This window comes from Erinaceus europaeus, chromosome 2 (assembly GCF_950295315.1).
Source record: "Erinaceus europaeus chromosome 2, mEriEur2.1, whole genome shotgun sequence".
NCBI classification, from domain to species: Eukaryota; Metazoa; Chordata; class Mammalia; order Eulipotyphla; family Erinaceidae; genus Erinaceus; species Erinaceus europaeus.
Genome location: NC_080163.1, coordinates 121,885,394 through 122,011,510, shown reverse-complemented (window position 1 = coordinate 122,011,510; position 126,117 = coordinate 121,885,394). Strand labels below are relative to the sequence as shown.

The following is a 126,117-nucleotide window of genomic DNA, read 5'->3' as shown; positions in this document are numbered from 1 at the left end:
TGTTCCATCACATTTTGCTATTTTTCATCTTTCCTAATTTATTTTTTGTCTTTATTGGGGATTAATGGTTTACAGTTGACAGTAAAACACAGTCGTTTGTACATGTGCACCATTTCTCAGTTTTCCACAAAACAATTTAACCCCCTCTAGGCCCTCCTCTGCCATCATGTTCCAGGACCTGAGCTCCCCTCAGCCCCCAGTCTTTTACTTGGTGCAAAATTTTTTTTCATTTTTTATTTGATTAATAGTGGGTCACAAGATTATAAGATTACATGGTATAGTTCCACACTGCACCCACCAACAAACTTCTGTGTCCCCACCTCCTTACCTTCTCCAAATAACCGCCATAGTTCTCACAGTCTTATAAGCAGTTTGTTTCCTTCTAGGGTTTTTTGTTTGTTTGTTTGTTTTGCCTTTTTGTAAGTTCATGTATCTTAGTTCTCTAGATTCCACATATGAGTGAAACAATTTGATAGCCGTCTTCTATCTCTATTTCGCTAAGCATAATCACTTTCAGTTCTATCCATTTTGTCCCAAGGGACACAATATCTTCTTTTTTGATTGAAGAGTAGTACCATCACACTTTGCTTTTAAACACAACTGCATTGCCACATGCATGACCACTACCACGTGTGGTACTGTGGTTTCTTTTTCTCTCTCTGCCTCTTTGAATCTGTCTCCCTTTCTCTATATGAAAAAGTCATCCCAAAATTGGTGAAAATTTTGATCAGTGATGATCAAAATGAACAACAAGCAAACAAAAAACACAACTGCAGGGGGTCAGGCGGTAGCGCAGAGGATTAAGCACACATGGCACGAAGCACAAAGACTGTCTTAAGGATCCTGGTTCTAGCACCTGGCTTCCCACCTGTAGCAGGTCTGCAGGTGTCTATCTTTCTCTCCCCCTCTCTGTCTTCCCCTGCTCACTTGATTTCTCTCTGTCCTATCCAACAACAACAGCAATAACAACAATAAATACCAACAATGACTACGATAAAAAAAACAAGGGCAACAAAAAGGGAAAAAATAGCCTCTAGAAGCAATGGATTCATGGTGCAAGCACCAAGTCCCAGCAATAACCCTGGAGGCAAAAAAAAAAAAAAAAGAAAGAAAGAACAAACAAACAAAAACCCCACAACTGCAAAGATATATGTATTTTAAGATCATATATAGGGCCTAGGATATGCTGCCAGCAGCAGTCCACATACTTTCCTGCCTGAAAGCCATTGGTCCCAGCTACAATCCTTAGCATCACCATACATCAGAACTGAGCAGTGCCCCAGTTTCTCTCTCTCTCTACCTCCCCTCTCCTGAAAATTAAACTTATTATCCAACATCTTAATGTGGCACTGGTGGATTTTTCTGCTCTCCAAGCTTTGAGTTGCCAGCCATGGATGATAAGGAAAAAAAAAAAAAAAAAGAGAGATGCTGGAAAGTTGGCCAAGAAAGACAAAGATCCTGTGAACAAATCTGGGGGCAAGGCCAAAAAGAAATGGTCCAAAAAACAAAGTTCAGGACAATCTTAATGGCCTGATCTTGTTTAACAAAGCCACCTGTGACAAGCTCTGTAAAAAAGTTCCCAACTATAAGCTCACAACTCCAGCCATTGTCTTTGAGAGACTGAAGATTTGTGGCTCACCGGCCAGGGTTGCCCTTCAGAAGCTCCTCCGTATAGGGCTTATTAACCTGGTGTCAAAACACAGAGCTCAAGGAATTTACACTAGAAACACCAAGGTGGAGATGCCCCAGCTGCTGATGAAGATGCATGAACAATTTCTACCTAATATACACTTTAAAAAAAACTATAAAAAAATCTTTTTTTAAAAAGTCAAACTGAAACCACTGGGTTTAAAGAGTTACTTATTTTTGTGTGGAAACATGCATGTGGGAGATCCTGGCAACACACATACACTTACTTCATGACAGAGAAAGAGACTGAGAATGGTCAGAACACCACTCTAGGATATGTGGTGCCAGCCATCAAATCTGGGACCTCGCATAAGTCGGTCCCACATTCTTCTCTGTCACTAAATAAGAATTTTTGAGCCAGTTGGGAGCATTTACTAAAGCTGAACAGAAACGAAACATAAACCAGCAATCTTCCTCCCTGGGAAACACCCCACAGGAGGCGAGCTGGCATGGGAACATGGCCCAGAATGGGCTAGCCAGAGCCCAGCTTTGGAAAACATCTAAATCCCCTTTGAGCATGAGGACTTTAGGTAACAGTGGTCTATGCACATCAGGAAAAGACACAGAAGAAGTAACAATCATAGGGACCTGGGTTCGAGCCTCCAATCACCACCTGCAGGGGCGATTCTTCACAGGCAGGGAAGCAGGGTTGCAGGTATTTATCTTTCTCTCTCCCTGTTTCTGCCTCCCCTCTCAATTTCTCTCTGTCCTAACAAATAAAATAGAAAAGAGGGAGTGAGGGAGGAGAAAAGGAAGAAAGAAAGAAGGAAAGGAGGGGTGGAGGGAGTGAAGGAGGAAAGAGGGGAGAAGGGAAGAAGGAAGGAAAGAAGGAAGGAAGGAAGGAAGGAAGGAAGGAAGGAAGGAAGGAAGGAAGGAAGGAAGGAAGGAAGGAAGGGCAGCCATTCAGGGAAATAACAAAAGGCATGCATGTCTGGGATCCTAGATTCAATCCCTAGCACTACCATAAACCAGAGTTTTATGTTCTCTCTTTCTGTCTGTTTCTCTCTGTATCTCTCTTTCATTAAAATAAAATGAACAAATATAATTTTTTGAAAGAAAAAGAACTGTGGAGTGTGAACATCCAGCATTTTGTATGTGTGCACACACCTCTGTACACATCTTAACAGGAAGTAAAACATCACAGCAGCCCGGGTGTTGGCATAGTCAGTGGAGCCCTAGACTTTCATGCATGAAGTATTGGGTTCTGTTCCCCAACATCTCTCTCAAAATTAATTAATGAAAACAACACAGAGCAAGGGAGGTAATTCAGAGTAGAAAATAGGACTTTGACTCCCAGCACCATATATACTAAAGTGGTATTCTGATCTCTCTCTTCCTCTTCCTCATAAGTGAAAAAAAAATTTTTTTTAGTAATATTTTTTTAACATAGCACTACCAGCTCTGATTTATAGTGGTGTGGGGGATTAAATCTGGGATTTCAGAGCCTCAGGCATGAAAGCTTTTTGTTTAACCATTATGCTATCTCCCCCACCCTTAAATAAATCTTTTTTTAAAAGCTCATCCAATTTACCTTAAACAAAATCTTAATATTACAGGAACTAAAGCTCTCCTATCAGCAGCCTTTTTATATATAATGATAAATCTAAAAATAGAATTTCTTTCTTTCTGCCCAGAAAATTCAGTGACTCTAGACCCACCCATAATTTAGATATGAAAGTGGTATAATAACAGGCAAATGCCTGTGATGAAGTAAAGAAAGCAAGATATAGAATTTGTGCAGAGCAGTATTGCAAATTAACAAATTTAAAGTATAAGTAGAAGAGACTGCAAAATACTATCGTGTTTGCTTTGGAGGCAGACATCTATTTTCTTTTCTCCGTTTTGAGATTTTCTACCATGTGGTTATGGGTATGTTATAATGAAAGAAGCTACAAAAATCTAAGAAGTAGGGGACCGGGCGGCAGCACAGCTGGTTAAGCGCACATGGCGCAAAGCACAAGAACTGGCTCAAGGATCTCAAGGATCCCGGTTCGAGCCCCTGGCTCCCCACCTGAGGCAAGGGGGTCGCCTTACAAGTGGTGAAGCAGACCTGCATGTGTCTATCTTTCTCTCCCCCTGTCTTCCCCTCCTCTCTCAATTTCTCTCTGTCCTGTCCAACAATAATGACAGCAATGAGAACAACAATAACATCAACAATGATAAACAACAAGGGCAACAAATTGGGAAAAATAGCCTCCAAGAGCAGTGGGTTCCTAGCGCAGGCACTGAGCCCCAGCAATAACCCTGGAGGGAAAAAAACAAAATTTTAAGAGGCAATATAAAACATCAATGAATGTGATTGGAGACTATTAGGTAGAGCTAATAGAGGAAGGGGAGTCCAATCAAATCCAAAAGTTATAAAAACTGTTGGGTTTGGGCTGGAGAAATAGCATAATGATTATGTAAAATACTCCTATGCCTGGGACCTTAGAGGTCCCAGATTCAATCCCCAGCACCACCATAAGTCAGAGCTGAATAGTGCTCTGGTCTCTCTCTCTCTCTCTCTGTGTGTGTGTGTATTTAATTATATAAAGTATAATTAAAGTAAGTAAATAAATAAAAAGTGTCAATCTGAAAGCTTTTTTATTTGGCTACATCTATGTTGCAACAACAACAAAAAATTGTTGCTGTCACTATAAAATAAGGAGATTTCAGATTAAGTCAATGTTCTCTGAATGCTTGCTTTCCTGTGACACAGGAGCACTGCTCCTAGGACACATTGCATAGAGATGTGCATGAGTGGCAGAAACAATCATAGAAGCCAGAACTTCTACTTTCTGCACCCCAAAACCAGCTTTGGTACATACTCTAAGTGATAGGAGGAAGATGAGAAGAGGGCTCTGAACTCCAGCTCCGTCAGGTCCCATAGAGACCTCCTCTCTCCATTTCTCTCTGTCTTATCCAGCAACAATAAAAACAACAATAATAATAACAACAATAAAACAAGGGCAACAAAAGAGAAAAAATGGCCTCCAGGAGCAGTGGATTTGTAGTGCAGGCACTGAGCCCCAGCAATAACCCTGGAGGCAAAAAAAAAAAAAGTGTATATAGTATGAAGCTCAAGGATCCTGGTTCAAAACCCCGGCTCCCCACCTGTGATGGGGGGTCATTTCACAAGCAGTGAAGCAGGTCTGCAGGTGTCTATATTTCTCTCTCCCTCTCTATCTTCCCTTCCTCCAGCATTTCTGTCTTATTCAATAAAATGGGGAAAAAATGGCTGCCAGGAGCAGTCGATTCCTAGTTCAGGCACTGAGACCCAGCAACAACCCTGTAGGCAAAAAGAATAAAAACGAAAAATAAGAAAATGAGATACAACTTCACCCCTGTGAGAATATCATACATTAGAAATGATTGCAACAGCAAATGCCAGAGAGGTTGTGGGGGCAAAGGAACCTTCCTGCACTGCTGGTAGAAATGTAATTTGGTCCCACCCCTGTGAAGTGCAGTCTGGAGAACTCTCCGAAGGCTAGAAATGTACCTTCCCTATGACCTGGAAGTTCCTCTCCTAGAGATATATCCTAAGGAATAAATCACACCCATCCAAAAAGATCTGTGTATACTTATGTTCACAGCAGCACAATTTGTAATAGCCAAATCCTAAAAGCAACCCAGGTGTCCCAACAAAAGATGAGTGGCTGAAAAAGTTGTGGTCTATATACACAGTGGAATACTACTCAGCTATTAAAAGTGATTAATTCACCTTCTTCACCCCATCTTGAATGGAGCTTAAAGGAGTTATGTTAAATGAGATCAGCTAGAAAGAGAAGGATGAATATGGGATGACTTCACTTATAGACAGAAGTTGAGGAATATGAACAGAAAGGAGAACACAAAGCAGAACTTGGACAGTGCTTGTATTGCACGAAAGGAAAGGACTCTGGGAGAAGGGGGTGGGGTTCAGGGCCTGGAATACAACAGTGGAGGAGGAACTGGGTGCGCGATTAGAGTACTTTGCAGAAAACTGAAAAAAAATTACAGATGTACCAACAACTGTATTTACTGTTGATTGTAAATCATTAATCCCCCAATAAGAAAAAAAAGGAGGGAGAAAAAAAGACTGAGCTTGGGGGACTGTTCAATGGCATCACATGCACAAGACTCTGAGCCTACTCCCCTGAGTCACATAAAATTAAAGGACAGGAAGGAGGGGACAAAAGGAAGGAAGGGAAGGAAGATGTAGGGGCAGAAAGGAAAGATGGAAGGAGGGAGGGAGGAAGAGAAAGACATGGGCAGGCAAAATAGCTCACCTGGATAGTGCACTGCTTTGCTATGTGCATGACCCAGGTTCAAGCCCTGCCCCACCACACTGGAGGAAGCTTCAGTGCTCTGGTCTCTTTCTCTCTCTGTCATTCTCTCTCTTTCTTACAGAAAATGTCAGCCTGTAGTGATGACAATAAAAAGAGAGAGAGGAAGGAAGGGAGTAAGGAAAGGAGAGAGGAAGGAAGAAAGGAAGGAAGGAAGGAAGGAAGGAAGGAAGGAAGGAAGGAAGGAAGGGAGACATGAGCATGAACTACTGCACCAATTAACTGGAGTTCAAATCCCAGTGCTTCTATTTCCCAGTCTGTGAAGTTAGACAAGTGGCTCCACCTCTGAGTCTCTGCTTAAGAATATCATGTTGCTCACACAGGAGAATGAGATCAGCAACCTCTCCACTTCTTGGCTTGTCACAAAAGGTAGTTCCTCCTGCATGGGAGGGACTCTTCTTCCCTCACCCTCACTTCTAGCCCCCCAGACTAATCCTTCTTTCCATCTGCACACTGAGACCTCAGGCTTGAGAGGCCCCACTGAGGCCAGAGCTCCCATCTTCACCACAGAAGCACAGTCTGAGACTCTCAGTCAGCTGATTGGACCTCTCAGGCCCAGTGCCTATGGTCAAAAGGAGTCTCTCAGGGAAACTACCAGGCAGGAGTCAGAATTTAAGGTTCCCAGAGCCCCAAGGCTCATTAGAGACTGAAGTCCCTGCCACCTGCACCTCTAGAACTCCCTGACAGCTGGTGTCCCAGAGCAGCCCCCAAAGGTCTGCTTTGTGCTTGGGGTTTCCTCTTTCTCTCAGCCCAGCCCCCACACTAGCTGTGCACAATCATCAGGCCAAGGAGGGGAGGGCCTTCGCCCCCACCCCCACCCCGGCATCTGCTCAGGGTGCCATAAATCCCCTAGTACAATCTGTGCCAGGGGCACCTCAGTGACAGGCACTCAATCCTAGCAGGGAGGGGTGGGGGTGGGGAGGGGCTCAGGTGCTCCGCTAAAGCAAAGCACAAAGGCTTGTTTTTCTCCATCCTGGCAGGACCTATAGAAGTAGTCATGGACACACAAGCAGCTGGAGAAAACATTCTAGAATCTTGGAAGGGCCTGGTAGGTGGCAGCTGGGCCTAGAGCTGGAGTCATAGGTGCATCTGTCTGGGTTTTTTTTTCAAGCTTCCAGCATGCTGGGGTCCTGTTGTCCCAACACCTTTTTATTTTATATCTATTTATTTGATAGAACCATAACCTTGTATATATGATTCCACCATTCTGGGTCTTTTCTTTTTTCATTAAGAGACAGACAGAGCAAGGGAGAGACCACTGAATTAAAGTTTCCTCCACTGCCATGGCACTTCCCATGTGGTGCTGGGGCTTGAACATTGTGCACATGGCAATGCAGGCACCTTTCCCATGAGCTATCTTGTTGGTCTGCTTCTAAAACCCCTTCTGTTTAACTGGTTTAATCTCCCCTGCTTAACACTGTATTCTATTTACATAACCACTGTTAACTAAGCACCAGCATGCCTGCAGTGCATTGGTTTAATCCCCACTAGTTCATGATGTCTTTTTGCTCCACCCCCCCTCTCGTAGTCACCCTGATTTGCACCAGTCAATTTTCGCTCCACCCTCTCTATGTCACATCCTGTTTCCACCCTACTTGGCGAGTATACTAGTTTAGTTTAGCTTAGCTTGGCTTAGATTGTGCTGTGTTCTGCGTGAATAAAGAGATACTGTGTACAGCTCAGCTATGAGTCCCTGGTCATGTGTCTCCACCTGCCAAGCCAGCCCGGCATTATCTCACCTATTATTCTTTGACAAGAGTCCGGCTGTGGGGCAAACATCCCCCTGCCACTCCCAATAGTTTTGGCCTGCTTTCTGACTGATATGCCACCTACTTTTATGGAGGCATTTTTTAACCTTAAATTTTTGTTTTTTTGTTTGTTTAGAGATATACTGAGAGAAATTGAGAGGGGAGGAGGACATAGAGAGGGAGTGAGAAAGTGAGACACTCGCAGCACTGTTTCACCACCCGTGAAGCTTCTCCCACTTCCTGCAGGTGGGTGTTGGAGGCTTAAACCCTAAACATGGTAATGTGCTTGCTCAACTGGGTGCACTGGAGAATCTGAATACATGCGGTCTCCAGAGAATGGTGTGAAAACTATCTCTCTTCTCTCTCAAGATTTACTGGGACCTAGGAAGGTGACTCAGTGGTTAAGCAACTGGACTTGTAGGCATAAGATCTCAAGTTTGATCTCTAGCACCACACAGTCCAGAGTGCTTCTCTGGCCTTCTCTTTCACTAATAAATATATCTTTTTTTTATGTTAAAATCTATTTATTTATTTTAATATATATATATTTGCTTGTTTTTTTTTTTTTACCAGAGCACTGATCAACTTTTGTTTATAGTGGGGTGGGGGACTGAACCTGGGACTTTGGAGCCTCAGATATGGGAGTCTCTTTGCATAACCATTATGCTATCTCACCCATTGCCCCAAAATCTATTTTTATGATGGCAATTTTTTTATTGTTGTAGTTATGATTGATGTCATCATTGTTGGATAGGACAGAGAGAAATGGAGAGAGGAGGGGAAGACAGAGAGGGGGAGAGAAAGATAGACACCTGCAGACCTGCTTCACCGCTTGTGAAGTGACCCCCTTACAGGTGGAGAGCCGGGGGCTCGAACTGGAATCCTTATGCCTGTCCTTGCGCTTTGCACCACCTGTGCTTAACCCACTGCGCTACTGCCCAACTCCCTATGATGGCAATTTTTAAAGAAATAAAAGAACATTGATAATAAGGCTGGGGAGACAGTAAAATGGTTATGCAAAAAGACTTTCATGCCTGAGATTCTGAAGTCCCATATTCAATCCCCATCACCACTATAAGCCAGAACTGAGCAATGTTCTGGTCTCTCTCTCTCTCCTTCTCTATTTCCATGTATCTCTTTCATTAACAAATAAATAAATTACACACATATGTATATGTACTTGTATATATTAAGAATGCATTTAGGCTCCAGCTTTTGTTTTCAGTAAGCATTTCTGTCTTGAAACATTTTGCACACAAGTATTTTTTAAATATTTATTTATCCAACCACGACGACAACAACAATGATAACTACAACAATAAAACAATAAGGGCAACAAAAGGGAATAGATAAATAAAATAAAATATTAAAAAAAAAAGAAATTCTAAATATTTATTTATTTATTTATGGGGGGAAAGAGAAAGAATCAGAGTATCACTCGGCACATGCAGTCCTGGGGATCAACTTGAAACCTTATGATTAAAAATTCAACACTTTATCTGCTGTACCACTTCCCAGGTCCCTGTACAAATCATTATTCTCAAAAATTACCACTAATTTGACAACTTAAAACAGCACCGCCAATAACTCCACCCATTTATTGTTTCACTGTTCTCAAGGTCAGGGCCAGCAAGATAATTCACTTGGATAACGTGCTGCTTTGTCACATGCAACTTAGGTTCCAGTCTGGCCCCCATTGGATTAGAGGAAGTTTCACTGATGTTGTTTCTTTCTTCTTTCTGTGTGTGTCTCTATCTACAAAAGTCAAACCAGGGAGTCGGGCTGTAGTGCAGCGGGCTAAGCGCAGGTGACGCAAAGCACAAGGACCGGCATAAGGATCCTGGTTCGAACCCCGGCTCCCCACCTGCAGGGGACTCGCTTCGCAGGCGGTGAAGCAGGTCTGCAGGTGTCTATCTTTCTCTCCTCCTCTCTGTCTTCCCCTCACTCTCTCCATTTCTCTCCGTCCTATCCAACAACGACAACAACAATAATAACTACAACAATAAAACAACAAGGGCAACAAAAGGGAATAAATAAATAAAATAAAATAAAATAAAAAAGTCAAACCAGAGCAGTGAAGGTTCAGCAATGAGGGGGAAAAGGGCCAAGACAGCACAATGATTATGCAAAAGATTTTCATGCATTCATGCCAGGTTCAATCCCCTGACATCAACATAAGCCAGATCTGATCAATGCTTGATAAATCATCATAATCCTCATCATAACAATAAATATTAAAAACACTTCCCAAGAGCAGAATTCCCTGGGGACCTACCTGGTGGGACTCTCTGTTCAGACCCAAATCAAGATGTCCTCAAGCTCAGCCTCACCTAGACCTCAAGGTCTTCTAAACTCATTGGATTTGGTGGCAGAATTAATTTCATTGTGCTTCTTATTTAGTTACTCTCGATTCTAGGATGTTTTCTTTTTATGTGCTATTGAGAGAAGAACAGAGCATCACTCTGATACATGTGATACTAAGGGTTGGATTCGGGACTTCATGCCTGACGTCAGGACCTCATCTACTGTACCGACTCCCAGGATTCTAGATTTCAGTTTTTGACCCAGGATTCTAGATTTCAGTTTTTGAGAAAAAGACTCCCTATGGTGGGGTGGGGAACACAGCATCTTTGAGGCTGCTGCTCTGTCATCTCCCCCAAAGCAATCCAAAAGATGGTCCCAGTGTTGCTATAGCAACCTCCATCTGGCCTATCCTAATGAAGTAAAGGCAGTATCTTCTGTCTCTAGGCTATTGTGGCTTTGGAGAGCAAGCTCTTCATTCATTCAACAAATGTTTTACAGGGTCATGTAGGGGTGGTAAACTCACAGGCTTATAAGAACCAAACACAACTGTGTTCATGAAGAAGGAAGGTGGAGAATTAGGGACTGTAGGGCCTAGCTGCTTCTGATAGAAACCCAAAGGCCAGAGTCAGGACTACTTACCAATGGGACACAGTCAGGGGGCAGCTGAAGTCCCAAGAAAGGTTAACTAGTCGCTTCCTATTAAACAGAGTGCTGGAGATCACTTATTCATTCATTCCTAGGAGACCCTGCATCCTGAATTCATGCAAAAGGATCAAATCCTAGAGATCGATAGATAGTTATAGAAATAATAGTCAATCCATACCTTGGAGAGAATCAACACACAGAACTCTTGTGGTGGGAACAGTTTTTCTAATTTTGCAAATCATTAACAAGAAAAAAAAAAAAAAAGGATCAAATCCAAGACTGCCTGACTTTGAATCCTGGTTCAGCCACTTATTGGGGTTTTTGTGTATATGTGTGTTTCTTTACTGTTGCTTAGTGATCCACCCCCACCTCCCATCCCACTGAACTTGGCATAGCCGCCTGATTTGCCCTCTCAGAGAGGTCAAGTGTCTTGAGGTCACACAGCCTGTAAGTGGAAGAGATGGAATTTGAACTCTGCCTCACCCTTACTGACACCAACAGCCAGCTCCATCCAGGTATTAGGGTTTTGTTTTTTTTTTGCAAAGTACTTCTAACAGGTATTGATATTTGAGTTTCTGTTTATGTTTTCTTTTAAAAAATATCTTATTTATTCATTTACTGGAGAGAGAAATCAAGGGGGAAGTGGGAGATAGGGTGGGAAAAAGAAAGACATCTGCAACACTGCTTTACCATTCAAGAAGCTTCCCCCACGGTTGGGGGCTGGGGACCTGAACCTAGGCCCTTAACCATGGTAATGTATTACCAGGTAATACTCTACCAGGTGTGCCACCACTTGGCCTTTCTTTTTTCTTCTTTTGGTTCTCAGCCTTTGCACCTTTGACCCCACTATGACTGGTGGAATTCTTTTTTTCTTCTTGTTTCTTTTTTTGTGTGTGTGCCTCCAGGGTTATTGCTGAAGCTCTGTGCCTATACTACAAATCCGCTGCTCCTGGAGGCCATCTTTTTTCCATTGTTGTTGTTATTGGTGATGTCATTGGATAGGAAAGAGAGAAATTATGAGAGGAGGGAAAGACAGGGCGAGAGAAAGACAGACACCTACAGACCTGTTTCACTGCTTGTGAAATGACCCCCCTCTGTGGGTGGGGAGCCAGGGCCTCGAACCAGGATTCTTGTGCAGATCCTTGCATTCCGCACCATGTATGTTTTGCACTTAACCCACTATGCTACCTCCCAGCCCCCTTTCTTCTTCCTTTTATTCAAATAGAGACAGAGGGAGAGACTGAAAAGGTAGAGATACCACTGCCCGTGAAGCTGCTGTGCCTGATGCTCCCATGTGGTTCTGGGGCTCAAACCTATGTCTTCGAACATGGTAAAGTGTGCATTTTACCAGGTGAACTATATTCCAGCCCTAAACTCTTCTGACTATATTTATCCATCTAGCAGAGACCAGAGCCTTATTTTACATGTGCCAGGGTTGAGCCCAGGATCTCACACATTAAAATCATATAGGCTCTCTGCTAAGCCATCTTCCCTGCTGGTTACTGTGTTTGTGTTCTCAGCTTGAGGTCTGCCAACCCCAGGACCACAGCAATGGATCCATAGTCAGGAAGGCAGTGGTTTTGATGAGCTGGGCAAAAAGATCTAGAAGGCTCCATTACCTCTTTGATATGATGGCAGAATCTGCTCAAGGCTATTCCCCAGTATCTAGGTCTCCCAGACCTAGGAGGGAGCAACTGGCTCTGGAACAGTTTCGTGCTGAACTATTTGTACATCTCAGCTCTCAGACTCAAAGCCAAAGGGGAGGCCTGGCCTCTGTGACTGCCCTCTCCCTTTAAACTAACAAGCTAGAACAAACTCCCAAGGAGATGGCCTGGGACATCTACCTCCAGAACTGAGAGGAGGCAATATCTATTGTGTTATAAGCCCCTCAGGCTGTGCTGTTCTTGGACAGCAGCCCCACAGGATAAGGCAGGGACCACCCCTAGCTTGGCCCTGGTTCATGGGCAAGTGAGGGGGGGAGGGGGCAATACATGGGCAGAGGGGGTGGAGGGAGATAGTGCATCCCAGAGAGGACCCAAGCTAGATGCCACTCCCCGCCCCCCGCCCCCCCCCCACTACACCACAGTGCTCCCTGGTGAGTCACTTCCCTGGACTTGAGTTTTCTAGGTCTAGTTTTCAGCCTCTCTTCAGTGGTTCACTACAAAAATGCGGAACAAGACAGCCAGGGAAGGTAGTAGAGCACCAGACCGGTGAGCATGAAGTCCAGAGTCTATCCCCAGCACCACAACTTCCAAAGTGATGCTCTGTTCTCTTTCCCTTTCTCTCATCAAATAAATAAATAAATAAATAAATAAATAAATAAGTGTTTAAAAGATGCAAAGAGAGCCAGTGAGATAGCTTAACTGGGAAGGTACCTGCTTTGCCATGAGTGTGACCCAGGTTCAAACCCATCTCCCACAGCTTAAGGTTCTTCAATGCTGTGGTCTACCTCTTTCCTGTGTTTCCCATCTTTCTGTCTGATAAAGTACACTGAAATGATGGGGGAGGAGAGAAAGAAAGAAAGAAAGAAAGAAAGAAAGAAAGAAAGAAAGAAAGCAAGCAAGCAAGCAGCGGGTAGCCTTGGGGGTGCAGGCACTGACAGGCCTTAAGTCAGGGCCAGAATCTCCTTTCCAGCCTGAAGTATAAAGGCCTCTGGAGAGGTCAGGAAAGCTGACAAACAGAGGAACCCTCAGGGAGCAATCAACTAGGATCAGCAACCCCAGAGGGAAAAGAAACCCCACCCCGCAAGGTTGACTGGTCCTACAGCAAGAGGCTTTGCCCCTCCCCTGATCCCAAATTCCCTGAGCAGAAGGGCACCCAGGCCAAGCAAGTGCCTGTGCCAACCCAAATCCAAAAGGCCACTGAGGTTTCAGTGCAGTCCTTCCATTCAGAGGCAGAATCATCATCCCTGCCCCTCCACTTGAGGGCTCAGGGCCTCTGACCAGGCAGCTTTCTCCCAGACCTGGGGTCTTTCCCTCAGCAACCCCTCCCTTGTCTCTCCAAGCACAAATCTGACATGATGGGTCTCCCGTTTCTAACCCTGAACTAGCTTGGGCAGTGTGCCACTGCCCACTAACAAAGGGCTTTCTCTCAGATCTCCAGAAACATCTCATTCCTGCTGTCACCACCTCACACTCAAATCCAGTCCCCCAGCCCTTCACAAGCATCTGTGACCACAAGAGATTTGGCTGAGAGATCTGGATTTGAATTCCAACTCTGCTGTTTTCTAGCTGAGTGGCCTTAGGTGAATCACAGCCTCTGAGTCCCCCCTCACCTCCATCTTTGCCCCTTACACAAACTGGAGATTGAAAAATCACCTAGTTCTTAAGGTTATTGGTCAAGATCAAACCAACCACTAAATAAGAATGAAACTCCATAGATGGTGATTGAAAAAAAGATTCTTTTTTTATATAGTGCAAGGGCCTCAGGCATAGCCTTAAGTGGCCTGCCCCAGATTAACTTCATTTCAGAGGGAGAGAAGAGTCACAGAAAAAGGAGAAGCAGCACAATGACACTCCACCATCCATGAAGCCCCTCCTTCCTGTCCACAATGATCCCACGTGGTGCCAGGGATTGAACCCAAGGCTTCAAGCATGGTAAGTCACATGCTCTACCAGGTGAGTTATCTCCCAGCCCCAATGGCCTGTGTTCTTACAGTAAAAAAAAAAAAAAAAAGACAATTTAGACGGGGAGGGGCAGTCATCAGGCAGACCGCAGGACACGCATACATGATTCTCCAGTGACCCATATGTACAAGAAAGAAAGGTACTTGGACTCTCTCTCTCTCACTCATGAAATAAGTAAATCTTTAAAAGAAGGAGGAATTAAGGAGAGGAAGAAGAAGAAAACTTTATCAGACAAAAAAAAAAGTTGCTTTTTTTTTTTTAAACAAAACATTTATTTCTGTAAACTGGGAGCAGGTGTTCACAGCCCCAACAATAGCACAGATTCCTGCCCCCGATGAAATGAGCAAGGGAAGAAAAGAACAAGGACGGTATCCAATGTGCTCATGAAGAACCAAGCCAATCTCATCCTTCTTTTTTAAAAACAAAAACAGAAAAGAAAAACAATCCAGTTGATTGTGGGGTGCAAACTTGGGATGGAAATCATAGACCCCCTGGTCCCCAAGGCTGGGCTCACCCCCACCAGGGTGGCCTACAGCAGGCCCATCCATGGGACAGGAGCCGCTTGGGTTCTGTTTAAACTCCGAGTGTACCCCTAATGATACCTGGTCAGTTGGGGAGCCCCTGAGGTCAACCTGGGAAAACCTTCCCAGCAAGCCTGGACTCAGACCTTTCCCCGCCCTATAGGTCCTAATAAGGGTGAACTCTGAGGGCCAGAATGGGCTACACGGGGTGGCAAAGCAGCTGCCAGCAGGTTTAAGGCAAATGTTCTCTTTTCTGAGCCAGGCATGAACTCCTCTGTACCAAGCGCCATCTCCACCAGATAGGAAGCATGAGTAGCTTAGATGGAGTGGGGTGGGGAGCCCTGGGCACTCCGGGGAAGTCTGAGCCTGAGGAGGAGATGGTGTGTGTGTGTGTGTGTGTGTGTGTGTGTATGTGTGTGTGTGTGTGCTTTGAAGGCAGCAGTCTTGGGCACCCCCTGGCACCATCACAGGTACAACAAAGAAACTAGAGGCCTGCGCTGGTTCTGAAGCAATATGAGGTGGAGGTGGGTGACCTATGTATGGGCTGGGTGGTGTACAAGAGAGATGCTGAGAAAAAGGGGGGGACACTGCAGGAGGCCCCTAGAAGTGATGATAGGCAGGGCCTTGGCATCCAAATGATTTTTCCTTAGAATGAAAAAGAACAAAAAGATGAGAGATGTTCCATGAGCTTCATGAGATGGGACAGAACAGGGCTTGGGAGGGTGGGTGGTGGGGAGGCTCGGGGAAGGGGGTGGGCTGCAGATGGAGTGACGATATGGCCTCTTGTGTGTCTCCTCTCCCTGGTAGGCTGGTAGCCGAAGCGGCAGTCCCCTCCTCCGAGGAGCGGCAGATGACTTTGGCAAGGGGCAGGGGGTGGCGGGGGCTACTCCGTCTGGGCATCATAATTGGCTCCCCCTGCCTTCTTGAGCTCGGTCTTGATGAAATCTTCATCCAGCTCCTTACGGTCGCTAATCACAAACTCTTTAGCGAAATTCTGCAGAAACAAAAGAAAACAAAAGTTCCCTTTAAGGAGAGACAAGGTCAAAGCATGGCTCAGGCAACAAACCAGGATGTCCTGGCATCCAGAATGTCAGAACCTGAGCCAAAAGCAAATCCGGTGGCAGAAAAAGAATATGACGTGGAGGGGGTCGGGCGGTAGTACAGTGGGTTAAGCGCACATGGCGGCAAAGCCCAAGGACAGGCGTTAAGAATCCCGGTTGGAGCCCCCAGCTCCCCACCTGCAGGGGAGTCGCTTCACAAACGGTGAAACAGGTCTGCAGGTGTCTATCTTTCTCTGCCCCTCTCTGTCTTCCCCTCCTCTCTCCCATTTCTCTGTCCTATCCCACAATCAATAACAGCAATAATAATAATAACCACAACAACAATAAAACAACAAGGGCAGCAAAAGGGGGAAAAAAAAGCCTCCAGGAGCAGTGGATTCGTATTGCAGACACTGAGCCCCAGCAATAACCCTGGAGGCAAAAAAAAAAAAAAAAAAAAGAATATGACGTGGAGGTAACTGTAGAACCCCCAAGCCCATCGAAGGTGGGCCTGAATCTGGCTCTGTTACTTCCAGTCATATAGCTTTGGTGCAATTCTTCCCCCTTCTATGTGCCTTAGTTTCCTCATCTGCAGAGGGAAAAAAATATCTTTTAAAGAAGAATAGGACATGAGGTTGGAAAGATAGGCTGGGAAATATTTACCAACAGACTTGCCAAAGAACGAGAGTGAGAGAGAGAATGGACAACTATGGGATGGTCTCACTTAACCTGTATCTATGACCTAGAAGAACTGTGGTGGTTACCATTGGAGGGGTGGTTGGGACACAGAACTTTGGTGGCGGGAGTGGTATAGAACTGTACTCTTATTACCTTAGAATGTAAATCACCATTACATCACTAATAAAAATATAATAAAAAAAGAACAAGAGAAAGGAGAAGCCTTAAGGCTGGAAGAGATAGCTCAGTGATAGAACACAGGCCTGGCATGCTTAAGGCCCCAAAAGCTTTACTTTAGGTTTGATTCCCTGAGTGAAACTGGAGAGGAGAGGAGGAAGAGAGAACAAGAAAGACACCTGCACTGCTCATGAAGCTTCCCCCGGAAGATGGAGATTGGGGTCTTGAACCTGGAAATGGTAATATGTTACTTTTTTTTTTTTTTTTTTAGTATTTATTATATTTTTGAGAGAGATGTAGAGCTAGAGACACAGAGAGAAACACCAGAACACTGCTCAGCTCTGGCTTATGGTGGTTCAAGGGATTGAACTCTCTTGCTCTCTTTTTTTTTTGGCAGGGGGGTGGTGATTATACTGGAGTTTCACCACTCTGGCCAACTTGACTTTTTCAGATAGAATGACAGAGGGAGAGAAGGAGAAACACCACAGCACAAAAGCATCCATCAGTGCAATGGGGCCAAACACAAGCCTGGGTCATGTAAATGGCAAACCGGCACTCTCTCAGATGAACTATCTTGCCAGCTCAATAAATACATTTTTAAAAATTAAATCCTAAATACATAAATAATAAAAACAGAGAAGCCCTGAGGTGGAGTCTTTGGCCATTCCCATGGTGTCAACAGTCTCTTAAGAATTGATTTCTGGTGGTATCACTGCAGGTGGAGATAAGAAGAGACACAGGATCAGACCATAAGCAGGTACAAGTCAGCTTGCCACCCATTGTTCTAAGAATGTCCCAGGCTGGAGTGAGCAGTGACAGTGAAGGTGCAAAGGTCTGCCCTGTGCTCTCTAGCCACACTCAGTTACTGGCGGACCATTTAACAAACACTACCCATGTACAGGTCTTAAGGGTGAGAACACTGTCCCCTCCTGGGGCCTGACACATGTGAGGCCCTCAGGAAATACTGGTGCCATGAATGAGTGATGCAGGTGACCTGGCTTATCAGCAAACTCTGAGCCGTGGAGACTCAGCAGTGGTTTCCCTATGTGGGTCATAGGACGTCAGCAAATAGGTACAATCTCAGAAGGGCAGCAGATAGGAGTACTGAGAAATTGATCCACTATGAATAACTAATCTGAAGGTCATAAAAATCACCCACATTCTGAAAAGCCCACAAGGAAATGGTGTCAATAATCATCACCATTAACAAGCAACCTATGTGTGCTATGTATTGTCACACACTGGCAAACTTAATTCTTTGGGTTTGTCTGTCCTAGTTTTTGGTGGAACTGGGATCCCATGTATTCACAGTCTTACTGCTCCAGGTGGCTTTTTTAATATTTATTTATTTATTTATTCCCTTTTGTTGCCCTTGTTTTATTGTTGTAGTTATTATTGTTGTTATTGTTGGATAGGACAGAGAGAAATGGAGAGAGGAGGGGAAGACAGACACCTGCAGACCTGCTTCACTGCTTGTGAAGAGAACCCCCTGCAGGTAGGGAGCCAGGGGCTCGAACCAGGATCCTTAATCCAGTCCTTGCGCTTTGTGCCACATGCGCTTAACCTGCTGTGCTACCACCCGACTCCCGTGTCTCTCTTTCTATCCTCCTCTCTTCCTCCTTCCCTCTCAATTTCTATTAAAAAAAAAAAAACTGGGGTGGGGAAGATAGTATAATGGTTACATAAAGAGACTCTCATGCCTGAGGCTCCAGGCTCAATCCCCTGCCCCACCATAAATCAGAGGTGGGGGAAGGAATATATATATATATATATATATATATATATATATATATATATATATATACACACACACACACACATACACAAATCTTGTCAATTGGTAAATAATACTTCCATTTTAAAACAAATCCTGAAAGTTCTAATTCTTGCTCAGAATCACAGATAGAAGGTTCAACTGATTCCAAAACCAACATTCTTAAAAGTTCCACTGGGGGGCTGGGCAGTAGTGCAACAGGTTAAGCACACATGGCGCAAAGCACAAGGACCGGTGCAGGGATCCCGGTTCGAGCCATCGGCTCTCAGAGGGTCTCTTCATAGGCAGTGAATCAGGTCTGCAGGTGTCTTTCTCTCCTCCTCTCTGTCTTCCCCTCCTCTCTCTGTTTTTCTCTGTCCTATCCAACAACAGCTATAATAACAATAAAAACCACAAGGGCAACAGCAAGGGCAACAAAAGTGGGAAAAGCGGCCTCCAGGAGCAGTGAATTTGTAGTGCTGGCACCGAACCCCAGTGATAACCCTGGAGACAAAAAAAAAAAAAAATACCACCACTTCCTTTTGGGTGTAACAAAACTGTTTCAGAACTAGATAGAGGTAGTGGCTGCACAATATTTGAATATTCTAAATGTCATCCAACTATACATTTCTAAGTGGTTGATTTTAAGTTCTGTGAATTTCACCTGAAAAAGAAAGAAAGAAAGAGAAAAAGAAAGAAGGAGCTCAATTTTCCTCTAAGGACAATAACACCAGGAAAGCTCAAGGTCAGGCTTTATTCGATGAAGGTAGACCTTTCTCTGTCATAGCAAGCTACTACAAATACTACAGGAAGGGAAGGGATAGGTTAATATTTATCAGGCAGCTAGCAGGTGCCAGGTGGGGCCTCCCACATCTTCTACTTAATCCTCCCTCAGTATATTAACTTTAATTTTTTTTTAAAGATAAGCCCCATGGGATGGACTGTATAACTAGCCAGAAATGGAGAGTCCAGCCACCCTTCCTGCCCCCAGTGTAGCATCCAGTGCTGTTGTCTCTGTGATTAGTGCATGAGCTGGATGCAAAAGCCAGAAACGGGAACTTGAGCACTAGGCCAATGTTTCTCAGGCCTAAACCCCTGTAACATGCTAGGGTAGGGAGGGGAGGGAAGCAGAGCTTGCCAGGAGGAGGAAACCAGCCACCCAAGACACCTCTAGAAGGAAGTTCAAAGTTCTTCTGCTTTGTGATTACTATATATGGTAATCTAAAGAAGCAAGAGCACTCCTATCTGTGTATGTTAGCCATTAGGAGATTTAGATGAAGAATAAATTCTGATAAGGTCTCAGGAATCTATAGTGGAACTGTACTGGCCAACTTAAAAACAAGTGTATGGGAAATCAAATCATAGTCAAAGGAAGCAGCAAAATAGGATAATCAAAGATAGTAAAAACATCCCATATCCATGAACATAAATGAAGAAAATTACCTTTATTTATTTATTTATTTTTATCCAAGGCACAGATCAACTTTGGTGTTGGCAGGGATTAAACCCAAGATCTTGGAGCCTCAAGTATGAAAGTCTTTTGCATAGCCACTTTTACTTTCCCGACACAAAATTACCTTTAAACATTTAAAATTAAACTTTAAAATATTAATCTCCCAATAAAGGAAAAAAATGTTTTAAAAAATTAAAATAAAAAGACTATTTGGGGCCAGGTGGTGTACGGACACATCTAAAACCAAAAGTTTAGCAAATAAATATAGAAAGATTACATATATATAGAGGGAGGAGCCTATCAAACAAAAGTACATGGGAAACAACCGTACAATCTGAGACAGCTTAGACCAGAGTAACTCTTAACATGATAAAAAGACATCATTGTGGGGCTGGTAAGATAGTTCACTTGGACAATGTTTGAGCCTGGCCTCCACAGCACTTTAGTGCTGTGATATCTCTCTGTCTCTCTTTTTCTCTACTGATAGAGAGAAGGGGGGAGTGTCACCATGTAACTGATACTTTCAGATTAATCAGGACCATCTCTCTGCCCAGCAGGAGCTGAAATGGATGATTGTTTCCCTATAAAGAATGTGTTTTCATATCACCATGTATAATAACAAGGAGTTTTGTCACCCACCTGCTTCCCCAAAAGAAAGCATCCTGCTTAAACGATTCACACAAAATCCTAATAAACTCTCAATTCAACATTTCATTTCTTTCTTTCTTTAAATTTTTAAAAAATATTTATTTATCCCCTTTTTGTTGCCCTTGTTTTATTGTTGTTGGATAGGACAGAGAGAGTTGGAGAGTGGAGGGGATGACAGAGAGGGGGAAGGAAAGATAGACACTTGCAGACCTGCTTCACCGCTTGTGAAGCGACTCCCCTGCAGGTGAGGAGCCGGGGGCTCGAACCGGGATCATTACGCCAGTCCTTGTGCTTTGTGCCACCTGAGCTTAACCTGTGCTACCCTCAACATTTCATTCCTAAGCCATCCTGGGGAAGCCCCAGCTAGACAGCAAGAGAAGTCCAATATCATGGATGATGGCAGTCGAAAACACCAAGTCTACAGTGACAGACCTAGGTCTGGGACCCATCAGGACAAACTGTGTGTGTGCATGCGTGTTTATGTGACACCAGCAAACAAGCTCAGAACCCCACATGTTTGATACCAAGAGATGACCTCCCCTGCCCAGTCTTACTTTCTAATTTTTCATTGTTTATTTATTTATTTGTTTGCTTGATTATTTATTTAGAGATAGAGATGGGTAAGAGAGAAAAGAGAGACCAAGGCATTGCACCATCATTCATGGAACTCCCCTGGTGTCATCCATGATGCTTCTATGTGGCACCAGGGCTTAAACCCAGGGCCTCCTGCACATCAGGTATGTGCTTCACTGGTGAGCTATCTCATGGGCCCCAGAAGATCCCAGTTCCCTCTATGGAACAGTGCTGGTCCCTGCCTTGGGGGAGGGCGGGCTAAGCATTCCTATATTTGAGTCTCTGGCCCTATTCTCCCACACACGTCCCTGGGACTCTGTCCTAAAGCTCAGGGAAAGAAAGGATTTGTGGAGGGCTGGGTAGTGGCGCACCTGGCTAAGAGCACATATTACCAAGCACAAGGACCCAGCTCCCCATCTGCAGGGGAGTGAATGAAGCAGGTCTACAAGTATCTATCTTTCTCTCCCTCTATCTCCCTATTCTCTTTGTCCTATCTAGGAAAAAAAAAAGTTAGAAACAACAGAGAGAGAAAGGATTTGTGGGTGACAGCAAATGGGCCTGTTTCATCTAGGTTGGACCATTTCAACAGTTTCACAAAAGGTAAGGCTAGGAAGTCCTTAGAGGTCACCTTCTCAAGGCTGTCAATTCACATAAGGGGAAACTGAGGCTCACAGCTGGCTACACAACTGAAAAAGCTAGATCCAGCTCCTCTCTATCTACAGCCCCCTTCCTTCCAGAGTCACTGTCCTCCCTAGACCCCAACCCACTGACGGTGATCCCCACTGTCCTCATTGTCTCCCTTCTTCCTCCTAGCACTTTCCAAACACGTGTTCCCATTATGATCCTGCCTCTCCCGGGGGCTGGCTCCCACCTATCATTTCATGGACAGGTCTTTCAGGGATGGGGACTTATATATATATTTTTTTTCCCTTTTGTTGCCCTGTTTGTTTTTTATTGTTGTTGTAGTTATTGATGTTGTTGTTGGATGGGACAGAGAGAAATGGAGAGAGGAGGGGAAGACAGAGAAGGGAAGAAAAAGACAGACACCTGCAGACCTGCTTCACCACCCTGAAGCGACTCCCCTGCAGGTGGGGAGAATGAATGGGACAGAATGGGGCAGGAAGCTGAGGTGACCTGCACTGTAGCCAGAGACAGAGACCTGGCATGGTCTCTTCTCCCAACAAACATGCTCACTGAACACCAGATACTCTTCTTCTTCTTCTAGCGTTTGCCCAACCAGATACTCTAAAGACCCCCAACTGTCAAAATCTTGATATTTGGGGGGCTCTCCTAAGTCTTAAGGTAGGAAAGGAAAAGTTGGGAGCTCTCAATGCCCCCCAAAGGGACAGTGAATGGCTTAACTTGTGTGTCAAAGTCCCCCATTAAGGTCAGAGTCCCAGATACAAAGGCAAATCTGGCAAGGAATCAGAATGTGACTTTCCAAATGAAGGTTGTGTGCTACCTCTAGACCTGCACCTTACCCCTGCAAAAATAGTGCTGGGTGAGCTGGGGAGACAGCATAATGGTTATGCAAAAGACTCCTATGCTTGAGGCTCTGAGGTCTCAGATTCAATCCCCAGAAGCCTGGTCTCTCCTCTCCTCTCCTCTCCTCTCCTCTCCTCTCCTCTCCTCTCCTCTCCTCTCCTCTCCTCCCCTCCCCTCCCCTCCCCTCCCCTCCCCTCCCCTCCCCTCTTCTCTCTCTCTCTCTCTCTATTAAAATAAATAAAATATTTTTATGCAGGGGGACAGATCCTCCTCTCCTGATGAGTGGTGTCATTAGGAATACATGAAACGGATGCTGGCCACGGTAACACAGCTTGTCTAAGTGGGTGAACATCAACTATAAACCAAAGATGCCCAGGAGCTAGAAAAGGCATGGAAGCTCATATCTTTGCTAGGACAGAGAGCCTCCTGGAAGGAGCAGGAGCCAGAGGACAATGCACAGCATCCTGCCCTAAGCTTACCAAACTCCATCTGTTCTAAGTGTTCCCAAGATCATGGTGTGAAAAGTCCTCCAGCAAGGTGTAATTTGCTAAAAAAAAAAAAAAAAAAAAGAAAGAAACAGGCTGTTGTAACAGGTCACTGGAGACAATCGGAGAGGGGTGGATCAAGATGATGTGGTCTGGCATTTGACAGATTTGAGGACAAAGGTACCAGCATCACGTTACAGTGCAGGACCCACAGGACCCTGTTTACAAAGGAAAGGACAAAGGGGCACTGCAGGCAGCACTGGGGCCTTTGCCCAGCACAGAGGAAAGGCAGATAGGTGTGCTGACCTGACCCAGGCTATGGGTAGGTTGGGGACAAAACCAAACAGAAGCTATTGTCCAGAAGTCTGGAATTCTAACCCTGCAGGACCACCCTCCTCTTTAGCATCAGGCTGACAGCCTGGACTCCAGGACCAGCTTTTCAGATTACAGACATTTACAAAAGCCTGAGCTCTGCTTTGCCTGATCTCTGACTACAGCCCCATATAGCTCATAAGGGTCAGAAGGTGGGAGACAGACCCCACTCTCTCCTATTTTCATTACAGGCAACACAAATGAACCCTGGCACTATCCTCACTGAGTGCAGACTTAACCTCAGCATCCTTCTTAACCCAGAGCTCCATCTGATTAGTCCCTCCTATTACCCTACTGACAGGCAAAGTCAAATTCAGGCTTTGTTCTTCAACACCTGCCCAATCAAATTTGTGCTGAACTTTTCTTGTCCCTCACTCATAACTAGTTTGGGGAATTTTACACAAAGAAATAATTTGACAGAATCCCAAAGCAGCCACAACACATAAACTTGCAAATGTTCAAGGTCAACAAATAGCAGACCATTTCCACCTTTCAATAAAAATAGAATAAACAAGTAGACAAAGTTTCAGTCAAACTTTATTTATAATAGGCACTTGTTACAAACATGGTCATAGTTAATTTTTTTTAAAGTAAATATGGGGGGGGGAATCAGAGCCACTTTGGCATAAGTGATTTTGGGGATCAAACTTGGGACCTAATGCTTTTAAACCTAGTACTCTAGCCACTGTGCCACCTCTGGGGCCACACCACAGTTAGTTTTCAAAACCATTTCATAAGTTGTATTGTTTCAGCTGGAAAGTTCCAGAAGAGACAGCTGAAGCTCAGGGAAGTGAAGCAGTGAAAAGTAACATACAAAGTGAGAGCTGGGTGTGATCGTGAGCTGCGAGCGCAGACCAAAGGGATTCGGAGGCTACACAGGCTCTGGTGCTACATATAAATATATGTATATATCGACCCTGGGTCAGGTGGATAGAGGCAAATAGTGTGTCACCAGTGTGTCCTAGACCCTCGCCTCTCCAGAGCTCTAGCCCAAGGGGGAAAGATAGAAACAGGCTGGGGGTATGGATTGACCTGCCAATGTCCAAGTCCAGCAGAGAAACAATTACAGAAACCAGAACTCCTACCTTCTGTACCCAAAAACAACTTTTATTTGAAGTGATAGGAGGAAGAGGATAAGAGAACTCTGAAATCCAGTTCCATCAGGTCCCAGACAGAGAGGAGGAAAAAGGGAGAGATACATGGTGAAGTAATAGGATTATGTGGCTTGGAGGGGAAGAGAAGACTGGACCTGGAAGAAAAAGGGGGTAATTATGTACAAATGTAGACAGATTGCAGTGGACTGCAATGGAGGGATCAGGGATTCAGAACTCTGGTGGTGGGAGTGTTGTGGACTTGTACCCCTATTGACATGTGATTGTGTAAATTAATATAAATAAATAAATAAATCCAGGAAAAAAGTGAGAGCTTGGAGTGGGACTGAAATCCACATTTAATTCCTAGTGCAGGTGGTTGTAGGGTGAGCAAACTACCCCTTAAGTGTATATGTTCAAAAGATCACATTATTCATGAAAATAATAAAATAGCTCAACTGGCAAAGCATCAAATTCTCATGTCTGAAGTTCCTACTTCAATTCCTGGTACCACATGCACTGAAATGGTGACTTATTTCTCTCTATCCCATGTGCAACTCTCTCTGACATGTAATAAATAAAATAATCTTTAAAGAAATATTTATGTTAAGGATTAGCAAAATAGCTCACTTGGATAGTGTGCTGTTTGCCATGTGTGTGACCCAGGGCCAAGCCTGGACCCCATAGCATTAAAGGAAAAACTTCAGTACTGTGGTCTCTTTTGAGCCTCCTTTCTAAGAGAGAGATAGACAGACAGAAGAAAATGTAAAGAAAAAAATCTTTATGATAAAATAAAATGATGAAAACAAAAAAAATCATTCAGAAACATTTGGTGAAAGACAGTTTCTCTGCTATGACGAAGGTTTTGTAAAAATGGGCAAGCAGTGCAAAGGCTCCACAGAAGTAAACAGAGGCCTCAGTAGAGAATTCCAGCTGATCATTATTTAGTTCCTTAACTTTGAACCATTTCTGGAACCCACAATACCCTGGCCTGGCATGAGACACCATGGGGGAAAAAAGAGAGCATAGGGGCTTGTCTGAGAAGGGAACCTCAGAGGGCAGAACACCCAGGGATGAAAGACAAGAGAAGGACAAAAGTGGAAAGTGGTATGTGGAATGGATGAGAAAGAGGAGAAAAACATATAAAAGCACAGTCTATCAAGGGAGCAGGCAGCCCCATCCTGGGCAAGCACAGTGAAAAACTGTCCAGTTCAGAGCTCTGGGTCCTGCAGTGACACCTTTGCCCTTTCTACTCTGGCATCTTCAGGGAAGAAGGTAAGCTAGACCCTGCCAACAGTGCCAAGCCCATGGCCAAGCCCAGCTAGACTGGAGTTGAGTCCTAACTGAGTTCAGTGAAGGTCACCCAGGCCTCAGCCCACTGGGGCAGAGCTCTTTTTCTATGAAAGATCACCTTTTGTATGGCACGTAAGTCATAATTCATGGAATCTGAATCATAAAGGAGTGATTCATTCTACATGAGAATGGTAAGAGGATGGGGATAAAGAATCAGCGTTTTAAAAGATGAACTGAAGTTCACCAGTCACCAGAATGGTCGGGCAAACAGCTCTTAACTTGAGGACTTTGAGCAAGTTAACTTCATTTCTAGAATCTGTTCTCATTTATGACAAATAATATAAATGTTTTAACAGGCATAATAGCTCACTTGAATAGGATGTTGTTTTGCCAACATGTGCATGACCCAGGTTCAAATCTGGCCACCACCACAATGAAGGAAACTTTGGTGCTATGGTCTGTTTCTCTCTCTCTTTCTCTCTTTCTCTCTGTTTAAAAAAAAAGTCAGGTAGCAGACTGTGAGAGCACTCTTTCCTCTCTCTCTCTCCCCCCTAAGAGCTTTTTTAAAATTTTTTTGTTTTATTTACTTATTTATTATTGGATAGAGCCCGATATTGGATACAGCCAGAGAGAAATTGGGAGGGGAGGGGAAGATAGGGAGAGAGAGACACCTGCAGCCCTGCTTCACCACTTGTGAAGCTTTCCCTCTGCAGGTGGGGATCAGGGACTTGAATCTGGATCCTTGCACACTGTCATATGTGTGCTTAATCAGCTGCACCACCACCTGGCCCCACTTCTAAGAGCTTTTTAACTTGCTAGTGACAGTAATAGGAACATGGAGCTGGCTCCTGAGCTACACACTGCCTCCCCACAGTTAAAATGGTCTTTGATTTCCTAGTTTTTGAGTTCTACCTCTACCTTCATCTTGGCTTGAGACTTGGTGTCTTCATCTGTCCTTTGGAGATCCACCTGGTTCCCTGGTCCCTAGCACCACTACGTACAGGCTTCTTGGCAGGTTTTGTTTGTTTGTTTGCTTTTTGGTCTTTTATAAAATTTTCATCAGGCGCTTTATGTCTTCAATATGCAACATAAGCAACCCAAAGCCGAGCCATGGTGATATGCATCAGCAAAGAAAGGTCCTTTCTGGTACCAAGAAAAAGATGGGTTTTACTCCATAACACCCAACCAAAAAGAGGTGTGTACTCCTATGTTCATAGCAGCACAATTCATAATAGCTAAAACCTGGAAGCAACCCAGGTGCCCAACAACAGATGAGTGGCTGAGAAAGCTGTGGTATATATACACAATGGAATACTATGCAGCTATCAAGAACAATGAACCCACCTTCTCTGACCCAGCTTGGACAGAGCTAGAAGGAATTATGTTAAGTGAGCTAAGTCAGAAAGATAAAGATGAGTATGGGATGATCCCACTCATCAACAGAAGTTGACTAAGAAGATCTGAAAGGGAAACTAAAAGCAGGACCTGACCAAATTGTAAGTAGGGCACCAAAGTAAAAACCCTGTGGTGAGGGGTAGACATGCAGCTTCCTGGGACAGTGGGGGGGTGGGAGTGGGTGGGAGTGATGGGTCACAGTCTTTTGGTGGTGGGAATGGTGTTTATGTACACTCCTAGCAAAATGTAGACATATAAATCAGTAGTTAATTAATATGAGAGGGGGAAAATCAATTGTATGTCTCAAAGTTTTTCAAAACACAAACTGAATCCTTTTAATATATAGTCTGTGTATTTGATATGCGGACTCTCTCAAAAGCCTAGATCAAGTAGATTAGAAGCATCCAATAGCACAGCTATATACAAGATACTGGATACTGTACAGCAAACCATAACAAAAGGACTTTTCAAAGTTAACCCAATTACCAAATAATGTGATGATAACATTAACTATCGATTGTCTTTTTGAACCCTAAGACAGCAGGAACCTCACATCTCCACTATAGAGCCCCTACTTCCCCCAGTCCTGGAACCCTTGGATAGGGCCCACTTTCCCGTATGACTCTCCCAATCCATACCAAATAATATTGCATCCGCCGATCACAACCTAACCAACGCAACGATTGCCACCTCAACATGCTTCACCTCAGACTGTGTCCAGAGACTTCACGTGTGGAATGACAACCCTTCAGCTTCATTACTCGGGTGAGACCTTTCCTTTCATAGTACACTCTAATTTCATCTCAGGTGGTTCACTTTCTAACAAAGTCCCATAACCTAGATATATACCAGTTTCTGTGAGAGAGAGCTTATGTTCACACGTATTCATAAACTACTGCAAAATATATACCTGAAAGCAGAAGTACACTAGAGTTTGCAGTGAGTACCTCCCTAATACTTCCTCTCCACTATTCCAAGCTTTGGGGCCATGATTGCTCAACAATTTGTTTGGCTTCGTATGTTAACTCTCTTTTCAATCACCAGGTTCCAGATGCCACCAGGATGCTGGCCAGGCTTCCCTGGATTGAAGACCCCACCAATGTGTCCTGGAGCTCAGCTTCCCCAGAGACACACCCTACTAGGGAAAGAGAGAGGCAGACTGGGAGTATGGACCGACCAGTCAACGCCCATGTTCAGCGGGGAAGCAATTACAGAAGCCAGACCTTCCACCTTCTGCAACCCACAATGACCCTGGGTCCATGCTCCCAGAGAGATAGAGAATGGGAAAGCTATCAGGGGAGGGGGTGGGTTATGGAGATTGGGTGGTGGGAATTGTGTGGAGTTGTACCCCTCCTACCCTATGGTTTTGTTAATTAATCCTTTCTTAAATAAAATAAATAAATAAATAAAATTTAAAAAAAGAAAGAAAAGAAAAAGATGGGTTTTCCCAGGAGCCACAGGAAGCATAAACAGTTCCTGGGAAAGCAAAAAGCTGAAACCCACCAGGGAGCAATGAAGATTGTATGGCTGCTCCCCAGAGTGTCATAGTCACTGAAGCTTCTAAGGAGAAGCTTCGCCCCTGACAATTTCATTACCAATTTCATTAAAGGAGGGAGGTATGTATGTGGTTTCTGCCCGTTAATCAGTCTGCTCAACTCAGTTCTCTGTTGCAATAAAAGCTGAGGTTTTACAAATGCCAATCCACCCCCAGAGTTCCTCCCTGAGTGTGGCTATCTTCCAGAATTTAATTCAACCTCAAGACTCTAGTTGAACAGGGCTGAATTACTGTGCTAAGAATACATACGGAGGGGGTTGGGCGGGAGCACAGTGGGTTAAGCGCATGTGGTTGGGCGGGAGCACAGTGGGTTAAGCGCATGTGGCGCAAAGTACAAGGACTGTTGTAAGTATCCCGATTCGAGCCCCCGGCTCCCCACCTGCAGGGGGGTCACTTCATAGGCAGTGAGGTGGGTCTGCAGGTGCCTGTCTTTCTCTCCCCCTCTCTCCATTTCTCTCTGTCCTATCCAACAGCGACGACAAAAAAATGACAAGATAGTAATGACAGCAATGATGAACAACAAGGGGAACAAAAGGGAAAAAATAGCCCCAGGAGCAGTGGATTCATAGTGCAGGCACCAAGCCCCAGCAATAACCCTGGAGACAAAAGAAAAAAAAAGAATACATAAGGAATAAAACAATCTACAGACAACAGGAAGAAATTTGTTTCTTTATTGTTTATAGCACCTGCTTTACTATTCTGTTAGAGACTATGTTAAAAAGAGTTTCAGTCCCAACCTTCACAGTTACTTTCTTTTTATTTTTATTTAAAGATTTTATTTATGTATGAGAAAGATAGGAGAGAGAGAGAGAGAGAGAGAGAGGGAGAGAGAGATGGAAAGAGCCAGACATCAATCTGGTATATGTGCTGCCAGGGATTGAGCTCAGGACCTCATGCTTGAGAATCTAGTGCTTTAGCCACTGTGCCACCTCCCGGACCACCACAGTTATTTTCTAGAGTGGTCAGAGAGATGACTCAGCAGATAGAATACAGGATTTGAAGACAGAAGCCTGGGTTTCAATCCCCAGCACTACATATGCCAAAGCAGATTGGTGTCCTGGTCTCAGTGTCTCTCTCATTAAATAAAAATATCTTGGGGGTAGGGGAATGCGAAGGAACTTTTTTCTTTAAGTTTTATTTACTTTTATTGTTATTATATTTGATAGGAAAGAGAGAAATTGAGAGGGGAGGGGATATAGAGATAGAGAGAGAGAGAGAGAGAGAGGGAGAGAGAGAGAGAGGAAGAGAGGACCTGGAGACCTGCTTTACCACTCATGAAGCTTCAGGGGCTTGTGCATTCATGTGCATCAAAAGAACTTTCATGCCTGAGGCTCCTAAGTCCCAGTTTCAAACCCAGCATCACAATAAGCTAAAGCTGAGCAGTGCTCTAGTCTCCCTCTATCTCTGTATCTCTCTTTCATTAAAACAAATAGAATGCCTCAAAGATGAAGTGGTATTCTGTACTATTTCAAACACACAGTAAATAAAAATATCTTGAGGGCCAGCAGGTGGTTCACTTAATAGAGAGCACACGTTACCACATTACCAAAAGGACCTGGGGTAGAGCCCACCACATGGGAGCACATGCGGGGGAAGCTGTGTAAGAGGTACAACAGTGCTGTGATGTCTCCCTTTCTCTCTGTCTCTCTTCATTCCACTTTATTTTTTATTCAATGGAACAGAACAAAATTGAGAGGGAGAGAGAAAGACACCTGAAGACTTGCTTCACTACTCATGAAGCTTCTGCCCTGCAGGTATGGGCCAGGAGCTCAAACCCAGGTCCTTATGCATGGTAATGTCTGCACTACCACCTGGCCCCTCTTTCTATCTCTATTTCTCATCCTTTACCTAATAAGATTTAAAATAAAAAGACCAGGTGCTGGCGCACCTGGTTGAACACACATATTAATAATGTGGAAGGATCTCAGTTGAAGCCCCTGGTCTCCACTTGCAGGAGGAAGCTTCGTAAGTGGTAAAGCAGGGCTGGAGGTGTCTGTCTTCCTCTCTATATCCCCCTCCTATCAATATTTCTCTATGTCTTATTTCTCAATAAATAAAGTATAAAAAATAAATCCTTTTAAAAAGGTCATATTCAGGAGCTGGGTGGTAGGGCAGCGGGTTAAGCACACATGGCACATGGCACAAAACACAAGGACTGTCATAAGGATCCCAGTTCAAGCCCCCGGCTCCCCACCTGTAGGAGGGTCGCTTCACAAGCGGTGAAGCAGGTCTGCAGGTGTCTATCTTTCACTCCCCCTCTCTGTCTTCCCCTCCTCTCTCCATTTCTCTCTGTCCTATCTAACAACAACAGCAACGGTAAACAAGGGGGGAAAATAGCCTCCAGGAGCAGTGGATTTGTAGTGCAGGCACCAAGTGCCAGTGATAACCCTGGAGGCAAAAAAAGGGGGGTCAGGCGGTAGCACAGAGGGTTAAGCGCACATGGCGCAAAGCGCAAGGACCCGCATAGGGATCCTGGTTCGAGCCTCTGGCTCCCCACCTACAGGGGAGTCACTTCACAGTGGTCTGCAGGTGTCTGTCTTTCTCCCCCCTCCCCTGTTTTCCCCTCCTCTCTCCATTTCTCTCTGTCCTATCTAACAATGACATCAACAACAATAATAATAACCACCACAACAATAAAGCAAGGGCAACAAAAGGGAAAAAAAGCCTCCAGGAGTTGTGGATTCATGGTGCAGGCACCTAACCCCAGCAACAACCCTGCAGGGAAAAAAAAAAATCACATTCTAAAGGGTATTTAATTATCTGGTAGAGTTCTCCTGAGGTCTTACCAGGCATGCAAAATGGGTAATTTATGGTTGGGCTATCTTTGCCGCTCCAGAAAATACAGGATTCAAGGCCAGCCTGGCACTGGGGGTCAGAAGCCATATGAACTTGCACCAGTCAGGTTCATTCATTCTCCTTGAACCACCTGCCTTCCCCTCTCTCAGGAGGAAGCCTTGGCCTCCTCTCTGCCCAACTCTGAAAGCTGAATAGCACCTCCTGCTTCTTGGCTCCCCAACTGCTCAAATAAATAATAAAATAAATAAAAATAAATTAAATAAATAAAAGCATCATGTGCACATAGCTTTTCTGCAAGGCAAGCAATCTGTATCCCAGACTGATTCTGTTCTAAGTCAAGAGAACCTAGCCCTGCAATCCAGTTATCCCACAGAGCCACCAGGATAAGGGAATGGGTTCCGGGTCCCTGGCATCAACCAGGCACTTCTGGGTAACAAACAGACAGTAGTGGTGAAGCAGCTGGGTGTGTGGCCCCTTTAGAGGATTGCCCAGACCAGCTCACCCCCCCCCCCTTACTTTCTCCAGAAACATCAAGGTCACAGTGGTGTCTTAGTTCCTTGTCTGGCTCTTAACACAGAATAAAGAAATCCAAAGTCAAATGGTTTGCCCACCCCAGCTCTACCTCCTGTTTGCTCTGGAATTGGGACAGGTCCTGTCACTGCTCTGGGCCTCAGTTTTCCCCTATGTTTGTTTACCTAGATGCCCGACCCTGAGGGATAAAACTTGTCCAAAGTCAGCACTGACAAAGGCAGCTGCACCAGGTCCTTGCTGGGTTGCTGGTGGCTGTGGCTATTGTCACATGTGACCTTCCCAACTCCTAAGGAGATATCCACAATGTAAAGAGTCAGGCACCAGGCACTGTCCACCAACTAGAAGCCACAGAGTGACTTAGCCAGCAGAGCACAGGAAATGCATTTGTGAGGGGGGGGGAGGGTGGGAAGGGGGAGGGGAAGAAGAAAGAGGAGGAGGAGGAGTGGAAGGAGTGGGAAATCAGTCTTCAAAGTGAAAACTGGCTAACCCATATCTGCAACCTTAGGAGAACTGCTGTAGCTTACAATGGAGAGATTGGGGATCAGGAACTCTGGTGGTGGGAACGAAGAGGAGTTGTAGCCATTATCTTGTAACTTTGTAAATCAATGTTAAATCACTAATAAATAAGGGAAAAAAAAGTGAAAAGTAGAAGTGGTGACATTGCCACTGTGGTCTTTACCAGATACTGTTCCACGCTCTCTGTACACAGTTGCTCATTAATTCTGCCTTGCAGCCAGCCGTGGAACACACTAACCCATTCCTCTGGGAACTGAGGCCTAGAGAGGATGAGCAACATGCCCAAGATCACTCAGGAATTGATGGAGTTGAAATCTGAACTGGCATTATTTGACTCCAAAGGATTAATTCTTTTTTTTAATCTTTATTTATTTATTGGATAGAGACAGCCAGAAGTAGAGAGGGAAGGGGTGATAGAGAGGGAGAGAGACAGAGAGACACCTGCAGCTCTGCTTCACCACTTGCAAAGCTTTCCCCATGCAGGTGGGGGCTGGGGGTTTGAACCTGGGTTCTTCTGCATTGTAACATGTGTGCTCAACCAGGTGCGCAACCACCCGGCCCCAGAAGGGATTCTTTTAAGGGTAAGATGCTTCAGCCCAAAAGATGACAGAAGCTAGAGGGCTGGACTTCCAAGCATGAAGAATCACGTCTCAGAGTGGTGTTCTGGTTTTCTCTCTCCTTTGTCTCTCTAAACAAGAATAAACAACTCTTTTTAAAATAATACTAAAGGTAACATACCATCAGAAATAAAGTTCTAGGGAGTTGGGTGGTAGTGCAGTGGTTAAGTGTAAGTGGCGCAAAGCGCAAGGACCGGGGAGTAAGGATCCAGGTTTGAGCTCCTGGCTCCCCACCTGCAGGGGAGTCACTTCACAATCTGTGAAGCAGGTCTGCAGGTGTCTATTTTTCTCTCCCCCTCTCAGTCTTCCCTTCCTCTCTCCAGTTCTCTCTGTCCTATCCAACAATGACATCAACAACAACAATAAAAAGAAAACAACAAGGGCAACAAAAGGGAAAATAAATATAATAAAAAAAATTTTTTTAAAAAGAAATAAAGTTCTACATTTCTTCTTTTTTTTGCATTCATGGGCCAGAAGATAGCCCAGCCATTAGAACATGTGCCTTGCCCTATGAAAGGCCCTGCATTCGAGCCCCAGAATCACAGGAAACATCACAGGCAGCACAGGCTGAAGGTTGGGGGGTAGACAGTGAGCTATGCTGAGGTCTCTCTCTTTCTCTCTCTCCCACTCCCCCCCCCCTCTCTCTATGAAATATTGGGCTGGAGAAACTACTCAGTTGTGTCACACATGCAGAAGGCCCTGAGTTCATTCTCTAGCACCATGTTAAATAATAATAATGATAATAATAATATTCAGAATGTGTTAAAACAGAATACACACAGCAGATCTACTCATCCAGCTTTTTTATAAATGGGGAAATTGAGGCTCAAGGAAAGAGAAAAGCTTACCCAATCAGGCAGGCACTTAGTGGCATAAAGACCACCCTCTTTGCTATTTTTGACTAGAACACTACTCAGTTCTGGCTCATGGTGCTGCTGGGGACTGAATCTGATAACTTGGAGCCTCAAGCATGAAAGCTTGTTGTGTAACTGGTGTGGTATCTTTTTGCTTAGTCATTTGAAAAAGGACAACAATCATTTGAAAAATGACTAAGGAGATGAGGTGGGGCTGGGGAGATAGCACATCAGCTACACAACAAATTTTCATGCCTGAGGCTTCAAAGGTCCATACTTTATTTGTGGACCATTTCACAAGAAAAATATTCAAGGAGGATGAGGATATATAGTATAATGGTTATACAAAGAGACTCATGCCTGAATGGGGGGTATTTAAGGACTGAGCAGATAGTCCAGTGATAGAGCACAGGGCTTGCATGTCTGAAGTCCTAGGTTCAATCCATAGTACAACCATATGCTGAGTTGAACAGTGCTCTGGATGCTCTCTCATAAAGATAGATAGATAGATAGATAGATAGATAGATAGATAGATAGATAATTTTTATAAGCAGGCAGGCGAAAAAAACACCACTAAATTTTAAGACACACTTTTCTTAATTCCAGTGTTTCACCATCACTTTACACCTGTTTCATACAAAGTAAATGATGTGGGACAGGGGCAGATAGCACAGTAGTTATGCAAACAAATTGTCACACATGAGGCTCAAAATTACCAGGTTCAATTCCCCGCACCATCATAAGACAGAGATGATCAGTGCTCTGGTTACAAAGAGATTGAGAGATTACAGAGAGATTGAGAGAGAGAGAGAGAGAGAGAGAGAGAGAGAGGGAGAAGGAAAGAGGAAGAGGAGAAGAAGAAGAAGAGGAAGAGGAAGAAGATGGGGGAAAAAAGAGTTCTGAGCTCCAGCTCCATCAGCATCTGGAGAGAAAGGAAGAAAAGAAAGGAGAGGGACAAATGGAGGTAGTAATGTTGTCATGAGTGGCTTGGAGGGGAAGAAAGGATTAGATCTTAAAGAAAAAGGGGGCAATTTTGTATAAATGTAGACAGTTGTGGATGATGGTTGAATCATGTCTACAACCTTAGGGGAACAGCGGTGGCTTCCAGTGAGGAGACTGGAGATTCAGAACTCTGGTGGTAGGAATGGAGTGGATTTATACCCCTGTAGACATATAAATTTGTAAATCAATATTAAATCACTAAATTTTTTTTAAAAAAGTAAATGATGTGGAAATGTTACCCTTATCATTCTTAAATTAAAAGCCAGTCTACTTATTCTTCACATGGAAATTGTGGCAAAGGCCGAGGGAGGAAGGGACCCATCCTGGCAGCACTGAGTCCATGATGGCCACTCCAGAAGGTTTCTTTTTCTTTAAACATTTTTTAAATATTTACTTAATCCCTTTTGTTGCCCTTGTTTTTTTATTGCTGTAGTTACTGATGTCATCATTGTTGGATAGGACTAAGAGAAATGGAGAGAGGAGGGGAATACAAAGGGAGGAGAGAAAGATAGACACCTGCAGACCTGCTTCACCACCTATGAAGCAACTCCTCTGCAGGTGGGGAGCTGGGGGCTTGAACTGGGATCCTTACACTGGTCCTTGCGCTTTGCACCACGTGTGCTTAACCCGCTGTGCTACCACCCAACTCCCTCCAGAAGGTTTCTTAAGAGAACAGCTGTTCTGCATCCCCACTAGCAGAAGGAAAGAGCTGTCAGTGACTCAATGCATCATCATGCCAGCATAGTCAACTCTTTGTATACTTCCAACTGTAGTTTTATTATGAAATTTTGTGATGGCCTCAGACAATAAGCCATTTTTTAAATGAAGAGCTGGAAAATCAAGAGATTTGGATCAAAATGTTATACTGCACTAGCAATGCAAGCCAGCATCCCCTTCATCTACCAGAATGAATATTTGCACTTCACCACCATCCCTTGCCCTAACAGCTGGACACTGAGCCAATCCTTCTAAGGCAGTGATTGGCATTGAGGGAGGAAGGTTCTCTGTCCCCTAGGATAAAGTCAGAACTGCCAGAGACTGGAATATTTCACCTAGCAAAAGCTGTCAAAGTCTAATCCCTGAGAAATGGAGAGAGGAGGAGAAAACAGAGGGGGGGGGGAGAGAAAGATAGACACCTGCAGACCTGTTTCACCGTCTGTGAAGCGACTTCCCCTGCAGGTGGGGAGCCGGGGACTCGAACCAGGATCCTTACAAAGGTCCTTGCGCTTAGTGCCACCTGCACTTAACCCACTGCGCTACTTCCTGACTCCCTTGATCCTCTTTTTCACTGCAAAACTGAACTTGAACAAGTGAAGCAATATACCCAACTGAAGTTTCTCAAAGTATCAATTTACCCCAGCCCCCCTCTGCCATTGGCCCACTTCACCAAGCTGAGAATAGTTCCAGATTTCAAAGGCACTCTGCAGGCTGTTAATGGAATTCTCTGAGGGTGATGAAAAGCTCTGGAACTGAACAATGGCGATGATTGCCCGATATTGAGTGTACTTATTAATATGACTGAGTGTCACAGTTAAATAGCTGCAGTAATTCATTTTATGCTACTGACTTTTAGGACAAATTTTTGAAGTGGAAAAGAAAACGGAGCTCTCAAGATTCAACACTCTGCCCCCATAGACATATCTTGGCAAATAGCCTATTCTAATGTTCCTTCCTCCTTGAACTAGCCAGTCATGAGAACCCAGACTTGCCAGGAGAAAAGGAGCCAGGAAGGTTGAGAAGATGGCCTTCCAAAGTTCAGGGCAGGGTGCATGTAGCAATGCTGATTAGAACATGAGAGAAATGCATTTGTTTTGTTCCAGGAAGGGAACTAAACCTTTTAAGTCATGAGTCTAGTCATACTTTTTTTTTTAAAGGATCATCATGCTAATTAACTCCAGAATCCCACCTCCTAAAAATGCACTCCAAAGAAATAACCCATGAAAGACAGAAAGGAGTTGCAGACATTAAAATGCTACTGGAACATTATTTATAAAAATAAAAACTGCAAATCGGGCAGTAGCGCAACAGGTTAAGTGCAGATGGCGCAAATCACAAGGACCAGCATAAGGATCCTGGTTTGAGCCCCCGGCTCCCCACCTGCAGAGGAGTCGCTTCACAGATGGTGAAACAGGTCTGCAGGTGTCTATCTTTCTCTCCCCCTCTCTGTCTTCCCCTCCTCTCTCCATTTCTCTCTGTCCTATCCAACAACGACAACAACAATATAACTACAACAATAAAACAAGGGCAACAAAAGGGAATAAATAAATATTTTTTAAAAATAAAACTTAAAAATAAATAAATAATAAAAATTGGGGGCTGGGCAGTGATACACTTGGTTGAATGCACATATTACCATGGGTTTAAGCCCTTGCTCCCCACCTGCAGGGGGGATGCTTCCTGAGTAGCAAAGCAGTTCTTCAGGTGTCTCTCTTTCTCTCTCCTTGTCTCCCTTTCCACTCCTAATTTCTCTCTGCTCTATCAAATAAAATGGAGAGAAAGAGAAAGGTGGGGGAAGGGAGGGAGGGTGGGTGAACAGGCAGGCCTCCAGGAATGGTAGATTCACAGTGCCAGCTATCAAGCCCCTGCAACAACCCTGATGGCAATAATAAATAAATAAATAAATAAATAAATAAATAAATAAATAAATATAAGATGAGATCCAGCAGCCAGGGAAGTGGCACAGTAGACAGAGGGTCATACTTGCCCACTTGTGTCCTTCAGTTCAATCCTCAGCACTGCATATAACAGATACTTCGGTTCTCTCTCTTTAACATTAGCAAACAAATAAATCTAAATAAAAATAAATATATATACTAAAATTGTCAGCCTGGGAGATAGCTCAGTGGATAAAGTATTGGATGAACTGGTCCTAAGTTTGATCCCTGCTGTCACATGTGCTAGACAGAGTAATGCTCTGGTATCCTTTCTCTCTTTCATTAATAAATAAATCTAAAATAAATAGAAATTGGTGCTGGAAGATGGCTCAGTGGATACAGCACATATTGTACATGCATAAGGCTCTGGGTTCAATTCTCAGGACCACGTGGAAGCAGTAAGGAAACTCCATGGGTGATCGAGCAGTGCTGTAGTTTCCCTCTCTCTCTGCTCTCTTTAAGTATGCAAAATTTTAAAATAGGTTTGGGAGGTCACCTGGCAGAGTCAGACATCCACAAGGCCCTTGGTTCATTTCCCACCACCATGTTTTTTTAATTGAAGATAGCTTATCAGTTAGAGTGAGCACCTGATTGTGTGTAAGGGCCTGGGTTCAAGACCTACCACCACATGGAAGCACCATAGTAGAGTGGTACTGTGGTGCCTGCTATGCTTTTCTATCTGAATTTTAAAAAGAAGGGCAAAAAAAAAAAAATTATATTGTATTTTTTTAAAAAAAAAGAAGTAGGGGCCAGGTGGTGGTGCACCTGGTTAAGCGCTCACATTACAGTGCACAATGACCCAGGTTCAATCCCCTTGACCCCTCCTGCAAGGGGAAAGCTTCACGAGTGGTGAAAGAGGGCTGCAGGTGTCTCTCTGTCTCTCTCTATATATATATTTCTCTCTTCCCTCTCAGTTCCCCTCTGTCTCTATCCAATAATAAACAAAAATATTTGTAAAAAAAAAAAAAAAGAAGAAGAAGAAGAAGTAAAAAAGCTGGTGCGAGAACAGTGGAATTGTGCATATAAAAAAGAAAAAGAATAAATATCGGTGAGCCAGGTGGTAGGGCAGTGGATAAAGGGTTGAACTCTCAAGCATGAGGTCCCGAGTTCTATCCTTAGTATCACACGTACCAGAGTTGATATTCTGGTTCTCTCCCACTCTCATTAATATATATGTTTTTTTTTATTTACTTCTTTATTGGGGAAATAATGTTTTACATTCAACAGTAAATACAATAGTTTGTACATGCATAACATTCCCCAGTTTCCCATTTAACAACACAACCCCCACTATGTCATTTATCATCCTTCATGGACCTGTATTCTCCCCACCCACCCATCCCAGAGTCTTTTACTTTGGTGCGATATGCCAATTACATTTCAGGTTCTACTTGTGTTTTCATTTCTTGTTTTTCAACTTCTGCCTGAGAGTGAGATCATCCCATATTCATCCTTCTAATATATATGTTTTAATTAACTAAATATTATTGGCCAGGAAGATGGCTCAGCGAGTAAAACAAATTACTTGCAAGCATAAGGCCCTGGGTTCAATCCCTGGTACCTCATATGTCAGACCAGTGTTCTGTTCTCTCTCTCTCATAAAATAAGTAACTAAATAAAAATAAAAATGGGTAGTGACACAAGAAACCAGCAACAGGGAACATTTTGTACAATGCAGAGGACTTGTAAAATGGAACACCCGGCCCCTAGAAAAATATTCAATACAAAGACTCTGCAGTCACAGAATTCTAAGATTATGTTAAGTACAGACAAGGAAAAAAGCAACAGCCTGGAGCGTTCTGTAAGCCCTGGACACAGCAGTGCACCACAGTGGCGGGGGGGGGGGGGGGGGGGAGGGCAGGTCACCCACAGCAGCCCTGAGAAGGTGGCCCTGCCTGTGAGACGAACCGTTTTTTCCTGTTACTCTTTTTTAAAGAAAAGTCTTGGGGGCTGGGCGGTAGCACAGAGCGCAAGGACCAGCATTCGAATCCTGGTTCGAGCCCCTAGTTCCCCACCTGCAGGAGGATCACTTCACAGGTGATGATGAAGGTCTGCAGGTGTCTATCTTTCTCTCCTCTTCTTTGTTTTCCCCTCCTCTCTCGATTTCTCTCCATTCTATCCAACAACAAACACAACAGCTATAACAACAACAATAATACAACCACAACAAGGGCAACAAAATGGGAAAAATAGCCTCCAGAAGCAGTGAATTCGTAGTGCTGGCATTGAGCCCAAGAAATAACCCTGGAGGCAAAAAAAAAAAAAAGTCTTGTGGAGGGGGGATGTAATCTTGGATTTACAGGAAAATTGTAAGGAAAGAAAAACAAGGTAAATTCATTTAAAGGTAGGAGAAATAGCATAATGGTTGTGCAAAAAAAGACTTCCATGCCTGTATCTCCATAATCCTAGATTCAATCGCTGGGTGCCACCAGGTAATTTTCACCAGTAGTGCTCTGGTGACAAAACAAAACAACAACAAAAGGAAAAGTTGTGATTTGGTACAGAGCACCTCCCCGTGCTTCTGTCCTGGGACTCATTCCAGGCAGCCACATTACATGCAGTCTTTTTTTTTTTTTTTTTTTTTTTGCCTCCAGGATTATCACTGGGGATCAGTACCAGCACTAAAATCCACTGTTCCTGGAGGCCTTTTCCCCTTGATTTTTTTTTTTGATAGGACAGAGAAAAATTGAGAGAGAATGGAAAGACAAACAGGGAGAGAGTAAAATAAACACCTGCAGACCTACTTCACAGCTTGTGAAGTGAATCCCTGCAGGTGGGGAGCTAGGGCTTGAACCCAGATCCTTGAGCAGGTCCTTGCACTTCATACTATGTGCACTACAGCCCAACGCCCAGGCAGTCTATTTTTTTAAATATTTATTTATTTATTTATTCCCTTTTGTTGCCCTTGTTTTATTGTTATAGTTATTGATGTCATTGTTGGATAGGACAGAGAGAAATGGAGAGAGGAGGGGAAGACAGAGAGGGGGGAGAGAAAGATAGACACCTGCAGACCTGCTTCACTGCTTGTGAAGCTACTCCCCTGCAGGTGGGGAGATGGGGGCTCGAACCGGGATCCTTATGTCAGTCCTTGCACCACCTATGTTTAACCCGCTGTGCTACCGCCTGACTCCTGCAGTCTATTTTTGTATGAATATTTTTTTTTATTTCTTTATTGGGGAATTAGTGTTTTACATTCAACAGTAAATACAATAGTTTGTACATGCATAACATTCCCCAATTTCCCATATAACAATACAACCCCCACTAGGCCCTCTGTCATCCTTCTTGGACCTGTATTCTCCCCACCCACCCACCACAGAGTCTTTTACTTTGGTGCAATATGCAAATTCCATTTCAGGTTCTACTTGTGTGTATGAATATTTTGTTCATGATTTTTCCATGACTCTGATAATTTTTAGAAGGTTCACAGAGATATACAACCATCATCAATTAGGGAATGTTTTTATTATTATGCTCAACTCTGGGGATTAAACCTGAAGCCTCTGAGCCTCAGGCATAAAAGCCTTTGGCATAACCATTATGCTATCTCCTCAGCCCTGCAATTAGGAAATAAAAATTTTAGCACTTGACCAAGAACGACCACCACCACCTCCAGCCCTACCCTAGAGTTCCCAACCCCTACCCTATGCTTTGAGAAATTATTTTGCAAATTGAAAATCCCTTTTTAAAAAGATACCTCTCTCTTTCATCTTTGTGGTCTTGCACAATCCTTCCCAAACTCAGATTTTCTTTTCTTAGCATGATCCTATGACCTAGAATCAAATGAACAACCTTGGAAGTTTCTGGTGGTGTCTACATTCACATAAAAACTTTAGAGACCTTGACCAGGAGAACTGTTCAGGAGTTGAGAGGCAGAATCAAAGGTAAAACCACCACATCCAAATCCTCCTTCCTTTAGAGTCTGATGGGGATTCAGAAACAAGTCAACCACAGCCTGTGCTCAAATACCTAGTTCAAGAAGACTCCTACTATGATTGACAAAGTCTTTGTCTTTCTTTTTTATGTATATGTTTATTTAATTATTTATTCCCTTTTGTTGCCCTTGTTGTTTTATTGTTAAAGTTAGTATTGTTGTTGTTATTGATGTCGTCATTGTTGGATAGGACAGAGAGAAACTGAGAGAGGAGGGGAAGACAGAGAGGGGGTGAGAAAGATAGACACCTGCAGACCTGCTTCAACGTTTCTGAAGTGACTCCCCTGCAGGTGGGGAGCCCGGAGCTTGAACCAGGATCCTTACACTGGTCCTTGCGCTGGGTGCCATGTGCGGTTAACCCACTGCACTACCGCCCGACTCCCAGTTTTTGTCTTTCTAAGGTCACCGACACTACATAATTCCCACTAGTTGTCACTGGGTCATAAGCCTGACATGTCTTCATTTGGCAAGTATTACTGAGTACCTGCCATGCACCATACAATGATCAGAGAGGACATGCATGAACTCTCCCACTGGGGAGTTCCCATCCATAATCACCAATGACCCAACCAGTAGGGACCATCATCTTGGTCCTCCTTCCCACCATCCTCTCCATGCCACCCTCAAAGGTAGACTTGCTCCTAGCAGTTGATGGTTAGGATCCCCCATACCTGGAGCCATCTGTCTGCTTGCCTGGAAACCACACTGGGTCTTGAGGTTCAGAGACAGAACCCGACTTGCTGACCAAGAACTCCACCCAGATCACTTCGCCCCTGCCAGGCAGTGACCCTTGTTGGGGTGTGGCCCACTCCAGACCCAGAAAGACTCTGAAGACCTGTACCTGCACCACCTCCTTGACCAGGCTCTTGTCAGTGCCGGTTTTGGCTCGCTGCAGCCCGCTCACGTTCTCGCCGATCCATGTGATGAGGGCGAACTTGGACCTCTTGCTCATGGCATCCCCAGTGGTGAAGCGCACAAAGGCAAACAATCGGACATCATCTGCAGCAACGGCAAAAGAAGCTCCAGATTTGGTGAAGATATCCCCATATCACATCCCCAAGCATGGTCGGTGAGTGCAACAGCACCACCAGGGCCCAATCCTGAACCACATTCTCTCTCTCCATCCTGACCAAGGCACCTCACCCCAGACGCCCAGACCACAGAAAAAAATGGAGGCTCAAGGGTCACACCAACCCCCACAGCTACACAGGCAGCTCCAGCCAAGTGGGAATAAAATCCAGCCTTTGCTGGCTGCACCACCTGCAACTCTCCCTCCCATCCTCTCTTGAACAGTCAAGATTCCTTGTGGCTGAGGAGATGGCTCAGCAGACAGAGTAGCAGAACTTGACTCAGGGTCAGAGCTGGTTCCCAGGCACTATGTATGCTGAAGTGATGCTCTGGTCCCCTCTGTCCTCTCTCTTGTTACAAAATAAGTAAATATATCTTTTTAAAAAAATATCTATTTATTTATTCCCTTTTGTTACCCTTATTGTTTTATTATTGTAGTTATTGTTGTCATCGTTGTTGGATTGGACAGAGAGAAATGGAGAGAGGAGGGGAAGACAGAGAGGAGGAGAAAAAGATAGACGCACACAGACCTGTTTCACCACCTGTGAAGCGACTTCGCTGCAGGTGGGGAGCCAGGGGCTTGAACTGGGATCCTTAGGCCTGTCCTTGTACTTTGTGCCACCTGTACTTAACCAGCTGCGCTTCTACCCGACTACCCCTCACCCTTTTTTTAAACAAATTTATGGGACCAGGAGATAGCTCGCCCAGTAGAGAGCACACTGGGCTATATGAGAGGACCCGGCTTTGAACCCCCACACCCACATGGGAGCACCATTTAAATGGGAAGCTTCACAAATGATGAAGTAATGTTGGTGTCTCTCCTCTCCCTGTCTTTCACCTTTTATCTAGGGGGGAAAACTAAGTCCACTGGGAGTTGTGGAATTGTGTTAGTATGGAACCCTGTTAAATCCTTCATCCCCCCAAAAAATCTTGAAAGGTTAAGCTCTGGATTTGGAAATAATAGAAGTTGGGCTTCCCTGGAGGTGGTGCAGTTCCAAAATTCTGGACTTAACAAGTATAAGGTCCTGTGCAAGGGAAATAGTATAAGAGTTATATAAGGTTTTGAGTATGCGACCCTCTCTTTCCACATGATTTTCTTGTGAAATAAATAAAATAAATCCTTATAATAGTCGAAGTACACTTACTTCTGATCAGGAAGACCCAATCAAGAAGTTAGTTGAGATGGGAGTCAGTTGGAGAAGAGACAGGTAGATCAGAAAGAAATAAAGAAAGCATCCCTCCTTCAGCCTGGGACACAGCTCTCAGCTTCTAGCTGGCGGCTGGGCAATGAGGCCAATAACGAGGTCTGCATCTTTTTCCAGTGGGCCTGCTGTGCTAGTTCCTCTCACTCCAAGGGCTCAGGGGGCCCACTTGCTCCATTGAGCTACATTTACATTTTGATTCATTACTGCCCGATTTCATCCCTGTCCCTTAACAATCAATTCCTATCCACTATGCTGCTCTCACCCTTGGCTTCCACAAATGTGTCTTACGAAATATATGATACCTTCACATTTTTACAGATGTGTGTATGTTTGCCCCACTAGGACAGACCACGACTTCTTTCTCCAGTATTTTGGGCTCGACAACGCTTGTGGGGTGGGGGAAGGTCATCCTGTAGGAAGTTAAGCAACACTACCAGCCTCCATCCTTTCTGTGTGGGTATGATGACCCCCCAAGGAAAAACAAGAGCCAAAAATGTCTCCCCATTTTGCCCCATGTCCCCTGGGAAACAGAATCACTCATTTCTTAATGTAGTGCCAGAGAATAAACCAGGGGTGAGGAACATCCAGCTTTAGCCTGGCCCTGCCAAGGCAACTTTTTTTTTTAAATATTTAATTTATTTTAATGTGAGAGCGATACAGAAAAAACTGTATCTCTCCCTACAGAGACAAAGAAAGAGAGAAAGAGAGACTCCAGAGCACTGCTCAGCTCTGGCTTATGATGGGGCTGGGGACTGAACCTGGGATCTCAGAGTCTCAGAAATGACAGTCTTTTACATAACCATTATGCTATCTCCCCAACCCTTCACAGCAACTTTAAGTGCTCATTATTTTATTTATTTATTTATCAGCTCTGGTTTATGGTGGTGCAGGTGATTGAACCTGGAACTTAGGAGCCTCAAGCATGAGAGTCTGTTTACATAACCATTATGTTATCTATCCCCACCCTTAAGTGCTAATTTTCAGATTGATAGTTTTGTATGGTCCTCAAATGATGCCTGAAATGTTCAAATGGAAACAAGTTTCCCCACCCCTGGAATAAACTAAGAACCTCTTGCATGTACAATGCCACCAAGCATTCTCCCCAGGGCAGCTTTTCATTCTATGTACAGAGAGAGACTGTGTGGGAGCATGCCAGAACTATTCATGGAGCTTCCCCAATGCCCTCCATGGTGCTTCTATGTGGTGCTGGGGCTTGAGCCCAGAGCTTCACAAAATAAGATCCATACTCTCTACCTGCTAAGCTATCTCCTAGCCCCAGAAGTATCCCCATTGAGAATGAGTTTCTAGACAGAGTTTTTGTCCCAATTTAACAGAAACTTCCTTTGTACTTTCCACCAAAATTCTGTGCTTTCTTATCCTAACTCAGTCTAGTCCCTAAATATGTCATATGCTCACTGTAACTAATAAGATCTCCTTGCTCTCCCTGACTGTGCGGGCTATGGGGAGTAAAGGAAGAGTTCAAGGGGCCAGGGAGATAGCATACTGGTTATGTAGAAAGACATTCATGCCTGTGGCTCTGAGGTCCCAGGTTCAATCCCCAACACCACTATAAGCCAGGACTCATCAGTGCTCAGGTGGTAATAATAACAATAATAACAATAACAACAACAACAACAAATCTGCAAAAGAAAAGAGAGAAAAGATAAGTTCTGGGGATAGGAGACCACATGGAGGTGATTGTCCCACCTCTTACTTTTCCAAGAGTCTGACTTCATTCCCAAACACCTATATCTCTATATCTCTGTAGTCCCATCTGTAGATGAGGGTGGTTTCTGGGTAGAGAGGACATTTTGGGAACTTTCAGTACATTCACTATATTACTCAACCATCCTTATTCTGGTTCTATTAATTTGGGGCAGGAGGGGGTACTAGTGCATCATTCTGATGCAAATGATACCATAAATCTAACACAGGATCTCATGCACAAAGTTCGGCACTCTACCCACTGTGCCACCTCCCAGGTAAACCTAAAAGGAAACCCCATCCCCTAAGCAGTGACTTCCCCTCCCCAGTGACTTCCCCGCTCCATTCCTAGGGACCATTAATCTTTTTCCTGTCTCTAACTGCTGGCTTTGGATGCTTCACACAGATGGAATCATACAGTATGTGGTCCTTAGTGCCCTGTTTCTCCCTCAGCATGTTCCAGTGTTCGTCCACCTGTGAGGATCAGTACATCATGGCTGAATAATCTTCTTTCCTAGAGACAGGATGCATTCTGTTCATCCATACATCCATGGATGGACATAAAGGATGTCTCTAAGACAATATGACTTTGTTCTCCCTTTACCTCCCTCCAATAATGCTTGCAAACACTGAGGCCTACCCAGCCTCACAAGGAGGCAGTGGGGGGAGACCTGCTCCCCTGAAGTTGCCAGGTGGGCACTGAGCCCAGAAGCGAGGCTGGCTCTACTGAGGAAGGGAAAGCCATACAGACAGAGTAGGGGGTGCCTGTCTGTCCCCAGCACTTCCTGGCCTCTGTGGTGGTGTCTGGGAAGCTGAAGTGCTGTCTACAGGGGTGTGAGTGGAGGAGGAGGAGCAGCACCCAAGCGCTTAATGAAGCCACAGTCTTCCTCCTGCATCCACCTCCCAACTCCTTAATGCCAAGGCTGCACAGGCAAACTACATGGGCAGTCTGTTCCCAAGGCAACCACCCTCTTTCCCCACCTTCCCACTGGTCAGCCTGGAAGTTTGGGTTCCCATGACTGCTTCTGGATCCAGGCCACCCTACCCCTCAGCCAAAGCCTACATGTGGGGACTTTGCCAGTGTGGCTCTGGGCCCATGTGTTTTGGGGAGACCTCCACTATCTGTTTAGCCTAGTGCCAAGCCATCAGCTGGCCCAGCCACTCCTCTCCTTCCAGTCAGCCTCCCATGATGATCAGGCCAGTGTCTCTGTGCACCCCAGCCCTTCCCTCAGACTCTTTTTTTTTTTGCACTACCTTTATTTATTTATTGGATAGAGACAGCTAGAAATCAAGAAGAGAAGGGAAAAATAGAAAAGGAGAGAGACACCTGCAGCCCTGCTTCACCACTCACAAAGCTTTCCCCCTGCAGGTGGGGACCGGGGCTTGTACCTAGGTCCTTGAGCACTGTATCATATGTGCTCAACCGGGTGTGCCACCACCCCCCTTTCAGACCTTTCAGATTTTCTCTCTTAAACACACTGGCTTTTCTTCCCTCTTCCCATTTTGGCTCAAAATACTACAGGCTTTTCCCCAAATAAGCCATATATCCCAGGAGTCAGGCAGTGACACACCTGGTAAAGCACACATGTTACCATGTGCAAGGGTCTCAGTTAGAGCCTCCAGTCCCCATTTGGTTAGAGGAAGCTTGACAAGTGGTGGATCAATGCTACAACTGTCTGCCTCTCACTATATCCAAAAAAAGGTCACACAAGAATCCAGACTCAAGCCCCCAGCTCCCCACCTGCAGGGGAGGGGTCACTTCACAAGCAGTGAAACGGGTCTGCAGGTATCTATCTTCCCTGCTTCTCAATTTCTCTCTGTTCTACCCCCCCAAAAAAAAAAAGTCACCAGGAACAGTTATGCAGGCACTGAGCCCCAGCAATACCCTGGTGGCAAAAAAAAAAAAAAAGATGCATCCTAGGTGCCAACCCAGGGCCAGCATAAGACAGATGTGGGGAGGTAGGAATTGTACCCCTTCTCCCACAATCTTGTCGACCATTATTAAATCACTAATAAAATTTAAATTTAAAAAAGAACAGATGTGTGCAGTAAGTATACCACACACCCACCCCCATGCCCAAGGACTTGGAGCACCTGATCTTTGTGGACCTTCCAGAATCACAGACTGATGTCATGTAAATTATCATGGCTGCAGGGCTGTCTGGTGCTTATCTAACAATGGTTTGGCCAACAAGACCGCTGACATTTATGAAAACTCCAGTCACATCATGCTTACAAATGTTTGTGGCTCAAGACTTGACACAATACAGATATGTCAACTGAGGCAGAGATGAAAAACCTGTCTGTGTGAGCAGCGTTGCTGGAGCTTCTCTCTCCCACTTCCCTAAAGGAGGTGTGGAGTCCCTTTTGACCTCAACCTGGTCAGTGTTGGAAGAAATTGTAGTTCTTAGCCTCTGGCTGGGCAGACTTCCCTCCTCTGACATTGTGTGCATCCTCCATCACTTGTCTCCTACTAATCTCACCCCTAGGTGTAGGCAGAGCCACAAAGGCATAGCCAAACTCATCATATAAGTGTTTGTGCACACACGCACACACACACACACCAAAGCATTTCTTCATACACACTCCCCCAATAAGTCAGCACTGCTCACTGTCCCAGCTGACAGATGGAGAAACTGAGGCTCCAAGAGTGAGAAGGAAGGATCAGACTTTTCCTGCCTGATGAGCCTTGGAGCAGTCCTAAGCAACAGTTCCCAAAGTGTGATCCTCGGACCAGCAGAGTGAACATGGCTCTAAATCCTTAAGACATGTGGATTCAGGAGTTGGGCGGCAGCGCAGCAGGTTAAGCTCACATGGAGAAAAGTGCAAGGACAGGCATAAGGATCCCGGTTCAAGCCTCTGGCTCCCCACCTGCAGCGGAGTTGCTTCACAAGCGATGAAGCAGGTCTGCAGGTGTCTTGTCTTTCTCTCCCCCTCTCTGTCTTCCCCTCCTCTCTCCATTTCTCTCTGTCCTATCCAACAACGATGACATCAATAACAACAGTAATAACTACAACAATAAAACAATAAGGGTAACAAAAGGGAATAAATTTTATATATATATATATATATATATATATAGACACGTGGATTCAGGGAACCTGGGAGGTGGCACAGTGGGTAAAGTGTTGGACTTTCAACCATGAGGTCACAAGTTTGAGACCAGGCACTGCATGTGGCAGTGATGATCTGGTTCTTCCCTGTCCCCCAAATAAATAAATAAATATTGGAAGGGAGGAAGAAGTGACGGAAGGGAGGAAGGGAGGAAGGAAGGAAGGAAGGAAGGAAAGAAGGAAGATGAGGATTCAGAAACCTGGGGAGTGGAACTCAGAAACTGAGTTTTAATGCCCCCAAGTAGTTTCAAATGTCTGGAACTCAAAAATCAGTGATCTAGAGGAAATGGAGAGAGGAGGAAGCTCTAGGGTTTTCAGTTCAGAGAACTCACTCAACCTGGGCAGGGAAAGAGTGAGGCAAAAATCACAGGCAGAAATGCTGCCCCCCTCCTCCCACCTGCACCCCCTTTACTTTCAGGAAGTGATTCTGTAAAGACACTTCCTGTGTGCCCTGCCATCTCAGTCTTGTCATTTAGAAGCATCTGAGTGTGGTTTCTCAGCATCTCATCAAGGAAGACCTCCACACTCTTTCCCACCTCAAATCCTCCTCTGCCCAACTCAAAGTCCAAGGAAGAGAAGAGTAGGGTTTTGGGAAAGAGCTACGGACAGTGTGGTAGCACAGTGTTAGCACAGGACTTGCAGGCTAGAGGCCCCAGGTTCGATCTCTGGCACTGCCGTATGCCAGAGCTAAGTGGTGTTCTAGTCTACCTCTCCCCTCCCCCCACCTCACTCATTAAAAATAAATCAAATTAAGTTAAATTACTCCTTTTTAAAAGTAGAAAAAGGTGGTGTATTGCACCAAAGTAAAAGACTCTGGGGTGGAGGGGGGAAAAGAGTTCAGGTCCTGGAAAATGAGGGCAGAGGACCTAATGGGGGTTGTACTGTTATGTGGTGGAAACTGAGAAATGTTATGCATGTACAAACTATTGTATTTACTGCCGACCTCAAAACATTAATCCCCAATAAAGAAATAAAAATAAATAAATAAATAAAGTAGAAAAAGATCTACTGAACCACCATCCTAGAGAACCAGGAGTTTTCTGTTATCTCTAGCTTGTCCCTTTGACAATAAACCACATTCCCAGGAACAAAGAGATGTGCCATCCAGTCACACCCAGTAGCACCACCAGCTCAGGGGAGAAGCCCATCAATGACATGGCAGAGCCCTTGGGATTCCCTGTCCACCCCTTAATGGACCAAGAAGCATAAAACCTACTAGCCTTTGGTTATCTATCACTCAGGGGCTAAGTGCTCTGCTGAAGGGCCATCCCTGCTTTGCATGATCCCTCTGCAGAACCCCCACTGCACTTCCCATTCTCCTCTTGTCACTTCTTTTTTTTTTAATATTTATTTATTCCCTTTTGTTGCCCTTGTTGTTTTATTGTTGTAGTTATTGTTGTTGTCGTTGTTGGATAGGACAGAGAGAAATGGAGAGAGGAGGGGAAGACAGAGAGGAGGAGAGAAAGATAGACACCTGCAGACCTGCTTCACTGCCTGTGAAGGGACTCCCCTGCAGGTGGGGAGCTGGGGTTCCAACCGGGATCCTTATGCCGGTCCTTGTGCTTTGCACCACCTGCGCTTAACCCGCTGCGCTACAGCCCTACAGACTCCCCTCTTGTCACTTCTTTCCTGCATTTCCCACTGCCATCTCTCACCTCCATCTAGGGCCAGAAAGAGGGTGAGGGGTGGGAAGAGAGCAAAGGCAGGCAGACAGGAAGCAAAGCAGGGCCAAGTAATAGCCACATAGTAATAGCAAGAGAGTGTGGGAGGAAACAGTAGGTGAATGTCCAGAGGACCACAGGAGGTCCTGAAGACAGCCTGGATTGGAAAAAAAAAGGGGGGGCTACTGCCTGGAACTACTTCTCAGAAACCAATACCACCAACAGCCTCCTAAGACACAGGGGGCTGTTGTAATATTTTTCCCAAACACTACAAACAGCATGCAAACCCTACCAAGCTCTGGAGAACCCCCACACCACATCACCCAAATGTGAGAGTTTGCAAAGCAGGGCCTGACCATTCCCACCAGATGACCCCCATACAAGATTCATGCAGGTTATGACCTCTGACCTCTGCCCTCTGCCCAGGAGGCCCTGAGCTTTGGAGCCTTCCACAAGCCCTCAGAATCAGCCATGGCTGTGGAAGGACTGACAGATATGAGGCAGGAGTGGAGAGGTAGAGGAGAAGCTAGAAAGGGCCACACGGAGGGCAGCATTCTCACTTTCGCAAATGTTTGAAGTGATTTTCTTCATGACATACAAAACCCACACTAGTGCAGATGAATTCAAATCCAAAGGAGTCTAAGTAAGGGACTCACCCCTAAGTGACCCCTGCAAACTTGAAGGCACATGTCCCATAGAATTTTTTCATTACTTTCCTTTCCACCCAGTTCTGAGCACCAAGTGGACACCCAGAGAGCATCTGCCATTCAGAGAGAGAAAGGAGAACTCATCATTTTCATCACTGTCATCTGACACTGAACTTCAGAGCAAGACAACAGAGAAGCCAGGGCGGAAATTGCCCCAGAGGGTGACAGGGTGAGAGCCCTTTCTACCACTGCCCTTACCTTATATAGACAGCCAAAGAAGTTACACCAACTGGGCTCTGAGAGGAAGGAAACAACCCCCACACCAAAAGGCTGAGCTGCCTGCTCCCCCCTCCTCCAGCAAGGAAGCTGGGTGGTAACCATAGCAACATAGCCCTCCCAGCAGGCTGCTAACTAACAGGGACCCAGGCAGTAACAGGTCCAGGATCTGAGAAGCAGAAAATGTCCTCTCAAGGACATGGAGAACTTGCTAGGTGACCCAGAGAAGGGGGAAGAAGCTTAAGGCTGAAGGAAACTGGGATTCACCCTAGGAAGGGTTTGCTGTCATTACAGCTCACTTGCTCTTTTCCAAAGTGGCTTTCATCATTTTCCCCCAGCTGGTGAAACAAAGAAACAAAAAGTCTTTTTGTCCTATTAGAAAAAAAAAATTAGGCAATATTAAAAAGTATGGAAGGGGGAGTCGGGCTGTAGTGCAGCGGGCTAAGCGCAGGTGGCGCAAAGCACAAGGACCGGCATAAGAATCCCGGTTCGAACCCCGGCTCCCCACCTGCAGGGGAGTCGCTTCACAGGCGGTGAAGCAGGTCTGCAGGTGTCTATCTTTCTCTCCTCCTCTCTGTCTTCCCCTCCTCTCTCCATTTCTCTCTGTCCTATCCAACAACGACGACAACAACAATAATAACTACAACAATAAAACAACAAGGGCAACAAAAGGGAATAAATGTAAAAAAAAAGTATGGAAGATAGGGGGAGGCAAACAGGGGTGGGAGGTGGTACACTGGTACAGTGCACATGCACAAGTACTCAGGTTCAAGCCCTCAGGTCCCCATCTGCAGAGGGGAAGCTTCAAAAGCAGTGCTGCTGGTAACTCTCCTTTCCTCTCCCTCTGTGTTGCCCCTTTCCTCCTAGATTTCTGTCTCTATCCAATAAATAAATTCAACAAATATTTTTTAATTATAAAAGATAAAGAAAACTCATTACCCCAGGAATAAACCTCCTGTTTACTTGCTGAATTATCCCACCGAGGATGAAGATTCTCTTTGTCATGTGAGCAACACTCTGTGGCATAGGTGTGTGTCCTTAGTCTCTACCCTGGAGATTGCACTATTAATGCACGTGAATACTTTGTCCCCGTATTGAACAGCTGCAGCACTTTTTTCTCCAAGGATTCCCATTTCTTCCTGGTGAATATCCCTTCAATGTGGAATGATCTAGCTTTCCAAGTCTGACAGGAAAGAAAATGGAGTGGCAGATAGCCAGAGGAAAAGGAGAACCCTCCGGGGACCAGCTGATCTGAATACTCAAATTACCAGGACAGCTAAAGGCTTTCCCCCAATGGCAAAGCACCAGAACTTTAAAAAGAAATGAGTGCTTTTACTTCCTTAAAAGGAAGTGTGCTCTACCCACCTTCGAGCTTAGAGAGCAATGGCAGAAACCAGTTCCTAGAGGCCTGAAAATATTATGTCAGCATCTACAAGGAGACACTCCAGGGAGTGAACACCAGAACTCCCTGGGGCTCTCTGCTCTGCATTCCTGTATCTGCTTTCTACTGTTTTGTCATTTCTCCCATTGCGGTCATTTAGTCATATGACAAACACTAATAATCTTCAATCTAGGGACTTTGCTGAGTAAGACACACAAGCCCTGCCTTTATAAATACCCAGTCTAGAGTATGGACCGACCAGTCAATGCCCATGTTCAGCGAGGAAGCAATTACAGAAGCTAGACCTTCTACCTTCTGCAACCCTCAATGACCCTGGGTCCATGCTCCCAGAGGGATAGAGAATGGGAAAGCTATCGGGGGAGGGGGTGGGATATGGAGATTGGGCGGTGGGAATTGTGTGGAGTTGTACCCCTCCTACCCTATGGTTTTGTTAATTAAAAAAAAAAAGAATAAATAAATAAATAAATAAATAAATAAATAAATAATACCCAGTCTAGCAGAGCCAATTAAGCGTGCAGAGGAGAGTTCAGGTCCTGGAACAGGGTGGCAGAGGACCAAGTGGGGGCTGTATTGTTATGTGGTAGAAACTGAGAAATGTTATGCATGTACAAACTATTGTATTTACTGTTGACTGTAAAACATTAATCCCCCAATAAAGAAATTTAAAAAAAAAAGTGCATAGACACAAGGTAGGGAGCACCACAGCACCCAGTTTTCACAGAGTTATCACAGGGCTTACAGGAACCTCAAAGAAGGAAATTAACTCTGCCTGAGGGTAGCAGTCAGAGTGGGCTTCCCAGAGGAGGTGATGCTTGATTTGGATCTTGAAGGATGGCCTAGAGTTATTAGTTCACCCAGCTCACAGGCTAAGAGTCAGGGGAGTGCAGGTTCTGAAGGACAGAACCCCAACCACAAGAACAGTGGCTTCTCTGGGCCAGTTCCAGATGCCTTCCTCCACCAGTCTCCTGTATTTCTGATGTGCAGGCTGCCTGATCACTTAATATCACTGTGTGTTAAATCAGAGTGTAAAGGCTAGAGTGACTTTTCCATAGCTCCCAGAGAGTCCATCCCTACCAACTGAAGAAAGGAGTCATTTTCCCTCTAACATTCAGAAGAAGCCTGACACACTGAAGCCAGGAGATGGCTCAATGCACAGAGTGCACATCTTAGCAAGCATGAGGTCCTGGGTTCAAGCTCTGGCACTACATGGGAACACCATGAATAGCACCTAGAGAATTCCAAGGGTGGTATTAATAGTGTCTCCTCCTTGTTCTTAAAAAAACAAACAGGGAGAGAGTCAGGCAGTAGCGCAGCAGGTTAAGCGCAGGTGGCGCAAAGCACCAGGACCGGCGTAAGGATCCCCGTTCAAGCCCCCGGCTCCCCACCTGCAGGGGAGTCACTTCACAGGCGAAGCAGGTCTGTGGGTGTCTGTCTTTCTCTCCCCCTCTCTCCATTTCTCTCTGTCCTAACAACAACGACATCAATAACAATAATAGCTAACTACAACAACAATAAAAAGACAACAAGGGCAACAACAGGGAAAATAAATAAAATAAAATAAAATAAAATAAAATAAAATAAAATAAAATAAAATAAAACAGGGAGTCAGGAGGTAGCACAACATGTTAAGCGCATGTGGCGCGAAGCATAAGGACCCGCATAAGGATCCGGGTTTGAGCCCAGGCTCCCCACCTGCGGGCTCCCCACCTGCAAGGAGAGTCGCTTCACAAGCAGTGAAGCAGGTCTGCAGGTGTCTGTCTTTATCTCCCCCTCTCTGTCTTCCCCTCCTCTCTCCATTTCTCTCTGTCCTATCCAACGAGGACGACAACAATAAAACAAGGGCAACAAAAGGGAATAAATAAATATTTAAAAAAATTAAAAAAACAAGGGCAACAAAAGGGAATAAATAAATAAACATTTAAAACAAACAAAAAGAGTGGGGGTATAGCATAATGGTTATACTAAGAGACTTTCATGCCTAAGGATCTCAAGTCCCAGGTTCAAGCCCCCACACTACCATAAGCCAGAGCTGAGCAGTGCTCTGGTTAAAAAAAAAAAAAAACTGGACTGTGAAGGCTACTCAGCATTATCACACATGAGTGAGGCCCTGATTTTGCTCCTAGGAGCTGCATAGGGAAAGCAACATACTGTTTGGATTCAATCAGTATCTCCCAAGGAAATGAAGAACCTTTCTCCCATCTTCTGTAGCAGCTCAGAAACTTAGCTCTATGCAAAGCACATTCAAGCCGAAGGTCCCAAGGTCTCAAGGTTAAATCCCCAGCACCACCATAAGCCAGAGCTGAGAAGTGTCCTGGGAAAAAGTAAATACTAATAAAATAAATAGAGGCTGAGTGGTTGCACACCTGGTTGAGTGCACACGTTACAACGTGCAAGGATCCAGGTTCAGTCCCCCCAGCCCCTACCTACGGGGAGGGGGGTTGCTTCACAAGAGGTGACTCAGGGCTGCAGGTAACTCTTTTGCTCTCTCCCTCTCTGTCTCCCCTTCCTCTTCTCACTTTCTCTTTGTCCTATCACATAAATAAATATTCAAGATAAATAAATAACAGAATTTTAGTTCCTAATTCTCAGCTGCAGCTGATCCAATGAGAGGCCACTTTATAAGTCCACCCTCCCCTGGACCCAAAGACGTGGCTTCTAGCCCCAGAGAGTAGGAATGAACAGAGAGCAGAGAAGGTGAAAGACAGACATACAGCAACCAGTGTGGACACTTTACCCTTAAAGAAAGTCTGGTGGTGGCACACTTGGTTAAAATGCACAAAGACACAGGTTCAAGCCCCTGGTCCCCATCTACAGGGGGGAAGCTTCATGAGTGGTGAAGCAGGGCTGCAGGTATCTCTGTCTCTCTCCTTCTCTATATCCCCCCATCCTCTCAATTCCTGGCTGTCTCTTTCCAGTAAGTAAATAGATAATAAAAAGTTTTTTTAAAAAAGAGAAGAGAAAAGAAAGGGAAGGGAAGGGAAGGGAAGGGAAGGGAAGGGAAGGGAAGGGAAGGGAAGGGAAGGGAAGGGAAGGGAAGGAAAGGAAAGGAAAGGAAAGGAAAGGAAAGGAAAGGAAAGGAAAGGAAAGGAAAGGAAAGGAAAGGAAGGGAAAGGAAAGGAAACGTCAGATTTGCACAGGGAGGTGTAAAGCAGCTGGAAACTCCAAACTGATGAGCAGTGCTCCTCCACTGCCATTATCCTCCTTCCCCTTTATGCTCATCACTAAGCTCAGGACCTAAGGAGCCAAGCAAACTAACACTCACTTCCCAAGAGCCCCTGCTCAACGTGGGATCAAGGCCCCAGACACCACCATTCTGGTTTCTCCTTTGCTCTAGAGGTGGGGCCCTACTTCAGAGTGCCCCGTGGTGGTGAGCAGACAGTCTCAGTCTCACAGGAAGTTTTGTTTATCATCCCCATGATGGTTTAACATCCCCTGCCCTCCACTCAGCCACACCCTGGCGGCTTACTCATTTTACTCTTGAATTGATTCACTGTGAACCCACAAGAGTAGCTAAGATGACACCTCTGCAAGCTGTGCTCATTTCTGACAGAGCCCTGAAGACTCAGCAGCACTGCCTCAGTTCCTTGGACAGAGGGGACAGAAGTACATCCCCTCAGAGCTGGTTCTGAGTGTAAGGCCTCTGAACTGGGAATGCACAGACCAAGTAGTAATAAGCACTTAACTGGTCACAAAAGGTAGGTAGCTCACCAGCGAAAGAGCATGCTTTGCCATGCGGGAGGACTCAGGTTCAAGGCCCTGTCGCCAAATAGGAGCACCATGCACAACTGGTGTTGTGCTATCTCTCTTTCTCCTAGTCTCTGTCTTAAGATAAAAAGTCCTCTGGGAGGGGTGGAATCTTACAGGCATGAAACCTCAGCAGCCCCAGCATACACTACACTACACATAAATGCAATTATGAGGATAATTATAATTATTGAGGAGTAAATAGGGGAATAGAGAACTTAGAAGATTGTCTACATAGGAGCGTGCTGGGGACAGGGGAAAGAGCTGGGGCATCTGGGGCCTTGGAGACTGGAGAGTCACTGAGGGGAAAGGCAGTTCTGACATGAAGGGGAAAAAAAAGAGAAATGAAAAATCCTGACCTGGGAATTAACCACAAAAAGAACCAAGGAGAACTTCTAAAAGGTCACTGAGGGGAAAAAAAAAAAAAGAATAAAAGGCATGCTGACCAAGGAAAACCCAAAGTCCTCACTCTATCAAGGATGGTCCCATGTCTGGGTCCTTCCTTCCCCACAAACTCTCCCCTGCTTATTGGGTACTGGGTGCCCCTCCCTACAAAGCCCAGCACCCCCCCCCCCAACCCAGTGCTGCCTCCCTTCTCATTGACTAGACCCTGCTCACCTCTTCTTTCCACTTCAACAACTGAGTTATCTCAGCCCAGGAAGCAGTGAAACAGAGAAAGTGCCTGAACTGCAAACTGAACGAACCAGGTTCAATCCCTGGCATTGCATATGCCAAAGTAATCCACATGGCTTTATCGGTTTTTAAAATATATATATGTATATATATATATATATATATATATAATATATATATAAAGGTATATATAATATAATATATATATATACCCTTTTGTTGCTCTTGTTGGTTTTTGTTGTAATTATTGTTGTTATTGATATTGTCGTTGTTGGCTAGGACAGAGAGAAATGGAGAGAGGAGGGGAAGAAAGACAGACACCTGAAGAGCTACTTCACCACTTGTGAAGTGACATCCCTGCAAGTGGGAAGACAGAGGCTCGAACTGGGATCCTTATGCCAGTCCTTGCGCTTTGCGCCATCTGCACTTAATCTGCTGCGCCACTGCCCGACTCCCCACATGGCTTTATCTTTACAGCACTTCTCTCATTCTGCAATAAACTGATCTTCGGACTTGTCTATTATTCTCCCATCCTCTAGAATTTAAATTCTGAAATTAGATCACTTACTTCTCCAGAATCCACACAGTAGGTACTCAAATGATAACTATTGAGTAAACAAGTAGCTAAAAAGCACCCAGAACCCTAGTCAGGGAGTCCTGGGATTCCCACATAGATACAATGGGCCTAGACCTCTAATAGATCCCTCTCTCCACCATCACTGGTCATTTCCATCAGGAACAACTTCATAAGCCCTCATGTGGGCCTCTACAAGATCTTGCCCTCAATGAAGAACAACAATGGTAGGGACTGCCCCACTCTCTGAAGGGAGGCTGGGTCAACATACTCTGCCACTCAAGGAAGACAGGTCCTGAAATGAGTGCAGCCTAGAATGTTACTAGCTGTGACCATGAAATGTGCATTCTGACTGACAGGGATGCAGAGTTTACACAGGCTCCTGTGCTTAATATGAATAGACATGGACCCTAGGTCAGATGGATGGGGTTTATAGTTAATAGTGTTTATATACTTTCCCATATTTGGGAGCTACTCTGCCCTGATCCAGCTTTCTAGTCATATTCCCAACTCTGACAACATCTTCCCAGACAATACTTTTAGCCCACCTGCATGTTAGCTATTGGGACCAAGGAAAAATCAGTGAAGTCATGGGCCCCTTGGAAAATACCTAAAACAGAATTCCTAGCCTCTTACAACATGAAAACCCTAAATCTCATCTGCTCTATTTTTACCTTTATGTTCCTGATTATTAAACAATTTTTCAGTTATATATCTGAATGCTTTTTAGCCTCCAAGTTGCAGATGCTACCATGATGCCAACCTGACTTCCCTAGGCAGATGACCTCACCAGTGTGTCCTGGAACCCCACCTCCCCAGAGCCCAACCCCACTAGGGATGCATTGGATCGACCTTTTCGTGGTGCATCCCGTGAGTACCCATTCATTGGGGAAACTGATGATCCTTCCTAGCTGACTGAATCCACATGGATCCCAGTCACTTTCAAAGCCAGCAACAAGCAGCTCCTGACAGCTTTCAACCTGACGCTGTTGACTGGCTACGGAAGAAGGGCAAACGCTAGAAGAAGAAAGGAAAGATAGAAACAGGAAGGGCAGAGGTAGATAGCATAATGGCTATGCAAAGAGAATCTCATGCCTGAGGCTCTGAAGTCTCAGGTTTAATTCCCCTGTACTATCATAGGCCAGAGCTGATGGGTGCTCTGGTAAAAAAAAAAAAAAAAAAGGAAAGAAACAGGCTGGGGGTATGGATCATCCTGCCAATGCCCATATCCAGTGGAGAAGCAATTACAGAAGCCAGACCTCCAACCTTATGCACCCCATAAAGATCTTTGGTCCATACTCCCAGAGGGGATAAGAAATAGGACGCATCCAGTGTGTGTGTGTGTGTGTGTGTGGGGGGGGGGGGGGTTATATAGAATCCTGGTAGTGGGAATTGTATCCCACAGGTTTTTTTTTATTGTTATTAAATCACTAATGAAATAAAAATAAATAAAAGCACCCAAAGAGGAGCCTGGGAGGTGGCACAGTAGGTAGAGTGCCCAATTTGGAAACAAGAGGTCCCAAATTCAATCCCCAGCATTGAAATAGCCAGACTAGTATTCCAATGTCACCCTTCCTTTCTTCCTTTCCTTTGTAGGTAGAGGCAGAGAGAGTGAAAGAGACCACAGCTCTAAAATTTCCTTCAGTATGGTGGGGGCAATGCTCAAACCTAGTTATATATGGTAAAGCAGCAACTATCCAAGTGAACTACTTCACTAACCCTTCAGCATCTGAGTGTGTGCAAGCTCCCATTCTCTCTCCCTCTCTCTCATCAATAAATCTTTATTAAAAAAAAAAAAACTGAGGAAGAGAGTAAATCTCTTTCCCAGAATCAGACATGCAGCAATAGCTTTGCCATGTCAAAAGCAGAGTGAATGACCTCCCAGCTCAGAGCTGCGGGAGTGACAGGCGTGAACACAGGCCTCCTTTTGTCAGGCAGGGACCCAAAGGGCTGTGACCTCCAGTGTGGGGCAGCTCCAAACCCTCCCCAGAAGCCCCAGCATGACCTGGAAGGGCCCATAGCCAGGCCCCAGGCAGCCGCTTCCTTTACTTGCAAACCATGAACAATATACTCCATTATATAGGCGGGGTAGAATTATAGCCAAAAGTGGGAAGAAAACTACTTTCAGGTCAGATCAGATGACCCTGAATGGACATCCTCTTTCAGGCAAAAGCAACAAGCTCAGAGTTTGAGCCTGGGAAGGACAGAGCATCTGAATCACAGGTTTTCCATTTCAATAAGGCAGGAAAAAGACCTCAAAGCAGAGCATCCCAATAGCTGTCCCACAGATCAAAGAGGCAAAGGCTGCCTCTTACTGTATGTCTGAGCCCTCATTGCAGGGGAATTTCAGGGGCTGGGGGACAGTTCACTCCATGGAGTACACACCTGACTACGCTTGAGATCTTGGGTGAGATTCCTGGCACTATATGGGAACACCATGGACAACACTAGGGAAGCTCCAAGGATGGTAGGGAAGTGCTCTGGTCTCTCTCCTCTTTCTAAAGAAGGAAGGGAGGGAGAGAGGGACAGACTGGGCTATGGAAACTACTCAGGAATGATACATTAACCATGGATTAATTTCCCTGGCACCACATTAAAAAAAAAAAAAAACTGGAGGGGAGAAGGAGTTAGCTGGTGTGGCCAGTCTCTCCTCTTACCGCTAAAGTCACCTAGATTTCCCAAGGCTTAGGAGGTCCTCTGAGCTCTGGGCTTCATCCCCGCCATTCCCTGCCAATTACCTTCCACACTCTCCCATTTATCTGCTCAGTTCCTCCATTTGACCCTCAAGTCTCATGAATGATGCTTCTCCCACAAGTGTTCTCTCTTTCCCAGATCTCAGTACCCTGCACCCCATATCACCCTGCAGGCCTCGTTGCCACACAAATCCCCTCTTTAATTCTCTGGTTTCTCTGACTCAGCTCTGAGCTCTAGTCGGCAAGGGGTCAGGCCACCTCATTCACTATCATGACATCCAAAATATCCAGAAATCACAGATGACATTTTTTTAATTTCTTTATTGGGACATTAATGCTTTACAGTTTACAGTAAATACAATAGTTTGTACATGCATAATATTCCTCAGTTTTCCACATAACACTACAACCCCCACTAGGTCCTCTGTCATCCTTTTGCAGGACCTGTACTCTTCCCCCCACCCCACCCACCCCAGAATCTTTTAATTTGGTGCAATACACCAATTCCAGTTCAGGTTAATTTTCATTTTGTTTTATTCCAGTCTACTCTATTTTATTTTGTTATCATCTGGACTTCATTGCTCTGGGATGAGCTTGTCAGAGAGAAAGATAAAGGGGCAGAGAGGAAAAAAAGAGACCAACTGCACCAAAGCTTCCTTCAGTTTGATGGGGGCTGGGCTCAAACCCAGATTGCACACATAACAAAACATTGTATATATGTGTGTGTGTGTGTGTGTGTGTGTGTGTACTAGACTTCATGCTCATTGAGAGGAAAGGGAAGGAGGAAAGGAAGGAGGGAAGGAAGGGAGGGAGAGAGGGAGAGAGAGAGAAAGTTTCATAAAGAAAGGGAGAAACAGGGGGCAGGCAGTGGCGCACCTGGTTAAACACACACATTACAGTACACAAGGATCTGGGTTCAAGCCCCTGGTCCCCACCTGCAGGGGGAAAGCTTCATGAGTAGTGAAGCAGGTCTGCATGTGTCTCTTTGTCTCTCTCCATCACTATATCCCCCTCCCTTTATAATTTCTCTCTGTCTCTATTCAAAAAAAAATTTTTAAGGGAGAAATAAAAGAGAGAAACAAAAGAGAGTACCACTCTGGTACAAATGGACTCTCAGGAATGCAAGCCTGACACTCTTGCCAACTGAGCTATTTCCCCTGCAGATACTGAAGCCCATTTTGCAGATGGAGAAACTCTAGCCCAGAGAGCTTAAGGGAGCAGTGTGTCACAGCAGGGGAGTCTGTGCCTGTGGGAACACGGGGTGTACAGGATCTTTCTGTACTTTCGGCTCAGTTTTCTGTGAGCCTAAAAATTGCTTGTCAAAAAAAAAGTCTATTTAAATGGTAGGGGAAAGCTGCTCAGGAACCAGAGCAGAAGGCACAAGGCCCCAGGGAGGCAGCAGAAGGAAATAGAGGGCTCCACTACCCTGGGACAGACCTTTTTTTTCTCCCTCTTTCAAGGACCACCCACCACAGTGCCAATGCACAGTGCCACTGAGGAAACAGGGGTCCTTGCAATGAAGCTACCCATTCTTTATAAACCAGTCACGATTTTGGAAGTACCACACTAGCACCACCACCTGACAGAAGCCCAAGGGTTGGTTGGCACATATTTCCCAACTCCACATACCTGACACCCCATTTTAATTGAGCTTAAGTTTGCACAGCCAGGAAGTAGCAGAGTGAGAAGTATAGTGTGAGGGCTTGCCTACAAAATCTGAACCCAAGACCCCATGTGAGGAAAACTAGCCTTGCACACAATGGGTGCTCTCACAGTGGGACTCATTGCTACAGATGTTGCCTGTGTTCTTAGAGAAACCATGGAAGGAAGAGCCAGCTTCTGCCTGAGCTCAGTATGCTTCATCCCTTGTCAAAGCCTCTCTTCCTGCTTGGTCACTGTGGGGCTAGACTGCAAACCCCACCCCACCCCCACAAAAGCCTCGGCCTATAGAATGTACAAAGATACTCAGAAGTGGAGGGTCACAGGCAATGAAAATGACCTTGGTGACACTGCCCAGGTCACACATGTCAATATACCATTGTCCTGCCCATGGATGGGGCCCACCAGGAGTGACCCTTCAGGCAGACTGTGGGCCCCAGGGGCTGGCAATGTGTCTCTGAAGTTAACTGTCTGTCACCAGTGTCCCACTCCAGAACAGGATGTCACAGCAGGGGAGTCTGTGCTTGTGGGAACACAGGGTATACAGAATCTCTCTGTATTTTAGGCTCAGTTTTTTGTAAGCCTAAAATTCCTTTTCAAAAAACAGGGTTCCACTACCCTGGGACAGGCCATTTTTCTCTCTTTGGCAATTTTTCCCCCTCCAGAGTTACTGATAGGGTTCAGTTCCTGCACTACAAATCCACTGCTCCTGGTGGCCTTTTTTTTTCATATATATATGAAAAAAATATATATTTTATATATATTATTATATATATATTATATATATAAATATATATATTATATATATTTATATATATATATAATATATATAAAATATATATTTTATATATATTGTCCTAGCAATATATATATATATATTGCTAGGACAGAGAGAAATTGAGAGGGATGGGGAAGATAGAGAGAGAGAGAGACAGGGAGTCACCTTCAAACCTTGCTTTACTGCTTGTGAAGCGACCCTTGTGCAGGTGGAGAGCCAGGGACTTGAACCAGGATCCTTGTGCTTCATACTATGTGTGCTTAATCTGGTGTGCTACTGCCCAGCCCCCTCTTTGGCAATTTTTAAAAAATATTTATTCATTATTTGTTAGTGAGAAAAAGAGAGAGAACTAAAACATTACTCTAACACATGTGCTACTTAGAATTGAACTCAGGATGACTTCTTGAGAAATAATAATAATAATAAATATTGAAAGAAGGTTTTGCCTGTCCCAGACACAGCTTGAAGTGGGTCTCCTTAGCAAGTCAGTTCATCCCCAAGCTCTGCAAGGACACCTTTTCCTTTTCCTCCACTCTGCCACTCAAGACACTGAGGCATGGAAGAAAAGAAATGACCCCCTCAAAGGTCACACTTCTCATAAGTAGCAGAGCTGAGATGTGAACTTGGGGAACTGGATTCTCTTTTCTGAGCAAGAAACAGTTATGGGGAGCCAGATGGCAGGGAACACCCAGCACCCACACTGCAGCCCATGACTTGGGTCTATATAAAGGAGTGACCCACCCACTGGGGGAAAGAAGCTGAGACTGGCTAGCAATGAGGGTGGCAATTCTCCACAGACATATCACCACTAGAGAGACAAAAATCCCTCTTTACAGGACCTTGCCATGAAGTTGAAGAAACAGACACACTCCTACCCCAAGATGTTACGATAAAGAACCATGAAGGTAAGGAAGTCTTCTGAGCAGAGTGAACATCTACACTGGGCTTTGAGAGGTGTATAAAAGTCTTCTGGGGGGAGTCGGGCTGTAGTGCAGCGGGTTAAGCGCAGATGGCGCAAAGCACAAGGACCGGCATAAGGATCCCGGTTCGAACCCCGGCTCCCCACCTGCAGGGGAGTCGCTTCACAGGCGGTGAAGCAGGTCTGCAGGTGTCTATCTTTCTCTCCTCCTCTCTGTCTTCCCCTCCTCTCTCCATTTCTCTCTGTCCTATCCAACAACGACGACAACAACAATAATAACTACAACAATAAAACAAGGGTAACAAAAGGGAATAAATAAATAAAATAAAAATTTAAAAAAATTTTTTAAAAAAGTCTTCTGGGGGAGTCGGGCGGTAGTGCAGCGGGTTAAGTGCAGGTGGCGCAAAGCACAAGGACAGGCATAAGGATCCCGGTTCAAGCCCCCAGCTCCCCACCTGAAAAGGAGTCACTTCACAAGAGGTGTAGCAGGTCTGCAGGTGTCTTTCTTTCTCTTCCCATCTCTGTCTTCCTCTCTTCTCTCCATTTCTCTCTGTCCTATCTAACAACGACGACACCAATAACAACAACAATAAAGCAAGGGCAACAAAAGGGAATAAATAAATTTTTTTAAGTCTTCCAGGAAGTGGGGGTAGATAGCATAATGAATATGCAAAGAAACTCTCATGCCTGAGGCTCAAAAGTCCCAGGTTCAATCTCCAGCACCACCATAAACCAGAACTGAACAGTGTTCTGGTAATAAATAAATAAATGTCTTTCAGGAAAGAAAAACGAGAGAGGAGACTACACATGAAGTATAAGGAGCCTGATGTGAATTTCAGGGAATCTCTTCTGGCCTGGATTGCCAGCTTTTGGCAAAGGGCTTGGCACATGGGTGGAATCAGACAGAAGTTGTGGAGGAGGTAGTAAGGTCATGCTTAGGGTGGAGACTTAGGAAACAACCAAACTCTTGGGGCAGCAAGGGAAAGGAGAACCAGCAGAAGGAAGTGAGAACAAGGCCTGACCACCACAAAAGGAGGTGGCAGTATGCTTAATGTAGAAGAAGGAAGGGTGTTGTTATTTTTATATTATTATTATTATATTATTATTATTATTTTAAGTAGGCACTGAGCTCAGGTGAAGAAAAAACTGGGGGAGAAGTAGTAAGGACAAAATAATAATTACTGGCTTTGGCAATCAGAATACAGGGTTCCGCACTTCGGGTATGGGACACACAAAACTGTGCAAAGTAAATGTGTAAAGCCGAGAGTTGACAAGGTAGGGGGAACATCTATACAACCCAAAAGCAGTAGTTTCAGAAAGTGTTTGTTCACTAAGGCCTGAGGGTCTATGAGGAGAAAAACTTAGTGCAATGTAATGAGCATTTATTGAGATCCCTTTCTAGAGAGCCGGGCAGTGGAACACCTGATAGAGCACACACATTACTATGCACAAGGACAAGGGTTCAAACCCCCAATCCCCACCTACAGAAGGGCACCTTCTGTATTTCCTTCCCTCTCCATTTCTCTCTGTCTCTAACAAAAAAGAAGAAGAGGAGGAGGAGGAGGAAGAGGAGGAGGAGAAGGAAGAAGAAGAAAGAAGAAGAAGAAGAAGAAGAAGAAGAAGAAGAAGAAGAAGAAGAAGAAGAAGAAGAAGAAGAAGAAGAAGAAGAAGAAGAAGGAGGAAGAAGAAGAAGAAGGAAGAAGAAGAAGAAGAAGGAAGAAGAAGGGAAGGAAGGAAGGAAGGAAGGAAGGAAGGAAGGAAGGAAGGAAGGAAGGAAGGGAAGGGAAGGGAAGGGAAGGGAAGGGAAGGGAAGGGAAGGAAAGGAAAGGAAAGGAAAGGAAAGGAAAGGAAAGGAAAGGAAAGGAAAGGAAAGGAAAGGAAAGGAAAGGAAAGGAAAGGAAAGGAAAGGAAAGGAAAGGAAAGGAAAGGAAAGGAAAGGAGAAAGAGAGGGGCAGGTAGTTCTGTACCTGGTTAAACACACAAACTACAGTGTGTTGGGAGTCAGGTGGTAGCGCAGTGGGTTAAGCGCAGGTGTCACAAACTACAGTGTGCAAGGACCCAGGTTCAAGCCCCTGATCCCCACCTTCAGGCTGAAAGCTTCACGAATGGTAAAGCAGGGCTGCAGGTGTCTCTGTCTCTCTCTATCTTTCTCATCCCTTCTCAATTTCTTTGTCTCGATGCAGTAATTAAAGATCAAAACTTTTTAAAAATTAAAAAGAAAGAGAGGAGACAGAGGAAAAGAAAAAGAGAACCCTTTCTGAACTAGGCTGAGAAAGCTGTAGTACATACACATAATGGAATACTATGCAGCTATTAAGAACAATGACCCCACCTTATCTGACCCATCTAGGATGGAGCTAGAAGGAATTATGTTAAGTCAGTTAAGTCAGAAAGATAAAGATGAGTATGGGATGATCTTACATCATCAACAGAAGTTGAGAAAGAAGAAAGAAAGGGAAACTAAAAGCAGGATCTGATTAAATTGAGAGTAGGGCACCAAAGTAAAAACCCTCTGGTGAGGGGGAGGGTGGACATTCGGCTTCCTGGGGCAGCAGGGGGGGGGGTTGGGGGGGTGGGGGGGTGGGTGAGATGGGACACAGTCTTTTGGTGGTAGGAATGGTGTTTATGTACACTCCTATTAAAGTGTAGTCAGAGGGGAAAATTGATCATATGTCTCGAACTTTTTAAAACACAGACTGAGTCTTTTGAATACATAGGCTGAGTCTTTGATATGTCAACTCTCTCAAAAGCCTAGACCAGGGAGAACAGAAGCAACCGGTAACACAGCTATATACAAGATGCTGGGTATTATACAGCAAACCCTAACAAGGGGACTTTTCAAAGTTAACCCAATTACCAAATAATGAAATGATAACAATAACTATCCATTGTCTTCTGGAACCCTAAGACAGCAGGAACCTCACATTTCTACTATAGAGCCTATATTTCCCCCAATCCTGGAGCCTTAGGGTGGGGCCCACTTTCCTGCACGCTTCTCTCAATTCATACCAAATAATATTGCATCCACGGACCGAAACCTAATCAATGCAAAGAGTGCCACCCCAACATGCTTCACTTCAGACTGTGTCCAGAGACTTCAGGTGTGCAATGACAACCCTTCAGCTTCATCACTCAGGTGAGACCTTTCCTTTCATAGTATTCTCTAATTCCATTCCAGGTGGTCCACTCCCCAATAAAGTCCCCAAACCTAGATATAGTCCAGGTCCCCTGAGATACAGCATATGTTCCCACATGCCCATAAACCAGGGAAAAATATATACCTGAAAGCAGAAGTACACAAGAGTCTGCAGGGAATACCCCCCCAACACTTCATCTGCATTATTCCAACCTTTAGGTCCATAACTGTTCAACAATTTGTTTGGCTGTGTATGTTAACTCTCTTTTCAGCCACCAGGTTCCAGATGCCAGCATGATGCCAACCAGACTTCCCTAGACTGACAACCCCACCAATGTGTCCTGGAGCTCAGCTTCCCCAGAGACACACCCTACTAGGGAAAGAGAGAGGCAGACTGGGAGTATGGATTGATCTGTCAACGCCCATGTTCAGCGGGGAAGCAATTACAGAAGCTAGACCTCCCATCTTCTACAAACCACAATGACCCTGGGTCCATGCTCCCAGAGAGATAGAGAATGGGAAAGCTATCAGGGGAGGGGATGGGATATGGAGATTGGGTTGTGGGAATTGTGTGGAGCTGTACCCCTCTTATCCTACGGTTTTGTTAATGTCTCCTTTCTTAAATAAATAATAAAAAATAAAATAAAATAATGGGCCTCCCTATAAAGGCAAGCCCAAATTTCACCCAAGGCAATCCAAAAAAGAGTTGTCTATTACTAAGCCCATGAACACTGGGACTGTGTAGACAGGAAATTACTGCCCAGTCAAACAGTGGAGAAGGAGGCAGTGCAGACTAAATGTTGCAGGAAAAATTTGGCTCAGCAGCCCGTCAGGGCACCACTTAAAAATCATAAACCAGGGAGTCAGGAAGTAGCGCAGCGGGTAAAGCACACATGGCGCGAAGCGCAAGGATAGGCATAAGGATCCCAGTTCAAGCCCCTGGCTCCCCACCTGCAGGGGAGTCACTTCACAAGTGGTGAAGCAGGTCTGCAGGTGTCTATCTTCCTCTCCCCCTCTCTGTCTCCCCCCCTCCATTTCTCTCTGTCCTATCCAACAGCGACGACAACAATAAAACAAGGGCAACAAGACTGAACAAATAAATATATTTTAAATTATTTATTTATTTATTTATTTATTCACTTTTGTTGCCCTTGTTGTTTTTCATTTTTGTTGTAGTTCTTGTTGTTGTTATTGATATTGTCGTTGTTGGATAGGACAGAAAGAAATGGAGGAGGGGAAGAGAGAGAGGGGGAGAGAAAGACAGACATTTGCAGACCTGCTTCACCACCTGTGAAGTGACTCCCCTGCAGGTGGGGAGCCGGGAGATCGAACCGGGATCCTTATACCAGTCCTTGTACTTTGCACCACCTGCACTAACCCGCTTAACCCACTGTGCTACCACCCAACTCTCAAATAAATATTTTTTAAAAAATCATAAACCGACATGACTACTCTTAGCACAAAGCAGGTATCAATCAACACTTGATGAATGCAAGACTGACAAACCAGGCAGCATTTAACTATTTCACAGATCAAAATTTTTCTTTGGACCTCATATTCTCTTAGACTCATTAAGACCATCTTCCTTTCCCTTCTCGTTTGTTTCTTTTTTAATGTTTAATTTATTTATTACTGTATATAGACAGAAAAATCAAGAGGGAAGGGGAGATAGAGAGGGAGAGAGACAGAGAGACACCCACAGCACTACTTCACTGCTCAAGAAGCTTTCCTCCTGCAGGTGGGGACTGGGGTTTGACTCCAGATCCTTAAGTAGTGTAACATGTGCTCTCCACCAAGGGCACCACCACCTTGTCCCTTCATCCAAGTTTCTGAGGTATCCCTAAATGTGTGTACATCTCAGGGTGGGGGGAACCTAAGTGCAGAGCAGTAAAATAGACAGACTGTCAATTATCAATTGAAGGGAAGGGATAGATAGCATAATGGTTATGCAAAGAGACTCTCATGCATGAGACTCCAAAGTCCCAGGATCAATCCCCAGCACCACCATATGCCAGAGCTGAACAGTGCTCTGATAAAAAAAGATATATATCAACTATACATATGTTGTACAGCTACTGACACAAAGGCTAAAGACATCTTTTTTGCATCCTAACACGCTGCTTTTGTTTTTACAGGATTTGAATGTCCAAGGTCCCACATTCAATTCCAGCACCTCACATGCTAGAAGTGAGGGGTGTTTTGATCACTTGCATAAAATGAATGAATGAATGAATGAATGAATGAATGGACAAATGAATGAATAAACAAATATGGCCAAGGAGATAGCATAGTGATTAAGCAAAAAGACTAATAAACCCTGAGGCTCCAAGGTCCCAAGTTCAATTCCTGATACCACCATAAGCCAGAGCTGAACAGTACTCTGGGAAGAAAGCAAAACAACAACAATAATAATAGGGTTGGGTGGTGGTACACCTGGTTGAGCACACCTGTTACTGAAGAAGAACCAGGGTTTGAAGCCCTGATCCCCACCTTCATGAAGGAAGCTTCACAAAGAGTGAAGCAGTGCTATAGGTGTCTTGCTTTCTTCTCCACCTTTCTCAATTTCTCTCTATTCTAATAATAAAAAGTGTTGGGGGGGATGGCCACCAGAAGCAGTGGATTCATCATGCAGGCACCAAGCCCCAGCAATAACCCTGGTAGCAATAAAAACAAGCAAACAAACAGATAATAGCAATAATGAAGTTGAGAGGTGACCCTGGATAAAATCTTGGGTACTCAAGCACGAGGTCTCAAGTTCAGTATTCAGCTTCTTCTGAGTCAGAGTGATGCTCTGGTTCTCTCTCTCTCTCTCTCTCTCTCTCTCTCTTTCTCTTTCCTTTTCTCCCTTTCTCATAAATATGTCTTTAAAATAATAATAGTAATAATAAATAAATAAATAAATATGTCCACTCCACAAAGCCAGGTGGTGGTGCACCTGGTTGAGCACACATGTTGCAATGTGCCAAAGACCAGGGTTCGAGCCCCTGGTACCCACCTGCAAAAAAGCTTTGCAAGTGGTGAATCAGTGTTGCAGGTGTCTCTCTCTCTCTGTTTCTCTCCCTATCACTCTCTTCCATCTTGATTTCTGGTTGTCTCTATCCAATAAATAAAGATGATTAAAAAAAAATAGTAAGTCCACTCAGGTCCTTCTGAGTGGACTTTGACTTTTGGATTTCTGCAACTAGGCTTTGACTTTTGGATTTCTCTGTACATCTCTGCATTGTCTGATTTTAGCAGGAATCCTACTCGGTCTGTCTAGCTAGAGTCTCTCATCATTTATGAGCACCTTGCTCTCTAATCAGAGACTCCTCATTTACGACTGTCCCCTGGGCAATGTCAGATCACCCTTCCTGCCTTCAGCAAGATTCCTGTTAAGTGAATTTAGCCAAAATCCTTCCTCAATTCTGATCCTTCCTTTTAGTAACTACCTACTCACTGACATTCTCACTTTTCCTTGTATTCAGAGTAGAGCTTATTCTCTCTCCCTCACTGAAAACCCCACTGCAGTGATCTCCCTACACCTATGACAATAGTCCTCTGAATAAAATCAGCCTCACTATTCTTTACAAGTGTCTGGAAAACACGTTTTTCTACTTTTAAAAATGCTTGTTTATTTTATGAGACAAAGAGGAAAATGTAAAGAAAGGGAAAAACAAGAGAGCCCCACTCTGGCACAGTCAGTGTCAGGGATCAAACCCTAGGTCTCACACATTGTCTACTCTGAAACTATGGGACTCTTTCACATGGAAACGATAAAGAACCCACTCAAACCCACTAAGCAACAACAATAAAAGAAAGTAATTAGTTCAGGAGAATAAACACTCTAAGGATAATATTTCAAGTATGACTAGCTCCAAATTCCAGAGTTTAAGCCCAGTCATCTGGTCTCCATGCCTATTTTTGGCTCTCGTCCTGTGTTTGCATAACACAGGTTCTCTGTACAAGTCATAGCTAGGTCCTGGGCATACAAGATTTAGCCCTAGAGATTACAGGACTCCGAACAATTTTATCCAACATTTCAGCGGTGGGTCTGACTGGTTTGACTGGAGTCACATGACCCCAACCCTGAACCAATGAATTAACAGAAGACGTTGCTTACTCTGATTGGTCAGGTCTTGGTCATTTGCTAGCTAGTAGAGAGGGTTATAGTTAGCCCCATTGGAACTACATAATATATAATCAATGGGAAAAATGAGATGAAAGAACTAAGTTCCCCCAAAGGACAAATGCTAAACAGACCAAAGTGATCCCATATTTTATCTTACTTTTTCTCTTAATTAAATGTTTTGGAGGTTGTTACAAATCAGTACACATAGAAGTCCCCAAATTCTTTCATGAATATGACAGAGGTTTTTTTGTCCCTTAGAACCTCCAACCAGTCTACACTTGGCCCACTTTTGGATTATTCTCATTTTATTTTTTTTCCTACTGCAAACAACACTGCAAAGATTGTCCAGATATGTATTTCACTTCCCTCTTATGAGGGTATATTTATAGGTGAAAACTGCTGAATGAAAGAGCAGGTACCTTTTAAATATTCTTAGGTGTTTGTCACATTTCCCTGAAAAGAGATCTGACTAATTTACATTTTACCTGTAATACACTAGAGGACCCACACATTGTCTCTCTGATCCCTTCAACAAAATATGATAGAGCTGTGGTCCAGGAGGTGGCGCAGTGATAAGGCTTTGGACTCTCAAGCATGAGGTCCTCAGTTTGATACCCGGCAGCACATGTGCCAGAGTGCTGTCTGGTTCTTTCTCTCTCTTCCTATCTTCCTCATTAATATATAAATAAAATCTTTTTAAAAAAATATGATAGAGCTCATTTTGAGGAGGCTCAGGAATTGTACGTGACCTGCTCAAGACATGTAACTAATGGAAATAGGGCTCAAACCAGAGTCTGTCTGTAAACTTTTGAAAAAAATTTTTGTTTGTTTGTTTGTTTGTGAGACAGATGAAAGGAGAAAATGAACCAGACATCACTCTGGCACATGGCACTGTAGGTGATCAAAATCCAGACCTCATGTTTGAGCAGTCCACTGTTTTATCCACTGTGCCACCTCCTGTACCACGTGCTTATAAATTCTTAAATGTTCTGCTTCCCAGGCAGGCTGACATGCCAAGCCTACCAGAATATCATGGGAAAATCCTCTGTCCTCAAACCATCAATCAACCATCATCATTGGCCACCTACACCAAACTAAGCCAGATGCTGATCCAACCCTCCACGAATAAGCTTTATATATATATATTTTCATATTAACATATTAATATATAATTTATATTAGAGAGAGAGAGTACTCCTTAGCTCTGGCTTATGGTGGTTCTGGGGATTGAACCTGGGACCTCAAAGCCCCAGGCATGAAAATCTTTGACATACTTTATACTACCTTCCCAATACTGAATGAGCTTTTTCTGATAACCCCCAACACATCATATTTATTTCACCTACCTGAGTAACACCTTCCAAGGAGGCATGGCATGAACACAACCACATTTATTGATCTGACATAGCAGCTTTATAGGTGTCATTTCAATTTATCCTCACCTTACAGATGAGGAAGTAGACCACCCGAGGGGCTTATCCAAGACTATACAATGGAGAAAGACTACAAGTTAAGACAATGTGGCTCCATTATTGACATCAATTCTAAAATTGGTTCCTACAGAACACTATATCCATTCCTAGGTGCTTGGATTTTTTCCAGAATAAAACTGCTCACAACAGAATACTTCAGAGCCCATCAATACAGGATCAGCTAAACATTGTTACATTTATAAGCAAAAACACTTTTTCTTTCTAGATACAGAAAGACACCACACCATGCAAACTTCCTTCAGTGCTATGGGGCCCAGCTCAAACCTGGCTCATGTGCATGACAAAGCAAACACACTATCCAAGTGAGCTACCTTGCTGGCCCTAGGAGAGAACAATTTTAAAGACTGTGATGACAATAAAATGTCAATTCCATGAGAACAGGGGCTTTCTCTATTTTGATATATATCCTCAGGGCCTAGGCCAGTACTCTGTAAAGTAGATGCTCCTGTACCTTGGATGAATGGATGGATGGATGGATGGATGGATGGATGGATGGATGAATGAACAACTAAAAGAATATATGAGTGAACCAATTTCTGAGAGGTAAAATTACATCTGTTTTATATCTGCTGGTTCACCTTCTTCTTTTTACTTAGTCTTGCTTTCTGGGTATTCAACCAACATGGTTTCATAACTAGCCAGTCACTGCCTTGGCATGTATACATCATCTGTGAGCTTTTTCTGCAGCCAATAGAGTACTCATCTAGTAGGTCTGGAAAATGTTCCTTTATTGCTGCCAATGTCTGCAGAACCCCAGCTCTCCCTAGTTCCCATAGCTGGGTCAGGTGTCTTAAGACCCTCCTGGGCAACTCAGGTCCGATTTCTAGCCCATGACCTCCTCAACTTGAAACCACATCCTCTGCTTCCACACTGAATCACCATTGAGATGACAGTCAGAGTAAGTAATACTTACAGAGCACTATGTCTTAGGCACCTCCAGCTTGCTTCCTTAGGCCTCCCATTCCCCGTATTACAGCAGAAGGATGGCATGGTGGTAATTCAGACTCCATGCCACTTCACTGGCAGGTATTTGAACCTGGGCTGTCTAATGCTATCCAAACCCTTCAACACTGTGTCATCTCTTACTAGCTGTTAAGCACTAACTGCATGTGGGCCCAGTCCATGCCAAGTGCCAGCCTGGGATAAGGTGCCTACTGTGGGCTAACTGGGAATGAGTGCCTACTATGTGCAGGCTGGGGCATGCACTGAAACGTCATAACAGAAAGTATGATGTCATCATAAGTGCTATAAGAAAAACAATGTAGAGCAGGAGAGATAGTATAATGGTTATACAAAAAGACTCTCATGCCTAAGGTTTCAAGGTCCCATGTTTAATCCCATACATCACCAAAATCCAGAGCTGAGAAGTGCTCTGGTTAAAAGGGGGAAAAATTAAATAATTAAAAATTTTATATGCAAGAGGCCCCAGGTTCAATCCCTGACACCATGTATGCCAGGGCTGAGAAAGCTGAGTGATGTTCTGATGTCTCTTTAAAATGATAGGAAAGAAAGTGCAAGGACTGGTGTATGGATCCCCGTTCGAACCCCCAGCTCCCCACCTGCAGGGGAGTTGCTTCACAGGTAGTGAAGCAGGTTTGCAGGTGTCTCTCTTTCTCTCTGCCTCTCTGTCTTCCCCTCCTCTCTCCATTTCTCTCTGTCCTATCCAACAATGACGACATCAATAACAACAACAATAATAACTATAATAATAAAACAAGGACAACAAAAAGGAATAAATAAATAAATATGTTTTAAAAAATGACAGGAAAGAAAAAGTAAAGAGTGATTTAGAGTGGTCCGGGAGTTGATGCAGTGGATAAAGTATTGGACTCTCAAGCATGAGGTCCTGAGTTCAGTCCCAGGCAGCACATGTATCAGAGTTATGTCTGATTCTCTCTCTCTCTCTCCCTCTCCCTCCCCCTATCCCTCTCCCTCTCCCTCTCTCTCCCTCCCTCCACTGTCTTTCTCATAAATATATAAATAAATTCTTTAAAAAATAAAAAATAGTGCTATATAAAGGTTTAATAGTGGCATTCAGTGAACATAAAAGACCCTGCTTTGTTTAGACACATAGATGCCCTCAGAGGCAGGTACTAGCAGCATCCCTACTTTATAGACCAGAGGACTATGGTACAGAGAGAGGGATAGGTTTAGCCAATGCCACACAGCAATAGAGAGATGAGATCACACTAGACTGGTGGTGGTTGTGGTGGGGGTAATGAATGCTAGATGGGCTGAGATGGAAAGAGGAATTCCACTTAGAGAGAATATGCAAAATCAAAGACCCTTTCCCCAGTTGGGTGTGTGACACAGCTTCCAGATGCCAGTGCACATAGATGGATATGAGGAGGCACTGGGCAGAGGACACAGGTGGGTAGAAAACCACTGGAGTAGCCCCACACCTTTGGACATCTAATCTTTGACAAAGGGGCCCAGACTATTCAATGGGGAAAGCAGAGTCTCTTCAACAAATGGTGTTGGAAACAATGGATTGACACATGCAGAAGAATGAAACTGAATCACTGTATTTCACCAAATACAAAAGTAAATTCCAAGTGGATCAAGGACTTGGATGTTAGACCACAAACTATCAGATACTTAGAGGAAAATATTGGCAGAACTCTTTTCCACATACATTTTAAAGACATCTTCAATGAAACGAATCCAATTACAAAGAAGACTAAGGCAAGTACAAACCTATGGGATTACATCAAATTAAAAAGCTTCTTCACAGCAAAAGAAACCACTACCCAAACCAAGAGACCCCTCACAGAATGGGAGAAGATCTTTACATGCCATACATCAGACAAGAGTTTAATAACCAACATATATAAAGAGCTTGCCAAACTCAACAACAAGACAACAAATAACCCCATCCAAAAATGGGGGGAGGACATGGACAGAATATTCACCACAGAAGAGATCCAAAAGGCTGAGAAACACATGAAAAAATGCTCCAAGTCTCTGATTGTCAGAGAAATGCAAATAAAGACAACAATGAAATACCACTTCACTCCTGTGAGAATTTCATACATCAGAAAAGGTAATAGCAGCAAATGCTGGAGATGGTGTGGGGTCAAAGGAACCCTCCTACACTGATGGTGGGAATGTAAATTGGTCCAACCTCTGTGGAGAACAGTCTGACGAACTCTCAGAAGGCTAAACATGGACCTACCCTATGACCCTGCAATTCCTCTCCTGGGGATATATCCTAAGGAACCTAACACATCCATCCAAAAAGATCTGTGTACACATATGTTCTTGGCAGCACAATTTGTAATAGCCAAAACCTGGAAGCAACCCAGGTGTCCAACAACAGATGAGTGGCTAAGCAAGTTGTGGTATATATACACAATGGAATACTACTCAGCTGTAAAAAATGGTGACTTCACCATTTTCAGCCAATCTTGGATGGACCATGAAGAATTTATGTTAAGTAAAATAAGTCAGAAACAGAAGTATGACTATGGGATGATCTCACTCTCAGGCAGAAGTTGAAAAACAAGATCAGAAGAAAAAAAAACAAAAAACAAGTAGAACCTGAAATGTAATTGGCATATCGCACCAAAGTAAAAGACTCTGGGGTGGGAGTGGGTGGGTGGGGAGAATACAGGTCCAAGAAGGATGACAGAGGACCTAGTGGGGGTTGTATTGTTATATGGAAAACTAGGGAATGTTATGCATGTACAAACTATTGTATTTACTGTTGAATGTAAAACATTAATTCCCCAATAAAGAAATTTAAAAAAAGAAAGAAAACCACTGGAGTACCAGCCAGACAGCCTGTGATTAATCCAATGACACAGGGGAGCCATAGAGGGTTAATGAGCAGAGGAGTAACTTGATTAGAGATAAGTATTCTAGAAAGAGTTATTCCAGCAATGAAGAGGTGGGGTAGAAAATATATCAGACCACACAAGAAAGATCAAGATCAAAGAAACTTGCAGTAAAGGGAAGATATGCTGAGGGGCAAATGTACTTAGTTTGAGTTTTGCTCCTCTTCTAGAAACAGTATTCCCTCCCCATAGAAAGCTATTCTCTCCCATTCTATTTTCTGGTTTGTGTGGGTCAGCTCACTCCAGGGGGACACTGATGATTGTTTCAGGATGGGCACAGGGCCCCAGTTAAGCCAGCAAGGGTCTGTAAATATGAAGACTCCCACTGAAATGACTGGCACAGGGGCTCTCTCCCCTGGCCTGAAAGAGGGGTAAGTGGTAACATCTGTGTCACCACTGAGGAAGAACCTGCCCTCTGATCCCCAAAAAGGGAATAAGAAGGCAACCAACCAAACATAACCACCCAAAAAGATTTGTGTTTACCTATGTTCATAGCAGCACAGTTTGTAATAGCCAAATCTGGGAAGCAACCCAGGTGTACAGTGGAATACTACTCAGCTGTTAAAAATGGTAAATTCACCTTCTTCACCTCATCTTGGATGGAGCTTGAAGGAATCATGTTAAGTGAGATCATCCAGAGAAGATGGGATAATTTCACTCGCAGACAGAAGTTGAAAAATAAGAACAGAAGGGAAAACACATAGCAGAACTTGGACTGAAGTTGGTGTATTGCTCCAAAGTAAAAGACTCTGGGGGTCGGGGAAGGGTTCAGGTCCTGGAACATAATGGCAGAGGAGGATCTAGCGAGAATTGAATGGAAATATGGGAAACTGAGAAGTATTACAGATGTACAAACTATTGTATTTTATTGTTGACTGTAAACCATTAATCACCCAATAAAGAAATTTTTAAAAAGAAGGCAAATAGAGCAAGGAGATAGGTGTGGAAGGGGGTTGGGGTTGTAGCACTTTACTTGCAGCTAACACTCACCCTGGACTTTCAACCTTGGAAGCCACAGATTTTGACTTTCTGCTAAAGTTTATCTTTGCCTAAGTAATCCCTGATATTCATGCAGACTAGCTCTGGGGTCAGAAGGAAGAAAACAGGGAAGTGAGAATGAAGAAGCTGGCATAGGAGGAGGAGGAGGACAAGCCAACCCAGTGTCAGAAGGGTCAGGCCACTGGAACCTAGGCTTCAGCCCCTTAGCAGAAAGAAACAGGGAGCAGTGGGCCCCTCCAGACAAGCGACCTCCTGGAACACATCAGCTGTGGATAAGGAGAAACCAGGCTGAAGCTAAGATCTGAATTGGGGGGGGGGGGGGCTGGGTGGTGGCACACCTGGTAGAGCGCACATGTTACGGCGTTCAAGGACCCAGGTTCAAGCCCCCAGTCCCCACCTACAGGGGGAAAGCTTCACAAGTGGTGAAGCAGATCTGCAGGTGTCTCTCTTTCTCTCTCCCTCTCTATCTCCCTTACTGTCTCAATTTCTGGCTGTCTCTATCCAATAAATAAAGATAATAAAAAAATTATTTTAAAAAATCTAAATGGGAAAGGGAAAAGGGCAGGTGCCGTCCTGGAAAACCCTGGGGGGTGAGGAGGACAGGAGAAAGAAAACAGAAAACTGAAGGGAACAGAGTGGGGGAAGTGGGTATTTCAAGAAAAAATGTACAGGAGGGAGTGTCAAGGAGGAGAGAAAGTCTAAAAGGGTGCTCCATCCCCCGCCATCCTACCTGTGGAGAAAGAGCAGTTGTTTCTGAGTTCAAGTTCACCTTGAGATATTTGGTGACAGGAAGTGTGTGGAAGCCTGACCACTGCATCATACAAGTCGCCAAGCATGTCACTTGTCACCTGCCAGCTGTCCCTCAAACCCCAACCAGAACCCATTCACCTGTAAAGCAGCCACTTGGTTCAGAGAGGAGACTTTACAAACCACTTCCTGAGAGCAAAAAGGTGAAGAATGTGGGTCTGAGAAGCAGCCTGCCTGAGCTCAAATCCCTACTCTGCACACATTGTGCTGTGTGAGCTCAGGGCAAGTCACTCAACCTCTCTGGATCTCAGTTTGCTCCTATGTGTAAGAAGAATAGTCTTGGATCAGTTCACTTTGATAGTGCACTGCTTTGCCATGTTTGCCACCCAGGTTGGAACCTGGCTCCCAGCACATTAAAGGAAGCTTTAGTGCTGTGGTTTCTTTCAGGTTCACGTCTATCTATCTATCTGTTTGTCTATCTATCTATCTACCTATCTAAAGAAGTGGAGGAGGAAGAGGAAGGAGGGAGATGAGGGAGGAAGAGGAGGAGAAAAGAGGAAGAAGAAGAAGAAGAAAAGTTCTTCTACTGTTTATAAGTGAGACCAGAGTATTGCTCAGTTTTGGAATACTCAGTGTTAGGGATCAAAGCTGTGACCTCACACAGGCAAGTCTTGTGCTCTGCCACTGAACTATCTCCCTGGCCCTCAGAAACAGTCTTGGTCATGGAGACAAGACCTGCCAAGCACACAAACTGACATATTAAAAACTACCGGTCAGTGTCTAGATTCCTTCTCACTGGGATATAAGGACATGGCTGGGGGCAGGAACAAGAGCAGATGAGGTAACTGTCACTCATCCTTATATTTGTCCAGCAGATGGCTCAGGAAGGAGGGTGTACTCTCTGGACTTGGGAGTTGAAGCAGGCGGAGCCCTCAGAACCACAGCCCATTCACTAGATCCGTGATTGGCAGGGGAAGCATTTCAGTCCATCTCCCCTACTTCCCACCCCCACTCCCATCCCCTTTACTGGGGGGAAGGGCTCCAGTAGAAACCACAAAGCCTGGGGGAGGAAGGAAGTGCTCTCCAGCCACACAGCCCCAAAGCCCTTCCAGCCAGGCCCAAAGGCCCAGAGCATCTGTTAGGAATCAATTGACAGGATGTTCTCTTTCTTCCTGGGGTCACCTTCTCTACTGAGTGGAGAGAACAATGGCTTCATAGGCAGAACCCTGCTGATGGCTGATAGGGGTCTGGGTGATGGATAGCCCAAGGAAAGACACAGCGAGTTTATCACTCCCCAGTTGAGGAAGGAGGGAAGCTAGCTCAGGACACAAAGCCTGACAGACTCAGTGCGCCAAAGAAGCAAAAAATACTGCTGAATTGCCGGGTTGTGCACCAGACTGGAAAGTTGGGGAGAAAGTCAAGAGCAGGCACTTATTCCACTTGTAGAAATCTTCACTACAGTGGACAAAGGATGGAGCCAGGCAAGAGACAGGGTTCCTAAGTCAGAGACCTGGGTGTGAATCCTAGCCCCACTAGTGCTCCAAAAGGATCTGCCTGGGAAGTAGTGCACTAGATAAGGAGTTAGACCCTGAAGCGTGAGGTCCTCTGGTTCTCTCTCCCTCTCACAATAAATAGATATTCTAAAAGACTGTGCATTTTATTAAATGTGAGTTATTATAGAACTTTATGGGTCTGACACTTTAAACTGGTCCCGTACAAACAATAAGTTGAGTGCTTACAGCAGCTGGGAGAGACATTTTCACTGAGAACATTAAAATAAAACTTAAAAACCTTAGAATTGCCCTGCCAGTAGTAGTTTGCAAATACTCTCAACTAAACTACATGCAAAATATTGTGATTAAGGAAGTTGTTAAAGAAGAGGGCATTTTACAAGATTTGTGACAGTTGATATGGGCATAGGTCAGAGCATTTTACACACTTTGGTGAATTTATCCCCATGACAGACTACCATGATTACAGGTGAGGAAAATGGGACCCAGAAAGGGTAAATAACTAGCCCCAAACCACACAGCTGGGAAGGGGCCACTGGAGGATTCAGTCTCAACCAGTCCCCGCCCTAAGCTCCAGGCGGGGCTGCCTTTGTCTGAATGGATCTGTCTCCAGGTTAGAGACCAGAGACTTAGAGAGAGTCTTCTCTCCAATCTCAGCTTTAAAGGACCAATTAGCAAAGATTCTTTTGCCTCTAGGAGAGGTTTATGGGTATACACAACACTTCCCTTCTTTTAAATTGCCCCTCACACCCTGGGTGAGTTGCACAAGGTTCAAAAAAGTGGAGCACTTTGCTTAATGATTTCTTACCTAACACACACACACACACACACACACACACCTGTGTAATTACATCTGAAGCAGAAATAGCAGATGCTTGCCAACCCCCCTCTCCCCAAAGTCTTCTGTGAGCCCCTCCCAGTTCCTGACTATGGACCATACAATGCCACCAATATTCTGACCTTCACAGCACAGGGTAGCTTTGATTTTTCTACACTTCATATGAATGAGATTCCATGATGAGTGAGCTCTGGCACCTGACTCTATATGTTTGGAGGGAATAACCCAGACAGAACCAGCAGGGAACCAGACAACCCCGGCAGAGAAAAGGAGAGTCCTCTGACAGTTTCTCTCCTGCAATAAGCCCCAGGCTTGTTTCCATTCTGCCTCACTGACCCTTCAGAGGAGGAGAAAGTGGGGAGGGCCGCATGAGTTGCCTGTGGGAAAGCAGCGAGCCACAGGGGCCAAAGGAGGTGTCCCCGAGGGAGGGAGTGAGCAGGCCAGGTGGTCACCTCCGGCTGCTCTCTGAGTCCACAGGCGAGTCTAAGAGGCTTTCAGAAACTCCATCCCCTCCCCTCGCCCACTGAACTCAACCTCAAGGGGGCCTAGGGGTGGCCAGAGTCTCTTCCCCAGGATGTGGACAATCCCTCCCCCACCCAGAAAAAGATCAGGAACCTGCCCCCCCCAAGAAGGTGTGTCTCCCTACCTGTGCACTGTTGGATGAAGTCCTGATACTCCGCTCCCTGCTCGCCGGGGACGATGGTGGAGCCGTCGTATTTAAAAGTCACCCTTTGGGTTGGGAGAAGAAGGGAGGAAAAAAACACACACACACATGAGCGTTGGCGGCCGCCCAGTGCAGGGCTTCCAGCAGGGCAGTCTAAGAGATGCTCTGGCTGTCCCGGGTTGCGGGGGCCGATTGCCGCACGGGAGGAGCCTGAGTGCCCCGGGTTAGGAAGCCGGCTCCGTGCACCAGGCCCCTCGCGAGCTCGGGGAGTGGGGCTCGGAGATGAATGGGAAGCTCCTCACCAGATGACGGCCGAGCCGTCGTCGCGCACCAGATTGTACGCGGTCCTGCAAGCCTCTTTGTCGATCTTGGTGGCCATGGCGGAGGGCCCACAGTGAGATCAGTCAACACGCAGCGGACAAGAGCGCCCCGAGCCGGCCGCGGGGTCGGTCAGCGGCGGGGACTTTGAGGACAGCGGTGGCGGCGGCGATGCAGCGCTGCGGACTCCGAGCTCCGAGCGCGGCCCAGATTGCACCGCCACCCGAGCAGCCCCGGCACGCCCACGCGCGCCCATTGGCTATGCGAGCCACTGTCCGCCACGCCCCTAGTTCCCATTGGCAGGATGATCTCAGGGGCGGGGCCTCTTCTCTTGCCAGTGGCCAATCCCCAACCCAGCGGGTTGCGCAACTCGGCAAAGGAGATTGAAGCAGGGGTTCTTTCCTCCCTCCTTTTCTTTTCCCTCCGCTGTCAACTCCTCCCACTTCTTCCCATCGCTTCTTCATCGTCCCCTGACAGGCTCTCACACCCACTTACCCCCTCTTCTCTCTCCTCCTCCCCTTCCCCCTCTCTACTCCATCTGCATCTCCAGTTCTCCACCCAACCCTCTCGTTCTTTCACTATCCTTACTCCTTCCCCTCTTCCCACCTCCTTTCTCTTTCTCCTCCCCTTCTTTCCCTCGATCTTCCCCCTGCCCTGGTCCTCCTTCCTCCTCCATCTTTCTTTATACCCACCCTCCAATTCCGTCTTCTTCCTATTTTCACCCCAGCTGTCTCCCTCCTCCCTTCCCCTCATCTCTCTTATCTTTTTTAAATTTTTATTTATAAAAAGGAAATACTGACAAAAACCATAGGATAATAGGGGTACAACTCCACACAATTTCCATCACCAGAACTCCGTGTCCCATCCCCTCCCCTGATAGCGTCCCTATTCTTTATGCCTCTGGGAGTATGGACCCAGGGTCATTATGGGGTACAGAAGATGGAAGGTCTGGCTTCTGTAATCGCTTCTCATCTCCTTATTCCCTCCTCTATCCTCCACCTCCTCCCTCACCAACCCCGCCCCCAGGCTGTACCCTCCACCCCCAATTTGACACCTTTGTTTGAGTAATTTAAATGCATCAAACTAAGGTAAACTACCCCTTCCCCAGTGTTTAGCTCCGGGTGGGGAGAAACTGGAAAGAATCTAGCATTTCAAAGGGGAGGAGAGAGACAGTAAACTGCTTCCAAAACTTATGGGATCACTGTTTATTCTCTGCTCTGGCCATTGGCATGCAGGTCTTATCTCCCACTTTGGACCCAAGGGAGAGCAAGCTGACTCACTCCTTGGATTCCTCAAGGACTCATTTATTTGTCCATTCACTCACAGACCAGTTAAAGTCAGGGCAGATAGGCAGGCCCTTCCTTAGACACCAGACTCTTGAATTGCATCCAGCACTGCTGCTTCAGCAAATCTCAAAAACTCTTGAGATTACTTTCCTCCAATAGAACAATAGTGTTGACACCGTAGGTTCATTTTATGGTTTAATGAAATTGTACATGTAAATAAATATAGTCACTCAATATAAGGTCATGCTGATGTTTAGAAATAATTAAAATAAACCTGAAATAGAAACCCAAAAGGCAAGGAGAAATATCCAATAAGCAATAAAATGTGGCAAAAGAAAAAAAAAGTATCAGTGAATGGATAAATGGACAAGTGGATAGAACAGTATTTTCAGAAAAATATTGCTGTAAATAAACAGACAAAACAAACTTCAATTTTACCAACCCCAAGCAGTTGCTGCCTTATTCCCCTGATTAAAGTCAGGGGACCTTTGGTCATTGAAAAGAAAAATAGGGGCTGGGTGGTGGCGCACCTGGCTGAGCACACGTATTACAATGTGCAAAGCCCAGGTTTGAGCCCTTGGTCCTCACCTGCAGGAGGAAAGGTTTGCAAATGGTGAAGTAAGGCTGCAGGTAAGGCTGCAGGTGTCTCTCTGTCTCTCTCCTTCTCTATCACCCTCTTTATTTCTGGCTGTCTCTATCAAATAAATAAAGATTTTTAAAAAAAAAAAAAGGGAAAGGAAAATAAGCATGGATTCATACCTCTCACCACTGACCAAGGCAAATTCCAAAAGGATAAAAGATCTAAGTGTAAATAAACTACAAATGTTCCAGCTTCCTTTATACTGGTAGAGCAGAAAAAGTCTTTCTAGCCATGACTCAAAATCCAGAAGCCACAGCAAAAGAATTAATATATTCACATCTTTAAAACTGTCTTCTTATTATATCACTAATGAAAATTTTTAAAGAAAGAGAAAGACAACATTTCAGAATGCAGGAAAAAACTGTCTTCTTCAAGGTGGGGGTGGGATATTAGGAGTGGGATCTCGTGCAAAAAAAAAAATAAAATAGAAAAGTAGGGAGGTAGAAACTTAGCATCACATGGGAGCCCCACAATACTAGGGAAAACTTTACAGATTGTGGAGCAGTGCTGTAGTGTCTCTTTTTCACTTGTTTTCTCCTTTGTCCTTCTCTGAAATAAAAAGAATGTACTTTTTACTAGTTAAGTTCCCCTAGAGTGTCAGTGGTGCCTGACCCTGTCTGAAATGACGAGAAGATCCAAGTCCACACTTATAAAAGCCTGATGTAATTGAACTGAGGTAGGCTTGACAGTTGGGACGGGGGTGTTGTTTGTTGCTTTCACTCTTTAGTGGAGGAATAATGGTTTACAAAATGGTTGTTATATGGGCAGTCTCCAGCTCCCCATGATAAGTGTCTGCTCACCACACTTTCCACTGTCTGATAATCTCTCTCCACTATGTACATTGAGACCCCAACACCCTCTCAATCCTCTTACCCCCATCTTTAGTCTTAATTTGTTTTCTTTTTATTTATGAAAGGTGATGGGAGCGGGTAAGGAAAGAGAACCAGACTATCACTATGGCACATTTAATGCCAGGGGTTGAGCTCAGGACCTCATGCTCTAGGGTCCAACATTCAATCCACTGAGCCACCTCCTATGTTGCAACTGTTAGGATTTTTAAAGGCCTCCTTGGTGATTTCTATTTGCAGCTGAGGGTGGCAATCCCTGTGAGATACACTAATATGTGTGCAAGGTAGATCCCAGGTATTTCCAGTGGCAGAAGTTTGGAGATCATCAGAATGCCCTCAGCAGACAGCTGGAGGAATAGATAGGTACATAGCATCACTCTGGGCACATGTGATGCCAAACATCAAACTATCAAACTAAAGACCTCATACTTAGGAGCCCAGTGCGTTTCCACTGTACTACCTCCTGAACCATCAGATAATCTTTCTATGTGATATGAAACCTCCTAGAAAGAGCATTGTGCTCAGAGCACCTTTTAGATTTGCTGCCTTTTGGGTAAAGTCGGAGATTACACAGATACTTGTCTTGTTTGTGTATATGTTAAATCATTTAGAATAGCACTTCAAAAATATCAGGTGTACTTGTGGAGATGAAGTAGGAAAACCGGTACAAGTTTGGAAATCAATGAGAAGATTTCATTGTATACCATCCTATTCTTATTTCTTCACTCCTACTCTATACTGTTATCTGAATCATGCAGATAGATGCTTTATCTATTCTGAATACTAAATAACAACTACTACAACAACAAATGGCTCTCATCCTGGATTTGATATCATGGCTCAGCCTAAGGGGGGAGATGGGGGGGGTTTTAAAATATATACCCCCCTTTAACTTTGTATTCTGTAGTTATTGTTGCCCTCTACTGGACAGAACAGGTACAGGGTTTTGATTCGACTAAGAAAAACAAACTGCACACCAGAAATTAATATTGTTTCTAAGTATTTGTTTAAATGTATGTCACATGGCCAATGAGATGTCTAAGTGGCTGGAGCACTGGACTTGCATATGTGAGGTCCTGGTTTGATCCCTAGCACAACATATGCTGGAACTGAGAAGTTCTCTGGTATCTCCCACATGTGAAATGCTTGGATTTTTTTATCTGTTTGTTTTCTTTTCTAAAAGATTTTATTTACTTCTTCATGAGAAAGATAGGAGAGAGAAAGAACCAGACATCACTCTGGTACATATGCTGCTGGGGATGAAACCCAGGACCTCATGCTTGAAAGTCCAGTGCTTTAACCACTGCACCACCTGTCAGGTCACGATTGGCTTGGTTAGTATGTTTTTCACAGTCACTTTATTGGGAAAATGTTGGTTTACAGATTATTGTTATCACAAGGGCTACAGTTTCATATCTCCCCAAGATAAGTGTCAGCACACTTTACCCTCCACCAAATTGCCTTCCCCGTCCACCAGATATGAAATAATTTTTAAAAGGAAAGTGAGAGGCTCAGAAAAGTGCACATCCATGTGCACATCCTGGGTTCAAACCTTAACACTACATGGCAGTGTCATGGCACCAAGGACAGGTACAGTGCTACGGTGTTCTTCGTGTATCTCTCTGTGTGAAATTATACTTACTTATGTATTTTTTTTGTTTTCTTTTTTTCTTTTTTCTTTATTAGGGGGTTAATGTTTTACAGTCAACATTAAATACAATAGTTTGTGCATGCATAACATTTACCAGTTTTCCACATAGCAATACAATCCCCACTAGGTCCTCTTCCATCATGTGTATTTTACTTGTTTTCTTTGACACCAGAGTTATCAACGGGGCTTGGTACTTATATGTCAAATCCACTGTTCCTGGTGGCTTTTCTTTCTTTCTTCCTTTCTTCCTTCCTTCCTTCAATAACAACAATAATAACTACAACAATAAAATAAGGGCAACAAAAGGGAATAAACGAAAAAAAAAAAAAAAAGACAGAGAGAAAACCACACAGTATAAGTAACAAACCTACTCGATTTATCTATATATAATATATATATAATATATATACTTATGTATTTTCCCTTTTATTGCCCTTGTTCTTTATTGCAGGTATTATTGTTGTTATCACTGATGTTGTTGTCACTGATGTCGTCGTTGTTGGATAGGACAAAGAGAAATGGAGAGAGGAGGGGAAGACAGAGAGAGGGAGAGAAAGACACCTGTAGACCTGCGACTCCTCTGCTGGTGGGAAGCCGGGGTTTCCAACCTGGGGCTCGCCATGTGTGTGTAAGTCCTTGCCCTACTCCCTGATTTATCTTTCTTTAAAGCTACCATTAAGGGGGGTGGGGGCGGGTGGTAGCGCACGAGGTTACACGCACATAGTACAAAGTGCAAGGATCAGTGCAAGAATCCTGGTTCGAGCCCCTGGTTCCCTACCTGCCGGAGGGTCGCTTCACAAGTGGTGAAGCGGTTATGCCGATGTCTATTTCTCTCTCTCTTCCTCTCTATCTTCCATCCTTTCTCAATTTCTCTCTGTCTTATCCAAAAAAAAAAAAAAAAAAGGCCACAGGAGCAGTGGGTTTGTAGTGCAGTCACTGAGCCCCAGCAAAAACCCTGCAGGGAAAGAAAGAAAGAGAGAGAGAGAGAGAGAGAGAGAAAGGAAGGAAGAAAGAAAGAAATGAAAACATGCCAGTAAGGAGCCAGGCAGTGATGCACATAGTACTATGCCCAAGGACCCCTGCAGCAGGAACACGGATCATGGTGAAGCAGGTCTGCAGGTGTCTATTTTTATCTCCCCCAACCTTCTCAATTTCTCTTTGTCCTATCAAATGAAATGGAGATGGGGCGGTGTGGGGAATGGCTGCCAGGAGTGGTCTTCGTAGTGCTGTCATGGAGCCATAACTCTGGAGGCAAAATAAAAAAAGAAGAAAAGGGAGTCGGTGGTGAAGCAATGCTGCAAGTCTCTCTCTCTCTCTCTCTCTCTCTCTCTCTCCCTTTCTTTCTCTCTCTTTATCTCCCTTTCCCCTCAATTTCTCTCTGTCTTAGCAAATAAAATAAATAACACTTAAAAATATTGAAAGAAAGAAAGGAAAGAAGGAAGAGAGGACTGGTGAAATAGCTTACTTGGATAGTGCACTGCTTTGCCATGAGCAAGACCCAGGTTCAAGTCCAGCCACCAGCACATTGAAGGCAGCTTTGGTGCTATAGTATCTCTTCTCCCCCCCCCCCCCCCGCCTTTACCTAAAAGTATATATATACATGAAAAAGAAGGCTACTAGGTTTGGGACCTGAGCATCAGTAGCAGTGATGAGCGATCATCTGAGATCACCTATTAATACTTTATCTAGTAACTGGATTATGCAGTATTGGTAGAATAACACCCTCCTACTGTCTGTGTTCTATGTGCCAGCTTCATGGCAATGCTTTGCTACTATTTTGTTTTATTATGTTTTTAACCAAAGCACTGCTCAGATCTGACTTATAGTGGTGCAGGGGATTGAACTTGAGACCTTTGGTGGCTCAGGCATGAAAAGACGTTTTGTATAATCATTACGTTATTTTCCCAGCCCTACTATTTTTTTTAATCAAGTACCCTACAAACGCTTTCACTGACCCCCAAAGTTGCTCATTCTTCTTCTCCTTCTTCCTCTTCCTCTTCTCCTGCTTCTTCTCGTTTGTCATCTCAGGGATTTCACCACCCTGTGCTGACTTTTTTACGTAGAAAGATGGAGACAGGAGGTCGGGCGGTAGCACAGTGGATTAAGTGCACATCATGCAAAGCTCAAGGACTGGTGTAAGGATCACGGTTCGACCCCCAGCTCCCCGACCTCCTGACCCCCAACCCAAAACACACACTGAGAAGCACAGTTTGTAGACTTGAACATGACCTCAGTTGTCATGCAAACTCTGAGACCACAAAAAAGCCTGTGCCTGCTTTCTAAGCCTATCACTGCTGAGCTGGGTGACAGCTCACTGAGTAGGGCCTGCATCTTACTATTATTTCTGCACAGGCTTTTTTTTTTTCCTTTCCTTGAAAAAAGCCTAACTTTGAGAGGTCAGTATCTTGGTGTTCATATGTTCCTTGGGGTTAGAGATTCAAAAGAAAAAGAAGGAAATCTCACCTCCACTACAATGAGAGATGAGACTAAAACATAACCGTGAAACTGGCTGTTCTGGGCAAGGTGCTTGTCATTCGGAAGCAGGTGCCTGACACGGAAGAGATATTTATAGCAGATGGTATTTATAGACTCTTCACTGAGCTCACCAATTGTCAAATGGCTGAGAAGAGGCCCCCAGGAACATCCGAAACAGGAAGATGCTGCATCTCAGAGTGCAGGACTATAAGACACTACTCCTGAGCAGTTAGAGCTCTACTTAAGTTTAAGAAATCCAGTGGAGGGAGTCAGGCGGTAGCACATCGGGTTAAGCGCAGGTGGCGCAAAGCGCAAGGACCGGAGTAAGGATCCCGGTTCGAGCCCCTGGCTCCCCACCTGCAGGGGAGTTGCTTCACAGGTGGTGAAGCAGGTCTGCGGGTGTCTATCTTTCTCTCCCCGTCTCTGTCTTCCCCTCCTCTCTCCATTTCTCTCTGTCCTATCCAACAACGAAGACATCAATAACGACAACAATAATTACAACAATAAAACAACAAGGGCAACAAAAAGGGAAAATGAATAAATAAATATTTAGAAAAAAAAAAAAAAAAAAAGAAATCCAGTGGAAAGAGTCAGGAAGAGCCCTGTGATTATGTACTTTTAGCTCTAGAGATTAAGGGTAAAGTGAGTCCCCATCCCTGTGCAGAGCAATGTGGTGTGTGATTAAGTGTTTGGACAGCTGTCCCCCCAGATCTTGGCTGTCCTATTCCCTTCCTGAGCTGTATTTTCATCTTCCCTGATGTGGGTACCTTCCAGAGAAAAATATATGTAGAGAATGCTTGTCAAAGGCTATGGCAGGATGTCAGAAGATAGCTCACTGGAAATGTGCAAGTCTTGTCAAGTAAAAGGCCTAAATACAAGTACTGGCACCACACTGGAGAACTATAATACCAGAGGAAGCTCTTGTTTATGGTGTTTCTTGTCTTTCTCTCTCTCTTTGTCTCTCTGTATCTAAAATTATAAGAATCAAAAATTCAGGCCAATAGTAGTGAAATCAAGCATGTTCAAGGCTCTAGTGCCCTCCCCCCCAAAACACACACACACACAAAAGATATAATAGTTACTAAGATATCAAGCCATTTTTTAACTTACTTTTAATTTTTATTTATTGAAGATAGACAGCCAGAAATTGAGAGGGTAGAAAGAGATAGAGAGGAAGAGAGACAAAGATTCACCTGCATCCCTGCTTCACCACTTGCAAAACTTTCCCCCTGTAGATGGGGGCTGGGGGCTTAAACCCGGGTCCTTGCACACTGTAATGTGTGTGTTCAACTAGGTGCACCACCACCCAGCCCTCTCTGTTCTTTTTTTTTCTTTTCAAGATTATCTATTAACATGAGAGAGAAAAAAGAGAGACAAATAGAGAATCACAGCATCACCCTGGCACAATTAACACCAGGGATCAAAGTCAGGACCTCATGTACCCAAGTCCAACACACTAACCACTGTGCCACCTCCCAGGGCCTTGTTAAGCTGCTATTTTAAGAGCTAACCCTTCAAATCTGCATATAGTCTTACACTGCATTGCTAGAAGCATCACACTGCATAGAAAACAGAATCTATAAAATCATGTGTAAAAGCAAGGAGAATTGGTACCAGTCAATGAGTGGCACACCTGGTTGAGCATACATGTTACCATGCACAAAGATCCAGGTTCAAGCCCCTGCTCCTCACCTGCACGGGGGAGCTTCATGAGCAGTGAAGCAGGGATGTAGGTCTCTCTCTCTCTCTCTCTCTCTCTCTCTTTCTCTCTCTTTCTCTCTCACCTCCTCCCCTCTCAATTTATCTCTGTCCTATCAAATATAAGAAAAATAAAATAAAGCAAAATGATTTAAGCCTGTGTATTTTGGGTCGTCTGCACAGATCATATCTTTAATCCTTCTGAAAGCTATCCCATTTCCATCAGCATGTGCTGCTCACTGAAGAACAGGCTGAACCCTTCTGGGCATCACAGGGAGGAAGCAAAACTATAAGTTAAGGAGGAAAGGAACCTCAGAGTAAAAACCTTGATACAGATGGCTCATATATAATGAACTTAGCAGAGAATGTGGATACATGGCCCTTACCTTAGGACTCAGGGTGTGCTCCAGGAATGGATGTGCAGCCAGACTAGCAGCCCATGTCCGACAATTGGATCAGGCCCATGGGGGTCTGCCTGTATGAGGTTCGCAGCATGCCCTGCTGATCCTGTTCATCGAGGTCCTGCAAGTACCCCCATGTTCCAGTTAGGCTGGGCTGTCCCTTGGACCCACCTCCACTCCCTGCTGCTTTGTGCCTCCAGGTGTTTGCATACATCATTAGCTTCTGCCCGGACTTCCTCCACCTCCTCCACCTACCAAGCTCCTGGTCAGCCTTTCCCACAGCTCCACTGTCCCTCCCCCAATGTCAACACAGTGAAGGCTTAACCCAGAGGCACCACAAAAAAAAAGTAACATTTAAAAAATAAGATTAGTTAATGGAATTCACTATACCAAGATATTAAAAGAGAAATCTCTGGAGAATGTGGTGGTGATGGTGGTGTGTGTGTGTGTGTGTGTGTGTATGTAGTGTAAACCAGTCCTGCACACTGCACTGTGTCCAGTTATCCTGCTAAACCCATTCCATGCACCAATTTACTAATCCTCCCTGCAATCCTGAGGGCAGACTCATCATAAATCCTGTTTACCTGACAGGAAAAGCAAGGCACAGGGAGTCTAGGTAATTAGCCCAAGATCACACAGCTCACAGTGGCAAAAGAGCTAACCTTAGAAATCTTTACACCATGTGCCATTGCCACAGAATGAATGATTGAATGAATGAATGCAAATAGTAAACTAAAATGACACAAGATGCTGAGAGAGGGAAGCCTGGCTGAATCGGTCCCTGTAGAAGGACTGAGAATGAAGGTTTGGCTGCCATGGTGGTGGCAATCAAGAACAGGCAGTCCCACGTGTAGAGGACTGATTTGAGACCTGATGTTCCTCCCGCCCATGGCTGAGGACCAGCCTCCTTACCCTTTATCTCACTGTATTGCAATTGCATGTTCTCATGCCATCTCTCCAACTCCCACTCCTTTTAAATGAGAGAAGCAGGATTCAAGACTCCAGGAACTCTGATGAGAACAAGGCCAGACCCCACTCCCTGCTGGGGTGAAACAAGGAACTGCTTACAGGCTTGAGTACAGAGTGGAACCTGAGGATCCACTGAGAATGTACTGACCAACCATTGGCTCTTTCTACTAAAGGCGGGGGGCAGGAATGGACCTGGAATCAAAGCTAAAACTCTGCAGACAGAACCTAAGTGGTGGGCAGGGGAGACAGCATAATGATTATGCAAACATGAAGGTAATATAGAAGACATAGATTCTGAGTTCTGAGACAGTATATACCTTTCCTAGTGCTTTGATCAATTAGCAACACCTACTGTGGGTATAGAAAAGGAAAAGAAGGGCTGGGTGGTGGCGCACCTGGTTGAGCACACGTTACAATGTGCAAGGACTCAAGTTCAAGTCCCCGGTACACACCTGCGGGGGAAATCTTTGCAAGTGGTGAAGCAGTATTGCAAGTGTCTCTCTGTGCCGGGATAGCCTGAGGGTACTTCTTCCCGAGCTAGTGCTCTCTGGGTTGGAGATCACTCAACTGGAGCTGATCTAGGCTGCTGTGTGGGAGAGGGATCAGGAACTCGTGCTGCACCAACTTCCGCAGGAGATACACTCTGGAACTCTCGGAGCCGGAAAGCAATTTCCAAGTGTCTTTAATCAGAAGAGCAGCTGTTTTTATACTCTCCAAGTAGGGTGGAAACAGGATGTGATATAGAGAGGGTGGAGAGAAAAGTGACTGGTGAAAATCAGAGTGTGACAAGGAGGGGGCGGAACAGGCGAGAATCCTATAACTGAACCACCAATGCCCTGGAGTGCTTTATGTAAAAGTGATTTATGTAAATAGACCAAACCTTTGGATCAGTAAATCCCTATATAGGCATATGGATAAGAAGAAGCCAGGGGGAGGTGGCAACTACCCAACATCTCCCCCTTTCTTTTTAACTTTTTGCCATAGTATCAGGAGTGTGGGGCACTTTGTGAGGCAGGGAGACTGATAAGAGGCACACCTTTTTGGGGGTTCTACTGTCCCTCCTTGCTCAACCTCTCCGTGGAGAGAGAGACTAACAGGATTGACACACCCCTCAGGCTCAAGCCCTTCCAAGCTCAACCATATCCTCACAATTCCCCAACATCTTCCTCTTACTTAATGGCCATATATAACTGGGTCAATGTCTGTAAAAGGCTTCATCTCTGTCAGGGGAATAGCAGTGTAGGGGTGAACGGAAACCTGTTGGGAAGAAAGCAGAATGATAGTGTGTAAGTGTCTTCAAAAATAACTAGCACAAGACAGGGAGGGATAAGTAAGAGTAGCAAGAGACAGAGTGAGCATGATGGGTGGAGGAGTGGGGGCCTGATAAGCCGAGGGGCTAGAGGGGTGATCTGGCATTGCAAAATCCCGAGTCAGCTGGCGGTAAGTTCTATGAACTGCTACAGTCATTCTTCAAGAAGTCCAGCAGTATAAAAGGAGTGTCCAGCAAGTTCTATAGAAGCATCAGTCCAATGTCAACGGCCAGGAAATAAATGCCACACGTCTATCTTGATGGAGGAGGACGGCCACCGGAACTTTTCTTCTCTGTAGAGAGTGACCTGGAACCGCCAAAACATGATGGGCGAAACAGAAGCAGGAAGAGCAGACACCGATGGTTGAGAGAAAGGCAGTAGGAAAGTCTTGTCCTTTGGAGTCTGTGAATCAGGTTCTCCAGATCGTGTCAGGTCACATCATGGGTTTCGGGGGATGGCTGTAATTGTGGGTGATGTCAGAGGTCAGGGGTCCAAGATGGATTTCTGGGGATTCTATATGAGCAGATGCTTCTTTATGCGAAGGCTTGTCATAGCTGTAGTCAATTACTTATGAAAAAACTTTGTAACAAATTAGAAGTTTACTACAATTGATAACTCAATGATTATAACTGGTTTAGGTATCTTTATAATTTTGTGTAAAGGTCATCTTACGTGACCTCATGTAGTAGTCTTTATATAGCAAAGTTTTCATACCAAATTTAAGTCACACATATTGATTCTTAACTATTTTTACATTGGGTTTTTAAGCAAACTCAGGTTACTAAAGTTAACACATTTTAGTGGCAATTTTTTTTGGTACATTTACAATATCAGATTGATGCCAAATTTGTTGTGGATTAATTTCCACAAGATAGCTTACAGGACATTTTTGGGGGCCCTCCAAAAATGTCCTGTATAGAGAATTTGTATTTTACCTTAGGAGATGATGAATTGTCAAATTGAATATTTAGAGTTTTACCTTAAACACTCAGTTACTTAAATGAATTGATTTTACCTCTTCTCGTAAAAATGTAACTTCGAAGTTACAATTTAACTGTCAAGTTAATGTTTACCAAACTTGAAACACGCATATTAAACATATAGTTTATAACACACAGGAGGAGAAAAACTTGTAAATAAGATATATCATTTCAAATGTGAATTTAGAACTACTGTCATAGTTGAACCATCTTTACTCACACAGTTTAAGACTAAACATTTCATATTGATATCAAGACTTAAAAAAGAAATCAAAAGGGGGAATGAACAATTTTTGGACTGTTTCTGGACGTCTCCAGAAACCATGGCTGCATCCAGCCGTTTGATATAAAGTCAGTTAACTTTCAGAGTACTCTGAGCACAATGGGTCATACAAAAATTTTGGTCACTCAACTCACTCAATTTTTTTTTTTTTCATTCACTCACTCACAAAACACAACTGGCCAGTCATAGCATAAGACATTCATTCGGGGGGGGGGAGAGTTCTGTGAATCAGATTTTTTTTTTTTTTTGATTCTGCCATGCTGTATTATGGATCCTGGGGTGCATCCTGTAGCCAGTCCTCTTGCAGCCAGTCTTCTTGCAGTGTTTCTTGTTCTTCAGGGATATCAGCGCCATCATGTGGGTATTGCCGGACATGGCGGGCAGGAACCCAAACAGGCTTGGAGTAATTTTGTGGAAAAATACATGCGAAACCCCTCCCCATAGTCAACAGGGGGTCAGGTCCTTTCCAAATTTTATCAAGTGGGTCTTTCCATTTGACTTTAATAGCTGGGAGGGTGGGTGGTGTTTGCCAATGAAGAATTATAGGAGGTTGGTCTGAGTTTTTGTAAATATTAAAGAGATTTAATGTAGTTAAGGCTTTTGCCAGCTGGATATTAGGGGGGTACATTTCCCATTTTTCTTTATTTAATTGAGCCTTAAGAGTTTGATGGGCCCTCTCAACAATGCCTTGTCCCTGTGGATTATACGGAATGCCTGTAGTATGAGTAATGTTCCAGAGGGAACAAAAATCTTTAAATTGTTTGCTGGTAAAAGCAGGTCCATTATCCGTTTTAAGTTGAAGAGGTAAGCCCATTACAGCAAAACAGGAGAGCATATGGCTTATAAGCTTTTTGGAGTTTTCTCCAGTCTGAGCTGTAGCCCACATAAACTTAGAGAAGGTATCAATTGAGACGAACACATATTTTTGTTTGCCAAAGTTAGGTATGTGGGTAACATCAATTTGCCAAAGAGCGTTGGCTTTTAAACCTCGAGGATTAACCCCTAGAGTCTGAATAGCAGGTGTTTTGATTAGACCTGCACAGGAGGAACATGTAGCAAGAATACGTTTTAACTGTGGCAGAGGAATATCAGGAAATCGAGCTCGAAGACCTTTAAGATTAACATGGGTTAGGAAATGAAAGTCAGCAGGATTAGAGACAGAGGCTAGGAGAATTCCTGTGGAGGCAAGGCGGTCAGCTGCAGCATTCCCTTCGGACAGGGGACCAGGAAGAGGGCTGTGGGAACGTAGGTGCTGAACATACAGTGGATGGGTTCGAGAACAGAGCATAGAGGCAATTTGAATTAAAAGAGGAGAAAGTGGGTTGTCATCAATTCTTACATAAGATCGCGCAAGCCATGGAAGTAAGTTAACAGTATACACACTATCAGAAAAAAGGTTGAAGGATTCTGGTACAGCTTTTAATGCAAGGAAAACAGCATAAAGTTCTTTGTACTGAGGGGAATTATCAGGAAGTTCAGTAAAGAGAGGTTTGGGGTATTGCTGGTCTGGATAATATATAAGGGCAGCAGCTCCCTTTTTTCCACCATCAGTGAACACTGTAGGAGCAGAGGGGATGGGATCTCGAGAGAAAAGTTTAGGTACTAGTAGAGGCAACAGAGGTAAAGAAGCTATCAAATTATTAGAGGGAAAATGATTATCTAATTGTCCTGGAAAACCCATTAAACTTATGGCAAAACGAGAATGGTGGTGTATGAGCCATTCTGTATCAGTGAGAGAAAAGGGAAGAATGATTGAATCTGGTTCCCTTCCTAAGACCTGAACCGATCTGTTTCTTCCTTGGCGAACCATAAATGCTAAGGCATCAATCTCGGTAAGGAGTCTTGGAGCTCCGCCTACTGGCGTATGAAGCCATTCGAGAACGCCATGTTTCTGCCACAATGCCCCCACTACCGTGGGGGTGGAGTTAAAGATTAGAAGATTTACTGGAGAGGAGGGGGAGAATCGAACGAGGTGCATGTCCTGGAGAGCCTGGTTAACTTTTTCCAGAGCCAAGGATGCTTCGGGGGTTAACATACGCTTTGAGGAGGGCTGTTTGTTTCCTTTTAACAGATCGAACAGTGGTTGCAGGCAGCTCGTAGGCAGATAAAGATACTGCCTAAGCCAATTCAAATTTCCAAGAAAACTTTGTAAAGAAGCAAGAGTGAGATTAGAAGGAAAAGTAACACAAGGTTTTAAAGGACGAATCTGCGTTAGGGAAATCTCTGAGCCTAAGAAAGATATTGGAGGGATTAGCTGTATCTTCTCAGGAGCTACATTAAGTCCACTTCTCTTTAAGGCAGGGATTAGAAAATCACGTAGGGCGGAGAGATCTGTATCTAATTCTCCCCATATTAACACGTCATCCATATAATGAAAAACCTTAAGGCCCTTATGAATATATGGAAAAAGGGCAGATTTAACAACCTCTTGACAAATAGTAGGACTATTAGCCATGCCCTGGGGCAGTACCACCCATTCAAATCTATCGGCAGGGCTGGCATTATTAATAGAAGGAACAGAGAAAGCAAAACGTTTACAATCTTGTGGGTGTAAGGGAATAGAGAAAAAACAATCCTGTATATCAATAGCTATGATTGGAATTCCTGTGGGAATTGCGGAAGCAAGAGGCAAACCCCTTTGGGGGGAGCCCCAAACCTGCATGGTTTTATTAACTGCACGAAGATCTTGGAGGAGGCGCCATTTTCCTGAGCGCTTTTTAATTACAAAGACTGGAGTATTCCATGGGCTCCGAGAATGACGAATGTGTCCCAAAGATAACTGCTCTTGGACGAGTTTTTTTAAAATTTCTAGCTTCTCCCTAGGCAAAGGCTACTGTTCCACCCAGACAGGCTCATTAGAAAGCCAATCTAAGCGGTGAGTTCTGTTACGAACAGTGGCAGTTAGTATTGGGGGTGCTGGTTGGGTCTAGCAGTCTCACAGGAGTGAGTGTGGTGTCCTGCAGAGGTGTCTGAGGATATCACTACATCTAAAGATTCCAGCAAGTCTCTTCCCAATAAATTGGTGCTTATATCAGCTATTAAAGGCTGAAAGCGTCCGGTAGTCCCTTCTGGATCTTCCCACACAAGGGAATCTCGTGTGCGGAATGCCTGAGTCAATCCTCCAACACCATGTAAGCGTGGTCCTGGGAGGAGTTCCCAACTCTGGGGAACCTCTGCTTGTCTTAATATTGTCTTATCTGCTCCCGTGTCAATCAAACATTTAAAAGGAATATTACCAATCTTTACTGTCATAGTTGGGTGACCCCTTTCTAAAACAGGGGTGGTCCATAAAATCTCAGGCTCTGAATTCGAGCTGTTCTCTTGCTCCAGCCGTTTATTTCTATGCTGGAAGTTCCCACATACCGCGGGTTCCTCCTTCTGCTCACCCTCTGTTATTGTTACTTGGCGTGGTGGGTGTAGCGATGGATTGGGTCCCAAGCTGGGCTTCTGTTTGTGGAAGAAGGGCACAGCACCAAGCGGGCGACCTGCTTCCTTCCCTCTTGGGGGCGGGGCTAAGGGAAGCCCCATACCTAGTTTAAATCCCTGTTTACATTTGGCAGAGGCGTGCCGTTCCTATGGAACCTTGACCAACAATCTCTCCTCCAGTGAAATCCTTTCTGGCATCTGGGACAAGGCATTCGTGGTCTCTGATTCCCTGTCTGGAGGCGGGGTTGCCCTGATTGGAGGTGGGGTCGCCCTGACTGGAGGTGGGGTCGCCCTGACTGGAGGCGGGGTCGCGGTCTATTTTCTGGACATTGGTTACGCCAATGCCCTTGGCGACCGCACTGAAAGCAAGCTCCTTTTTGCTTATGTAAGGTAGCTGCATAGGCCTGTAACATAGGTCCTTGAAAAGAGCTTGATCTGAGATCCTGTGTAGCTAGAATCCAAGTATCTGGGTGTTCGTTTTTAAGAGTGATACAGGCCTATCGAAAATGCGGAAGCATTCCATCCCAGACTATGGATCGCAGAAGGAGAAAACGAGCGTCAGGATTATAAATCTTCCTTTCCAAACTCGACTGGACCCTGGCAATGAATTTAGCGAGGGATTCATCAGGTTCTTGTTGCAGGGAGAGAATGGGGGCTGACGCTGCTCCCATGGGTGGTGTTAATCGCTCCCATGCTTTTAATGCACACAGGCGTACTTGATCAAAATACCCCGCTGGAAACTTGGCTTCCGCCTGTTGAATCCCTGTTTCTAATTGGCCTGTTCCAAACAATGCATCAAAATTACCCTCTGGCTGATTTTGAATATTTTTCCGCGATTGTTGTAAACATTCGTCACGAAAGAATGCCTCCCATTGCAGGAAGAGGGGGCCTGGGAGCGTAGCACGAGTCACATCTCTCCAATCTTGAGGGGTATTAAGGTTCTGAAGCAGGCCTTGTAAAATGGACTTGGTCCATGGGGCATGAACACCGTCATCTTTGATAGCCTGGCGTAGTTCCTTCAGGTCTGTGGCGGAATATGGATACCAGGCCTGAGGTTTTTGTCTATTGGGGGCAACATTGACCGGAAATGTGTGGACTTGCTCTGATAAGTGTGTAGCGGTAGGAGGAGTCATCGAAGTGGAAGCTTCTGGACAAGTGGCCGAAGAAGTGGTTTTGGAGGCTACAGGAGAATTCGGACATGTGTCTATCAAAACAGGGGTGGGTGAAGAAGCAGCCGTGGAGGCAGCAGGAGGTTCTGGACACGTTTCTGCCAAAATGGGGGTGGCCGAAGAAGTGGCTGTGGAGTCCAAAGGAGAATTCGGACACGTGTCTGCCAAAATAGGGGCCTCAGGGCAAGATGCCAAAATAGGGGCCTCAGGGCAAGATGCAGAGGAATTAGGGTGGGTCAAGATCACGACAGGCCTTTGCTTCTTCTTGTTTTTAAGGTGCTGGTTAAGTTCTATGATTACTTCCTTTATCTCTTTGACCTCAGCCTCTAGGTCCTTAAGCCTTTTGAGAGGTTGACCTATATATCCCTTAAAAGCTGCTATGATGATCAACAGGATATAAGGTGAAGCCCCGAGAAAAATGTCCCAGATATATAAAAATTGTATACTGGAAAAAGAATGCAGGCTTTGGAAAAGATTTTCCATGGTGGAAAGATCTCCGGAAAACAATAAGAAAGAAAAAAAATCACAGTGCCTTAACACAATATTGCAGATACCCAAAAGGTGTGTACTTATCTAAGATGTCTTCTTGTAAATCTGCTGCTTACGGGTCCCTGTTCCGGGCGCCAGATGCCGGGATAGCCTGAGGGTACTTCTTCCCGAGCTAGTGCTCTCTGGGTTGGAGATCACTCAACTGGAGCTGATCTAGGCTGCTGTGTGGGAGAGGGATCAGGAACTCGTGCTGCACCAACTTCCGCAGGAGATACACTCTGGAACTCTCGGAGCCGGAAAGCAATTTCCAAGTGTCTTTAATCAGAAGAGCAGCTGTTTTTATACTCTCCAAGTAGGGTGGAAACAGGATGTGATATAGAGAGGGTGGAGAGAAAAGTGACTGGTGAAAATCAGAGTGTGACAAGGAGGGGGCGGAACAGGCGAGAATCCTATAACTGAACCACCAATGCCCTGGAGTGCTTTATGTAAAAGTGATTTATGTAAATAGACCAAACCTTTGGATCAGTAAATCCCTATATAGGCATATGGATAAGAAGAAGCCAGGGGGAGGTGGCAACTACCCAACATCTCTGCCTCTCTATTCCCCACTTCCCTCTCGATTTCTGCCTGTCTCTATCAAATAAATAAATAAAGGAAATAACTTTTTTTTAAAAAAAAAGGAAAGGAAAAGAAGAGGCCAGGCAGTGGGGCACCTGGTTCAATGCATGTTACCATGCTCAAGGACCCATGTTCAAGCCCCCAGTCCACAACTGCAGGGGGAAAACTTCACAAGCGGTGAAGCAGTACTGTAGGTGCGACTCTGTCTTTCCCCCTTTATATCCCCTTCCCTTTCAATTTAGTTGCCGATTTTGGCAGGTTCACTTGCCTTAGTTATTTATATTGCACATGTGAGTGAAACTATCCATCTGGTTGTTGTTCTTTGTCTATTATTTCACTTAGCATAAGTGACACTTGAAATGTTAAAGGTCATTTCTATTAATTTTCTTTACAAATACTTCGCATAGGCTTTACTATTTTAATCTTAAAGATAATGATAGAGGACCTGGAATAAATTAGGAGATCTCCCTAGGATCCAGACAAGGAAAAAATAGCAATTAATATTCTTATGAATAAATATTGCATAATTCTATCTAGTTATTTCCAGATTTCTGACAGGAAATTTCTCTTTTGATACATTATGTTTTGTTTCTGTTATCAGGATTACTGCTGGGGCACAGTGCCGCATCACAAGTAACTGCTTTCAGTGATCTTTTTTTTTTAATTTGGGCCAGCTGGTGGCTCATTTGCTTAAGAACACACATTACAGTGTGCAAGGACCCAGGTTCAAGCCCCTGGTCCTCATCTGCAGGGGAAAAGCTTTACAAATGGTGAAGCAGGGCTGTGGGTGTCTATCTCTTTCCCTCTCTTTTAAATTTATTTATTTGATAGGACAGAGAGTAACTGAGAGGGGAGGGGAGATAGAGAGAAGTTTCACCACTCATGAAACTTCCATCTTGAACTGAGGCCCTTATGCATGGTAAACATGCACTCAGCTGATGCACCGCAGACAGTCCCAAGGAAGTTACTAAGGAGCTTCTGTAATACCCACAGTCTTTTCATGGGAAACATCAGTATATGTATAAATTCAGTGATATCACAAAATATGTTACATAGTTATTTTGGTAATTATTTTGTGTCTTTTTTTTTTTTTGCATAGGACAGAGAAATGGAGAGAGAAGGAGAAGACAGAGGGGGAGAGAAAGACAGACACCTGCAGACCTGCTTCACCGCCTGTGAAGCAACCCTCCTGCAGGTGGGGAGCCGGGGGCTTCAACTGGGATATTTGTGCGGGTCCTTGCCTTCCTGCCATGTGAGCTTAACCCGCTGAGCTACCACGCGACTCCCTATTTTGGTAATTATTTAGGTTTGCTCTAATTAGGTAGTATAATTTTCAGTTTAAATTATCTTACATCACATTAACAGCTCACTGTTTTGGATATATCATAATATACTTATCCATAAGAACCTATGGGATGTGGTCCAGGAAGTGTGGCAGCAAGTAAAATATTGGATTCTCAAGCATGAGGACCCTGGGTCAAAATCCTGGGTAGCACATGACCAAAGTGATGCTCTGATTCTTTCTCATCCTCTCTCTCTCTTTAATAAATAAAATGAAATAAAATCTTAAGAAAAAGGAGTCGGGCGGTAGTGCAGCGGGTTAAGCGCACGTAGCTCAAAGTGCAAGGACCAGTGTAAGGATCCTGGTTTGAGCCCCGAGCTCCCCACCTGCAGGGGAGTTGCTTCACAGGTGGTAAAGCAGGTCTGCAGGTGTCTTTCTCTCCCCCCTCTGTCTTCCCCTCCTCTCTCCATTTCTCTCTAAAAAAAAAAGAAAAAAGAAAACAAAAAGAAGGAAAAAAGGAAGAAAGAAAGAGAGAGAGAGAAAGAAAGAAAGAAAGAAAGGAAGGAAGGAAGGAAGAAAGAAAGGAAGGAAGGAAGAAAGAAAGAAAGGAAGAAAGAAAGAAAAAGGAGAGGAAAGAGGAGGAGGAGAAATAAAATTTAAAAATATGTCTGGGAGTTGGGCGGTAACACTGCGGATTAAGCGCACGTGGCTCGAAGCCCAAGGACCTGTGCAATGATCCCGGTTGGAGTACACCCCCAACCCGCTCCCCACCTACAGGGAAGTCGCTTCACAGCCAGTGAAGCAAGTCTGCAGGTGTCTATTTTCTCTCCCCCTCTCTGTCTTCCCCATCTCTCTCCATTTCTCTCTGTCCTATATAACAACAACGACAACAATAACTACAACAATAAAAAAGGGCAACAAAAGGGAAAATAAATAAATTATATATATATATATGCCAGAGGCTCCAAAGTCCCAGGTTCAATCGGCCACACCACCATAAGCTAGAGTTAAGCAGTGTTCTGTTAAAGAAGAAAAAAAGGGACCGGCATAAGGATTCTGGTTCGAGCCCCGGCAGGGGAGTCGCTTCACAGGCAGTGAAGCAGGTCTCCAGGTGTCTATCATTCTCTCCCCCTCTCTGTCTTCCCCTCCTCTCTCCATTTCTATCTGTCCTACCCAACAACAATGACATCAACAACAACAACAATAACTACAACAACAATAAAAATAACAAGGTCAGGGGCGGGGGAGACAGCATAATGGTTATGCAAACAGACTCTCATGCCTGAGGCTCCTAAGTCCCACGTTCAATCCCCCGCACCACCATAAGCCTGAGCTGAGCAGTGCTCTGGTGTTTCTCTCTCTCTCTTTCTCTCTGTATCTCTCTCAAAAATAAAATTAATTAAAAAAAATAACAAGGTCAACAAAAGGGAAAATTAATTAATCAATTAAAAAAAAAAAATAAGAGAAGCCAGACCTTCTACCTTCTGCAACCCTCAACGACCCTGGGTCCATGCTCCCAGAGGGATAGAGAATAGGAAAGCTACCATGGGAGGGAGTGGGTTATGGGGATCGGGTGGTGGGAATTGTGTGGAGTTGTACCCCTCCTACCTTATGCTTTTGTTCACTAATCCTTTCTTAAATAAAAAATTAAAAAAAAAAATAATAAGAACACAAACCCTGGCAATGCATTTGGCAAGGCATGTACCCTACCCTGTGAGCAATCTTTACAGCCCTCACACACACACACACACACACACACACACACACACACACACACACACCACCAGTACTTTTTATCTGTGCTTAATGTCATATCCTGAGCTCCTAAAAGATGCCTGGTACATAATCAACATAATATTTCAGTATTTGCTGTTGAGCAGATTCACTTTCATTTTGGAGATGAGAAATTGAGACCAGAGAGGTAACTTGTTCTGAATCATGTAGCTAGTAAATCTGACTCCCATCAAGCTTTCTATGGCAATGGAAATGGGTTATAATATCTGCTGTGGACAGAAGTTGAGAGGGGAGAGAGACACCTGCAGTACTATTTCACTGCTGTGAAGCTTCCTCCCAGAAGGTGCAGACTGAGGGCTTGAACCCTAATCCTTGCACACTGTAATGTGTGCATGCAACCAGGTGCACCACCACCACCCTGCCTCCCCCTACACACAATCTTCTCTCGCTCTCTCTCTGTGTGTGTGTGTGTGTGTCTCTCTCTCTCTTTGCCTTCAGGGTTATCACTGCTCCTGTGGCAATTTTTTCAATTTTTTGAATAGGACAGAGAAATTGAGAGGGGTGGGGAGATAGAGAAGGAGAGAAAAATAGATACCTGCAGACCTACTTCACTGCTTATGAAACTTCCCCTGCAGTTGGGGAGCCCGGGTGAACAAGGATCCTTGCCTTTACTACTATGTGTGCATAAGCCGGTACGCCACCACCTGTCCGCCCCCCCACACACACCCTTTTTTTTAGCCAGAGAACTTCTAAGCTCTGGTTAATAGTGGTGTGGGATGATGAACTTGGGACTTTGGAGCCTCAGGCATGAAAGCCTTTTTGCATAACCATAATACCTCTCCCATTCCAATCTTAATTTTTATTTATTATTATTTTATTTATTTATTTATTTTCCCTTTTGTTGCCCTTGTTGTTTTTCATTGTTGTTGTGGTTATTATTATTGTTGTTGATGTTGTTGTTAGATAGGACAGAGAGAAATGGAGAGAGGAGGGAAAGACAGAGAGGGGGAGAGAAAGACAGACACCTGCAGACCTGCTTCACCACCTGTGAAGCTACTTCCCTGCAGGTGGGGAGCCAGGGGCTCGAACCGGGGTCCTTATGCTGGTCCTTGCGCTTTGCGCCACCTGCGCTTAACCTGCTGAGCTACAGCCCAACTCCCACCAACATCACTTTTTTTTAGCTAGGAAAAGAGACATATACAAGGAAGAAGAGAAATACATCATAGCACTGAAGTGCCCCCCCCCCCAATGCAGTGGAGACAGGACTCAAACCTGCCTCCACAAACCAGACATCCTGCCAGTGTGATATCTTGCCTGCCCTATTTATTTTATTTTCAATATTTTATTTATCAATTTTTAAAATATTTTATATTTATTTATTTCCCTTCTGATGCTCTTGTTTTTTATTGTTGTAGTTACTGATGTCGTCGTTGTTGGACAAGACGGAGAGACATGGAGAGAGGAGGGAAAAACAGATGAGGAGAGAAAAATATACACCTGCAGACCTGCTTCACCGCTTGTGAAGTGACTCCCCTGCAGGTGGGAAGCCAGGGGCTCCAATCCAGGGCTCGAACCGTTACACCAGTCCTTGAGCTTTGCGTCACCTGCGCTTAACCCGCTGCGCTACCGCCCAACTCCCTATTTATCAGTTTTGAAGGAGAGGCAGGACTTGAACCTAGGGTCTCATGTGTGGCAAGGCATATACTCTTCTGTGTAAGCTATCTGTTCTTGTTCCCTAAATTTTATGAGTAGTGTTTAAAATATATTTATATATTTAATTTGTTAATGATAGAGGGGAGAAAAAAAGAGTCAGTGCATCACTTTGGTATATGCAGTGCTGGAGGTCAAATTCAGGATCTCCTACTTGAGGCCTCAGTGTTTTATCCGCTGCACCCCATTCTGGTATATATATATTCCCCTCCAGGGTTATTGCTGGGGCTTTGTGCTTGCACTACGAATCTATTGCTTTTGGCGGTCATTTTTTCCTTTTTTGTTGTTGTTATTGTTGGATAAGACAGAGAGAAATTGAGAGAGGAGGGAGGGAAAGAGAGACAGAAAAAGAGAGAGAACTACAGACACCTGAAAACCTTCTTCACCACTTGTAAAGTGATCCCCCTGCAGGTGGGGAGTGGGACTGGGGGTTGGGATCTTGAACGGGGCTCAGAACCCGAATCTTCGCACTGGTCCTTGCGCTTCCGCACCACATGCGCTTAACCTGGTATACCACCACCTGATGCACCACCGCCTGGCCCCGCACATATTATTTTTATGTTTTAATTTTAATTTATTAATTGTTTGAATGTTCTAAATATTTTCTATATTTATTTTCCCTTTTGTTGCCCTTGTTTTTTATTGTTGTTGTAGTTATTATTGTTGTTGTAGTTATTATTGTTGTTGTTACTGATGTCATCGTTGTTAGATAGGACAGAGAGAAATGGAGAGAGGAGGGGACGACAGAGAAGGGGAGAGAAAGACAGACACCTGTAGACGTGCTTCACCGCCTGTGAACAACCCCCTCCCCTGCAGGTGGGGAGCCGGGGGCTGGAACCGGGATCCTTAGGCCTGTCCTTGCGCTTTGCTCCACCTGCGCTTAACCCGATGTACTACCGCCCGAATCTCTAATGTTCTAAATGTTTTAAGAGGGATATATATTATATATTGGGCATATAAAGCTTTTTTATTTTTTATTTGTTATTAATAGTATGTTACAAGATTCTAAGATTATAATGTATAGTTCCAAGCCACACCTACCATCAAAGTTTCATATCCCCACCCTCCCGCCTCCTGGAGATAACCACCATAGTTCTCACAAGTCTTGTAGTTTGCAAGCATTGCATATTTTTTGTATAGAGTTAATTAACTTAAGTCAAACCAGTCATTTCTGTCTGGTGGTGGCCACTTTGCTCTAGAGTTGGAAGTCTTGCCACCCCCTTGTAAGGTGCTATACCTCAGATACCAAGTGTCCGTCTCAGGTAACATACTTCTCCATAAACATACATACAAGGGATATAAACAATGTCTAACTATATGAGCACTTGTTTTATGTTCTTCTCACCCCACCACTGGGGAAAGGTGTTTCTCTTCACTGTCTTGTTCTGCACATACAAGATTAGAAGACTTTAAGGGAGAGATGGCTTATTCAGAGTTACCTGCTAGGTCAGACCCAAGCCAGGTGCGCAAGCCTAAAATGCCAAGCCCCCAACACTTTGCTCTTACAGTTGATGAAAAGAGAATCTGGGGCAGGGGAGATATCTTAATGGTTATGCAAAGAGACTGTGAGGTACTAAAGGTCTCAGGTTCAATCCACATAACACCATAAACCAAGGCTGAGCAGTGCTCTGGTAAAGATAAATAAAAATAAAAGATCATGTGGTTGGTCTGGCATGCCAAGGTGGAGTCAGACATCACCAGTAGAACAGTGTCAGCTGATTTAGGAGACCTTGTAGGTAGTGAACTGGCGGTTCTGTACCAACAAGAGAAGAGTTGGCGCCTGATAAAACCAGGAGGTGCAGGAGCTTCCTGGACATACTCTACCTGGTTCCTGCCTCCTTCTCAGAACCACAGTTCCCAGGGGCTGATAGCTGCCTTTCCCTCACACAAACTATGTCCTTGAGAAAATGCCAGAAACTGATGAAGGATAAGATGTGGATGATTAATAGGAAAGTGCTCACTTCCAATCAATTTATATTTTGTTTGGGTTTTTTTGTTTACTTGTTTGTTTTTAAAATTGTTTATGAGTGGGGGAGATAGCATAATGGTTATGCAAAAGACTGTCACACTTGAAACTCCAAGGTCCCATTTTCAACCCCCACACCACCATAAGCCAGAGCTGAGCAGTGTTATGAAATAACTAACTAACTAAATAAATAAATAAATATGTTTATTTAGGACTGGTGAAATAGCTCACTTTGATAATATGCTGCTTTGCCATGTATAAGACCTAGGTTCGAGCCCAGCCCCCACCACATTGAAGGAAGCTATGACGATGATGCTGTGGTGTCTTTCCCTCTCTCTTTCTCTCTTTTCTACTTCCTTCCCTCCCTCCCTCTCACCCATTCTTTCTTTTTTAAAGTCTTTTTTAACCTTTATTATTTATTTATTTACTTTATTATTATTTTTTTTTTTACTAGAGCACTGTTCAACTATGGTTTATGGTGATGTGGGGGATTGAACCTGGGACTTTGATGCCTCAGGCTTAAGAGTCTGTTTACATAACCATTACGCTATCTGCCCCTCTGCCATTCTTTCTATCTTAATATATATATAAACAATTGTTTACTTATTTACTTTTGAATTGCCTATTTACCAATGAAAGCAAGAGAATCAGAACATCATCGCTCTAGAATATGCAGTGTGTAGGACAGCACCTGGGGCCTTATTTATGCATGCAAGTCCAGCTGCTCAATTGCTATTTAAACAGGAATCTCAGAGGCTTACATCAAAGGTCAGCTCTCTGACAAGCAGAGTGTTGGGCACTGTAGGAAAAGTGAAGGAGTTGTCCATGCTGCCACTATCAGAAGGAGTCATCACTTATTCATCTATTTAGCTTTCCTTCAGCAGGAAAGAAACAGGCACTACCCCACCTAGAGGCAGGAATCCAGAGCCACCGGAAGTGGAGTAGCCGATGCAGTTAATACAACTGAGGAGTAGGGAGCCCAGGCTCACATCCAGCTAAGCTGGAAAGAAAAACATTGAGGAGAAAAGGAAGGAGGAAGCAGAGAGAGCCCGCTCAAGGGATAACCCAGAATCTGGGAGTATCTATTGCTTCTTGTCCCTGTCAACCCATTACAGATTTATAGGAGTGAATGGGCCAAGAATTCCACTTGCAGACTTGATCCCAGTTGGCTCTGAGGTTCTCTCATTTGTGCTGGGCTGCTATTTTTCTAGATGACTCAGCTTTGGGGAGGGAAGCCAAGCCAAGGACAAACTCTTGCTAGGAATAGAGAATCTCCCCACCTCTCCACCCAACCTCCTCCTCTTGGAGCCTGAGCACCTGGAAACTCCCAGGGTGTGTAGGAGGTGGGTAGCCCCTCCCTGCCACTGGGCTATTTCCTGTCCTCCCCTATCCTGTCCCAGCTCCTAGCATTGGGCATAACTGAGCTTTTCAGCATGCAATATAAAAAAAACCAGTTGGGGGGCGGTAGCGCAGAGGGGTAAACTCAAGGAGCACAAGGACTGGCTTAAGGATCCTAGTTCGAGTCACGGGCTCCCCACCTGCAGGGGAGTCGCCTCACAAGCGGTGAAGCAGGTGTGCAGGTGTCTATCTTTCTCTTCCCCTCCTCTTTCCATTTCTCTCTGTTCTAACAATGACGACATCAATAGCAACAACAATAATAACTACAACAGCAATAAAAAACAACAAGGGCATGGTCCAGGAGATGGCGCAATGGATAAAGCACTGGATTCTCAGCCATGAGGTCCTGAGTTCAATCCCTGGCAGCACATGTACCAGAGTGATGTCTGGTTCTTCCTCTCTCTCTTATCTTTCTCATGAATAAATAAAATCTTTTTTTTTTAAAAAAAAAAAAGGGCAACAAAAGAGAAAATAAATAAATAAATATAAAAAATTAAAATTAAATAAACAGCACCCCTGGAGGTGGTGTAGTGAAAAAGTGTTTGTTGGACTCTCAAGAATGAAATCCCAAAGTGGATCCCTGGCATTCATGTACCAGGGTGAGGCTCTGCTTCTCTTCTTCTCCTTCTTCTCTTTCTCCCTCCTGTCCCCCCCCCCCACTCTTTCTTTTTCCTCCCTCTCCCTCAAGTACATCTTTAAGAGGCAGAGTGACCCAGGAGGTGGCACAGTACATGGAGCATTAGACTTTCAAGTATAAGGTCCAGAGTGTTCTCTCTCTCTCTTTTTCTCATAAATAAATAAATAAAGTGGTCCGGGAGGTGGCACAGTGGATGGAGCATTGGACTCTAGGGCATGAGGTCCTGAGTTCAATCCCTGGCAGCACATGTGCCAGAGTGATGTCTGGTTCTTTCTCTCTCTCCTCCTATCTTTCTTGTTAATAAATAAATAAAATCTTTTTTAAATAAGTAAATAAATATTTTTCATAAAGAAGAGCAGTTAACTGAGTATTTGGTGTTCCTACTCCTGACCCAGTACCATATGTGATATCGGATGCATCATCCAAGCATCTGAAAACTCTGTTTCTTCATCTGTAAAGTGATGACAGCATCGACCCTTAAGACTGCTATAAGCATCGGACAGAAAGAGGGTGAGCCCAGGCCCCAGCATCATCCACCAGGAGCCTAAGTCTAGCTAGCCTAGACCCCCCCCACAACCACTACCCTATTGCTTTTTGTTTGTTTGTTTTTGTTTTACATTGTGTTTGTTCAATTGATGTGCTTCTTTGCACTCTGCTGTGATGTTTGCTTGCTGCCCACTCACCCACCCTGCTGTGTCCCAGGATTTATTTATTTACTTCATGTGAGAAAGAGAGGGAAAGACCAGTTCCTTTTTTAAAAAAATTTTTTTATTATTTTTTTTATTTTCCCCTTTTGTTGCCCTTGTTTTTTATTGTTGTTGCAGTTATTATTATTGTTGTTATTGATATTGTTGTTGTTGGATAGGATAGAGAGAAAAGGAGGGAGGAGGGGAAGACAGAGAGGGGGAGAGAAAGACACCTGCAGACCTGCTTCACCGCTTGTGAAGCGACTCCCCTGCAGGTGGGGAGCCAGGGGCTCCAACCAGGATCCTTACGCCAGTTCTTAAGCTTTGCACCATGTGCACTTAACCCACTGTCCTACCGCCTGACTCCCCAGAATCCCTCTTTGGCATATGCTGTGCTAGGGATGGAACTTTAGGCCTGACACACACAAATTCTGCACTTTAGCTGCTGAGTCACCTTCTGGGTTTCTGATGTTTGCTTTTGACCCCAGGTATTGAGTGTGAAAATATTGTGAGCTCAGGCCAAGAGATCGCTCACCAGTATGGTGCCCACCTCATCATGTGCAAAGACTCAGGTGCAAGCCTGAAGAGGGGAAGCTTTATGAATGGTGGAGCAGTGCTGTGGTGTCTCTCCTCCCTCTTCCACTCACTCTCTGTGTCTCACTATCTATCTAGAAAAAAAAAAGCAAACAAAAACAGTTTTCCAGGAGCTCTAGAATAACTCAAGTGCAAAGTCCCAGTGAAACCCCGGCAGGAAAGAAAAGCAGAAAAAGAAAGATGAGAGATGAACCTCCTTAGTGGCAGGTCCAGTGGTTCCACCTAGAGCTTCTTGGGCATGTGGGCTGCAGGGCCTGTAGTCACAAGGCCCATGTTCAGACATGCCTTGCTCCTGGGGTTTAGTTCTCTCTGAAATGTTGTGTTGAGAGTCTTTATTACTTTTTCTTGGAATTTATATTTTGTGGGGTTAGGCAGTGGTACATCTGATTAAGCATGCATATTACAGTGTGCATGGACCCAGGTTCAAGCCCCTGGTCCCCACCTGTAGGGGGAAAACTTCACAAGTGGTGAAACAGGGCTGCAGGCATCGTCTGTGTGTGTCTCTCTCTCTTTTCTTTTTTTTTTTTTTTAAGTTTTTAATCATTGTTTATTGGATAGAGACAGCCAGAAATTGAGAGGGAAGGGGGTGATAGAGATAAATAAATAAATAAAATTTCAATATATATGTATGAGAGACAGAGAAAGGAGAGCCACCACAGTACTGTTCTACTAGCTGTAGAGCCGCCCCTGATGCTGAGTATGATGCCGTCATGTGGTGTAAGGGGCTTGAACATGAGGCCTTATTATTTTATTTTATTTAAATACAGAGGCAGAGAGAGAGAGAAACTATAGAACCAAAACTTCCTTCAGTATAGTAGGAGCTGGGCTTGAACCTTGGTTGCATGCATGGCAAAGCAGTACACTATCCAAGTGAGCTATTTCACTGGCCCTGAAGCTGGGTTTTCGGATATGGCAAAATGTACATTTTACCAGTGAGTCATTTTCTGAGACCCCCCCCTCCGCACCCCTTCTCCATGTAATGCTAGTGATCTAACTTGGCGCCTTGTGCTTGTAAATCTAGTGCTCTATCCACTGTGTCACTTTCTAGGCCACATCCCAACCCCTGCTTTTTTTTAAGAATTGGCCTCAGAATGCAGGGAGGTGAGATCTCATTAACTTCAAGTCCCTCAGGAACATCCTTCATAGTCCTCAAAAAATACTTTTATTTTTCATTTAACCAGAGCACTAATCAGCTCTGGCTTATGGTGATGTGGGGAATTGAACCTGGGACTGTGGAGCCTCAGGCATGAGACCCTCTCTGCCTATCCATTATACTATCTACCCCTGCCCTCTATTTGAAATTGCATGACCATTATGCTATCTATCCCAACCATTGTGATTGCAAAAGGGGAGCAAGTCTGCTGGATGCAATGGAATCATACAGGCACAAGGCGCTGGCAAACAAAACAAGAAAATAAAAGAAAAAGCAATATCAACAAAACACTTTGCTGGCAGAGCCATCTCCCAGCTACCTCAGAAAGGTTCTGGGCTACTTATTCCTTGACCTTTGCCAAGTGTTGCCCTATAGGAGTCAAGAAAACATGGGAAGAAAGACTTGGGGTTGGGCCTTCGTAACCTGACCAGTAAATCACACATTGAGTTCCCAGATGACTGTGAGGATCTGCATGGGACTTGCAAGTATCTCTACCCTCCACCCCCAGCCAAAAGAACATGGTGTGAAAAGCAAATAGAAGCCAGTTCAAAGAAACTGCTGTAGAAAGGCGTGTGTGTGTGTGTGTGTGTGTGTGTGTGTGTGTGTGTGTGTGTGTGTGTGTTTGTATCCTGTATCTCTGCTGGGAAACTGTGCAGATGCAGTCACAGCCACCATGTTGTCCCCTCAGAGTATTGTCAATTCCCCTCAACAGTTGGAGTGCTTTGTTTACTCCTCCCCTTCCCATCCTGGGGAGAGCTATTATCCTATCCTGGAGTGCTTTGTTTACTCCTCCCCCTTCCCATTATCCTATCCCCAACGGCCAAGCCTTTCCCGCTACAAGACAAGTTCTCAAGATCTTCCCACACAGTCATCACCGCCCAGCTATCATCCACATTGGTCTCCAGCTCCCACTGATTCTATGCTCGGAGAAACTAAGATGGAACTTTCGGAAAGCAAACTGGCATCTGTTCAGTGATCTTACCAACAAATCTATTCCTGCAATTCCAATTAACTCTATCCCCTCTGAAGATTCCTACAGGCACTTCCGCCAAGCCATCTTCAAAGCAGCTTCCCAAGCCATTCCTCGTGGGAGACGTGCTAACTATACGCCTTGTCTTGATGCTGAATGCGAGCAACTACTAAAGCATTATGATGAGTCGGGTGACCCAGATGTGGCTGACCATCTCATTGCCTCCCTGGATGCAGCACGCCAAGCCCGCTGGCAACAACTCACGGAAAGTCTGAACTTCACCCGTCAAGTAGGAAGGCCTGGAAGCTTCTTCACAGACTGGGTGCCGGTAGCCAACCCCCTTCCGTCTCCCATCCTCCCATATCTCCAAACTCAGTGGCCAGTCACCCAACTCAAGTTGGACGTGCTAAGATCGACCCAGTCTGGAAAAGAGAAATTTCCCATGAGTGGTCATCCCACTTCCGGTTATCTTGTCCATCTCCAAAACTCTCTCCCTTTACACTGTCTGAACTGGAAGACACTTTGAAGAGGGTTAAACCAGGAACAGCTGCTGGTTATGATAACATCACCCCAGAACTCATTCTTAACCTGGGTCCCGCAGCAAAGAAGTGGCTCGCTTCATTCCTGTCCCACATCTTGGAATCTGAGTCTACGCCCAAAGTTTGGCGTCGTGCAAAGATTATAGCGGTTTTGAAACCAAAGAAAGACCCAACACTGGCCGCCAGCTATAGACCAATTTCTCTCCTCTCTGTGTGTTACAAACTCCTTGAGAGGCTGCTTCTGTCACGTATTTCTCATCTTACAGAGAAATTCCTATCACCCGCCCAAGCTGGTTTCCGCCCAGGAAGATCTACCTGGGAACAAGCACTGGCCCTCTCAACTTACATTGAAAATGGATTCCAGAAGAATTTAAAGACGGGTGCTGTCTTTGTTGATCTCACAGCAGCCTATGACACGGTCTTGCACCGTGGTCTCCTAGTCAAGATCTCAAGATGCCTGCCTCCATGGGTGGCCAACACTATATCGTTTCTTCTCCAAAACAGAAGATTCCGGGTGCATCTGGGTGACAAGTCTAGCAGATGGAGACTTGTCTCAAGTGGCCTCCCCCAGGGCTCTGTTCTGGCTCCTACGCTATTCAATATTTACATCAATGACCTCCCAGAAACTTCTTCAAGGAAGTTCATCTACGCCGATGACATCTGCTGTGCAACTCAGGCATCCAAGTTCGACATCCTCGAGGAAACACTCACGAAAGACATGTCTCTGATATCTGATTACTGTAAAGAATGGCTACTAATCCCTAGCTCTGCAAAAATGGTATCATCTGTTTTCCATCTACACCATGCCTCGGCCTCGCGTGAGCTTAATGTGCAGCTTGGCGGTACGAGAATCCGGCATGAAGCCCAGCCAGTCTATCTTGGCATTACTCTCGATCACACTCTGTCATTTCACAAACATCTCATAAAAACTGCAGCAAAGGTGGGCGCGAAAAATAACATCATTGCAAGACTAGCCAGCTCCTCATGGGGTGCGAGCGCTTCCACACTACGATCATCATCTCTGGCATTATGCTATTCCACTGCAGAATACTGTGCCCCAGTATGGTTCCGTAGCCCCCATGTCCACTTGGTCGATTCCAAATTATATTCCTCCATGAGGATAATTTCTGGAACCATCCGTTCCACCCCGGTTCCATGGCTGCCAGTTCTTAGCAACATCGCCCCGCCAGATATTCGTCGGGATGCGGCATCATCTAAGTTCATTTCCCATGTCTACACTCGACCGGACTTGCCAATATACGCGGATATCTTCGCCCACCCTGTCCAACGCTTGACGTCTCGTCACCCAATCTGGTCCCCTATGCCTACACTGAACTTCTCTGTTCCAGTCTCTTGGAAACAGAGCTGGCAGTCAGCTGAGGTAAAGAACAAACACCTCATCACAGACCCCTGCAAGCGTCAACCCGGCTTTGACCTAGCACGTTATGATTGGGCCCTCCTCAATCGCTATTAAACAGGCCATGGCCGGTGCGCCACTATGTTCCATCGCTGGGGAGCCAGAGACGACCCAAATTGCCCCTGTGGCTACAGACAGACTATGACCCACATAGTCAATGACTGCCACCTCTCCAGATTCAAAGGAGGTCTCCAAACTTTACATCAGGCTCAACCTGACGCTGTTGACTGGCTACGAAAGAAGGGCAAACGCTAGAAGAAGAATCCTATCCCCGAGTGCCTTGTTTCCTAGCCAATCACGTCCCAACTTTCTCCCATAAAAGCCCTTCTTCTTCCGCCCCTCCTCTCTTGCCCTCTTTTCACCTTGGTGATTAGACACTGCTGTGTGATGCAGCCATTTTTGCTAGTTCCACATGGCCAGAACTGCTGCTCTCACCCAACTCTGAGGTGCCCTAGCGAATAAAGAATTGTGTTCCCTCTCTGCTCTGGATCTCCTCTCTCTCTCCTCCGTGTTGCATCCCACATATCTCCTTGAACTAAAATCTAAATTTTTAAAAAAGATTTGGGTACCTAAAAAGGAAATTTGGCAGTTTACTGACATTCAAAAAAACTCATGATATTTGCAAAAGGGGTGGAAAGTGATTACTAAAGGGTCTGGCCCACAGGACCTCATTTGCATAGATGTATGAAAAATACTGGGCTGATGTACAACACACTTAAGTGTTGACAGCTGTGCTCCTTGGGCAGGCAGTTTTCTCCCTTTGTTGCCTGTTTTCAAAAATTGAACATCATCACTTTTAACATAGATGGTAAGATGAGGACTATAGACAGTGGAGGCAACTGCCCAGGTTCAAAACCTGCCTTTACTCTTTTTTTTTAAGACTGTATTTATTTATTTATTATTTCTTTATTGGGGAATTAATGTTTTACATTTAACAGTAAATACAATAGTTTGTACATGCATAACATTTCCCAGTTTCCCATATAACAATGCAACCCCCACTAGGTCCTCTGTCATCCTTCTTGGACCTGTATTCTCCCCACCCACTCACTCCAACCCCAGAGTCTTTTACTTTGGTGCAATACACCAATTCCATTTCAGGTACTACTTGTTTTTGTTTTTTTTTTTCCTTCTGATCTTGTTTTTCAACTTCTGCCTGAGAGTGAGATCATCCCATAGTCATCCTTCTGTTTCTGACTTCTTCTAGCGTTTGCCCTTCTTCCGTAGCCAGTCAACAGGTCAGGTTGAAAGCTGTCAGGAGCTGCTTGTTGCTGGTTTTGAAAGTGACTGGGATCCATGTGGATTCAGTCGGCTAGAAAGGATCGTCAGTTTCCCCAATGAATGGGTACTCACGGGATGCACCACGAGAAGGTCGATCCAATGTTTCTGACTTATTTCACTTAACATGAATTCTTAAAGGTCCATCCAAGATCGGCTGAAAATGGTGAAGTCACCATTTTTTACAGCTGAGTAGTATTCCATTGTGTATATATACCATAACTTGCTCAGCCACTCATCTATTGTTGGGTTGCTTCCTGGTTTTGGCTACTACAAATTGTGCTGCCAAGAACATATGTGTACACAGATCTTTTTGGATGGATGTGTTGGGTTCCTTAGGATCTATCCCCAGGAGAGGAGTTGCAGGATCATAGGGTAGGTCCATTTCTAGCCTTCTGAGAGTTCTCCAGACTGTTCTCCACAGAGGCTGGACCAATTTACATTGCCACCAGCAGTGTAGGAGGGTTCCTTTGACCCCACACCCTCTCCAGCATTTGCAGCTGTTACCTTTTCTGATGTATGACATATTCACTGGAGTGAAGTGGTATCTCATTGTTGTCTTTATTTGCATTTCTCTGACAATCAGAGACTTGGAGCATTTTTTCATGTGTTTCTCGGCCTTTTGGATCTCTTCTGTGGTGAATATTCTGTCCATGTCCTCCCCCCATTTTTGGATGGGGTTATTTGTTCTCTTGATGTTGAGTTTGGCAAGCTCTTTATATATGTTGGTTATTAAACTCTTGTCTGATGTATGGCATGTAAAGATCTCCCATTCTGTGAGGGGTCTCTTGGTTTGGGTAGTGATTTCTTTTGCTGTGAAGAAGCTTTTTAATTTGATGTAGTCCCATAGGTTTATACTTGCCTTGGTCTTCTTTGTAATTGGATTAATTTCATTGAAGATGTCTTTAAAATGTATGTGGAAAAGAAAAGAGTTCTGCCAATATTTTCCTCTAAGTATCTGATAGTTTGTGGTCTAACATCCAAGTCCTTGATCCACTTGGAATTTACTTTTGTATTTGGTGAAATACAGTGATTCAGTTTCATTCTTCTGCATGTGTCAACCCATTGTTTCCAACACCATTTGTTGAAGAGACTCTGCTTTCCCCATTGAATAGTCTGGTCCCCTTTGTCAAAGATTAGATGTCCATAGGTGTGGAGGCTCACTTCTGGGCTCTCAATTCTATTCCACTGGTCAGTGTGTCTATACACGTTCCAGTACCAATTAGTTTTGATGACAATGGCCCTATAATACAATTTGAGATCTGGGAGTGCGATGCCTCCAGTTCTGTTCTTTTTTCTCAAGATTTTTTTTTTTTTTTTTTTGGCAATTCTAGGTCTTTTCTGGTTCCAGATAAACATTTGTAGTAGTTGTTCTATTCTCCTAAAAAATGTGGTTGGGATCTTGATGGGGATAGCATTAAATTTGTAGATGGCTCTGGGTAATATATTCATTTTGATGATGTTAATTCTTCCAACCCATGAACATGGAATATCTTTCCACTTCTTTCTGTCTTTTTCAATTTGCTTGAGTAGTGACTATAATTTTCAGTATACAAGTCTTTCACTTCTTTGGTTAGGTTTACTCCTAGATATTTTATTGTTTTTGTTGCTATAGTAAAAGGAATTGATTTCTGGATTTCAATTTCTTCTAACTTAATGTTTGCATAGAGGAATGCCACTGACTTTTGGATATTAATTTTGTAGCCTGACACCTTACTGTATTGCCTGATGATTTCCAAAAGCTTCTTGCTGGAGTCCTTAGGTTTTTCTGTGTATACTATCATGTCATCTGCAAATAGGGAGAGTTTGACTTCTTCTCTTCCAATCTGTATGCCTTTAATTCCTTGCTCCTGCCTGATTGCTATGGCAAGAACTTCCAACACTATGTTGAATAGTAATGGTGATAGTGGGCAGCCCTGTCTAGTACCCGATCTGAGTGGAAATGCTTCCAGTTTTTCACCATTGAGTATGATGTTGGCTGTAGGTTTGCTATATATAGACTCCACTATCTTCAGGAATTTTCCATCTATTCCCATTTTTTGTAGTGTTTTGATCATAAAGGGATGTTGGATTTTGTCAAAGGCTTTCTCTGCATCTATTGATATGACCATGTTGTTTTTGGTCTTGCTTTTATTGATGTGGTGGATCACATTGATTGATTTACATATATTAAACCAACCTTTCATGCCTGGGATAAACCCCACTTGGTCATGATGAACAATCTTTTTGATATACTGCTGTATCCGGTTGGCTAGAATTTTGTTCAATATTTTCGCATCTATGTTCATCAGAGATATTGGTCTGTAGTTTTCTTTTTTTGGTTGTGTCCCTGTCTGCTTTTGGTATCAGGGTGATGTTGGTATCTGCTTTTGGTATCAGGGTGATGTTGGCTTCATAGAAGCTGGAAGTACTCCAGTGTCTTCAATCTTCTGGAAGACTTTTAAAAGTAGAGGTATTAGTTCTTCTTTGAAGGTTTTGTAGAATTAATTTGTAAAACCATTTGGTCCAGGACTTTTATTTTTGGGAAGATTTTTGATAACGGTTTCAATTTCATTAGTTGTGATGGGCCTGTTCATGTTATCCACTTCCTCTTTACTTAGTTTTGGAAGTTTGTGGGTATCTAGGAAATTGTCCATTTCTTCCAGGTTCTCTAGCTTGGTGGCATATAGTTGTTCATAGAAGCCTCGCATGATATGTTGAATTTCTGCAGTGTCTGTTGTGATATCTCCTCTTTCATTTAGTATCTGATTTATTTGGGTCTTCTCCCTTTTTTGTTTTGTGAGTCTGGCTAAAAGTTTGCCTGCCTCTACTTCTTAAGAGTTCTATCAATTGGACAAGTGACTAACTTCTCCTGGCCCCAGTTTCTCCTTCTGTTATTTATTTACTTAATTGTTTACTTACATACTTACTTACTTGCCTTATTGACAAGAGAAGAAGAACCAGAGTGTCACTCTGACACTTGCAATGCCAGGGATCAAACTCAGGACCTCATGCTTGTAAGTCTAATGCTCTAGGCAATGGGCCACTTCCTAGCATGCTCAGTTTTGTCCTCTGTAAATAGGGAATGTAATATCCCCTCTTGAGTCAAGGAGACTAAATGAGAGAGATTGGAGCAGTGGTGAGAATACAGTTAAATGTTGGTATCATAAATAATTTATAGCAGGGTGACTGGGAAGGTGGTTGTATGGATTTTGCTTTCAGTTTATAAATTTGTCTCCTCTTAGCATTTCCTATGGCATCATACAATATGTGTCCTTTTGTGTCTGGCTTCTTTTAACTTAGCCTAATGTTTTCAAGGGTCATGGATACTATAGAAGGAAGATCAGGGGGTTGGGCAGTGGTGTACCTCGTTAAGTGCTCACATTACAGTGTGCAAGGACCCAGTTCAACTTTCTGGTCCTCACATGTAGGGGGAAAGCTTCACAAGTGATGAAGCAAGGCAGCTGGTGTCTCTCTTGTCTGTCTCCCTCTTTGTCTCCACCTCCCCTCTTAATTACTCTGTCTCTATCCAATAAATAAATAAAATAAAAATTTTAAAAATTAAAGGAAGGTCAGTTTTACAAATGATAGTTTGATGGTTGATGGTCAAATTCATTCATTTCACCAAGTTACAGAATGTCAGCTGAGTGCCAGCTAGGGGCCTATCTGGAAATTAACCAACAGACCCTGCCCTGCAATGTTTCTAATGAATGAGCCAAATGAATGAGAAAATGATCTAGAATATCAGGTAGTGGTACTAGCTAAAACGAAGCTGAAAGCTGCAAATAGGGTGGTGAGGAAATGCAACTTCAAATTAAGCAGTAGTGGTGGAGGCCTCTCAGATGCGCAGGGAAGTTAGGCTGGCAGAAGAGGAGGGTGCATCCAAGGCATCGTGAGGTGCCAGCCACGCGTGTCCTTGCACCTGGTACGGCGGGAATAGCTAAAAGGCTCATTGCAACGTAGCAGAGGCCCACTCGCGTCCAGCCTGTCTGGGACCTAAGCACCTTACCCCTAGTGCCCCAGCACAGGCCCGCACCACCGCCTGGGCACAAGCCCCGCCCCTCCCGGCCGCCGCCATTGGCCACGTGCACCCCCATCTCAACTCAGGCCCCGCCCCTGTCAAGCTCCTCCCCACTTGGCCGCGTGCTCCCGCCTCCCCCCAGCGCAGGCCCCGCCTCCGCACAGCTAAGCCCTGCCCCTCCCGGACGCCACCATTGGCCGCGTGCGCCCGCCTCCGCTCAGCTAAGCCCCGCCCCTCCCGGACGCCACCATTGGCCGCGTGCTCTCCCTCCCCAGTTCAGGCCCCGCCCTCTAACTGTCAAGCCCTGCCTCTCCCGGCCGCCGCCATTGGTCGCGCGCCGCCACCGCCCTCGGCCTCGCACTTCCCGGCGGAGCCATGGCTGCGCAGCCGGCCAACTCCGGGGCTCGGGCGCCCACTTCCCGCCGCCCGGCTCAGCCGGGACCGCCGCCGAAGCTTCCCGAGTCGCTCCCCTAGCGCGCCCTCGCTCTCAGGTGGGGCCTCCGCGGACGCCACCTCCTGTCCCGAGCGGCGGGCGCCTTGCTGGGGCCGGGGGTGCGGGCCGGGCAGGGCTTCTCTGAGGGACCGCGCCCCCCGCTGCCGCCCGCGGCCTTTGTGCCGGGGGAGCCGTGGGTGAGGCAGGTGCGGCCTGCGCTGCGGCCCCGCACTGCCCAGGTGAGTGCCCCGCGCCCCGAGCCCCCGCAGAGTCCGAACGAGCCGCGGCGGGGTCTCGGGTCCCTGCCGGCGAGGCCCGGGGCGGGGGGGGGGGGGGGGGCCGCTCTGGGCGCGTCTCGGTCCCCGCTTGGCCCTGGAGCGCTGAGCTTCCGCGGATTTAATCGAGAAACCCGGGAAAGACGTACGGAGAGGAGGCTTCTCTTGCTTTTACCAAAAGATCTTTTATGAAGCTGGGGTGGTGGTGGTGGGAGGGGGGCTTGTCCCTGGCCAGCTGAATGACCTCGTCTCGTCCACCCCACACACCACACACCTGCTTCCAGGCAGCGAGCCCCTTCAACCAACCAACCACCACCACCCCAAATAGTATTTGCCCTGAAGACAAAGAAGAACCTCCACCAGGGGAAACTAACTGTCTTGGCCTAGAAAGGAGCTTGTGGAGACTGAGAGCAACCCTGAGCCCTGGCCGGCGGCATTGGGGGGTGGGGGTCCGAGAGGAACCTGCTGTTTTCTGTCCTGTGACCTTGGGTGGGCCTTTCCACCTGCTCCTCTCCCCCCCCCCCCCCCGCCCCGTGTCAGGACTCCGGGCCCCTGTCTCACGGTGAAGGTGAAAGAGGAAGTCACTGCGAGAAAGCTGGTTTTCTTTCCTCCCAGCGGCACAGAGACAATCCGAAAATCCAGGGCAGGATAGCTGCTACTGGTGGTCATTGTCGCAAAGTTGCTAGTTTGTCAAGAAAAATCAAGTTTGTCTCTTCCTCCCCTCACCGCCCCCCCCCCCCCAGCAGGACAGGATGGACTCTGCCTGAATTTGTTCTCCTTTGGGAACCTTGGGTCTGCCTATATGTGTCCCCAAAGATCTTGAAACAGTACTGACTTCTTGTCACACTGTTCTTGAAAGTAAAAGCTCAATAGGTAACAAATTCACTCTTCTGCACCCAGATAGCAGGGGGGAAATTCCTCCTGACACCTTCAGACCTGCTAGATGTGCCCTTGTGACTGGCCTAGCCATTCCCTTGTGTACCTCCTTAAGAACCTGAACCTGACTCTGTGCTGTTTATAAGTTGCTTCGCATTTCTTTTCTGGTTGAAATATACTTTATTCATTCCATAGAAGAGAGACAAGTAGAGAAAGAAGCCAAAGCACAGAGCCTGATACATGCGGGCCCCATTCTCAAACCTAGAACCTCAGGCATGCAAGCTCTGAGTTCTACCAGTTGAGCTATTTCCCTACCTGCCAGTGGCTTGTTTTTTAAAAGCCGAGAAAAAACATAGTCTCACTTGCCTCTAGCCTATTCCATACCTCTGACCATGACTTGTCAACTTTATACTGGATTTCCAGGTGAGGCAGAAGTTCCCTACTTGCAGGTGGTTTGTTTCGTTTTGTCTTGTTTGTGACCAGATGGTATTTCCTAGGGCTTAAGACCAGAAAGTCTTCTGTGATTGATAGTCTCAGTCTACCACTGGGAAAGGCAGTTTTCTTACCCCTTGAAGCTTCCTGCTTCATAAGCTGAGGATAATAATAGGCTTGGCCTCATACTGTGGTTTGGGGGTAAATTGAGTGAAGACACAGGAAGTACTTAAAACAGAGTGAGTGTTTGGAGTGTATTTTGTCACTGCATGGAGTATCACAGTATTTTCAAGTTCCAAGATTGGAGACTGGCCTCCGATCAGCATTTAATTGTATGACCCAGTTTGACCCCACCTTTTTGATCTTGAGTTCAATCTCCCCATCTGTAAAGTGGAGACATGCAGTCAGTCTAGCCAGGGCATTGTGGAGGCTAAATGAGAAAGTACTTAGAAGTTCCTTGGCTGGTTCCACAGAAGTTTAGTCCCGAAATGGTGACAATTAACATCATAACTTTGCCCTGGCCATAGTGCCAAAGAGGAAGTGTTTGTAAAAGGTGGGTTATAGGACAGTGTGTGGTCAGATTTGAGATGATAAAAGAACACTTGTTAAATGTCCTATCTGATTCTAACCTGATTTCTTTCAACTCAGTATAAAAAGACTTCTTTGTCACCTTCTTTCCTCTGTTGGGACTATTTGTACTCCTGTTGTCAGTGGTGTCTGCCAGCAGGGCATGCAATTAGTGAGTGACCCAGACTTTTTACTGTGCACTCAGGAATGCTGCTCTCGTCTTAGGGTTGTGGATCTCATCTGCGATGGAGGGAAGCCGGCAGACGCGAGTGTCTCGACCTTACAAGATCAGCGAGTCATCCAAGGTCTGTGAATGTAGCTCACCACCTGTGCACCATTATCTGAGTGTGATCTTTATTTCTGAGATGGTCATTCTTCTTCTTCTTCTTCTTCTTCTTCTTAATATTTATTTTATCTATTTAAGATAGACAGAGAGAAATTGAGGGGGGAGAAGTAGGGAGGGAGGAAGAGAGAAACAGATACCTACAACACTGTTTCTCCAGTTGTGAAACTTCCCCCCTGCAGGTGGAGAATGGGGGCTTCAACCCAGGTCCTTGCACTTTGTAACATGTGTGCTCAACCAGGTGCACCACCACCTGGCTCCTAAGGAACTCATTCTTTTTTTTTTTTTATCTATCTTTATTTATTGGATAGAGACAGCCAGAAATAGAGAAGGGAGGAAGTGATAAAGAGGGAGAAAAACAGAGACACACCTGCAGCCCTGTTTCACCACTCATAAAGGTTTTCTCCTGCAGCTGGGAACTGGAGGATTGAACCTGGGTCCTTGAACATTGCAACATATGCACTCAACCAACTGCGCCACCACACGGCCCCAGGGGAGCTCATTCTTAATACACAAATTGACTGTGTGTGTGTGTGTGTGTAGTGTGAGAAAGATAATAAGCTCAGAGCCCACGGGAGCATGTGGGAATCATCAGCCACAGAAGTAGACCCATTCAGCAGCCCCAAAACTCCCACAGTATGTCCATTGAGAGGTCAACCTCCACCCTTGTGGGGAACCACAGAAGGGGAGGCTGCATGTCAAGAGCCCAGAGATCTCTCTCAGGAACTCGAATGTTGAGGAAGGATGGTGCAAAGGGGCAACTTCCAGCATAGGTCCCCTGACTGCAGCAGAAGCACAGTGGAAAAGTTGGGAGGGTGCAGAGAAGGTGTCTGATGAGAAATGCAAGTGCCCAGCCCTCCACTCCTAAATCAGAGAATCGGAGCAGGATCTCCAGCAAACCCTTGTCCCCACAGCTGCCGTCACTAAGGGCTAGGGCCCTGATTTGCAGGACAGTCTCTGATAACACCCCTCTTTTTACAATAAATCTTAATAACATCCCCCTTTCTTTACAAGTGTCTTTGTTCAGAAGTTAAATTTTGTAGTGACTGTAGATCTTATATTCTTGATCCTGCCTCCAACAAGGTGAATTTTTTTTGGGGGGTGCAAGCAAATTTTATTCTTTTTGGGTATGAAGCACAGCTATACAGACAGCTCATGTGCAGATAAAGTGTCTGGGGTGTTAGAATGTCATGGTGGCTGTTAAGGAAAAAACTATCTTTAAATGTTTCTGGGAATATAAAGAAAGATGAAAAGATTTGAGAAGTGCCACTTAGAGTTATGAGTAGCCTGCAGATTTCAGTGGGAGGTGTGTGTGTGTGTGTGGGGGTCCTACAGAGGGGATGTCTTTCAGGAGAGGTTGGCTCTCTCTTGAGAACACTCTCCTGTTCCCATTTGAGTTTAATGAGGAGGCTTCTGCCAAGCCCAGCTTTCTCAGCTGTGAAGACCTACAAAGATCTGGCTGCCATCAAAGGGGCTTTGTTTCTGAGCTTGGCTGCCAAGATACTGGAGCTTTCTCAGTTTGATAGCACTTGAAATCTTTATCTCTCAGAGCCAGATTTTGAGTTTGTCTATTTCTGAATCAGAAATTAGAGGATTAGAGTTCACTGTCCCCTACGTGCTTGTCTTTATATTTCTGACTTTTTATTCTTAGAAAGTGTCCCAATCCTAAATGTAGCCTTGATATTCTACTCGTTGCCCATACCCATGAGCCAAGAGCCAGAGAGAAAGAGAACATTATCAAGTCCAGTCCCCACTCCCCAACCTCCTATTCTGTCATTTAGCCTGCCTTTGAACTTTATGCAGATGGCTAGCATGCCCTTTGCCTGGCTTCCCTCACTCATTCTGCTTCTGATATTCCCCTGATGCCACAAGTAACCATAGTGATAAGTTTTCTCTTCTTCATTTAGTGATGTCTTCTGTGTGTGACCACCACTGTTCATCTGTCTATTCCAAAATATGTTGGTCTGGTTAACTAAATAAGTAAATTATATATGCATGTCTTTTAACCTGTTATGCCATGCTAGATTTAAAAATAATAAAATTAGAATAAAATAAAACACCCCAAGAGTCAGGGAGATAGCATAATGGTCAAGCAGAAAATAAGTCTTTCATGCCGGAGGCTCCAAAGGCTCAGGTTCAACCCCCCCTCCCCAGACCACCATAAGCCAGAGCTGAGCAATACTCTGGTAAGTAAATTAATAAATAAAATATCCCAGACCTACTGCACCAATTCCATGGTTCCTTCCTATGGACCCATCTTGCCTGGCCTCCTATTGAGGCACTAAAAATAAGAAATGAAAGAAGGAATGGGTTAATACAGTGGGAGTTAGTAATTCACACATGAACCTGCTACTGTTAGTGATGTCCTTTTATAACTTAACTGGGAAATCAATTATGTTTGTTTGGGTTTTGAAAGTTCCTGACTACAGCTGCATTGGAAGCACCAGAAACAGGCTGTGGTAGAGACCAAGCTACAGAAGTCAGCATGCCCATTGACCATGGAGATCTAGTCTTAGAAACAGTGCTGCCTTGCCCCTGTCTTGGCTCCCTGGAGCCTAGTGGATCCAGATAGCTGTTGTCTAAAAGGGTCCTTTGGGATCTATGCCCCTGCCTGGGGTCGTATTAGCCCTCGCTGAAGAATGGTAGGTAGTTCCTGAAGCCAGGTGGTAATACACCTGGTTAAGCACACATTACCAAGCGCAAAGACCTGGGTTCGAGCCCCCACTACCCACCTACAGGGGAGACACTTCACAAGTGGTGAGGCAGGTCTGCAGGTGTCTTATCTTTCGCTTCCTCTATCTCCCTGCTCTTTCTCAATTTCTCTTCGTCCTATCTAATAAAAATTAGAAAGAGGAGAGGAAAAAGCGGTGAGGGGGAAAATATCTGCCTGCCTAGATTCGTAGTGCTGGCACCAAGCATGTTATAAGGCATGCCCCAGCAATAATTCTGGAGGCAAAAAGCAAACAAACTTCTAGAGACCACAGAGCAGACAGGCCTCTTCAATGCCCTCACTGCTCTCAGGACTATATCTTACTAGATAGCTGCTGTGAACTTTTTTCTTCCTTCCTTCTGTCAGTCTACATTGGGAGGGAGTCTGAGCTAGTGTGTGTTAGAGCCCAGACCATTTGTGCTTAACTAGAACCCAAAACTAAGCCAACCTAGTGAAGGTATCAGAATAAACAGGGTATCCCTGTATGGTACCTGTGAAAAACCATGCATAATGGTAGGGCAGCAGAGCCTGACTGGTATCCTCAAAACACGAGAACACTCATATAGGAATTGGCTGGATGAGAAAGGGAAATAAAATACCCCAGTTACAAATGCACCTGATTACAAATGCACTGGAGGCTGTGAAGAACAGGTCTGGAAGGGCAGGAAAATCTGTACCCTCTACTATGGGGCAAGAGTTGAGAAATCACCTATGAAAATTCAGGAATTTGGGGCCGAGGAGATAACACCAGGGATTGCACAACTGACTTTCTTCCCTGAGGCACCAGAGGTCAGAGAGACACCTACAGCCCTGCTTCACCACTCATGAAGCTTTCCTCCTGCAGCTGGGAACTGGGGGATTGAATCTGCGTCCTTGAGCATTGGTCCCAGGCTCAATCCCTGGCATGAAAAAAAGTTGCACATCTAAATGAGCCCTCCATCAATTTCTTTTTCACTGTGATTTCCCTCGGGCTCAATGCTCCCCCAGCCTTTTCCTCAGTCAGCCTTGAACAGACCAGCTGCCTAGCTGATATTTTTAAGTGGTCTATTTACCTCTATATTTAATTTTCTTATTGCTACTATAGTAAATAAGTAAAGCATGTGCAATATCCTGAAAGCCCAGAGCACTAATTAGTCAGCCTTCCAAGAATTTAGAAACTGTTGTCTAGGTCTGATTTTTAATCTTCAAAAGCACATGGCAGACACAGAGCACTCTAAATGTCCACCAACCTGAATTTATTGAATTAAGTGTATTAATTATTCATATGATTGCTCAGTCAATTCCAGTTCTTCTTCTAGCGTTTGTCCTTCTTCCGTAGCCAGTCAATAGCGTCAGGTTGAAAGCTGTCAGGAGCTGCTTGTTGCTGGCTTTGAAAGTGACTGGGATCCATGTGGATTCAGTAAGCTAGG

At 44.7% G+C, this 126,117-nt stretch overlaps 2 protein-coding genes across 6 annotated transcripts in view; one reads left to right on the top strand and one right to left on the bottom strand.

The window, feature by feature from the left end:
• Nucleotides 1-15,217: 15,217 nt before the first annotated feature.
• On the bottom strand, nucleotides 15,218-81,688 carry COTL1 (coactosin like F-actin binding protein 1). Its single transcript, XM_007528354.3, has 4 exons — nucleotides 81,450-81,688; nucleotides 81,130-81,212; nucleotides 42,581-42,738; nucleotides 15,218-15,831 (listed from the first exon to the last, which is right to left on the bottom strand). Exons 1-4 carry the CDS (start codon nucleotides 81,524-81,526, stop codon nucleotides 15,721-15,723), a joined length of 429 nt encoding a protein of 142 aa, XP_007528416.1. The 5' UTR covers nucleotides 81,527-81,688; the 3' UTR covers nucleotides 15,218-15,720.
• Nucleotides 81,689-119,390: 37,702 nt separating this feature from the next.
• Nucleotides 119,391-126,117, top strand: part of KLHL36 (kelch like family member 36) — a 16,301-nt gene continuing 9,574 nt past the window's right edge. The window contains exons 1-2 of one of the 5 annotated variants that reach the window (XM_007528351.3): nucleotides 119,391-119,563; nucleotides 121,881-121,960. In XM_007528351.3, the coding sequence (XP_007528413.1) occupies nucleotides 121,901-121,960 (60 nt within the window). In that variant the 5' untranslated portion in view covers nucleotides 119,391-119,563; nucleotides 121,881-121,900. The other 4 variants (XM_060185085.1, XM_016190516.2, XM_060185086.1 and 1 more) reach the window with 4 other exon arrangements.

Excerpts from the sequence above, each read along its gene's own strand:
- COTL1 (XM_007528354.3), bottom strand. The coding sequence starts at position 81,526 with ATGGCCACCAAGATCGACAAAGAGGCTTGCAGGACCGCGTACAATCTG. Across the intron at positions 42,739-81,129 it reads CTTCATCCAACAGTGCACAG|ATGATGTCCGATTGTTTGCC; the intron begins GTAGGGAGACAC and ends CCGTTGCTGCAG. Across the intron at positions 15,832-42,580 it reads TGGTCAAGGAGGTGGTGCAG|AATTTCGCTAAAGAGTTTGT; the intron begins GTACAGGTCTTC and ends TTGTTTCTGCAG.